Below are 111,402 nucleotides of genomic sequence, written 5' to 3'. Positions count from 1 at the left end.
GATGAGAAGAGCAAAATCATGGGAAAGAGAGAGAGATGCAGGCAAAGAGACAGAAAGAAAAGAGGAAAGAGAGGGAAGGGGGCAGAGAGATGGAGCCATTAAAGGCACACAAGGACAGAGCACAGGGGCCCGTTTCATAAAGCTGTTCGTAAGTTAAGAACGACTGGTGATCCTTTCTTGTGGTAAATGATGTTCACCATTATATGTTGGTGATTATTTAGCGCATAAGAAAGGATCACAAGTCGTTCTTAAAGTCGCTCTTAACTTACGAACAGCTTTATTAAACACCCTTTAGGTGTGTATGATGCATCTCATGACAAAAAGTGTCAATAATAAGGATGATTTAGTAGTAGTAGTATCATATAATCTTGTTTTTTTTTAATTATCATATCATCTTGGTTTAATGAGTTATGCCAAGAAATATATTAATAGTAAAATAAAATTAGACATCTATCAAAACAGATATTACTTTCATGATGCAACAGACAGATTTACAACTTTCACTCTATGCATAAAGCATCATAACATCTCAATTCATCTTCACTTCAAGGGAAGAATTAAAGTTGACAACTTTATCTGGTATTACAAAGTAGTTATAGTATTATCATTATTTATTTTTGTATTATTACTTTTAGTAGTAGTAATAGTAGTAGTAGTAGTAGTAGAAGTAGTAGTAATAGTAGTAGTAGTAGTGGTAGTAGTAGTAGTAAAAATGGTTGAAATGGGGGATGAAAGATCAAAGGAACCTCATCAGCATTGTTATATATTTGAAGTTTGTTTTTGTTAACGCATATTTGCGTTTTTGACATTTTATTTTGGAGGGGGGGGGGGGCCGGTTCTCATTCCTTTCCATCTGGGGAGCGTTTCATGAAAGTTGTTAGCACTGACAAGTTAGCTTTCTCCGACAGTTACAAGTCAATAGTAACAGTCAGAGGCAAGTGCCTCATAGCCAATCAAAACCAATGATTTCACTGAAATTGTCAGCACTGACAATTTAGTCAGTGCTGACAACTTTCATGAAACACTCCCCAGATATCATTATTAGGTGAAAAGGCCTGTGAGTGAGTGGGTGTGTGTTTATTACATCAGAGCTTACATCTATAGAGGTAACCATTGGTGGTTTGATGGCAACAGGAGAAGCTTGCCCGACGCAGCAGGGCAGCGGCCTACCAAGGACCCAGGGGTATGGAGGTCGAATGCGTCCAACGCAATACATCGCCAAACGTTGTTTCCAAGTGATAGAAAATAGAAACTTACCGATCTACGGTACGGTAACGGAAAGTAAGAACAAGTGTAGGAAAGAAGGGATAAAGGAAAATATAATGGAAACACACAGAATTGCAGAGAAAGTCCTTATTTTCATGCCGAAAACCAATTCCCTGTAAATTTCCCACCCCACCCTTTTGCAAAAAGGAAAATATAATGGAAATACACAGAATTGCTATAATAATATTCATAAACTGATCTTTTTGAAATTATAGGCCTTCTTGGGATACGAAGAGCTTTCATCAACAATTCCCATTTTCAATTAATATATCTTGCAGAATTTATGAGCTGAACACTGCACTGTGTCCAAATATTCACCCCCCCCCCCCTGGTAATCTGTCACCGAGTCTGGGATTCTGACATTCTCTTCAGTGAAAAATAACCTTGTCTTTTTAAGTTTTTATCTTGATAACTGAAAAATTATTGTTAGAAATTATTTCAAACTTGTTCAGTCTTTTCATTGTTATCTAGTGATGATATACTTACCCGGCAATTAGGATGCAAGACTTGGAGAGGTTTGAAAATATTCGAAAATCGCCAAAAAATATTGACAGTAGGTTCTCAAAAAGCAAATTGCAAGAGAATGTGGTTTGTTGACGTTGCAGTATCCAGGGCCAACAAAGACGAATGCGCGTTAAATTTATGCAAGCGCATTCACAATGTAATGCGCCTAAACCCATACTGCATTTGCGGTTCTCTTTATTACGCAATGACCACGCCCTGATTGTGCTTTGAACTCACCATTTACGTAATAATTAACATATTAATGACATCACAGACGTTTCAACGTAATTTTCACCCATAAGGACGCTTGAAATATATTCTTTTATTCAATAAAAAAAAACTCTTTCTGTTTCCTTTTTATACGCCCGTCATATACGGGACGTATGGTATCACGCTCGGAATCCGTCCGTCTGTCTGGTCTGATTCCTCCCCGATCGAACTGTGATATCTTATTGTGATTTAATGAAGAGTCTCGTTATTGTTAAATCTGCAAACAAAATGAAATGATGTGATAATTCAAACAGTAGGTCCTACTACACATAAATGGTGATTTCATCGACTCTCTCATTTGCATATATCACTATAACTATATATTTTTGTTCCCCTTTTGACTTTTCTCTTTCCTCCTTCCCCTCCTCATTTCTGTCCCTTTTCGTTTTTCCTCTCCACTTTTTCTTCATTTTCTTTCACTTTCCTTTTCTTTCTTTTTTTTTTCCGCTGAGTTCCTCTTCTCTCTTTAACTTTCTCCCTTCCTTTTCTTTCCTTCTCTCTTCTCCGTTCATTTTCCGGCGGCATTTTGTTTAACTCTCAAACTGCCCCCCATGCCAAGCCCGGCTTTACGCCACTGGACTGGGGGTGACCGCCCTATATGACCCCCTTTTAAAAAAAGAGACGGAAAGAGCTAGGAGAAAAGAAGAAAATTGAGAATATACCTCCACCCTGCATGTTGACTTGTTTTATTGTCTCACCTGCATAGCAGAGTGAGACTATAGGCGCCGCTTTTCCGACGGCGGCGGCGACGGCGACGGCGGCGGCGGCGTCAACACCAAATCTTAACCTGAGGTTAAGTTTTTGAAATGACAGCATAACTTAGAAAGTATATGGACCTAGTTCATGAAACTTGGCCATAAGGTTAATCAAGTATTACTGAACATCCTGCATGAGTTTCATGTCACATGACCAAGGTCAAAGGTCATTTAGGGTCAATGAACTTAGACCATGTTGGGGGAATCAACATCAAAATCTTAACCTAAGGTTAAGTTTTTGAAATGTCATCATAACTTAGAAAATATATGGACCTAGTTCATGAAACTTATACATAAGGTTAATCAAGTATCACTGAACATCCTGCATGAGTTTCACATCACATGACCAAGGTCAAAGGTCATTTAGGGTCAATGAACTTTGGCCGAATTGGGGGTATCTGTTGAATTACCATCATAACTTTAAAAGTTTATGGATCTGATTCATGAAACTTGGACATAATAGTAATCAAGTATTACTGAACATCCTGTGCAAGTTTCAGGTCACATGATCAAGGTCAAAGGTCATTTAGGGTCAATGAACTTTGGCCAAATTGGGGTATTTGTTGAATTACAGCCATAAATTTGAAAGTGTGTTGGTCTAGTTCATAAAACTTGGACATAATAGTAATCAAGTATCACTGAACATCCTGTGCGAGTTTCAGGTCACATGATCAAGGTCAAAGGTCATGTAAGGTCAAAGAACTTTGGCCACGTTGGGGGTATTTGTTGAATTGCCATCATATCTCTATAAGTGTATTGGTCTAGTTCATAAAACGTGGAAATAAGAGTAACCAAGTATCACTGAACATCTTGTGCGAGTTATAGTAGTTTTCAAAATCAGCACTGCTGCTATATTGAATCGCGTGATGCAGGTGAGACGGCCAGAGGCATTCCACTTGTTATGTTGTAAGTTTGTTTCGGTCTTTAATGTTTTCAAGCACACTTTGCTAATATTGACTTTATCGTACAAATGCTGTTGAACCCCGGCCAAGACCGAAAAATCAGTACATTTGGGTCAGGATGTGTTGTTGCGTTGAGACGATCGTCAGAGAATGTTAATAAAACAAAATCCGAAACGGCGGATTTTCCGGTCTTAAACCCCGGCCCCGCCTACTTATTACGCAATATAAACACGAGACTCACAACATAGTCTTATTACTTGTACCTTGAAATAAAAATGCATGCAATAATTATCGTATAGCATAATACATTTTGATAATGATATGAATTAAGATTAAGAAAATTATTCATTATTATTTAACTATCTAATTTTTCCTGATTACAGAGGATCCAAAATAACATTCAAATAATTAATCTAGAATAGACAATAATTTTACCCTCGTATCGCAGCTAGCTAAAGGCAAAGCTGCAAGGGCGCTAACGACGGGTAACGAAATGTCGACCCATTCTTTAGCCAGACTCTCCGGCACAGAATTCGTTCGCCTGCGCCGTGGAATCGTTATATGTTTGCAGCTGGTCCTCCATAAAGACAATCACGTGAACAGCTCCAGCGCAGTAAATCTGTCAAGTTTCTGTTGCAGCTTCGAGAATAAACATCAGAAATGAGCCTAAAGAAATGTCAAGTCGATGTCGTTATCGTAGGGTCATGTAATATGGACCTGATAAGGTACCGTTTCGTAGATTAGCCAAAAAAAGTGTAATAATTGTGTTGTTACGTTCATTCTTTTTCGGGGATAGCTCCATGATCGCTCATCAACCGGCCCAGGTCTGCTGGCAGGCAAGGAGTTCCTTGACTGAGGCAGAGTCCCCGGAGCTAGAGTTCCTGGGCCTGGGAGCTGGGGTTAAAAAAAAAATCAACCATGATTTAGCTGATACGTCTGGCTTCGTGGAGTATGGTAAGACCACCACATATCGACCACCTCTTTTGAAACCGACCACCTTGCGCGCGTTAAAATTATTGCGTATTACAAACGATACGCGCGGGAGTAGGCGCAGTGTCCATAGAAACGGTAAGAATCGATTTTACGAGAAAAAAAGAAGCAACAAAAAGTAAAAATTTAGTAGAATTAACCAAAATTGTATTGACCAAACCCAAAACCCGCTGAAAAACCAAGAAATCCGATAGGAAACGGCTTTAGAACAAATATCCGTCGTCAATCGTCGAATCATGCGTTGGAGCTCGCAGTAGAAGTAGTGAGGCGATCATTTAGCATGTTGACGTCATAGAACTTATTTGAAAGAGTAAAAATATTTCGCCACCGCGACAAGAATCGGCCGTAAACTTAGTGTACCGCGGGTGGTCGGTTTCAAAAGACGGGTGCAAATGAGCAAATGGAAAATCGTCGCATTCGTTGATCGTCGATATATACGCAAATTGAATCGGAGTCGCCGAGCGAAACATGGGAATCTGATCTGCTCAATTTTCTGCACAAATGAGACGAAAACTGGGTAAAATTGATGAATATTTTCGCAGATATGATGCTTAGAAGATTAGGTGGTCGATAAGGGGTAGTTCCAACCATACTACACATTCTCTTCAAAATACACAAATCAATTGCTCCCAACTCCTGCATGGGTAGAAATTTTGTTTTTGAATTTGTTTAGTTAAGCCTGACCAGACACGACATTGTTATTTTAACTTGAGTTTTTGTTGGGCTATCATGACATGTAAAATGTAATGATGTGTAATTTTTAATTGTGGAACTTAATTTGACTGAATTTTATCTATATCCCTAAAAAAAATTCACCTCACCAAATAAACAAAGGTTGATGCAAGTGATTAGGTGACCAGATAATTTTGACAAATGTTGATCAGTCAATCTGAGTAATATGAAAGGGGAAGTGATTCCCCCTTCTTCTTCTGGAAACAGCACAGTCCACCGTCTGGTGTATTGTTTTACTTCATATTACTCCGATTTACTGATCAACATAACAGTATTGACCTCAGATGATCTTTTTAGGTTTGCATGGTGGAGTTTATAACATGGAGAAGGTTTACGGTTCACCGTGAACCTGGGTATTTATGGAGATCATATTGACCTCGTAGGTGACTGACAAAAGCACTAACCGTATACGAGGACATTGGGTGGTGCATTTGTAGAAAGTCGGCACCCGTGGTAACACACAATGATGGCAACAATACTCATTGCAAGGTGAATTTTATGGTGATTTTATTATTATTTTTTTTTTAATTATGAACTTTGTTGATAGAGAGTCATTGTTTATAAAAAATATAATATTTTAAATAAAATATTGCATTGATATTAAAAAAAAAAATTCTTTGTGTCCAGAATTACAATATGTCTGGACATACAAAAGCTAGGTTGCTATGGTGATTAATTTTAAATACCGGTACTAAGTGTTTTGGGATGATCTTTGAAAGTTTGCATGATGACAACATAGAAGAGGCTGCCTATGGTTCACCATGTGGGTAATCCTGAAAAGGACTGTTTGGACCATCATGACAGTGAAAGGAAGGGAAATAGAAAGGAAACAAAGAGATAGGAGAGTAATCTTCGTGAAGTAATTAAGGACTATAAACCAGATTATATATGTGATGATTGTGGCAGAACTACCAGAAGCGTAGATCTGTGTTGAGGAAGCTCGGCACTTCAGGTCTACTTTGTGACACATGAATTACAATACAATGAATTTCTTAAAAATCAAACTTCTAAAAATATTTTTCACTAATTCTATTATTATTATATGTTATAAGAAATCTTGTCTCTTTGTTTAATATACAATATCCAAGTGTTTTTTTAGTCAATTATTTCAAATTTCTTTTTTTAACCACCAATCCTTTAAAGCATCTTTAGTTTTGGTAAATCTTAGTAAAAGTGCATTTAATTATAAAACATGATGTGAAGGATATGAAATAAAAATTGTTTTATTTAATTGATATAATGATTTTACATCAAATTCAATTTTATCGGGTGCCCCATCAAAATAAAATAAGTGTGTTTAAAAAAAATAAATAAAATCCCTTCTCAAGTGTGTAATTTGTTGAAAATTTCAGGATATAATCTGTCAGTAGCTTTCTAATATCCAATTACTCAATCATCAAAGTAAGTGCTCAAAGGCATATTTTGAGTAAATATAGAAACATTGCGGAAAGAGGGCACTAGATGCCACATTCAAACTCTAACGGAATGATACTCAAGTCTAATTCATGTTACAGGCCCTTTACCTATGCTTAGAACAGGCATTGGAAGAAGTTATAAGCAGAAATATAAAAAAAATGTTTTATTTAAATGTATCCAAATATTAGACTTTTAGAATGATATGATATCACATTATTAGGATTACTATAATGGAAAAAAACTACAAAGTCTGTATGTTCAAAGCATCATAAAATTAAGGTAGCCCTAGGTCATGACCCATCATAATGAAAATGAAATATCTAAGTTGTATGTCAGTTAGTCAAAATTTTGTTTTTCGTCTTTGGAGGAATTTTGATTGAGACAATTTCTTTTTTTTACCCCATTTGAACCATCAATTTAGCTATGTGTCCCGATTTCCCAAGCCTGGGGAAACCATTCACGGAAAGCGATTTAGCACAGGATTTGGAGGAAAAGGAGCCAATCAATGTGTTATGGCTTCAAGATTAGGTGCAAGAACTGCTATGGTGGGCAAGGTAGGTTATACTTGAAATGATATTAGACAATTCAAACTTTGAGTTTGCTTTACCGGAAAGTCATCATGAATGACAGAGATACCATTAAAGGGGTACTCCGGAATGAGAAAATTTTTATATCAAAATAAATAGAGTAAAATTCACCGAGCAAAATACTGAAAATTTCATCAAAATCAGGTAACTGACTAAAATTCATCAATATTTTGGGAAAACAGTTATATTTACATTGTCATGAATCTTCATTAGGTTGGCTGATGTTGTCACATCCTCGCTTTTCGTTTTCTTATGTTATTACATGATGTCATAATTACTTCATATTTTCAATGATGTGTGTATGTCTCCCATATAATAAGATAAGTTGCAGCAATAAATATCTATAAAATTTAATTATTAATTGAAATAATTAGATCAAAGCATTAAATCACTTGTCAATCTATTTTTGTCTCACCTGCAAAGCAGTATGAGACTATAGGCGCCGCTTTTCCGACGGCGGCGGCGGCAGCGGTGTCAACATCAAATCTTAACCTAAGGTTAACCTAAGGTTAAGTTTTTGATATGACAGCATAACTTAGAAAGTATATGGACCTAGTTCATGAAACTTGGCTATAAGGTTAATCAAGTATTACTGAACATCCTGTCTGAGATTCATGTCACATGACCAAGGTCAAAGGTAATTTAGGGTCAATGAACCTAGACCATGTTAGGGGAATCAACATCAAAATCTTAACCTAAGATTAAGTTTTTGAAATGTCATCATAACTTAGAAAATGTATGGACCTAGTTCATGAAACTTGGACATAAGGTTAATCAAGTATCACTGAACATCCTGCATGAGTTCACGTCACATGACCAAGGTCAAAGGTCATTTAGGGTCAATGAACTTTGGCCGAATTGGGGGTATTTGTTGAATTACCATCATAACTTTGAAAGTTTATGGATCTGATTCATGAAACTTGGACATAAGAGTAACCAAGTATCACTGAACATTTTGTGGGAGTTATAGTAGGTTTCAAAGTCAGCACTGCTGCTATATTGAATCGCGTGATGCAGGTGAGACTGCCAGAGGCATTTCACTTGTTTAGTTCTTGGAAGACAAAATTTGGATAAACATAATTTCATATAGTAAAATACTAAATAACAAGTGGAGGTATGACATCATCAGTTTGCTCATTGAATATTCATGAAGATGTGCAAACAGTCTGTTATTGAAGGTCAAAAGCAAAAATTAAAAATCTTTGATTTTCTCGCTAAAGACTGAAGTTATGTATGAGGCAGCTGCTACACCGCTTCTTTGCCGCCAAAATTTTAGCAAACATTGTTGCTCATCACTTTTTGGTCCCGTCAATTACAATGGTTCTTGACTGAATTATTGTCCTTAAGTCCTTTATCGCGCTAATAAAGGGGTAGTTTGATTGGGAATGGGGAGTACAGTATCAGCAAGATGACTTAATAAACCTGAATAAAGATATAATTCAGTATAAAGTTTATTAAAAAGTTTCATGACCAAGCTATCTTCATTCCTTTCTTTTTCTTAATCTTTGTTCCTCCTTTTATTTTTGTCTCGCCTGCATAGCAGAGTGAGACACAGGTGCCGCTTTTCCGACGGCGGCGATGGCGGCGGCGTCAACACCAAATCTTAATCGAAGGTTAAGTTTTTGAAATGTCATCATAACTTAGAAAATATATGGACCTAGTTCATGAAACTTGGACATAAGGTTAATCAAGTGTTACTGAACATCCTGCTTGAGTTTCACGTCACATGACCAAGGTCAAAGGTCATTTAGGGTCAATGAACTTTGGCCAAATTGGGGGTATCTGTTGAATTACCATCATAACTTTGAAAGTTTATGGATCTGATTCATGAAACTTGGACATTAGAGTAATCAAGTATCACTGAACATCCTGTGCAAGTTTCAGGTCACATGATCAAGGTCAATGAACTTTGGCCAAGTTGGGGGTATTCGTTGAAATACCATCATAACTTTGAATGTTTATAGGTCAAGTTCATAAAACTTGGACATAAGGGTAATCAAGTATCACTGAACATCCTGTGCGCATTTCAGGTCACATGACCAAGGTCAAAGGTCAATGAACTTTGGCCATAATGGGTTTATCTGTTGAATTACCATCATAACTTTGAAAGTTTATGGATCTGATTCATGAAACTTTAATATAAGAATAATCAAGTATCACTAAACATCCTGTGCGAGTTTCAGGTCACATGATCAAGGTCAAAGGTCATTTAAGGTCAATGGACTTTTGCCAAGTTGGGGGTATTTGTTGAATTACCATCATAACTTTGAAAGTTTATTGGTCTAGTTCGTAAAACGTGGAAATAAGAGTAATCAAGTATCACTGAACATCCTGTGCGAGTTTTAGGTCACATGACCAAGGTCAAAGGTCAATGAACTTTGGCCATGTGGGGGGTATCTGTTGAATTACCATCATAACTTTGAAAGTTTATGGATCTGATTCATGAAACTTGGACATAAGAGTTATCAAGTATCTTTGAACATTTCGTCCGAGTTTCAGGTCACATGACCAAAGTCAAAGGTCATTTAAGGTCATTGAACTTTGGCCATTTTAGAGGTAATTATTAGATTGCTGTCATAACTTTCAAAGTTTATAGATATATAGGGGAGATCGGGGTTAGTTGGAACATTTTTGAAAAAAATTGCTGTAAAATCCAAATAGATTTTATTCGAGAAACAATCAATATATCAGCTTGAAGCATATATCTAAGGGCTTCAAATGTACCCCATAAAATATTAAACTCTATTATGGTACTGAAAAAAATCCACCTTGAACAAGACCAACGTTCCAACTACCACAATACGGGGTAAGTTGGAACATGGTATGGGGTAAGTTGGAACACTGCATGATCAATTAAGAATTATACTAAAACTACTTAAAACTGTAATATTACATGGTTTAAGCCTATTTGCTTTATTTTTTTCAAGTTCAAAATATTTAAAGTGTGGATTTGTTGAACTTTCTGTTTTCTATTATACAGCCACTCACGCAAGCAGACTGTGAGTAGAATTCCGCATATTTGGGTGTGTTTGATTTTACATACAATTAAGTGTACTATCAGCAATTTCATGTACTTCTGCATCAAATTTACAAGATAAAGAATAATTGTTTATATTTTTTTCATTAATTAATTATGCAAATAAGCATATGAAATTTGCCCTAAATTTGTTTTTTTTTTTGTATGTTTTTGCCTTTAACTCTATTTATTAAGCTAGTAGAATGCTAATTTTTGGTCTTATTTATTTTTTGTTTTTTTATTTTTATTTCTTTGTTTTTTCGATTCGAACCTTTGTTTTTTCCGATGAACTTTGTCGGGACACTTTTGCGATCATAATTAGCATAAAATAAATCTATTTGAATCAACAAAAGTAAAAAATAATCATACATTTATGACTTTTGGTTGAAAAACACAACTTGCATTGACTTTGTACATGGAATCACGTTTTTTAGCAATTTTGGGTCCGATATGCACGTACAAAATGTTGCGTAATTTCGAAACTGCGCACACAGGCATCGCAAATTTGGTCTCAAATGATGACTTGAAAGTAAAAAATCAGCGAGCAGTGTAGTAAAAAAAAATCGCGCGACGGCGTAGTGACTAAATTTCTCGAGGGGGGGGGGGGGGGCTCAAATTGACCCCCCCAGTTTGATAAGGGTTAATATTGCATTAGGGGCCTACATTAGGTCTTAAATGCACACTCAGACCTAACTGATAAACAAAACAAGCATGGTATACAATACATGTTCAGAAGAGTGTGAAATACTTTCTATATTTTTTTCTCATAATTATGTTTGGCGTAAGTTGGAACATGTTCCAACTAGCCCCTTCAATTTTGTTCCAACTAACCCCGGAGGCCCATCTGACATTTATAAGCTTACAGCACAAAAAAGGGACTTCACCATGGCATATTAATAACCCCATTTTGTAGCTTGGTACAAGTGTCTATTATACCCCCAAACTGGCCAACTTGATCTCTAAACTTCTCTGGGATAATAAAACATTTCTGAAAGAGAAAAAATTACCCAGAAGGTAAAAAAACAAAAATTTCTTTCTAACTTCACCAGGCTTGTTGCACATGTGTTGTCTGTAATATGGTGGATGGCTGTTGATAATGACAATAAATTGAGGGCAGTATTGCAGAAATTTATTTAAAGACGTTAAAGAAAATTACAATGTTTCAACTTACCCAGCGTTCCAACTAATCCCGGTCTCCCCTAGTGTATAAAATGTGGATATAGGGGTAATCAAGTTTCACTGACAAGTTTTAGGTCACATGATCAAGGTCAAATGTCAATGAATGTAGTATTGTATCATTTTATGAATGGTGTTTTTTGTGAATAATTATTCTATAGTAGTTTTCAAAGTCAGCACTGCTGCTATATTGAATCGCGTGATGCAGGTGAGACCGCCAGAGGTATTCCACTTGTTCTATATTATAAAAGGGGACTTAGATTTTGGTGTGGGGGGGGGGGGGGGAATGTGTCCATTTTCCCTAGTTTCATTTTTCCTTTTTCTTGTTTTTTTTGTTTATTTTTATTTTTTCATTATTCATTCAGCTTGTGGGTTGTGACTCCTGTCTGCTCTTGAGTCCTTATGCTCACTTTGATATTTGATTTTTTGTTTAAAAAAATAACATTAATCATCTAATTTACAAGATATTCCGGAGAGACTGGAAATGTGGTCAGTTAGTCTAGGGGGTCATGCATTTGTTTATCCATATGAATAGGGCTATTGACCTGATTATTTCTGGAAACTCTAATTCCACAGTACCCGTCCCTGTAGACATAGCTCTTTTTTAATTCTAAATTTGACATGTGGGAATTCCCTTTTCTCAGATCTGCAAAATTTTCTGCTTATTTTTTCCCCAAAGGTAATGCCTGCAAGATCTAATTGTCATCCCTTTTCATAGTGAAAAAAAAGTATTTCCTTAAACACGATTTTGTTTGACTGTGTAGGAGTATGTGGTAAAAGTATTCTTTACTGGACAATCTTAAGGGATTTAACATATATTTGGATGTGAATAAGAATTGTTTAGAACTAGGTGAGATAGTCGATAGTGATAGAGTAGTAGAAGAAGAAATAAAAAGCAAAGTTGAAGATATTTTCAATTGCCAGTTCTTATTGGATTTACGTAATGATCGAGCAAATGATGTTGAACAAAATAAATTGAGAACTTATAAACTTTTTAAACAGAATATACAAACAGAGAAATATCTATTAACTGTTAAAAATCATTTGAATAAAATGAATATAGAAAAGTTAACAGAACTACAATCCAAATTTATTGAAAATGAGATAGAAATTCTTAACATTGTCAAGATTTGCCTCTTTGAACGTGGGTAAATGGCCATTATGTTTTGATAATGTATATTTTTCTTAATAACTGAATTAAAGCATTTTTTTAATGAAGGATACAAATATTGCCTACTCTTCACTTAAATTGAAAGTGGAAAATGGAAGGTTTTACGAATATCTGTAACAGAATAGAGTCATTAATTTTTTTCAAGTTTCGAATTTGTCTTACACAAGCAGCTCCATGTTGTTTTATATAAATTCTTCAAATGTGCCATTTTTCTTTAAAAAAAGGGAAAGGGATTTCATTTGTGCGGTGATATTACCAGACTCATCATTTCATACCAAATTCGATAAGAAATATTTTTAGTGATCATGTTTCATTGTAAAGAATCGAATTTCTGTAATTTACATTATAGGGGGAGCTGCTTACATATATGACATCACAAATTAAGAAGAAAAAAAATCATAAATCTCTTCTGCTTAGATGGATTTACATTCACACTTTTCTGCTTTTATCAAAACCAACAGGCAACTTATTGTCAGTGTGAACTTCCTCTTTGAAGACTTCAAGTTTCATTCTGGCTTTCTAAAAATCTAAACATTGCTTTTTAAAAAGTGAAAAAGCTGTTGTTGAACTGTGGCCCATTTCACAGAACTTGCGATGATAAGTTTGCAATGAAAGTTATAAACTACTGAAATCATTCAATTTGATTGGCTGATTGGAAACTTGTTATAGAAATTGTCTATTTGTTATTCTTCATAAAACAGGTACATGTATTTTCTCAAATGTAATTTGTTTCCTTATCTCAACATATTATATTGTAGGTTGGAGATGATTCTTATGGCAGAGATACAATAAAGAACTTTAAAGATAACGATGTCATTACAGGTAAATATGATCATATTAATGACAATACATGAGATTCGTATAGCGCACTTTCCATCTTGATTAGATGCTCAAGGCGCTTCAGAGCAGAACAACAAAAACTGTCTACATATAATACTTGTCTGAACAATATGTCAATGTCTATCAAAAAGCACTCTTAAACAGGTATGTTTCAGGTGGTAATTTGAGAATATTTTAAGCAGTCAGTTTTATAACTCAATTCTAATACTTAGCTTGTGAGTATATTGCTGATTGATCTACATTAGCTTTGTCTTCACTCCATTTAGTTTCATCTCACATGGTCTAATCATACTTCATCTTCAAATTTCAGCCCATTATGGTTTCTTATTTCCATTTAGGCTATACCCATTTTGTATAATATTCACTAGACCAACTAGGCAACAGACTTTTCAAAATTAATGTGAATGTGCAAAATGCAAGCTGAAAATGTTTACTGACCTGAAAAAAGCACAATTCAAGGACTGTTTGTGGGAATGCATGAAGAGGATATAAAAAAATGCAAATGCGTAGTGGGGGCACCTTCAATTTTGAAAATAAGGTGTGAAAGAAAAACATATCTTAAAAAAATTGAAATTTTTACAACAAATCTAAGTACAAAAAAATGCTGCACTTAATTCAAAACCCATGTCATTTTCACCAAATTTTGCATGGTCATAGAGAAAGGTATACTAAAAAGGTGTGAACACTAAAATTGTGGGTTCATGTGCTTGTTTTTAAACAATACACACTTTTGTTGGAGCAAATGTGCTTTTAAAAACACAAAAATGCGGTCATATTCGTCATACTTCACAGCACTGCAGAGTAAAGTATTCTGAAGAGGCAAAGGCTTTTAAAAAGTTGGTTCGTAGATTATTTTCAGCTAATAGCTTTGTAAAATAATATAATGTTTTGCTGTTAGAGTGCAGATGCTTGGTAAAATCAGCTGATACTTGGAGCTGATTGCTCAGATTGAAAAAAAAAATGGAGCTTTATATCAGTCGTTTATGATGGATTAAAGTAGTAAAAATAATGACCCAAATCATAATTGAAAAAGAAAATTGATTGTGTTATTAGCAAAGTTTACTTTAAAAAAACAATACCGGTACACAGAAACACAGGGATTGTTATTTTTCATTTAAAAAAAGAAAAGACTGATATCCGCATCGCAGATAGAGAAAAAAAAAATGCTTTCTGACAGCGGTGGTAATGGCATTGTCAATATTGATATCTTAACCAAGGTTAAGTTTGGAATATCATCATGAAACTCGGACATTTAAGCAAAAACTGCTCTGAATTTTCAATTTTCAAGTATAAATGCATGAAGTATTTGTTTTAATTTGAACTTGTGCAAAGCACACATAACCTATTAGTGCTGTGTTTGTGAGAATAAAGCTAAAATGTACTTAAAACTTCAATCTTTAGTTAGGACTACCCCCTCAAGATCCAACAACAAAATTAGATTTCAGCAGCTTAACTGGGAAAATGTGGATGAAAATATTTTTATGGCACCCCTCTCCCCTATTAACGAAAGCTGGATCTGCCCCTGAAACATGGCCTTGTCTCCACCAGTCATGCATGGCCCTGGGATGTGGAGAAAATGGATAAATTTTACCAAATTGACCTACATTTTGTAGTGACAGCCTTTTTTATGCATGTCAATTTTCTCTGAAGAAAATTACCTTCATTTTGTAGTGAACCACCCCCCTTTTTTTTTTGCTTGTCAATTTTCTTGGAATGAAAATGACCTTCATTTTTGCCTCATTTGCATGGCAGAGTGAGACTATAGGCGCCGCTTTTCCGACGGCGGCGGCGTCAACATCAAATCTTAACCGAAGGTTAAGTTTTTGAAATGACAGCATAACTTAAAAAGTATAAGGACCTAGTTCATGAAACTTGAATATAAGGTTAATCAAGTATTACCTAACAACCTGCCTGAGTTTCAGGTCACATGACCAAGGTCAAAGGTCATTTAGGGTCAATGAACTTAGACCATGCTGGGGGAGTCAACATCAAAATCTTAACCAAGGTTAAGTTTTTGAAATATTGTCATAACTTTGAAAATATATGGACCTAGTTCATAAAACTTAGACATAAGGGTGGTCACTTAGGGTCAACGAACTTTGGCCATGTTGGGGTTATTTGAGGAATTGTCATCATAACTTTGAAATTGTAAGGACCTAGTTCATGAAATTAGAATATAAGGTTAATCAAGTATTACTTAACACCCTGCCTGAGTTTCAGGTCACATGACCAAGGTCAAAGGTCATTTAGGGTCAATGAACTTAGACCATGCTGGGGGAGTCAACATCGAAATCTTAACCTAAGCTTAACTTTTAGAAATGTCATCATAACTTAGAAAGCATATGGACCTAGTTCATGAAACTTAGCCATAAGGGTTATCAAATATTACAAAATATCCTGCGTGAGTTTCAAGTCACATGACCAAGGTCAAAGCCCAAGTTCGGGGTATTTGTAGAATTACCATGATAACTTTGAAAGTTTATGGATCTGATTCATAAAACTTGGACATAAGAGTAATTAACGTGGAGAAGGTTTAGAGTAATCAAGTATCACTGAAAATCCTGTGCGAGTTTCAGGTCACATAACCAAGGTCAAAGGTCATTTAAGGTCAATGAACTTTAGCCATTCTTATTGGCAATGTGAAAAGATGTGTGATATTACGTGTGAACAACTTTCCCTTTGATGGACAATAAAATACCCCCAAAATTTCTCTTTTTGCTCTAATGGTGATACAAACTCTATATCCATAATGTATTCTTTAAAAATCTGTATTACATGCCCTCCTATAGAAAGAATGCATGATCTACTGATAGATGTGATAAAAGAGGCAGTTTAAGTGAAATATATATAGAAAAGTAATGATGAAATCACGCATCTTTGTCGCATTGCCAATAGGAGGATCTACATTACAATAATGATCTAAACTTCAAATGCTCATAACTTTCTTATTATTTATTTTAATTTTTCTCAAACTTTTGTTGATCTGTTTCTTTGATTTTTTCTGTTTTCACGCAGGCTATCTTGTTCCAAAGGTTTCATTATTCTTTAAGTAGTTGTAAGCAGGGAAGTATTTATAGTTTATAATTGACCATTTCTGTACGTCATTTTAGAGAAGATGAAGGATATTTGGAATTTTACCTGCCTATTAAGCTTAGATATTTATCTGGTATACGATAGAAATAAAAAATTAGATTTTATATTGCATTAAAAGCAGGATTGCTGACAGAATTAAAGGATTTGTAAACGTACAACCCAAAATATAGCAATCATGTACCTTTGGTTATAACAAAAAATGCAGAAAATACAAAAATCTAAACCAAAACAGATTAAATAAAAATAATTAATCAGAATATGAATTCACTTAAGATAATTGATAAAGTGTATGGAATCGAATAAAAAAAGGCAATTGTTGTTCATTTCTATTTCATTTTTTTCTTCATATCCGCCATTCTTCATATGACTGTTGATGAAGTTCAAATTTCTACATGTAGGACTTGAACATTTGATTAATTTATTTTGGTATAAAAACTAAGTGAATTTAGGTAGATGAATTTTTTTTTTCAGTTTGTGCCATCACATCAGGTTATCACGTTCGATTTGGGCAATCATGTAACTTGACCATTCAAGAAAAGGGCCCCCTAAATTCTCGAAAGGTAGGGTTCACTTTACCCAAAAACTAAAAATGTGTTTTACAGATTTTGCATTAGAATTTAATTTGATCGGGTTCCTGATCAAATTTGAATATCTGCATATATATATATATATATATATTTGTCTTGTTGATATAAAAACTTCTCAAGCATTGGATGGGCCGAAAATTTCCAGACATAATATTCGTCAGTAACTATATTCCATTATCATTTAAACATGTACAGCATGTGCTGTAACAGCTATTACATGTATTTTGAAAAAGAATAAAACGTGAGAGAGGGCGCTAGATTTGAATTTAATGGCCGTAAAAATGCCATGTTTGAATTCTAATAGGTAAAGAATACATTCAGTGCATTTTTGTAATATTGTAATATTCAATGATAAGTATATTTTTCTATTACTGACGCTTAAAAAAAACTTAGACATGCTTTAATTGTTAGTGGTAACTATTGAATACTTTTGCAATATAGATTCCTTTTGTGATTCACCATATTTGCAGAACAAACATTGCTTTATGATTGTTGATATTAACATTGACTTGCTTCACAACCACAAAAAGCCAGCGTGCCAGGATTTTTTAAAGATAAAATGATCTCAAATTTCTTTTACTCCTTGCATCACTAAGCCAACTCACATTTTCGGTGCTAATGCAACACTAATTGATGTTTTCACACACATCCACAGTTATTTAGACATAGTATCTGATTCAACAAACCATTTCCATGTGAAACAATAAGTCAAATCAAATCAAAATCTCAATTATATATACTGTATCATTGATTTGATATTTATTTCCAGACAGTCAATTTGGATTTGAAAAATAGCATCATCTTAATTTTCAAAAGTCAAATTTCTTAAAATTGTCTGACGAAAGTATGAAATAAAAATAGGGATTGCCTTTAGTCTTTACCATTAAAGTAGGGAAACAAAAGAAGTTCACTAAACATTTAAGGAACACATAACTTTCCCAAAAATATCAGAGTTCATATTGGGATCCACTATTTTTTTTGTAAATTCCTACTGCATGCATATCCTTGTATGTTTTCTTATATTCCAATTTTAATGCATGTAATTCATATTCATCTGTAGACTTGAGAGTGTAATCTTCTAAATGCAGCTCTCATCCTCAAGTCTAAGATAGGATTTAAAAAATAAAAGTAGATTTCCGCAGATTTGTAATTGCCTTGGGCTAAAACTTTATGGTAATTGGTGAAAGACTCTATTAAAAGAGTGCGTAATATGTGTGGGAGTTGATCTATTTTTTTAAATCTAAAAATGCATGCTACTTTGCTCCTCCTACCCATAGCAGTTCATGCTAGAGGTGGCATGAACTGTGCGTTGTATATGGCAGCCATTTTGAATATCAAGAAAACAGAGATTGTGTCAAAAATCATGTTTTCAGACAGTATTTCACTCCTCTGTATCACAATTACAGACATTTTATAGTCAATGTGTGTGCAAATTTGTGATTTGCATGGAAATTTTGTGACTTCATGGAAAGACTCTTGCGTACAGTGTACCTTGCTTTATGTTGGAGCAATTAACATCTTAGAATTCTCACTTCTGTCTTAGGGGGAGGGGGGTGAGTGGGCAGTAATTTTTGTATGATATTGCTATAATTTTGTGATTTCACTGGACTGCTTCTTTGTACTTTCTTGTACTTGTGTTTTTATCTGGCCATGCGTTTTGTGTTTGGCCCGCAAATAGGTGGCATCATTACATTTGCGCGACAAGCAAAGAAATGATTAATGGTATAAAACTTGAAATACATATGCTACATGGGTATATTTGGTATCACATTAAAGGGAATCTTTATACCAATTACTTAAAAGAAAAAGAAATGCCTGAAATTACTTCATCTACCAGTAATTAGCAATTATGTAACATCAATTGGCCATTTTTGCATGGTGGTAGACAAGGGGAGCATGACGAGGGGAGCATAAAAATTTCATTAAGAAACTAAGTACCTAAATATGTAATAGTTTTGGGGCTCACTGGCTTATTCTTTAATCATAAGTGGGTCAAATTTGAACTTTTAAGTTTAAAGGATACCTAATTAAGCTAATTAGTATAATTAATTGATGTAAATCATGAAATTAACACGATTGAAATAGTGGCTGTCTGATGTATAGAAAATGAGGAGAGATAAAATATAGTTGTAGGTTACACCTTCATAAAATTTAGAAGCTGCAAAAATTTCAAAAGGAAAAGCACAAACTAATTAAAGACTTCAGAGATAAATCAATTTATTGTTAATTATGACCTCATGGTTTCAATTTTGACAGTGTAGACTGAAAGTGATGACTTTAATGTGTCCGAATCTTCAGATTATTCTGGTAACATAGCAGATAGCCAGTACACCTTTTATGCAATTTTGATTGCTGAAAACTTGATTGTAGCAATAAAGCCCTCATCTGATGCTATTTACTCTTTTTTCTTAATGTTACATCACACTGCGTCTATAAATCAGTAGATGACACATATTTGGCTGGCACAAAAGTGTTCAGAGAATATTTTTCCAAATTATCAAAAAAAATACAATGTACTTGAGAACGAAACTGGTACAAAGATTACACTAAACAGAGGCAATTGTACCCATAGAATGTGTTTTGTGCATTCCAGTACCAAGAGACCATTTCCTGCAGAATGTCGAGCAAGAGGATATATTTAAGATATAACACTATAAAATAACATAATCAAAGTATTTTTGCCAGGTGTATGGATTTATTTATAAAATGTTGTTTTTGTTCACACTAAGTATAAATAAGCTAAAGCAGTTATGAAAAGTTTTCACTGTGCATTCATATTTTGCCTATATTTATGTTGAACCTGACTCTCAGTTGTCAACCTTTGGTCCACTGGTCTTTGAGCCAAGAGATGACAAATCCCACGATTTGAGTCAAATGAAATAATTTCTTATTCATTATAACCACAGTAAATATATCATAATATACTGGTTGGTGTTTGCAATTGTATTTATGCAACTAAAGGCAAGACTACATAATATTTTGGGGGTAAATCAAGCATTGTTACATATTTACCCCAAAAATTATGATGAGAAATTTTGTCTTAAAAGATGATCGCACAAAATTATTTTGGTAAGAGTTATCCCTAACAAGTTATATATCCCTAACAAGTCATTTTGCCTCCGACGAAGATTCTGCTAGGATCGAAAGCTTAGGCCCCTTTTTGACTTTATAATTTACTCCATTGGCTCTCTTTTATTAGATAAGCAGTTTTCAGCAGCTTCTTTTTGCCAAGTTATATATCATTGGAAAGGTCTCTTTCTAAAGAGTTGAAATATGCATGTTATTTTCCTATAGGGTGTAAGATTTATCTGATTTTCAGATTTATTGGGAAGTATATATTTTTCACAGTTTTCCACATGATTTGACCTTTAACTTTTTATGACATTACCCTATGCCTTTTCTGATTGCATTTTTGAATTCCTCAGACAATTTCCTTTCAGAATACTTTTATGGGTATAGGATGTCAAACATTAAAAAAAAATGCAATTGTATGAAACGTACGGTGCGATTTTGGAGGAAAATTTGAGTTGTAACGGAAATGGGCCCAACTCAAACGCATGTATCTTGTGTATAGTATTGTAGCGGCCGCCGCTCTCGCTTATTTCTTCCATTCCGACCTCTACGTCAGGATGGTGTTCAGTCTTTGGTGGATCACCTGAGCTTTCCTCTATTTCCATTCTTGTCTATCTCAATATCTTCCGAGCATGCAGTTTCCAAGAGAATTATTATAAGAGTGGAAGAAAATGCTAGAGCGGCTCGCTATAGATTATTTGCAATCAAGGGTCGTTTCGTCAAAATATATGACTACGGGGGTACACAGCAAAGAAAGACACAGGGGTTTGTGACTCAGATTTTAGTTTCAATGGCAAAAAGAAAAATAATGGTGCACTTTATTATTCAAATTGCATAAATATATATACATGTACTTTACTTGACTCGCCACTGTTACAGGTAAACAATGTCTAATATTTACAAATAAGCTCTAAGATGTATTTGTTATCAGAGAAATATAATGGATAATTATTAAACTTTTATTTTGGGCCTCCAAGTATAAGAATTTTCCAAATCTAACCGGCGTCTAGCTTGTTAAGAGAAAAATTCTATTTCCAGCTTCCCAGTCTCGACATTCGTTTCCACGTCTGTTAATTCCGGCGTTGATATATACGAAGAGATTGATTCCTGGACTATTTACTTCAGGTCGCTCGCCCAAAATAATTATTAAGAAAATTTATATCATAGCAAGATCTATACTCTAATTAATTTGGACCTCTATTGGGGAATTCTCATATTCATACATATGGGTTAATATAGGGACTTAATTAAATTCATATCGAGGTTTCCAGCGTCTATAGGCCTTGGCTATAGGCTTGTTTCCTGCGTCTGTTTACCTTTCCAAGTTTTCCAACGTCTTCCCCGTGGCAAGTCTTCTGCAGTCAGATTTCCGTTGTTTGTGCCAGCCCCGCGATTAAACGTCTCTTATTTATATGGACAAGTTGCGGACGTAGGTGAAAACGGTGCGCCGAGCGAGTTTGGATAGCACACACACGTCTACGCGCAGCGTATAATGTACAGAGAACTCGAACTGTGTTTTATTGAAGCCGGTTTATTCTCAATTTCTCGTTCATTACTACAAAACATTCAATAAGTCGATACGTTTCCAAAAGAATATATCTTTTTGCAATGAAATATATACAGAACCATTCATATCAGTACTTAAAAAGATATGAATTCGTCAAAAATCTATCAAAACCTGCCAGCGCTGCGATCGGACGTGTGCACTCCAAACGCTCATCCGCACTTATGCAAATACGCCGCGGCTGCGCTCTTATGCAAATTACCATGTACGTACATAAACACAGCCAGTGATGAATTACCGGTATTCAATCTATATCTACACCAATTCTGCAAAACAACTTATCTCCTAACATATCTTCATTAAAAATAGAGGTCTCATATTAAAACCTATACATTAATCATTTTGGAATATGAAATCTTAAGTAATTTCTAATAATAACCGAAAGACATAATACTCACGGTTGAATAAATTCTCGCAACAGCTATGAATAATGAGTAAACAATGGTCATGCGCAGGGCTGATTGTTTACGTCACGATCCTAGTTGCAGGATCGTTACACAGCCCTCCTCTCTACGAAATGCGTCCTCGCATTTTCAAAACCTACATGGATAACCAAGTCCTTTTTCCAAGTAAGATATTAAGCATTACATCAGTCATATTTATTTATCAACAGAAATAGTCACAAAGATTCAAACAAAAGAAAAGTTGGTATTTGGAAGATTGTCAGCAATTGCTTCTTAACTCTTAATACTCTGATAGCTCACCTCTTCTCTCATTAATCTTTTGTACTAAAATTGGCATCACCATACAATCACCATCATCATCCGATCAATCAAACATTACTTTAAATTTTCAGCACTTATACTTATAGTTCAAGAAGCAGCGTCTGACTCTGCCAAATAAAACCAATTTCACTCCACTCATTTCAGTGGTGAATCTTTCTGAATTAATTTTAGAACTTGGAAGAAATCATTGGTATCCAATTCCTACTATAAGTTTATTAATTACTCTACTCAGTGGCGTTACAAAAGTGAACATATTTACAAATTCATTTTTATACAGAAATAGAAGGATAGAGTAAAGAGAAAGAGAGTGGGAAAGTAGTAGAAGGAGAAAGAGAAAGAACATTAGGAATAGATGAAAGATGCAAGAGAAATATATAATATACAACGTGAATATACATAAAATCATTCCTCTGTTCCACGTCCAAGTTCTTCGTATGAGAAGCGGGTATATCTCGTCCCATCTGGGAGAACTAGAGTCTCTACGGTGTGTCGTACGTTGTGGTTTACAGCTCTATCCCAAGAGTGGCTCATCGTCGTGGCTCCACCTGCCGATCGGATGGTATGGGCCTCGGAGAAAAGGTAATCCACCTCAGTCTGTGTCGATTGGTTATTGGAGAGAATTTCCTCCCAGGTTTCTTCCAAGATCGAGACTGATCCCGGCTCTTCATCCGAGACTGGTCCTGGCTCTTCATCCGAGACTGTTCCTGGCTCTTCATCCGAGACTGGTCCTGGCTCTTCATCCGAGACTGTTCCTGGCTCTTCATCCGGGACTGTTCCTAGCTGGCTCTTCATCCGAGACTGTTCCTGGCTCTTCATCCGAGACTGTTCCTGGCTCTTCATCCGAGACTGGTCCTGGCTCTTCATCCGAGACTGTTCCTGATCCCTCAGCCGAGACTGGCCCCAATTCCTCAGCCGAGACCGATTCCTCAGCCAAGACTGGCTTTAGTCCTTTAGTCGACACTGATTCGGGCTCATCAGCTCTATCCGTCCTCAAGGGCGAGGCAAGGGGAGAAATGATGGCTGGCATCTCGAGATCGGTATGGGTGAGCTCGATCTTTCTCACTGGGGACTTGCGTCGATCAGACCTTCTGGAAGTCGATGAGGAATGGTAGCGAGGAGGGATAGGCTTTGTTAATGGAGCTCTGTCCTGCCGATGTATATCCTTTTCATGGAACTTTACCATCTCTTGTATCGTACTTCGGTATTCACAGTAACGACATCGGAAGCTCAATGGCCTGCGTTGGAAGTTTACCAGGCGTCTCACGTGGCGGTTCATCTATGCAGGAAATGAAAAGAACATATTATCAGCGCTTCCAATAGTGCGGGTATTATTATTATTTATCTATTTTTTTTTTTTTTTAATATCTTGGTTGATTGGACTTTGAACAGAAAACTTCTACAATCAATAAAAATAATTAGGAGGGCGGCGACTTCGTCTTGGATAGCGACCAGATCCTTCCTCACTTCCATTTGGTTCTTCGTCATTTCCCTCGTCTCGTTCTGTACTCTGGTCTGTGGTTTCATCATCATTAGTCTGGTCGGTGACCTGGTTCCAGTTACATAGTTCATTTCCTTCATACTTCTTTAGTCTGTCGAAGTGGACCACCTTTGCACGACATCTAGGACTTTTCTGGATGCGAAACGTGACCTCCGACATCTTCCTCATCACACGAAATGGACCTTCCCATTTGTTTGCGAGTTTAGGGCTCACTCCCTTCTTCCTTACATCGTTCCGTAGCCAAACATATTGCCCAACGTTAAAGGTTTCCCCAAACATAGTTGCATCATAGTTCCTTTTCTGTCTTCTCAAGTTAGTTTCCCCTTCCTTCATCACAGAAGAATACATTTCCTCCATTCTGTCTCGAAGATTGGCTGCGTAGTCAGTTTCAAGTTCATTTTCCTTATGTCGATCAACATACAAGTCCATTGGGTGAGTAACCTCTCGCCCAAACATCATCATATTTGGCGTCTCTTGAGTGGTTTCATGTACCGCACTTCTATAAGCGGCTGTCGCAAAGGGAACATATTTGTCCCAATCTTTCTGATGTTTGTCAGGATCTATCATTGTTCCGATCATCCCTAGCAAGGTCCTGTTAAATCTTTCCACCATCCCATCAGACTTTGGGTTATAAGCGGTGGTTCTAGTCTTCTTAATACCAAGAATTTGGCAGACTTCCTTGAATAACTTAGACTCAAAATTGCGACCTTGATCTGAATGTATTTCCTTTGGTACCCCATAACGACAGATGAATTCCTCAACTAGCTTATTTGCCACAGTATGTGCTTGTTCATTGCGGATGGCGTATGCTTCCACAAATTTTGTGTAATAGTCTGCCACAACTAATATGTACTTGTTCTCATTTTCAGTAGTTGGTAAGGGTCCCATTATATCAAGTGCAATCCTCTCCAACGGACCACCAGATCGTCTCTGTTGTAACGGCGCTCTTTTCTTTCTTCCATGGGACTTCCTTTTCCCACACATCAAACATTGTCGAATGAAAGATCTCACATCTGCCTTCATTCCCACCCAGTAATAGCGAATTTGGGCACTTCTCAAAGTTTTCATGGACCCTAAATGTCCACCCAACTTGCCACCATGAATTTCTTCCAGTACTTCTTGTACTCTTTGCTTGGGCAACACAAGTCTCCGTCTAGAAGTTTTTCCATCTCCCGACTCCCAGTTCCGATAAAGTACCCCATCTACCATCTCAAGCTGCCCCCAGTGCCCAAGTAATACCTTCGCTCTGAAAGACAAAGAAGACATCTGTTCCTTGGTAGGTTTCCTGACTTGTTCCAATGCTTCTATTACCGGCTTAATACCTGTATCTTCAAGCTGAGCCTTCCTCATCTCAGTTCTGTTATTACCTGTTACGTCTGACATCTGAATAACACAAGTGCGTCTGCAGTTAGTGTCTGAATGCTCAATCCCGCAATCATTCTCTCTTCCACACTGTCTACATGGACGCCTTGAAAGCGCATCAGCATTGCCATGACTTCTTCCAGCTCTATGAATTATTTCTGTGTCATAAGTGGATATAACCTCTAGCCATCTGGCTAACTGTCCCTCTGGTTGCTTAAAGTTTGTAAGCCATCTTAAAGCTCCATGGTCTGTCCTTACTTTAACATGTCTACCATACAGATATTGCTTGAAATGCTTCAAGTATGTAACAACCGCCAAAAGTTCTCTACGGGTGACACAATAATTGCGTTCCGCCTTGCTAAGAACTTTGCTTCCATAAGCGGTCACTCTTTCCTTTCCGTCTTGTACTTGTGACAGCACCCCACCTATTCCCTCTTTGCTTGCATCAGTATCCAGTATGAACTCTCCTTCGGTACTTGGATATGCTAAGATTGGTGCTGAGATCAGTCTTTGCTTGAGTTCATCAAAAGCGGTCTGGCAGACAGAGCTCCATATGAACTGTCCGGCACGACCCTTCTCTGTCAATTGATGAAGCGGTTTAGCAATGGTTGCCAAACCCTCAACAAATCGTCTATAATAGGATGCAAGTCCTAAGAAACTTCGAACTTCTTTCACATTCCGAGGTGTAGGCCATGATCGCACAGCATCAATCTTCTCGTTTTGTGTTGAAACACCTTCATCTGAGACTACATGTCCTAAGTAGTCGACTTTCCGTTCGAACAGATGGCATTTCTTCGGTTTTAACTTCAAGTTGGCTTGTCGTAGTCGGTGAAATACTTCTCGTAGTCGGCAGAGTTCTTCTTCTACGGACTTTCCAAATATGATCAAGTCATCCAAATATACAAGTAACGTCTGCCAGTGAAGTCCAGTTAGAACTTTGTCCATTAACCTCTCGAATGTTGCTGGGGCATTACAAAGACCAAAAGGCATCACATTCCATGAGTAGAGTCCGCCGTCAGCCAGGAAGGCGGACTTTGCCTTTGCATCTTTATCTAAGGCTACTTGCCAATACCCACTTGCCAAGTCCAGGGTTGAGAACCACTTTGCTCCTGACAGAGCGTCCAAAGTTTCGTCTATCCTAGGTAAGGGATATGCGTCTTTGATTGTGGCAGCATTCAGCTGTCGATAATCTACGCAGAATCGCTGGGATCCATCCTTTTTCTTGACGAGCACAATGTTTGAAGCCCAAGGGCTGTCAGTTGGTTCGATAAGTTCCTTTTCAAGTAGATCATCTACTTGCTTCTTGATTTCTTCTCTTTGTCCAAATGGGTGTTTGCGTGGGCGTTGTCTGATAGGTCTCTGAGTTCCAGTATCAATCTTGTGTTGAACCAGATTTGTTCTTCCAATGTCGTCATCTCCCTTGGAAAAGATATCTTGAAATTCTATCAACAACTTTTCTATTTCGTGGTGATACTCAGTTGCCACTCCTTCTGTACTTCTGTTTAATAGGTCTCTTAAGTGGTCTTGTACCTTTCCATCACTAACAGTGGTGTATTTGGGAACTTCTTGAATCTCATTCCTATCTATTTCTGTCATGGTAGCGATAGGTGTATTCTTCATTATGACTTTGTTTGATGAAGAAGGGTTAAATACTCTAACACTAACAGGCACCAAATCCTCGCCCATTGTGATTAATGTCCTTGCAGTAATGATACCTTTCTTCATAAGTTGATGTTGGGCGTTTCCAGCCTCTATTAAGCCCAATGTGTTTGGTTTTATTCTTTCTTTCGTTGTTCCAAGGATCACAGCTTCGTTACCAGCTGGGATAGTAGTGGTTTCTGACGCAACTATACGACAGAATAACTTCTTGCCAGTTTCATTACTGCATTCGACTTTTCCCCATTTTGTAGTTAGTTGGAAATTATTAAGATCAATGCTGGCTCCCATCTTAGTGAGATTATCCAAACCGAGTATGCCATCACTACTAACATCTGCTACCAATACAGTTATTAGTCCTTTGTTAGGGCCTATCGTCATCTCATGAGTTATTGCTCCATATATGGCTAATGGCGAACCATCTGCTAAAAATGCAATGACATCTCGACTTTGCAGTGGAGGCCTTTTCCTTTCATCTAATTGTTCATAGACTCGTCTTGAAATGTAAGAGTCTGACGCACCAGTATCAATTAAAAACTTGTATTCTTCATCCTGAATATGTATTGGTACATATAGACCATCAATGTTATGATTTATACTTGGTACGAAACTTGTCTTCTGATTTCTGTGGGTCTTGTCTAATTCTGGGCTTCTGGCCGACCCATGACCCGTTGGGACGACCACTGGTCGTTTGACCGGTGATAACGATTAGCTCCTGTTTGTTTTGGCCAAGGCGAATCAACTTGGTTTAAGTTTTGTCTTTGTACATCTCTTTGTTTCTTGCGACATTCCCTCGCAAAGTGGCCAGGTTGATCACAATAGAAGCATCTCATCTTCTCATCACGCGTTGGTTGGTTTGGTATCTGTTTGGTTCTAATCTTCCTGACATCTTCCTCTACTCTCTCATTCCCAGGTCGGTTTTCCATAGCTTGTCCTATGGCTTTGGCAACCTCATCTTTGATTATCTTTTCTAGATCAACATCAGAGACGATCCCTCTATTATAGGCAGGCTTCTTCCACCCATTTCGCTCAGCTTCCGTCTGTAGAAACGTTTCACTTGTGATTGCTGCTCGAATCATTTCATCTAGGCTAGTTGCTTTAGCATGAAATATCCCCATGCGAATCTCACTACTGCGAATAGAATCCGTAAAATGAATTCTAGCCAACCTATCAATTCCCTGACTGTCGAAGTTTGGGTATGCTTTGGCAGTTAGTTCTCTAATGTGACGACCTAATTCTTGGAGTGATTCTCCCTGACGTCTCCTACGATTCCTGAGTTCCATCAAATAGCTTTCTGCTTGCTTTGCAGAAGAGAACCTGAATGATAATACATCCTTTATTTCTTCAAAGTTCCACTTTGTCCCCCTCTGTTCTCCTAAAAGTCTCAGGGCTGGTCCTCTTAAGCTTGTGGCAAGATACTTAGCTGATTCTTCATCATTCCAGTTGTTGATTCCACGACAAGATTCGAAATGCGAGCTGTAATCTTCCCAGTCCGTACTTCCATCATACTTGTCTGGCATGATCAGTGGACGGGTGTTAGTTTCCTGAGCTTTCATCTCCTTGAAGCTAGATTTGTTATTTGCCTGTGGTTTGTTAGTTTCTTCCAGTTCCGGCATTTTCTCGACATCTGATTTTCCTTCCTCGTGTTTGGTATCTAGTTTTTGGACGATTTCCGGTCGTCTATTTGGTTTGAAAACGAATTCCACTTCACTATCGTCCAAGGAGTCTGACATTTCCTCTGTGGTAGATTCTGGACCTGCACGTCTTCTTCTTCTTTTTGTCTTCTTACTCAGATTCATCATTTGGGCCATTAAGTTTGATAATTGCTTCATAATGCGACTCTGTGTTTTCTCTGTTCTATTATCTATCTTTGAGCTTATTGCATTAGACATTATTTCTTCAGAGGAACAACTTAGTTCATCTATTTCCCTCTCTCTGTGCGGTACCCCCTCCATGTTTATCCCACTTCTGACACCAATTTTGTAGCGGCCGCCGCTCTCGCTTATTTCTTCCATTCCGACCTCTACGTCAGGATGGTGTTCAGTCTTTGGTGGATCACCTGAGCTTTCCTCTATTTCCATTCTTGTCTATCTCAATATCTTCCGAGCATGCAGTTTCCAAGAGAATTATTATAAGAGTGGAAGAAAATGCTAGAGCGGCTCGCTATAGATTATTTGCAATCAAGGGTCGTTTCGTCAAAATATATGACTACGGGGGTACACAGCAAAGAAAGACACGGGTTTGTGACTCAGATTTTAGTTTCAATGGCAAAAAGAAAAATAATGGTGCACTTTATTATTCAAATTGCATAAATATATATACATGTACTTTACTTGACTCGCCACTGTTACAGGTAAACAATGTCTAATATTTACAAATAAGCTCTAAGATGTATTTGTTATCAGAGAAATATAATGGATAATTATTAAACTTTTATTTTGGGCCTCCAAGTATAAGAATTTTCCAAATCTAACCGGCGTCTAGCTTGTTAAGAGAAAAATTCTATTTCCAGCTTCCCAGTCTCGACATTCGTTTCCACGTCTGTTAATTCCGGCGTTGATATATACGAAGAGATTGATTCCTGGACTATTTACTTCAGGTCGCTCGCCCAAAATAATTATTAAGAAAATTTATATCATAGCAAGATCTATACTCTAATTAATTTGGACCTCTATTGGGGAATTCTCATATTCATACATATGGGTTAATATAGGGACTTAATTAAATTCATATCGAGGTTTCCAGCGTCTATAGGCCTTGGCTATAGGCTTGTTTCCTGCGTCTGTTTACCTTTCCAAGTTTTCCAACGTCTTCCCCGTGGCAAGTCTTCTGCAGTCAGATTTCCGTTGTTTGTGCCAGCCCCGCGATTAAACGTCTCTTATTTATATGGACAAGTTGCGGACGTAGGTGAAAACGGTGCGCCGAGCGAGTTTGGATAGCACACACACGTCTACGCGCAGCGTATAATGTACAGAGAACTCGAACTGTGTTTTATTGAAGCCGGTTTATTCTCAATTTCTCGTTCATTACTACAAAACATTCAATAAGTCGATACGTTTCCAAAAGAATATATCTTTTTGCAATGAAATATATACAGAACCATTCATATCAGTACTTAAAAAGATATGAATTCGTCAAAAATCTATCAAAACCTGCCAGCGCTGCGATCGGACGTGTGCACTCCAAACGCTCATCCGCACTTATGCAAATACGCCGCGGCTGCGCTCTTATGCAAATTACCATGTACGTACATAAACACAGCCAGTGATGAATTACCGGTATTCAATCTATATCTACACCAATTCTGCAAAACAACTTATCTCCTAACATATCTTCATTAAAAATAGAGGTCTCATATTAAAACCTATACATTAATCATTTTGGAATATGAAATCTTAAGTAATTTCTAATAATAACCGAAAGACATAATACTCACGGTTGAATAAATTCTCGCAACAGCTATGAATAATGAGTAAACAATGGTCATGCGCAGGGCTGATTGTTTACGTCACGATCCTAGTTGCAGGATCGTTACAGTATTATGTTTAATAATATAATAATAATAATAATAATAATATAGGTATATTTACCCAGGGAAGCCACTTCAGTTCTGAAATCTGTTCTCCCAGCGGGCAATGCTATTACTATTACCCCGGCTTTAGCTGGGCTGCCTAGGCGGTTTGTATGTGATTGAGCTTTTAACGAAGCGAATTAGAAGATATCATTATTATTATCATTGGATTTTGCCAATTTTAATGAATTAATTTATAGAGAAAACTGCATCACACTCACACCCACCCACCCTCACCCTTACACACACACACATAATCACCCTCCCCCACACATACTATTTCTCTCTTTCCTACTCTCTCTATTAGATTTAGAAAATAAATAATAGGCCTTTATTTGACCTTGTGGATATTGTACCTGTTCAAAATTTGATGTGAAAACCATTCTTTTTGCAGATTTTCTTAGCATCACCAAAGAAGCTTCTACAGGGGTTGCCCCGATACTGGTCGAAGACAGCGGTAAGTACACAGGGCCATGAAAGTAATAATTATTTAGCTTCGAAATGGTACTCCAGGCTAAGCATATAAATTTGATATAAAATCAAATATGCAAAGCACTGAAAAATTCATAAAAGTAAAGTTTTTAATAAACTTTGAATAATACATTGACTTCATTGGGGCTAATTATGTATTCATGAGGTCATATCCCATGGATTGATTCCCACCAAATTTTGGTTGTGGAGATACTTTATTATGCTCTACCAAAATATGGTATCAAAAACACTGAAATGCAAAAAAAAGTTAAGTACTCTAGAATTAACAGGGGATAATAACATACAAGTAAGTTAGGGGTTAATTGTTTTGTATCACAGAAATCTGTTTGACATTGACAGTGAAATTTACCTTAGAAGAGGAAAAAAACACATTGCTTGCACAATCTGTTGTGAGAAATTGCTTCAACTTTGGTAAGCATTTGACTTGCGGCCATCACTCACCTAACGACTGTCTGCGATTTCATTTTCCAATGAAATAAATCGAAAACGTTCTTAGACCTGATCGTGTTCGATCAAATGAGAAAGATCCAAAATCATTATGCAACGTTAGGAAGATTTGTAAGATTGTAAAATGTGTTCATCCCTCCTAACTCTTTCAACATCAGTTGCAGACAATTCAAACAATACAAACAAAATTGCAACAGCTTCAAAGTTGAGTAATCTTCTAAGACAGACTTCATATCTCCTGTTCTAAAAGCAATTTCTAAAAAGCTGTGAGCACCGGAATCAGTAGGCTTGCTAGCTTAGCCAGGGTGCTGTGCCCTGAATAGATGTCCTTATTATTATTAGGTGGTCTGTCTATGACAGATCACCTTTTATGTTTGTCCGAATTTTCTTTCTTTATTATTTATTATTTATTATTTCTTATTTTTATTTCCTCCATTTCTTGTGGACAGCAAATCTCAGAAAGTTCATATTCAATAATCATCAAAATATCACCACATATCAACATCATTAAGACCTCAATTCTGCAAGAATCTTAATGTCATGACGTCATCATGACGTCATCTAGACGCCATTTTGTAAAATCACATTATCAATCATATCTCCATTATCAATTATCAAAAATCAATCAAATTCACATGACATAAACTTCAGATTAAGGGTCATCAGGTCATGTCATCAAAGGTCACCTGTAGGTCACGACGCGCGCGTACGCGCGCGTAAAAAATTTAAAATGCTCAAAATCATTTTTTGACCAAAACAGAGTACGTTTTAGGTCATTTTAAGCATTTCAAAAAATTGCGCGCGCAAACGTATGCGCGCGCGTTTCCGCGCGTAACGCCTCAATGCAACTCAGAAACACCGTTTTTTTTATATCATTGCATTGATAATATAATTTTGAGTAATTTGATGCCTTGATCAACCTTCTACGATCATTAATAAGGAAATTAACACCCGTTAAAGTTTGCAGCACGTGTGCGCGCGAGCTCTCACTATAGGCCATATATGGGCAAAAACATGCCTATAGAAAATCCGCTGTAGCTCTTCAGAACGCATGGGGACCCCCAATTTTTTTTCCATATTTTGATAGAGTATGAACTAGAGTTATAATTTCATGTCTCATTTGACCCTCAATTATATTATGACGTCATCAAAATGGCGTCGGAAGTCAAAATATCCATTTTGCGTATTATGACGTCATTATAATTATGCAAATCTGGCTCTAACTCCGTGAATATTGGTCAATTTTCACCCAATTTTTGATATGTTGTAGCTTAGGTCTTATTCTTCCTGAGTTATTGCCTTTATTTTTCATTTTGATAAACAGATCATCCTCAAAAATTGCAAATAATAAAGGCATGTCACTTTTACTCATTTTGCGTGTAATCTCTATGGGACATGACTTTTTCTCAAAACTAGATTCTACATTCTTCTATTTCATAAGCCATATCTCCAATTTTTGTTGCCAGTTATCCCTGAGCTTTTAGTATGGTGTAGCTGAGATTCTAAGCTTTCGGTTGTGTCCCTTTATTTTTCGATCAGATGCCGGGATCATGCCCGTATTTTACTTGCAAGATTGGATTTGAGATTCTCGTGTTTTGCTTACGTGTAAAGTCTATGGGAAATATTCTAGCTCAATCGGTTAGGCGTCAGACTTACTTCTCATTCCATCATGCAGGCAGGGGTTCGAGTCCGCGGGTGAACATGATTTTTTTTTTTTTTAGCTATCTTGCCCCCGATCAATTATAAGAATTCTAACAAATAATAGCTAAAATATTGCAAAATAAAACAGATTATAATTACTTTTTATATCATATCTATTTATCTGTCTGTCTATCTACCTACATCACATCTCTCTGTCTAATATATATTTTTCTGTTTGAATACGTCCCTCTCTCTCTATCTATCCATATGTCTGTCTGTCTATCTACCTACATTGTATATCTATTCTGTCTGTTTATCTATCTATCTCTCTCTCTGTGTGTCTAATACGCTATATTTATTATTTATTTATTTATTTATTAACAATATTTCAACAGGATACCCAATCAACAAAAAATTGCTCTCCCTTGGGGTCCTGCATATTAAAAAAACAATCACAATATATCTTGTTATAAACATAAAATTAACATGAGAAAATGTACATACATTATGATATATAATTATATTTAATTATTATATATATGTATCTATCTGTTTAGATATGTCTATCTATCTAGCCATCTATATATCTGCCTGTCTCTATCTATCTATCTATCTATCTATCTATATATCTGTCTGTCTGTCTCTCTATCTAGCTATCTATCTATTCATCTATATGTCTGTCTCTCTATCTATCTCTGTCTCTCTATCAATCTATATGTCTGTCTCTTACGAGATAGCTCGTAATAGCTTCATGATATGTCTGTCTCTCTATCTATATGTCTGTCTAGATCTATCTGTCTATCTATCTATCTGTCTGTCTCTCTTTCTATCTATATGTTTATCTATGTTTTATTAATATAACCACCAATCATCTCTCTCTCTCTCTATCTATCTATATATCTATCAATCAATCTATCGATCTATAAGTCTGTCTCTCTATCTATCTATATGTCTGTGTCTCTATCTATCTATATGTCTATGTTTTATTAATATAACCACCTATAATTGATCTCTCCATCCATCACTCCATCCATCTACTATAATTATATATCTTTCTTGTATGTATCTGTTTGATTATGTAAATCTGTTTGTCTATCTATTTTTCAATCTAATATCTGTTTAAATATGTTTTTCCTGTTTATCTATCTATACGACAGACCACCTAATTCGTCCGCATGACGAATTAAAATCTAGTTATTATTATTATAATAACATATAAATCTGTCTACCCATCTTTTAAAAGGTCAAAACTCTATAGTGATCATAAGCGGAGCCAACTTTGAAATCACGCCAGCAGATGTGAACCAAGCTATGGCTCAGATGGATTACCCTAAAGTGTTGGTGTGTCAGCTTGAGATTTTGCAAGGTACTGTTCTAGCTGCTTTGAAGGAAGCAAGATCCTTTGGAAGTAAGTTTATATATAGATGCACATGTATATAATTATATATAGTTATTTACCATTATGTTTGTTCTGTTACTTATTCTATAATTTGCTTTATTTGTTTTATTGTCTCGCCCACCAGAGGTGAAGGCAAGACTAAGGGATCCAAATGTCGTTTGTCCGTCGTCCATCCATCACAAACATTGTGACACATAGTTTTTCAACAATAAGTCCTTTTCAATCAAACTTGGATTGTAGATGCATTTATGGGATTTGCATGTTGTGCATGGTGCAGTTGGAGGTCATATGGTAAGGTCAGAGGTCATATTGAGGTCAATGTTAATGTTTACGATCAGGTCAACGTTACAGTTTATGTGCAAGACTCCTATGACACACATAACTCTGCAACCTTAAGTCACTTAACCAAACTTGGGTTGTAAAGGTGCTTAGGAGACCTGCATGTTATGCTGCAGTCGAAGGTCACATGGTAAGTTCAAAGGTCATTTTCATGTTAAAGTTTATATGCAAGACCCTGTTATGACACAATAAATCTGCAACCGTATTAAAGTCTATTTGAACCAAACATGGGTTGTAGATATACTTAGGAGACCTGCATGTTATGATGCAGCCAGAGGTCACATGGTAAGGTCAAAGGTCATTTTGAGGTCAACGTTAAAGATTACGTGCATGACTCTCTTATGACAAGTGTTATTCCATCCCAGTTATTTCATAATGAACTTTTGATACTGTTGCGATATTTCTGGTTATTTTCACAAGTGGGCGAGACGCAACATCGCTTATGCATTGTTTAGCAAATAAAAACTGAAGAAGGCCAGGGGCTGAAAGCTTTGCAACCCAGTGTATTACTCTGTTTTATCCTTGACGATCATTTAGTCTTCACACACACACACGTATATATATGTAACTTATTTTATATTAGTGTAATTATTGTAATTATTATTCATTATCATACCCCCGCCATACAAAGTTGAGGGGGTATATAGGAATCAGTGTACGGTCGGTTCGTTGCAAATCTTGTGCTTCGAACCACTTCTTCAATTTTTAATCAATTCTCGGAAATTTAGGAAATTGTGTTACCATGGTTATGGTATATTATGGCAAAAATTAGGAAAAATATTGCATTTCGAACTTCTTCCTCAGTTTTTGTCTCACCTGCATAGCAGAGTGAGACTATAGGCGCCGCTTTTCCGACGGCGGCGGCGTCAACACCAAATCTTAACCGAATGTTAAGTTTTTGAAATGACAGCATAACTTAGAAAGTATATGGACCTAGTTCATGAAACTTGGCCATAAGGTTAATCAAGTATTACTGAACATCCTGCATGAGTTTCACGTCACATGACCAAGGTCAAAGGACATATAGGGTCAATGAACTTTGGCCAAAGTGGGGGTATCTGTTGAATTACCATCATAACTTTGAAAGTTTATGGATCTGATTCATGAAACTTTGACATAATAGTAATCAAGTATCACTGAACATCATGTGCAAGTTTCAGGTCACATGATTAAGGTCAACGGTCATTTAGGGTCAATGAACTTTGGCCAAATTGGGGGTATTTGTTGAATTACCATCATTACTTTGAAAGTATATTGGTCTAGTTCATAAAACTTGGACATAAGAGTAATCACGTATCACTGAACATCCTGTGTGCATTTCAGGTCACATGACCAAGGTCAAAGGTCAGTGAACTTTGGCTGTAATGGGGGTATATGTTGAATTACCATCATAACTTTGAAAGTTGATGGATCTTACTCATGAAACTTGGACATAAGAGTAATCAAGTATCACTGAACATCCTGTGCGAGTTTCAGGTCACATGACCAAGGTCAAAGGTCAATGGATATTGGCCATGTTAGGGGTATTTGTTGAATTACCATCATAACTCCGTATGTATAAAATTGGTCTAGTTCATAAAACTTGGACATAAGAGTCGTCAAGTATCACTGAACATCTCATGCGAGTTTCAGGTCACATGACCAAAGTCAAAGGTCATTTAAGGTCATTGAACTTTGGCCATTTTAGAGGTAATTATTAGATTGCTGTCATAACTTTCAAAGTTTATAGATATAGTGTATAAAATGTGGATATAGGGGTAATCAAGTATCACTGACCAGTTTTAAGTCACATGATCAAGGTCCAATGTCAATGAACGTACAGTATTCTATCATTATATGAATGGTTTTTTTTTGTGAATAATTAGTTAAATGGTGTTTTTCAAAGTCAGCACTTGATACTTGATGCGATAATTCCTCTTGCAGCTCCAAAAAGCTAAACTGGAATGTGATACTTGATGCGATAGCACTGCTGCTATATTGAATCTCATGATGCAGGTGAGACCGCTAGAGGCATTCCACTTGTTAATCAATCCCCATGAAATTTGGCACACAAATTGGTCTTGAGGTAAAGATGTGCAAGACATACTTTTTGCATGTGTCAGAAATCGTGATGCCATGGAAACAAGGTATATGACGAATATTGGATAAAAATCTTGCGGTTTAAACTACTTCATCAGTCTTCAACCAATCCTCATGAAATTTGGCTCGTACATTGGTTTTGAGGTAAAGATGCAGGAGACACATTTTTGTGTGTGTGTCAGAAATTGTGTTGCCATGGTACTAACATTATCTAGCGAAAATCATGTAAAAATCTTGTGGTTCAAACTACTTCATCAGTTTTCAACTAATTCTCATGTAATTTTGCTCTCACATTCGTCTTGAGGTAAAGATATGCATGACAATTTTTTTGTTTGTGTCAAAATCATGTTGCCATGGTAACCACATATTATATGGCAAAAATTGGCTAAAACCCTTGTGGTTTGAATTACTTCCATAGCACAGGTCTTGAGTTAAGGAGTGCACGAAACTTTTTTCACTTTTGTTAGAAATTGTGTTGCCATGGTATCTGTATATTATGGTAAAAAAACAAAGAAAACTCCTAAAATACTCCTAAATACTACCCCAGTTTTTGGCCAGTGCTCATGAAAGTTGGCACCGACATTGGTCTTTGGGTAAAGAAATGGCAATTCCATTTTCTGAATGTGTTTCAAGGTGTGTTGCCATGGTAACAGCAAAACCCTGGGAAGCTACTTTTCCGGTTTTTGTTTTACCTTTGCTCCAGAAATTTGGTACAAACATTCATCTAGGGAAACGACACTCAAGATTCGCTTTCCAAGTGTGTTATAAATGATTTGCATTGGTAATGACATAGGGTGGGGGTATTAATCACTTTCAGTGATATTTTTAGTTATTATCATTGTTATTATTATTCTCATTATTTTTATTTTCAATAGTTTCATTATTGTTGCTGTTATTATTCATTCATTGATATTTATTATTAATATCCTTTAAATTGGTACTTAATTATGTTATTTATTAATTCATTTTATTAAACTTTTTTAAGGGGATGGGGGAGGTTCATGAATTTGATTTTAGTAATTTTACCAAGAATTCAATCGGAATTTGATTTTAGTAATTTTACCAAGAATTCAATCGTGGGTATGAGCTTTATGGTTAATATTTTTTTCTCTGTCTCCTCCATGGAACTATTGTGTGTTAGGTTATGAATTCTTAAATGTTTTATTAATATTTTTGTGATGGATTGCTCGTTTGAAATATTAAGTATTTCACTATTTCCAAATTTGTTGAAAATGCTGTACAAAATGTATTATTACTATAATTATATTTACAGAGCTTTGTTTCCTTGATTAAAAAATTTCTTCAGACACAAAGATCTACATAATTTATATATGGAATCCAGATACTGTTTTTGTCTTGCCTGTATAGCAGAGCGAGACTATAGGTGCCGCTTTTCCGATGGCGGCATCAACACCAGATCTTAACCGAAGGTTAAGTTTTTGAAATGTCATCATAACTTTAAAAGTGTATTGGCCTAGTTCATGAAATTCTGACAGAATGGTTATCAAGTATTACTTTAACATCCTGCCAGAGTTTGATGTCACATGACCAAGGTCAAAGGTCATTTAGGGTCAATGAACTTAGACCATGTTGGGGGAATCAACATCAAAATATAAACCATACATGTAGGTTAAGTTTTTGAAATGTCATCATAACTTGAGAGCATTTGGGCCTAGTTTGAAAACTTGGACATAAGAGTAATCAAGTATTACTGAACACACTGCCTGAGTTTTAATTCACATGACCAAGGTCAAAGGTCATTTAGTTCAATGAACTTAGACTATGTTGGGGAATCAACATCAAAATCTTAACCGAAGGTTAAGCTTTTGAAATGTCATCATAACTTTAAAGTATATGGGCCTAGTTCGTTACTTCCTAAGATTAATCAAGTATTACTGAACACCCTGCCTGAGTTGAGGGTATTTGGTGATTTCCATGATAACTTTAAAGGTTAAGGATCTGGTTCATAAAACTGGTTCATAAAACTTGGACATAATAGTAATCAAGTATCACTGAACATCCTTTGTGAGTTTCAGGTCACATGACTAAGGTCAAAGGTCATTTACGGTCAATGAACTTTGGCCAGGCATGTTAGAGGTACATGTATTTGCCAAATTACCATCATACATGTAACTTTGAAAGTTAATAGATCGTGTTCATGAAACTTAGACATTAGAGTAATCTAGTATCATGAAACATACTGCTGGAGATTCAGGTCACATGACCAATGTCAAAGATCGTCTAGGGTCAATGAACGTAGTACTTTATTATCATATGATTTTTTTTCTTCAAAATAACTATTAATAGTTGTTTTACAAAGTCAGCACTGCTGTTCTATTGAATGGCGTAATGCAGGCGAGACTGTTAGAGGTGCTCCACTTGTTTGTTGTTATGGATGTGTGTATGGCCATATGAAACGATCAATTCTGAAATTGTGTGTAACTTTATCCGAGCTAGACTGGAATAAAAAGGATATCCGTCTTATTACCATTACTCTAGAAATTCTAATTTCTAGATTACATTTTCAAAAATAACATTACAATTGACATTTTCCTCCATAAAAATCAAGAGACTACTTTGGATCGCTATCCCCTCGGCTTAAGAAATTCTAAGTTTTCTTAATAATCTCCTGCATACATGTATATCTTCATCAAGCAAGTGCCCTTTCTTATCACACTAGATTTAAGATTTCTATTTATTTCACTTTATTTGAAAGAATTAAATAAAAGATGAGGGTGACATCAATCTTTTTTGCCTTGGATCGATTCACCTTGGTTGTTGGAGTCATTGTGTTCTTTTTTTGTCTTTCTGTTCCATTTTCGTTCTTGCGATAACTAAAGGACCATGTGACGAATCAAATTCAAACTTGGGTCATTTATACTTTAGGAGTGACAATTATCTGAATAGTTTTAGGGGTATCAAGGTCAAAGGTCACAGAGGTCATGCACAGAATTCATATTAGTACTCCAAGGAATAATGAATTCTTTCAAAGGTAAAGGGAGTACGGAGGGGAAGAGGGAAACACTGAGAAAGGGTATCAATATTTTCACCCACCTACTGTATGCGGAGTGCGGGTGCAGAATTTGTCAATTTTCTTAGAAATAAATTCTTGTTCAGGAAGTTTTACTTAAAAGAATCAACCTATCCCCTACTTTTCCCGACTGACCCCCTCTCCTTTAAGCACCTGGCTCTTGTTAAGAAAAGTGAAAAGTATATGATTTTCTGGACTGGGGGAGCTATATTAATTGCCTGAAATTGGACACATGTACAGTAACATAATTATACATTTCAGTGTAGATTATATTTGTTTTGTATTTTCATGAAAATGAAATGAATTTCTTTATATTTCTTGACATGATGATGTAAGCCGGACTCCGGAAACTGTTGCAATATGCATGTTAATACGCTTTTCTATCTATTTTTATCCTATTTTCCTCTGTGCTGTTTGCAGTTACAACTGTATTCAATCCTGCCCCCGGTATACCTGACTTACCAGACGAATTTTATCAGTATAGTGATATTTTCTGCCCAAATGAAACTGAGGTATGTATTTTTTATAAAGTTTAGATATTATATTTTAGGATTATTTTTGTGGCTGATGTTTCATTGATTCCATGATAATTACTCCCACTGTCAATTCCACACCCTAAGTGAACAACTGATTTCAACCCTGGATGTGTAATACTTTACCTTTCTCCTCTAAACCGAACATGAAACGCAATTCCAACCCTAACCCTAGCATTAACCATAGGCCTAACCCTATCCCTACATCTTAGAGGAAATGAAGCCCGAAGCAATTGTTGCAGGAGTAAATGTTGCGACACCATTTTGATACAAACAAAGTTGAATTTTAATACAGACTCCCACTGCTCCCATACTGATGTCGAGTCTGCTCTACAGTGCCACTTTGACTGATGTTTGACATCCAAAATGGGATGGTTTCATTTACTGGAGCTAAACAAGCAAAATATTATTATACAAGTTTGCTTTTTTATTCCCTTCCACATGACATGTACTTCTCCTGTTTATTGCTATTTATTTGAATGTCTTGCAAACTGTTCATGTTTCATAATGAATTGCAACAATATTCATCTATTGTTTTGTGGAATTTTAATAAACTAACCTAATGCTGAATTCATTCTCTTTTTTTTTCCTGCCCACCATAGAAAATCTCCAGCATGTATTACAAGAGTTCCTTTGGATTCCTTAAAGGTCAAGTTCACCCCAGGAAAACGCTGACTTGAATAAATAGAGAAAAATCAAACTAGCATAGTGCTGAAAATTTCATCAAAATTGCATGTAAAATAAGAAAGTTATGACATTTTAAATTTTTGCTTATTTTTCACAAAACAGTGATATGCACAACTAGGTGAGTCAGTTGATGATGTCCATCACTCACTATTTTTTTTTTTTTTTATTGTTTGAATTATACATTATTTCATTTTTTATAGATTTGACAATAAGGACCAACTTGAATGAACCATATAGTATTAAACAATGCTAATTTCACATGTTCAGGGAGGAATTAATCGTTGTATCACTTGACAATGAGGAGAAAATTATAATATTTCATATTTCATATAATAAAATACGATAGAAATAGTGAGTGGATGACATCATAGTCTCCTCATTTGCATACCAGCCAGGATGTGCATATAACTGTTTTGTGAAAATAAGCGAAACTTTAAAATGTCATAACTTTCTTATTTTACATCAGATTTTGATGAAACTTTCAGTGTTATGCTTGTTGGATTTTTCTCTTTTTATTTAAATCAACTTTTTGTTGGGGTGGACCTGTCCTTTAAGGATATATATGAGTTTTTGATAAGCATGTCTACAAGTGACAAAGTTGTTGCCTTCAAAGTGTTATTTTTTTCACGTCAGAAATATATCTTTAGCAAAAGGAGATTCATAGACACCTGTCACTCTGTTGTTACATTTCAAAATTTTGATTGCTGTAAATTGCTGCACAGTGGTGTGTAAGCAAAAATCTTGATTGCTTACTGAGGCTGCAAGCAAATCTTCAGTTCAGTTCAGTTGATTTCCATAATTCACATATATAAACTCCTTAAAAAAAGTTTGGAAATCTGATTTTGATCGATAATGCCTCCTTGGTTTTAGTAGATATCAATGTGTAATTAATATAAATGAATAGATCATTTAATTCTCTTTAAAATGATACCCTACGTGATATGATTATGGTTCACATGGAGGTGCAGTGCCTTGAGATGTGGGGCAAGGTCAAAATTCAAAAGTTGCAAAATGACACAATATTGAAAGTAACTGTTCTTTTTTCCGTGGTGATGAGTGAGTTTCTCAGCGGGTTCTTTTGACTTTGACCGATAATTCCTCATCAGTTTTAGTTAATATCAATATGTAATTAATATCAATGAATAGATCATTTAATTTTCTTTAAAATGATACCCTACATGATGTGATTATCATTCACATGGAGGTGCATTGCCTTGAAATATGGGGCAAGGTCAAACTTCAAAAGATGCAAAATGGCACAATAAAGTCACTTTTTTTTTCAGGGGTGATGAGTGAGTTTCTCAGTGGTTTCTTTTTATTATTTTCATGCACCTTAACATCAGCATTAACATGGAATCAAACACACCTCTGCCCAAGCAAACACATAACAAACAAACATGCATGGGTATTTCACACCACGACTCAAACCATGTTATCTCACAGAACCATCACTACAAAGAAGCAGGGGCTTGATTTGAATGGATTTGAATCTCTAATGACACAGACAAAAGAATCATGTTTTGTATTGACCCTTCATGACTATTTCTGCTCGTTTTGCAGCTTTTCAATTCAGACCTCATCCAACACTTTTGAATCCTGCTCTTTTCGTAATGGCATGATCATAACAAGCATGGTATCATTTTAAAGAGAATTAAATGATCTTTTGAAGAATGTAAAATATGCATTGTGTAAAATTGGGAGTTGGGAGAAATTAATGGCCAAACTCAGATTTCCGAACTTTTTTTGCTCGTTTTGCAGCTTTTCAATTCAGACCTCATCCAACACTTTTGAATCCTGCTCTTTTCGTGATGACATGATCATAACAAGCATGGTATCATTTTAAAGAGAATTAAATGATCTTTTGAATGATGTAAAATATGCATTGTGTAAAATTGGGAGTTGGGAGAAATTAATGGCCAAACACAGATTTCCAAACCTTTTTTAGGGGTTTATATACAAACATGTTACATCGGTTGACATGGGTATAACATATCATGAAATGAAATAAATGGTTCTTGAGACAAATAGGAGTTTATACAAAATAAGAATTGAAACCAGTAAAGAATGGAGGGGCCTAGGTTGAAAGCATAGCTTGTGAGTTATAGGGCCCAGAGGAGAATAGAAAAATTGGTAAGGCTAGGATATTATCAATATGCAAAATCAAAACAACTAAGTATCTGCCTGTATCTGCCTGCTCATGCGGATTGCTCCTGCTTTCAGTCAGGAAATGCAACCGCCATGACATGCTTAAATCAGTTTCAGTTGATCCTTTCCAATCGGCAAAGAGCTTATGGATGAACACTTTTATACTCATCGCCCCACCCACCATTAATGCTCAGGCCTAAAAAAATGTTTATTTGCCATAATGAAGGTAAAAAAATGGGTTTGTAGGTTGTTTTTTGGATGGTTTTTTTTCTACCCGTGTCATGGATAATGTTTTCCATGCTATTAGTAGGAAAATACTTCAAATGTTATGTACAGCCTGAATATATTTCACCTTCATAATAAGACTGATATGTTTTTCTTCATTTGACATTAAGAGAGGGCATCAAGACCCAAGGTCAGTCTTTGAAAAGGTCATCTCACTGATAAAACTCAAATATAGATTACGTACTTGTCATGTCTTTGAGTTTTATCAGTGAGATGACCTTTTCAAAGACTGACCTTGGGTCTTGATGCCCTCTCTTAATGTCAAATGAAGAAAAACATATCAGTCTTATTATGAAGGTGAAATATATTCAGGCTGTAGACCACAAAGCCTCCCTCTAATTGCTCTCTTGATCCAAGTAGCGAAGTGGTACTTTTTCTGTCTGGTTGATGAGTACTCGTGCCATATATTTTAAAGGAAGAAAGTGTTAAAGTAAACTTAAATATCAAGGGTTTGTTGTCAAGGAACTACTTCAGATGTTATTTACTTATTTATTTTTAGATACATGATATCAATTTACTATTATTACATTCATCTGCAGTACACTTGCAAACTTGTTGAAGCTTTGATAATATAGGAGGAAAAAGTAATGTTGCGTGAGTCACCTGAAAACTTTCTTTTTCCTGTCGATTGTCTGGTAGACAGTACTAATAGTCAATTGAAGCTTTTGTAAATGGTCAGTAATGTGAAATATACTCTTCGTTCATGGAACATTACAGTCAGAATTCAAATATTTGCACTTTTCAAGCCATTAATTCTGTCACCCTCTCTTGGTACTGTTTTTTATATTGTTTAAATATCTGTTTGAGCACTTAGTTTATATATTTAGTTATTTGATATTAAAATATCCTGAAATTTCCATCACATTCCATGCTTGAGAAGGTCTTTAAACCAAAAAAATAAGCAGAAATTTTTGACAAATATGATTCCCTATCAAATTTAATTGTGATGTGAAATCATGATAAATATATATCCAATAAAATGTGTTTTTAGATTATATGCTTCACGCCACAACAGGTTGGGGCACATGTATAAATATGATCTAGTATTGAAATAGAATAGTGACATACACTTTTAGGGGGGGAGTATCAAAACTAAAGAGTAAGGGTTACGCTCCAACGACTCCTGCATTTTCTTGATGCTGCTATGCCTTTGTTTCTTTTTTTCATATTTCACTTTCCATTATATCCCTCAAGTACCTCCAGCTTTCATAGTACTCTCCCTATATCTCTATCAGCTTTTTTACCTGCCTATACCGCCCCCCCCTTGTGTGTTACCTGTCCCTTATTCCTTCTTAGTTTTCTTCATGTCTTTCTCTGTCTTTCCTTGTGGAATAGCCATGGTGTAGTGGTTCGGACTCTCGCCTTGTAAACAGAGGGTCGCGTGTTCGAATCCTACCATGGTCTGGTGTCCTGTTGGCAAGGCGTGAATCCACACTTTGCCACTCTCGACCCAGGTGCTAAATGGGTACACGGTAGGATGTGACAGTCATTTAAGCTTGTCCAGTACTGTGTGCGTTTCACCAGCGACTGACTGGAATACTCCACAGGGAGTTGAGGATGTGCACACATCGTGTGCGGGAATGACTGATTGAATCCGATGACCGGTTTAATAATATATCTGTAAAGCGCTTAGACATATCGTTCTGATGGTTTAAGCGCTGTATAATAGCGTATTATTATTATTTCCATTTTTACCAATCTTGTGTCATGATTTGAAGATGATTTTTATATGTATATGATTTATTTGCTGTATTGTATTTTATTATATGATGTGAATTCCAACCAATTCTGCCTCGAGCTGCCATGTGCTTTGTAATATTTTTTTTTCAAATTCAAATTCAAACAATTTTATCTCCTAAAACCATTTGGTTTAATTGTCATCTAGCCCATTTGCCATTTCATCCAATTTCCAGTTAGGCTATACCTGTTTCATCTAATATCCACCCAGTCTATCATCACTTAGTCTATATACTGTACAAGCTGTAATTTTCGCGGGGGTTTTATTTTCGCGGATTTCGCGAATTGCCGATCGGCCGCGAATTTAACAACACGCGAAGATATTGACACACTTGTTAGTCAGTGCCAATGTCCCCAACAGCAAAGCTTTGCTATTGAAAACATACTGTGTAGTGAGAAAAGGGAGATATGCACCTCTATATGTACAAAAAATAAGGCTTAGAAAGTACAGTTAGTGATTCAAAAAGTTAGCTAGAATTTCACTTTTTTTAATTTCTCAAACAAAATCAGAGCCTAAAGTATTTTCTAACATTATTTTATCAATATCTATACACTCGTTGTAATATTAAAATGTATTTTCCATGAAATAATTTGATATTATTGTCATCTGATTGACTCTATTACACACGTATTGGCAGCTATTTGCATACTCATTAATATTCATAAGTCACATGACCAGAGCTTTTACAGTTGAAGATTCTGTTCACAAAATTCCACATTTTTGCAGTTTTACCATTTTTTTGAAAAATTAATAGAACAAAATACAAATTCTAAAGATTGCTAACCCTATAAATTACAGATCAAACTGTGGCATGATGAATTTTCAGATCTAAAGGTAAAAAAAATGAAATTTAAACCACCTTTTTCCACAGTTTGTAACTGTTTTTACAGGGACATATTTATGTACAAATAACACATCAGCATGATACTTTGAGGAGTAGAGATTTGCACGTGATTAGCACTAGTTTTGCTTCTTTTAAATGCTGTGGAAATGTTTTCTACATCTTCCGATCGCGAATTTAACAACCCGCGAAAATGTCGGGACCCCCGTGATTCGCGAAAAATTCTGTACGCGAAAATAACAGCTTCTACAGTATATGATTAGGTGAGCTGTTTGTGAACCAAATTTTCGTTTGAACACAAAATTATACCATACAATTTGACTGGTCTTCTGTCCATATTAACTTTTTTAATGCAAAGTATGAATATTATTAGAAATTGCTAGTTTAAGGAGCAAAAAACAGATTAATCTTGACTCTATGAAAACGGAGTACCTCCATGTCATATCATAAGACACAACTCTGGACAGGTCTCTATGCATCCAGTGTAGAAGAAGTTCAGACAGTTCTTTTTAATGAAGGTTGAAAGAAGAAAACAACAAAATCACTGTTTAAAGGTGCAAATTGGCAAACTTTCATCACAATTCCGCTGCTATCATATCAGTACTTTAATTTTCCAGAGCATGAAAATGAATATAAAATCATCGATCAATGCTAATTTTTTGAGCAAAAACAGATTAATCTCATCTATCGTGTTGTAAGACACAACTCCTGACAGGTCTCTCAGTATCCAATGTAGAAGAAGCTAAGAAAGCATCTTTAGTTCTTCTTGATAAGGGTTGTAAGACCGCTGTTATAACAATGGGAAGTGAGGGGGCCGTCTATGCCACCGCAGAATCAAGAACTCCAATACATGTTCCCACTGATGCTGTAACAGCAGTTGATACTACAGTGAGTAAAACAAAAATATACTACATTGAAAATTCAAGTATAATTCAAGTTTTGGTTGTATGAAAACAAAAATTGGTTCTCTGTCTCTATGAAATAAAGTAGAATTTAAAATGTAAGGAAAAGTAAGCTTTGGGGGTGACCGTACCAAATTACATATCCTTAATTTCTTAAAATCATTTCTTTTAACATTGTATTTCAAATTACAAATTACATTATTACTGGTGTTGGAACAAGGAAAGCATATGTTTATTACGTGCGTGCGAAAATAGTTTTGTCTTCTGTGCTTTTCAATTACATATAAGTGTATTCATGGAGGTTGGTATAGTCAAAGTAAAGATTTTATTGAACTTAATTTACCATATTCACATTGAGTATCAACTCAAACAAGTGTTTTCCATACCCTAAATTATTCCTCAATTTTTTTTTTCATGATTAGGTATACCTTTAAACATACTGGGCTGTTGAAAAGTAACTGCAACAGGTTTCCAACTGTAATCAACTGTAAATATCAAGGCAAGCGTATCTCATATTACACTTCCCATGTCTTATATTTTCAGGGAGCTGGTGATGCGTTCATTGGTTCTCTGGCGTTTTATCTCGCAAACCATCCCTCTCTGGATCTCGGTGAGATGATAAAAAGATCATGTGCAATAGCATCAATTAGTGTCTTAGCTCCTGGTACTCAAACCAGCTTTCCTTGGAAACAAAACCTCCCTTCTAGTTTATTATGAATGCTCTTCCGACATTTCAATATATGTAATGCAGGGATGTATTAAATAAAGAGTTCTTTTTCATCTTTTTGCCTTCTGCTTTTTTCAGCATTTAACTTTTTCCAACAATTAGTATTTTCAGCTATTTTTATTTGCAATCACTTTGTGATAATATTCTGCTTGTGTGTAGCATGAGATACACCAGAACAAATTAAAAGCACTTTACAAAGATAACTATTTAATGAATAGAACTCATTTTATCATGTAAAAGGTATTGGTAGAAAATTCAGTTGGAGAGAGACATATAAATGAAGATATGGCAACACCCATTGAAGATTTCTGAATTTGAGTTTGTGACAACGCATGCAAGCAGCCCTTCCTATTTGCCATACTGCAGCAATATATTTCTAATGTTTAATGCTCATCATCTTTTCTTGAATATGAAAATTGTTCTTGATTAAATGTACAAAGAAAATCATTTGAAACTTTCTGAGTAAGTGACACTTTACAATATTTAAATAGCATGGTAGATGGAAGAGCTGCTCACATGTGATGAACCATCCTTAAAGGACAAGTCCACCCCAACAAAAAGTTGATTTGAATAAATAGAGAAAAATCCAACAAGCATAACACTAAAAATTTCATCAAAATCAGATGTAAAATAAGAAAGTTATGACATTTTTAAGTTTCGCTTAATTTCACAAAACAGATATAAAAGTATGCACATCCTGGCTGGTATGCAAATGAGGAGACTATGACGTCATCCACTCACTATTTCTTTTGTATTTTATTACATGAAATATGAAATATTCTAATTTTCTCGTCATTGTCGAGTGATACAACGATTAATTCCTCCCTGAACATGTGTGATTAGCATTGTTTTATACTGCATGGTTCAGTCAAGTTGGTCCTTATTGTCAAATCTATAAAAAATGAAATATCGTAAAATTCAAACAATAAAAAACAAAAAAAATAGTGAGTGATGGACATCATCTACTGACTCACCTAGTTGTGCAAATCACTGTTTTGTGACAAATAAGCGAAACTTTGAAATGTCATAACTTTCTTATTTTACATCCGATTTTGATGAAATTTTCAGCACTTTGCTAGTTTAATTTTTCTCTATTTATTCAAGTCAGCATTTTCCTGGGGTGGACTTGACCTAATAATGTAAAAATCTGTCACTGTTGCTACGTTTTCATCAAACCTCCATTTATACATTTTTCTTATTTTCTGCTTGTGTTCAAAAGCTACTTGATGTAAGGGTGGATTTACTCTTTAATCTCTCTGTTCCAACTTTCTCTTTCTTTCTTTTTCTTTCCTCCTATATCGCTCTTTCCTCTCCCTTTATTTCAAATCCCCCTAATTCATCCTTTTTTCCATTATGGTGCCAGATGAAAATGGCAGAATTAGAATTAAATGACTTTTGTTTCTAGATATTTCTGCCATTTTTGCCTCTGCCACTTATACTTGCCTCTTTTTACCCTGCTTTGTCAAATACATCCTCTTTCCATTATGTTGCCAGGTGAAAATGTCAGAGGTAAAAAATGGCATTAGTAAAATACAGTGCCATTTTTGTTTTAATACATTTGCCATTTTTACCCCTTCATGCAATGTTTTCCTCTGCCACTTTTACTTCTGCAATTTTTTTTAACCTCTGTCTTTCTGACCCTTGTTCTGTCCAATTCATCTTCTTTCCTTTTTGGCATCAGGTAAAAAAGTCATAGGTCAAAATGGCAGAAGTAAAAATCAATTCCATTTTGCTTTATATACACCTGCCACTTTTACCCCTGTAATTTTTTCCCATGCCACTTTTACTTCTCCAATTTTCACCTCTGTCACTTTAATAACCCTTGTTCTGTCCAATTCGTCCTCTTTCCTTTTTGGTATCAGGTAAAAATGTCACATGTCAAATTGGCAGAAGTAAAAATCAATGCCATTTTTCTTTAGATACACCTGCCATTTTTACCCTTGCAGTTTTTTCCTCTGCCACTTTTACTTCTGCAATTTTCACCTCTATCACTTTAACCCCTGTTCTGTCCAATCCATCTTTCCTTTTGGTATCAGGTAAAAATGTCAGAGGTCAAAAATGGCATTAGTAAAATACAGTGCCATTTTTGTTTTAATACATTTGCCATTTTTACTCCTTCATGCAATGTTTTCCTCTGCCACTTTTACTTCTACAATTTTTTTTTACCTCTGTCACTCTAACCCTTGTTCTATCCAATTCATCTTCTTTCCTTTTTGGCATCAGGTAAAAAAGTCACAGGTCAAAATGGCAGAAGTAAAAATCAATTCTATTTTTCTTTATATACACCTGCCACCTTTACCCCTGTAATTTTTTCCTATGCCACTTTTACTTCTCCAATTTTCACCTCTGTCACTTTAATAACCCTTGTTCTGTCCAATTCGTCTTCTTTCCTTTTTGGCATCAGGTAAAAAATGTCACATGTCAAAATGGCAGAAGTAAAAATCTATGCCATCTTTCTTTAGATACACCTGCCATTTTTACCCCTGCAGTTTTTTCCTCTGCCGCTTTTACTTCTGCAATTTTTTTACCCAGGATGCCTTTTTTACCAATCATGCTCTGTGTGATTCATCTTCTTTCCATTATGGTGTCAGGTAAAATATGTCAGAGCTCACAAATTCAATGCAATTTTTGCTTAAGACATGTCTGCCAGTTTTGCCTTAGCCACTTTTATTTCTGCATTTTTTTTACCCCCGTCATTTTTACCTCTGATATTTTTACATCCAACCTCCATATTTACTCAGTGTCTTTAAAATTTAGTAATCTGTTGACCCAGTATTCTTTTAAAGTCAACTGTAGAAATTTTGGGGTATGCCATTTTTGTAAAGGCTCATCAGCGCCTTTACTGGATTCCCAGAATTGGTTTGATATTGAAATATGTTCCTTGATGACCTATCCCTGGCTTTATATCTGTGTAGAATTTCCTTAACTTGATTTCTAAGTTGCCATTATCTACACTGGTATATTCATATGGAAAATCTTTATAATTTATCTCCTATCGCAATCTCTCGAGTTTGTCTAGTTGCTCAATACATTTATTTCTGTCAATTTTTTTTGGAAGGAATCTATTACTTTATTATTTTTGTCAATTGTTAAGTATTGGTCCTTTAACCTATGAATCATGTATATTTTTGTCTTTTTGATTGAAATAAATGAATAAATGAAATTGAATATTTTGTTAATAATTGTTTTATTAACTCAGTTAATAGGATATGTCTTGTTGATCTAGAGATGCCGTGCCATAACCAAATATTAATGGTTTCAATTTGAAGACGGGGCAATTTTGAAGATAAATGTTTATCCTTGTATCTGCCATGAGTTATATATCTGAAATTATTTGTTTTAAAACCCCTGTGCCATCAGGGGGGGGGGGTGATTATACAGTATTATACTACACATAGATCAAATTCTGTCAAGTGAATGGTTCAAATAGTATCATGTGACCCCAAAAATCTAGCTATGATGTAATTGGTGTTGAAAAATATAAATGCCTATATTTAAAATTTGCTATGACGTGACGTCAATAATAGAATAATGCAGTGGCAAATCCAAGTAGGGGCACATTCGACCCTTGCCCCCCCCCCACTTTGAGAGCTATGATAAATATTTGTTTGAGGAAAATATCGTGCACACGGTAGTGACTTTTCTTTTTGCTTGTCAATTTTTTCTTGGCATAAATCACCGTCAAGACCTTTGTTTTTTCTTTTTTCTTATTGTTAACAATTTTCTGAACAGAAATGTCCCATCTTTTGGAAAATTGTGGATTAATCCTTTGAATAATGCACTATATCATCATTGACGTCACTGATCATGCAATCCCTGGGGCACGCTGAGCAACCAAGTGTCTGATCTTAATGCTAACCCTCGCCAAGCGAAATAAAACAGTAGGTCAGTCAGTATTCTAGATTTTGCACCAGAGTGGGTATGGATCAACTAGGTTTAGGGTGTGATTCCATCAGTGTCCATTGCGGATACAGAATCAGCGTTTTTAAACGTTGTTTCAGAACGCCGATCGCAAACGTGGTTCTGGGAGTGCTGTTTACCGATTGGTTGGGGGGGGGGGGCAGAGGGAAAAATATTCAAAATTTTCAGTACATATGACCGAAAAATTCTAATTGTATCTGTTTTTTAAAAAAGAATAGTATTTTTATGCCAGGCTTTAGGGTTTATAGTTTTAATAGAATCAAATATGCATTACATATTACCTTTATATAATATATGTATTATCGATTTTCATCCCCTCCCGGATTAGCGCGTCTGATGGTCGGATTTGCAATATCACTCTTTCTCAAAGCCTTCATGCTATTTCTCTCGATTATCCACCCGACAGGAAAACAGTGCTTTTCATGTTTTTTTTATAATTTGTATACAGTGGAAAGTTGTATATTATAAGCATCGTTTAGAGATGCGGGGGATCCAGTTCGGAGGAAAATTCTATTATGCATGGATTAAGTTTCGAAAGATATTTCTCTTATCACGACCAAGACGAGGCTATTTTGGTCGGAAGAAGGGTCGGAGGGAGGAAGCCCAGTCGGAGGACAGAGACACAATCCCTCCGACCATAGTAGGTCCATGCTCCGACCAAGATACTCCTACCTGTTTCAAAGAGTGTCTTGTTCGGAGGAGCTCCGTCCAGACGGGTACTACTCGGACCTTTCCTCCGACTCTTCGACCAAAACGGCCTTTTTTTATGGTCGTGATAAGAGAAATACCTTTGAATCCATGCATAATTTGACTCCGACTTGGATCCCATCACGTCTGATCAAGGCTATACTAACGAGGATAAAGGAAATACACATTTAGAAACGGGGTTCATCGTAAGAATTCAATTCATATTTAATCCATCAATTTGTTCACAAAAATAGAGATATATTTGATATTCCACGCCATGAAAAAACAGAGGCTTCAGAAATTATATTCCCATACACGACAAATTTATGAATTCGATGCGCTTGACTAAAGTTGATGTCAGTTGAAATTTCATGCTTGATATATATATATATATATATATATATTCCCATACATGTCAAGTTTATGAATTCGATGCGCTTGACTAAATGTATAAATCTCAGTTAAAATTACATTTTATTTGGCATATTGTGAAATAGAAGTATCGAATGAAAAAACAAAACAATACGCATAATAATCTAGAAACTTTTGTAGATATTTGGGCTTCTAGTCTCTGGGTCAGATGCATAAAAAGTAGCAATTGCTTGATTCAAGAACAGAAGAGATTGCTAGCCAAGCAAACGATGAAGCCTTGACAATTGCTTATTTCGTAAGCGTAACTGTTTTAAGGCCAATATTTAGATTAGGTCAGATGCATGAATATAAGCAATTACTTGCAAGCAATTGCTTTAAGCACAAGCAATTACTAGCCAATCAAAATAGATCAGAAGCATATTATAAAATAGCAATTGCTTTTGCTTGGTTGTTGCTTTATCCTGTATGCATAATGAGCGAGCAAATGCTAGTAAGTTCAAGCAATCGCTAACTGACTGCTAGCACTTCCTTGCGAACATTTTGCTCGTGTGGTTAAGCACTTGCTTGTATTTTTTTCAAGCTCCGTCAGAGCAGCTTGAACATTTGCTTGATCAGGGCGTTCGTGTATTTTAATCATACTTATTATTTTTTAAAAGGTGTACAGTAGCCTACATGTACATATTTTCTTCCTAGTAAGTGCAAAAAAAATGCAAAAAATATAAATTTTTTGAAAAGAAACAAGTTACTGTAGTTTGACCCCACGTCTAATACCACCTTTTAGACAGGTCGATATACGACCAAAATTACCCTTACCCGGAACAAATTGCAACAAATATGGGTTTTCAACGATTTTTGGTACTATTTGACCTCAGGCATAACATAATTATTACAAATCTACCAAAATCCACATCCGGGAAAGCGGTTATTTTCAAGAAGGTGTCCAACAAGATGGCCGCCAAGATTCACTGTAAATGAATATAACTCATCCACCCTAGAATCCTATAGAATAATATTGTTGATACAGGCTAAAATGAATATAAGCACTCCAGAGTACCTGTAAAATCCATGCAAGATGGCGTCCAAAATGGCTACCGTTGGCTTAAAATCCACAATTTATTTGGTTTCAATTCAATTGTTTTAAGGGTGAAGTAGTACATTGGAACAAGTTACAAGGACAGTCAGCGGTCTGGTGGGTCCAAAAATTCAAGATGGCTTCCAAAAATGGAGTTTGAAATGACTGTTGATACTTAAAATGGAGTTCATTTCATATCCGCCAGGGAGATATGATTTTGGTGTCCAGACCATAGTTTTATTGATGAAAATACATTTGGACAAGTTATAAGGACCGCCAGGGGTCCATTATGTTAAAAAATCCATGATGGCTTCCAAAAATGGAGTCTAAAATTGCTGTTGCTACTTAAAAAAAAACTGACATAGTTTGCTTAATATCCAGGAATATGATTTTTGTGTCTATAGCATGGTTCAAATCATACATTGGGGCAAGTTACAAGGAAATTCAGTCATCTGGTAAGTCCTAAAATCCACCATGGCTTCCAAAAATTGATTCTGAAATGGCTGCTAATACTTAAAGCGGACATAGCTCATTTCATATAGGCCTGGGAGATGTGATTTTGGTGTCTAAACCACTGGTTTCAAGGGTCAAATACTAGTAATACATAAGGACAAGTTATAAGGACAGTCAGTGGTCTGGTATGTCAAAATTCCAATATGGCTTCCAAAAATTGATTCTAAAATGGCTGCTGATACTTGAAGGTGGCATAGCTCATTTTATATGCACCTGCGAGACATGATTTTTGTGTCTAAACTGTGGTTTCAGGGGTCAAATTATACATTACGACAAGTTAAAATGACAGTCAGTGGTCTAGTATGTCTACAATTCCAAGATGCCTTCCAAGAATGGAGTAAATAATTGCCTCATTTTAGTATAGATGGACATGGTTTGTTCAATATCTGTCTGGGGAATATGAGCTTAGTGTATAAACCAAGGTTTAAAGTGTCAATTAATGCACTAGGGCAAGTCACAAGAACAGTCCGTGATCTGGCAAGTTAAAAAAAAATCCAAGATGGCTTCCAAAAATGGGGTCTAAATTGACTGTTGTTACTAAAAGGTATACATTGTTCATTAGAAATACACCTTGGGGATATGATTTTAGGGATTATGTTTAGAGTTTAAAGGATCAACTAATACATTGTGTCAAGTTGAAAGGACAGTCAGGTGTCAAGTATGTCCAAAAATCCAAGATGGCTTTTGAAAAATGGAGTCTTAAATGACTTCTGTGAAGTGCTGTTGCATAAAAGTGGATATAGAACATTCAAAATACACCTGTGGATATTATTTTGGTTTCCACAATAGGGTTTCAAGGGCGAAAAATACTTTTGGACTGGTTACAATGATATGCAGTTGTTCATTTTGCCTTAAAGTCCAAGTTGGCTTCAGTCAAAAATGGGTTCTAAAATGACTGCTGTTACTTAATAAAAGTGGACATAGTTCATACAATATCCACCTGTGAGAAATAATTTTAGTCCCTACACTTAAATACATGGGGATTGTTTAATGAGTTGGTAACAGCACCCATTATGATGAAATTTTAAAATCTACCTTGGATATTTTAAACAAAATAGAAAACTAACCTTCCTTGTTACTTGTCCAAATGCATTATTTGACAATTCATACCACAGTGTAGACACCAAAATTATTTCTCACAGTTTTATATTGTATGAGCTCTGACTATTATTGAGTGATATGTGTCGTTTTAGATGGCATTTTGAAAACCCTCTTGGATTTTTAGGCAAAATGTACAACTGCATATCATAGAAACCAGTCCAAACGTAGTATTTTAACCATTAAACCATAGTGTGGAAACGGAAATCATATCACCTTGGTGGATTTTAAAATGAACTATGTCCAATTTTAAGTAACATCAGTCATTTTAGACTCAGATTTTTGGAAGCCATCTTGGATTTTCGACATACTGGACCATTGACTGTCCTTGTAACTAATTTTCTGACTTTTAAAACCCTGGTTTAGACATCAAAACCATATGCCCTTGACGGATATTACATAGCTATGTCCATTTGAAAATAACAGCGGCTATTTTATACTCCATTTTGAAGCCACCGTGGACTTTTGGACATACTTGACCACCGACTTTCCTTGTAACTTATCCCAATGTATTATTTGAGCCATGTAACCATGGGATACACACAAATCATATTCCCGGATGTTGAACAAACTATGTTGGGGTTTTTTAAGTTGCAACTGCAATTCTAGACTCCAATTTTGGAAGCCATCTTGATTTTTTTTACATACCGGACCACTGACTGTCATTGTAACTTATCTCAATGTACTACTTCACCTTAAACCAAATTTAAGCCACTTAAGTAAGTAATAGATGAATTGTAGATTTTTAGCCTACGGCAGCCATCATGGATTTTCCAGGTAGCCTTGAGTGCTTATATTCACTCTAACTTGTATCAACAAATCATTTTACCCCCTGGACCATGGAATATGAACCTAAATAGGATTCTAGGGTGGATAATGAGTGAGTTTTATCGATTTTCAGTGAATGGCGGCCATCTTGGACGCGATCTTAAAAATAACCACTTTCCCGAATGCAGATTTTGGTAGATTTTTAGTATGTTATTCCTGGGGAGCGTTTCATCAATATCTTCATCCGACAAGTTGTCAGATCTGACATCTTTTCATGATTTTGATTGGCTGACAGGCACTGTTCCTATGGTAACTATCGGATAAAGTGGGACTTGTCGGATAAAACGTCCGACAAGTCCTTTCATGAAACGCCCCCCAGAAGTCAAATACTGCCAGTAAGAGTTGAAATACTATTTGTTGCAATTTGTTCCGGGTTAAACCATATATTATTGACCCGTCTATTTACACGAACGCTACGTCCATGCAGTTCTCGCTACATCAACAAAAATGACCATGACGCAGAACTGCTACAGCGTACCGCGAGCGTGGCGAGAAATGTTATTGCCTTGGCATAGTCTGTATGATCTCCGGAGACCCATTTTGATTTTGAACATGTTCAAAGTTCACGTGGCAGGAGCGCCGTCTCTTCAAGTACAATGCGTAGTAATGACGCAGTAAGGACCTCGTAAGGACCTACTGACAGTTCCAACGACGTAGCATAGACGTAGTGGAATGGAAAGAATGTAGCAACAATTCTGTCATGCACAAGGAAATGGTCAAATTCTAGCAGCTCGGCTATCAGCAATCTTAATTTTGCAAAACTTTGGCTTTTAAGCAATTTGTCGTCTTCATGCATCCGGAAACAAGCGAAAGCCCTAGCTGCTATTTCAGAGCTTTACACAGCAAAAACTGTGGTGTTAACCGGTGTACATAGAGGACCACACCAGTTATTTCACACCGGTGTTAAATTGAAAGTGTTAGTTTAACACCGATAAGTGTTATTACAACACCTTTTGTTGTTTCATTTGCACTCTTTGGTGTTATGTTCAATATCTAGGGTGTTATTTGAACACCTCAGGGTGTGGTCCTCTATTAGTACCAAGTGGTGTCAGTTTTAACACCACATTTTTTACAGTGCACAAACGCGAGCAAATGCTTAAACGCACAAGCAAAATGTGAAGCATAATAGGCAATCGGCAATTGCTTGAGCTTAATAGCAAAAGATATTGCTCTTAAGCAATTTTTTTATACATACGAGATCAAGTGAAAGCAGATCAAAAGCAATTGCAACTTTTATGCATATGACTTCGTATAGCTATTGTGAGGTGCACTAACGAAAACGCAAAACACTTTTTTTACAGTAACATACATGTAGGTCATATAAAAATCCACAAATTCCGAAATGCCTGTACAGAGTACATTAGTATAGTAATAATAATGATGACACCTGGATTTTACATTTTTGTATTGTAGTATAAATAACTTGTAGTATAAAGAGTGACAAGAATACCCATATTGAACAACTGTATACAATAAGTGATGTAGGTTTCTTTATCTCTGTCATTTCTCTTTCGATTTCCAGAAATCTAATAGAAAAATCAATTGCACATGCAGTCAATCAATAAATCAATCAAATACAACTAGAGTACTAGAAGTAAATATGAGAAAAGATTGTACGCCTAAAGTATAATATGGGCCTGTTGCGTAAAACTTTCTACCTGAAAAAGCTCCTCTTGTTTTTACCAGTTTTGGATCCTGTTTTACCGATTAATAGCATAATTTCGACTAACCTGAGGTTTTTTATTGTTTTATCATCTGAGCTTACTCAGGTAAAATATTTTAAGGTAACAGGAAAAGGTGTGTGGAATCGATTTTATCGATTTTTTCATTATTAGCAAACAACAGTTTGTGGGTTTAGTCGACTGTAGCATGAAAGGGGGAAAAAGAACTACATCGAATAGTATTTTTTAAAACTTGTATTGGGCATCTCACTTCGCCTTTTTAGGAGAGAATTTTTGTAAGCAATATTTGATACTCATTTCATTCCCAGGTCGAGGGGAAGGGGGGGGGGGGGGGTCAATATAGGTCGAATTAATGGCTTGTGCCATCCGGGGGGGGGGGCAGTCAAATATATTGATGTACACACGCGTGACCAAAATAAAACGCGTTTAAAGGGGTGTTTTATAGTTTTGGACGCGGGCCGCGTGTGCACTCGTTAAGGGTATCAAACACACCGATTTTCAAAAAAGGGGGTAGTTTTGAAAGACTGGTCAATGGTCAATCGCAGGGTCAAACGTATTTAGAGTATGTTTTTTTCCCAATGCTTTTCTTTAAGACTAGCCAAACGTGTTTAGGGTATGTGTTTTTTCCCCAAGCTTCTTCCACGGGGTCATATTCTGGCGACAACTTGTTTATGGGCCAAAATGTGTAAATAAAGCCCGCGAAAAACTTGTTTAGGGGGTTATTTTGCACACAGAGAAAAAAACTCTATTGGGGTGTTTGGAAATAATTTGACCACGCGTGTGTACAGCAATGGATTTGACTGCCCCCCCCCCCGGTGCCATCACATGGGGTTATCGCGTCCGGTCGGGCGATCGCGTAACCCGACCATTCGAGAAAAGGTCCCCCTAAATTCCCGAAAGATCGGGTCCATTTTACCCAATGTTTTTTGAAAATTATTAGAAAAATATACGAAAGGTCGGGAAAACTGGATCTGCTGTTTCAGGAAATTAGGGGTTACGTTTTCCCGAATGGTCGGGTTAAGCGATTACCCGACGCGATGGCATAAGCCGAATTAATACAGTCATCCCAGAACAAACGTTTACAAGAAACGTCGGATAAAGCGGTTATCCGACTGGATGAGACCATCGGTGATTCGAATACTGTAAATTACGCAGGAGCGGATTATTTTCTTGTTAAAAGTGTTGTCGAGATAAATTATATTGGTACCCACAATTTCCATCTTTGGCATTTAAATTATCATTTTATTTTTTAATAATACAAAAACTAGTGAGATTGTATGCAATGGGCATGTGTCCTGAAATTTGGGGTTAAACTCAAGGGGGGAGGGGTGAAACAACCTGGTTTTAAGCCAATCAAAATTAATGCAACCGTCGGCGTATTCTCCCCAACAAGCATAATTATGATCTATAAGATACGCTCACACGCATCCAATAAACGAGCACATCTCTATAAAAACAAACACTTTAAGTGGATAATAATCAAACAGTACACTAAAGATGAATGATAATATATTGAAATAATGATAGTAAATAATACATTAATGATAATATTATTTGTGATACGAAAAAATTATGTACATATCTATACAATATTATGTAGAAATATAGATAGGTTCTAGTTTCATTCTACATGAGGTGCAACAAAGGTGATATATAAGCTGCAACGACATGTGTTATGTCTAGATTACATTTTCTCTTGACGAATAAAAATAATTTTTTTGCTCTTTTCTCTCCAGACCATCAATAACAACAACAACAACAACAAAACACATAACGTGAGAATTCGTATCACAGATCCGATTCAGTTAATAAAATGTTTCCATAAATATATAATAGTTTACCAATATACAAAATATACAATTCACAAAGCCGAATCATCTTCATCAAAAATATAATCTTGACTAATGAGTAAAAATATTTTCTCAAGATTTAACATAAAATATGATAGAAGTAGATATTATTGGCTAGATTTTTTATGTATCAATTTCGAGGTATGCTGAACGAGAAATGTCTACTTTTTCCATTCTTTTTAATGAGGTCAAGATGTGAAGGCAACTCTCATACGAGCCGCATGGTTTTGACAACGATCGTTGTTTTCTTTTACCTCTAAAGGGGGGTGTTTGTGAACCTGAGGATGGCGGTAACTGAGGTCGATTTTCCATTAATCTCATGTAGTCCTCGATAGACAAATGCTCCCGGAAAACTTTGAGTGACTCTGTCAAAGAAGAGAGGGGAAAAGGTCGATTTAAAAATTATACTCTAATTTTCTTCAATGTAAAATATATCTATTCACGGGGATGATTTTGACGAATGACCATCACAGTAGTCAACACATGCATCGAGTCATATAATTCAGGCAAGCTAGTCAACTGATAAGCTTTATGCAGAAAAGAAATTAATGAATCGTGAAATGAATTCGTGTCAATCACATCAATCGATTTATTAGTTCACGATCTGGGGACAAATTATATCGTTTTACGCAAACTGTACCTTCGGCCAATGGTGAAATTAAAATGTTACTTGTAAAACGGTAATTCTCATGGATAGCGTATAAATAGAAGTTCCTTTACGTCCTAAATATCATCCCATTCTTTGGTGATAATCTGCAAATTTAATACACAAACATAAGGAAATGTGTCGGCCCTGCGAAATATGTTCCATCAAATCGTTTCCAGCAATGTCATATATATTGCTGTACACATTCGTGACCCCAAAAAACTCGTTTAAACGTGTTAGACATGATAAAGGGGTGTTTTTTCAGTTTTGGACGCGGACCGCGCGTGCACTCGTTAAGGGTATCAAAAACAAACTTTTTTTTTAAAGGGTGGTTTTGAAAGACTGGTCAATAGCGGGGTGAAACGTATTAAGGGTATGTTTTTTTCCAAAGCTTTTTTAAAGACTAGCCAAACGTGTTTACGGTATTTTTTCCCCAAGCTTTTTCCCCGGGATTTTTTCCTCCTCGTTTCTGAAAAGTGTTCGTGTTCTTCCCGATTGTAAGCAACGACCCAGGAATGGGAAACGGTTATTGCTAGCAAGTAGACAAAAAAAAAAAATTGGGGTCATAATCTGTCGACAACCTGTTTAGGGGCCAAAATGTGTTAATGAAGCCCGCGAAAAACTTGTTTAGGGGGTTATTTTGCACACAGAGATTAACTCGTTTATGGGGTCATGTATACATCAATACATTTGACTCCCCCCCCCCACAAAGACTATCAGCGTTTCGATTTCAGAGCCTACGCAGAGACTCGGCCCATAGCGGGTCATTCAAATAAATCTGTTTTGCAGTATAAACCGTTTATCATGTCTAAAAACTTTTCTGAAAGCTTTTCACATATATATTCACAATTATGATTATAATGATAATGTAACTACTGCTACTACTACTACTACTACTACTAATAATAATAATAATGCATGTGACTTATAAAGCGCTAAATACAATCTGTCGAGTGGTCAATGTGCGTAAAGTATTTTCAGAAGTAATGTCGTGTATAAATATGTTACCTGTTCGATTTTTTTAATAACATTTTGTTATGAAATTAATGTTGTATATCCACACTTGGATGGTTTCATAGAGTTATTCGGGTTATTTGTTTTGTTCTCCTTTTGGGGAGGGGGGACTATTTGTACTAAAAATTAAAAAATAAATGAATAATAGTAATAATAATAATAGTAATCATAACAATAATAATTTGATAATTATAATAATAAAGAAAAAGATACACATACCTTCTGCACGAACTGGTGTGTCTCCTATTTTTTCCAAATTATCCTTTTCGACGTTTGTAAGAGGAGAACTCCGTCCTTCGGGTGGGAAATTGGGTCGCGGGGGGGAATTTGGACGAGGAGGAAAATTTGGACGTGGTGGAAAGTCCGGACGAGCGGGGAAATTTGGCCTAGGCGGAAAAAATTGCCCCGATCTCGTTGCACTTGTCGCCGTCGTAATCGTTGAAGTAGTAGGAGAAGATACATTCGATGCCATTGTTGTTTGATTTTGATCCCGCTGTGGGCTGCTTAATCGTGTTGTGCTCTGTGTAGTGGATGTGAAATTGTCGTTGATGTTTATTCGCGGTTCTTCATGTCGACAAGTTTGACTTGAACAAATTGAATGGTTTTCATGTGAATTAGATGTCGATAATGCAGTTGAATTTGTTGTTTCATTTTGCTTTTCGTTGTCTTCATTTAACTGTCGACTGTAACCTGGTGGAATAAAAAGAAAGAACTTAAAGTCACCTTTTCTTTTGTTGCAATTTTGTTACAATATATTGTGAAAACTTGTCGAAATTTAACAACAGACAATTTGCATGATTTGTGTAAGTCTAGGTTTGAAATCTTGATCAGATTTGGTTAGTTATATAATTCAAATCATTATCCATAAATAAAGGACGAATGACTCTGATTATAGTTCAACTCGGGTCGCTTTTATTTTATTTCTCTGAGTTACACTCTAAAAACAGAGAGTGAAAATTTACCCAATATTGGAAAGAAATGGAACATTCATCTTTGCTGGGTAATTTTTTCTTCCAATATTCGGCAAAATGCATGTTTGAAGGGTAAATTTCAACGCAACATTGCGTAAAATTTACAAAACATTTAGTATCTTTTTACCCATCAAACATATATGTTCTCATTTTACCCAATATTGGGTAAACCTTTTTTAGAGTGTAATAGTTGTTGAAAACCTTTTTTAGAGTGTAAGAGTGGTTGAAAACTTTACGCATGTGATAACCTATTCATTTAAAAATGAATGATTACTGATGTGCGTCATTAAGAGCCCTTGTCCCACTCTGTCGCCCTCTCATCTTAATTGTGTTGGGGGAAAAAACTTCACACTCATTTTTAATTCTTAAAATGTCACTGAATATTATTTATAAAGTTTATCACAATAATCGGTTTATCTCTCACCGCTTTCATGACATTCATGGTGTGCACCGTGTTAATTTATTATTGAAATCTCATTTCATATCTAGGACACGGGGTACAAGCAAAACGTTAAAAGATTTTACAGCGGCGTGATGATAAAACCACTACCTAGAATGCATGTGAAATAACCACATTGGCCCATTTAACATCAGATGACTTCATCTCATTCTTTTCAGTGTTCCGTTACGTGTCAGAACGCTGAAAATACCATTATTTATTACCATTACCATTTATTTAGGAAGACAGCAATTAGCATGATCGGGTTGGTTTACAATTCTTAAAAATTTATCACTATAGGCCAAGTTTTTCGTTTCATTCTAACTACTTTATCCCCCCCCCCTTTGATTCTTGTTGAAAACTTGATGGATCTCAAACCAATTTGGCCTATTCAGAAGATGATAGTGATCTTATTATTACTATTGATAATATTAGTAATAGTAATAATAACAATGATAATAATAATAATCGATTTTATATAACGCTTAGTGCGTCTGAATAACGTCTCTAATCACTTTCAAAATATATTATCATCCCGGTTATCGGGTCTTGGCTTGGGGATTAGGGTTATGGTATACATAACAATATATGCACTCCCTTGGAAGCATTGAAACTGGAGTTTAAGACTCAGAAGTACTTACTGAAGGAAGGCAAAAATTTCGTGGCACATTTTATGAATCGCTGGTTATCTTCTAGCTCCTCGATATCAATACCTTGGAGTGTAACTAGGAGATTCGTTGTGGTCTCAAGATGGCGCTCTAAATTATTTTTCAGTTCGGCTATTCGATTGGCAAAAACACTATTGATTTTATAGGAGCGTTCAACCGTTGGAGGAAAACCTGAAGTTTGGTCACTACTTGTAGATGTTGAGCTAAACGGAACGCCGTCGTCTTCAGAGTTTCTCCTCTGTAAAGGTAATTTGTCAGACAAATAATTCATGGGTTAGATCCTATATGCAGTTTTTGACAAAATTGATATTGTCATGAAAAGAACATGAGTGAGAGGCTCGTGATGGTGACGGTAGACTAAACCATATACAATTGGTCTTCATACTTGCGACCAAAAATGAAATAGGACATGATATAATATTTCTATTATGAAAGGAATATTATTTTTAACAGTAGCATTGTTATTATTTTTTAAACAATTTTTATGATTAATACCAGCATCATTATACTTAGTATTATCATAATTAGTATAATTGTTGCTGTTGATATTATTAATTGCTTTATTAGTTTTATTGTTATTACTTTATACATGATCATGATTTTAGCTCTTAAAATCATCAACATCCTCACATCATTTTCAACTCAACTTGGGACTTCCTTTGTTCTCAAACCCACCTGTTTCTGTGCAGTTGAATAACGGACATCAGACCCCGAAGACATAGATTCTTGTGCTTCAGAAGCGGAACCCCCTCTGACCAAACTGTACGGTCCTAATGGAGGTAACACGGAATACATTAATGATAATTTGAATAAAAGAAACCTGTTATGTTTTGCCCCCTTTACACCGGGGGACGTTCCTGCTTCGTCGTCTACATTGAGAAAAAAGGCCTAGAATTGTGAAATCGTCCCGTGTGTGCAACAACGTCCGCGCCACGACCTGGCTAAGTTCATGTTGCGTTGGTGGTGTTCCCACTGAGTTTATTAATGCGCGCACTGACACCGTCCTTGAGGCGTCGAAACGGTTCCCGCTACGTCATCGCCAAGTCCGAGCAGATTTCGAGTATAATGATCATTGAAAGTCCTTACTGCGTCACTACATTACTCATCACGTCCAAAGTCCACGTAGTGGAAAATGGGTCTCCGGAGATCATGCAGACTATACCATGTCAATAACAGTTCTTGCTACGCTCTCAGTACGCTGTCAGTCAAGGGCATTATTCTTTGACTCAGTGAGAACAGCATGGACGTAGAGTTGGTGTAATGAGGGTACAAAGATGAAATGAAAATCGATGAGCATGAGCGATGATGAGTCATGTTGGGTTTAACGTTGTGATGGAGGACGCGCGCGATGACAATTACATTCTGGTCAATAACCGTTGCGCGGAGTTGATGAATAACATAGTTGTATTTACCGTGAGTGATTTGGCATCCCTATACACAATATTCTAGTCATGTCTGATACATAACGGGAAGCCATAGGTCATGACTGACACGACATCCGGTACCCAAATCATCTTAGTCACAACTTATACATAATGGGTCCTCACATTATGCTCGTCACAACCTACGTACATACAGCGGGTACCCATATCCTAGTGACGACTGATACACAATGGGTTCCCACACTATCCTACTTACATTAATTGATGCACAAAATTATCCTATAACTTCAATAGAGTTTATACCCACATTATCTTAATGATAACTTTTAAATACGGGTCCTCATATCACAACTGACGCACAATGGGGTCTCACATTTTACTAGTTACGAATATTAAGCAAAGGACACTCGCATTATCCTATAGTCTCAACTGAAAACAAAACAACAATGGGTCCTCGCTTTATCCTAACCACATCATACAGTGTGTATCCACATTTTCCTATTTACGAATGATACAGAATGGGTCATCACACTTTGCTAAGTACTATGAAACACATGGGTACCCACATCCTAATCACAATTCATAGACTGCGAAACCCAGGCACTCCAGGCACAACTGATACACAACGGGTTCTCTCATCATACTTGTAGTTGGTGGCAAAAGTTACAAAGTTGTTGTTACAAATGCTGCATATGGGTACACACATGTATAGTCAAACCATAATACATATACAGCGGTTACCAACGATAGCAACTGATACACAATGGGTCCTCACATTATCCTACTCAAAGCTTATGCAGACTGGATCCCAACATTATCCTAGTTACAACACTGATACACAGAGTGTATTAACATTATCTTAGTAAGAACTTTTTCACATATCATTATCGAAGTCACAATATTGGGTCCCCACATTATCTAAGTCAAGACACACTCTTTGTGTACCTGAATTATCCTAGTCACGACTGACGCACAGTAGGCCCCCACATTATCATATTTATAACACTGATACACAACACACCCATTATCATTGTCGCAATAAAACGGCGGGTGCGTAGATAACCCATTCACAATGGTTACAACTGCTTTGTCATATGTGTTCGTAATTTCATTTTTTCCATTGTATCCAATGTTTTCAATCTTGTAAATCCATTGTAAATATTATGGTGTTTTCTGATGGTATATTTTAATAGAAACTTAAAAAGTATATATATATATATATATATATATATATCTATATATATATATATATATATATATATATACATATATAAAGATAGTATCCAATGATAACAGTAACACTACCAGGGTACAGTGAATGCGATTATCGGTTCCATGATATTTTCTCTGGCGACACTTGCTCCGATGGAAAATCGGCACGTTAAGCCAAACATAAAACCTAACCTATAGAACTAAATAAACCCTAATCCAGTCATCTTTGCATTATTCTGAACCAAAAATTATAATTCTAACCCTGTACCCTCTGAGATATTAAGACCGGAGCAAATGTTGCAGGAGCAAATGTCGTGTCATCCGACTGGTTTTCAATTTTACACGATATGCTTTTTTACTTTAAAATAATCTTAAAATAAAAAAAATCTTTTGAATATTTTTTTAGCAGAAAAGGTTACTTATATATTGTTTTAATGCTCTCGGGAGTGTTCCAAACGTCATAGATAACTACTTCCATTGTCTCATTCTGCACTGTGATCATATTTTCCCTCAGCGCTGCGCGCTTCGGGAAAATATAACCCCTCGGGAAAATATAAATCCGGCGGTCCAAAGAATGTTTATATTACACACCCCTTCATTCAATATCTGTATAAACTATAATACCCCTTTCATAAACTCATCCTCCAATTATCCGCCTAAGAATAATGCGGATAATTCAATAAAACATGCATTCACAAACTCCGAAAATAATCTGCACTATTTTTTACGAGCGCCCGACCTGAAAAGGCGGATAATTGTCATGGCAACTGCACACACCCCCTCCGAAATAATGCGGATAACTCTGGTCCCGCTCCGATTTTACGACCAAATTATGCGGATATTATCCGCATAATTGGGTTTATGAAAGAGGTATTAGGTCCGTATACTGACGTCAAGTTTAACACAGACCATGGTCTTACTATGTGCTTAAATTATGGAAAGTTAAAAAATGTCAAAATTTTCCCTACATTGTATGTTTCCTATGTTTTCTGTGCTCTTTCCTAACTCGTGAGTGGTCAATGAAGCTATCTTATTTATCCTTCCGAAACAGTTAAAAAATGATTTAAGAGAAAAATAACCGTGTATTTTTTTATTATACTGTTAAAGAGATTTATGCCACTATTGGCTATCCATAGTTAAACCACAACCTAATTCAAACCGGAGTTTGAATTAAACCCGACTTTAGAATACAGGCCTTAGGTTTCGGTGACAAAATTTTCGATGGTTCCAACAATTATCTTTGAACCCCGCCCTGCTCAACCTTACCGTGAGCATTTTAGGAAATTGAATTTTTAAACAATATATCTGTGGATTGTATTGATTTATGTTGTTTTTGTGCCACATCACCACTTCCTATTATGAAAGGTAACTATTTTTGTTTGGGCCACAGATATATTCATGTTATGGTATAAAATAGTGGCTTAATGAACCAAGCATGGGGGGTCAGATAAGGCGGACAGAGCCAAATTTTTTTTTTTTTTAATGGTCAGTGTATCTTTCAAAAAATTGTGACTATGTATTGGCACCTGGATTCGTCAATAGGAATTGTTTACATTGTCGTATAAGCGAGCGATGTGTGAAAGCAAAATGGATTCTGTCATCAAATATTCTCGCTCACCAAGCTTTCCGAAACTGTACTTTATATTTCCCGTCTTATCATTCTCCCCTCTACCTACCTTTGTTTGAAAAATGATTTTTTTTTTCTTTTGATAAATGAGGAAGCACAGCTAACGAGTAAAAATAAAACTTTTCTAGTGATAGAGGATTAGAGGTGTAGTTTCATAATTGATCTACATTTCGGCTCAAAGTAATATTTCATATGGCTTCCAAATCAGTATACTTGCCTTAGCATTCTTTATGTAGTCGCCCGTGGACCCCCCCCCCTTAAACTGGTTATACGTCGTCAACAAATAATGGATTGGGCTCACTGGCGTACATATGGGGAAGGGGGGAGCTAGTGGGGCCATGGACCCCCAAATTTTTCGAGAACAAGAAAAAAAAAACGGGAGAAAGGGAAAGCAAAAAAGGTGAAAAGGATGTCATCTATTGAATATTAATATGGGTAATCTATCACAAATACGATTTTTATATAAAAAAAGTTCAAAGTCTTTTAGATATTTTTCCCCCTTCGACATGTCTGATCCCTGCAAAAATATTGAACTATTACGCTACTGGTTAGGCTTATAAATAAGCGAAACTTTGAAATGTCATAACTTTCATATTTTACATCCGATTTTGATGGATTTTCAGCGTTATGCTTGTTTGATTTTTCTATTCATGTATATACATTAAAATACTCGATTTCCTTGGCAGCGCACGGCTCTGATAGGAAGGGGCAGACCAAAAGATGTTGGATTGTCTGACCCTGATTTAACTACTATGCTACTCATACACTAAATCTATTGTTTTGTAGTACCACATGGAATCTTCTTAGGTCCCCTTTTTTAAATCAACATACTGCTTTGCAGACCCCAACGGAAACAATCCTGTGTGAAAAAAGTGAACGCCAAATCCTCCGAAGTAAACAAATGGAGTCACACATTATAGAGTACAGTGCCAACACATTACATAATATTTTCATGAAATATTAGTTGACATATTTCATCGCATGTAATTCCAAAAAGAAATTAAAAATTCTACCAAAACCCAGCATTGACTGACTGCTGCGTTGTGCTTTTTCGCAATTCTCATTATTGAATTTCAATCTTTGAAGACAGCTTGTTGAGATAAATACCGTCCAAATTCGTCTTCTTCACTTTGGCATATTCTTTGTAAAGTGGGTGGGAGTATCTTCCCACAATTTTCAGCAGACAGCACGTTCTCAAGAACTCCTTGTATAAGAATGTCAATCACTAGCAATTTATAGAAAGGCATTAAAAACATCTTTTTCGTAGTTTGTAGTCTTGTGGTCATAACTCTATTCAGTCTATTAATTGTAAACGCTTTTTTTTGCCGAAAAGTCCAGAATAAGTAACAATGATGATAATAATAATGATAAAAACTGATCTATCAATCATGTTCAAATTATATACTGACAAGATTTTTTCTTAAAACACACTAACCCGTATTCAACGACTATGCTTCAACTCGTTAGACCACAATATAAAATTGCTTTAGCATCACAGTTTTAATTAATAAAATCCCATTTTAACCAATTATATTTATCATTATTATTATTTTTATTATTTATTTGGCCATAAAAAACATACAAAAATGTATAATATAAATACAAAAATACAATTTGAAATTAAATAATTAAATAAAGATAAGTAAAATATAAAGAAAAGAAGAAGAGAGTGAGATCATTTTCCATGGGCCAGGGCTCGCAAAAGTAAAATTCAGTACTATTGCCCAGAGGCATGCGGGCCCTTCTAAGACAATCCTCTTGTAGAGTCTACTAACCTTTTATACCCATTGGCTGTCCTTGTTTTCCGTCACTACCTGTGACTTTTCCAATGTATCTCAACATTATCTTTTTTCTATTATTCTGTTTCTTTGGACAAAATGATACAAGCTACTATTGCTGTTCTTTCAAAAACTATATAGCTTGATTTACTTTTTTTTCCTCAAAATTACACTGTGCATGCATGAATGTGTTAATAGACCGAAATCAAAGCAGAAACAAAAATTAGATTTCGTGGGAAATACGTCTGAAATTTCGAAAGGTGTACTATTACAAAAAAGTTTAAATTTGAAAATCTCATCCAAAATGATTGGTGGGTTTCTCTCGACTAAGTGCATTTCTTTCTATCTGTTTTTTTTTCCATATAGTATTAAATACCGTATTAAAGAAATAGAAACACAGATACATTAATAGCATTCCAATGGGCAAAGCAAATTTTCGGAGTATTTCATTTTATGTCTATTTCGAACAATAAAATACGGATTTTCATCTTTTCATTCATTTTCTAAAGTATGATCAAAGGTCAAATACCTCGCTCTGGGGCATACAATGATATGACCAGTGATTGAACCCCGGACTGTCATGCGTCTAGTCAGGCTCCTTGACCACTCGGCCGCGGCGCCTCCACATATAAGTATTAACGTGTAAATATCCAAAGTGATATGTCTCGATTGTAATTAGAAGATTGTGTGTTGTAGGCCTAATGACAATCATGAATAAAGTATGATTTATATTTAACCGTACAGTGATAAATACAGATAAATTAATACAAGATGTGAATTTATCTTTTCTTTCTGGATAAGTTATTGTAATAAAAACAAGATGCGCCTTGAAAAGAAGGGCTTGTGGTGTAAATTGATAAAATGGATTTGCACAGTGTTTCTGTATGGAATGAAAATATAGAGTTTTTGCACCTCGGCGCAGGACGCTTTTCAGAACATAGAAAATATATCGTCAAATGCCCTTCATTACAAAAAGCAACTAACAAGTCTTTGTCGAAAATCGGGAAATCAAAACAGCAGTTACGTCCTGGACTCTGTACAAACGACACTTTGCAATTTTTCGTCAGCTCCGAAACTTGGGACTAAACTGCTGTTCCGGTTTACCAATTTTCTACAAAGACCTCCCAGCTATTCATTGTCATTTGAGGGGCATTTTCAATACATTTACTGTGTTCTTAATTTCGTTTTGCGTCGCGATGCGAAAAACTCCCTAAAGTGTAAAAGTGTAAAACACTCACCTGCAAGTACTAAAATGAGCAACATACGAACCAAAGGATAACCACTTGAAGGTTGCATGACTCCACTATCTTGCTTTGGAACAAGGAAAAACAAATAACTCCAGAAAGTATGAACATCTATGAAAAACATATAGCACAGACCGCCGCGATTCCATGTAACAGATATAAGACAAGTGTGAACATTCCCCCGTCCCTTTGGCCCGAGAGATGAAGATGGATATGTGCCATGCATGCAGGCAGAACGAAGAAAGTTCAATTGTGAGCGTATAGCCACTTTTCATCTTTTATATTTCATTTCTGGTCATATATATGCGGGGGAAGATTGTAAAGTGATAGAAGCATACCTTCTCCCTCTCCCTCCCTCTCTCTCACACACACACACATAGACACTCTCCCGCACACACTGCTAATAACGACAGGTAATTATACAAACTTCACGTGGGCGTGCTCGAGGAGTTGCTCAGAGCGAAGAACGTATGAGGTGATACATCGCCAAAGTGGTTCACATCGTTCTAGTTTTACAAGACAGTTATGCATATCGTCGCTTTCAACAACTTTTTGACACTTAAATCCATGTAGTGATCCTTGTTTGTAAGGTCTTGAACCATCAACATTCAAGGGAAAAGGGCAGAGGAAAATATTCAGCAGTATATTCCTCAATACATGTTTCCGTTTTGGTACTCCGGCATATGATTGTCAAAATCAATGAAAGTGAATGCATCATAAAAATGACTGTTTTTATACTATTTTCAAAAATAATGATTAGATCGAAATCAGTGTCCTGAAATGCAGACATCAGCTATTATGAAATTTTAAAAAGGAGGTTTGAAACAAACAGCTCGATAAGTTTGTATTATAGGAGTAACATGTGAAAAGACTAAATAAAGACTAATGATGGGCGGCGCCGTCCACAGATTGGTTATTTACATGCAGGTAATCCCAATAAATATATATCTCTGATGGTAAATATGATAATAATTTTGTTATGCGCCGATGTCCATCATGAAAAGGTCCTCATAGCGCAGTATAGCAAATAAAATAAACTGAAACCTATCGAAAAGGAGGAGTGATCTAACAATCTGATCGAAAATCTCACAGAGGAAAACAACAGGCCTACGCCACGCCAACTTAAACCCAAGCGCAAAGTCGTCGAATATTCTCTTTGAATGACTATAATGTCTTTATAATAATAGGTATAGCCTCGCAAACTGCTTATGAAATGATACTTTCTGGATACTTTTTATTACCTTTAAAGATGATAGCGTGGATTATGTGGAGCGATTCATCATGGACCCTATTAGAGTTGGACATTCATCGGTTAGTTAATGAATTCACTGACATGCGACTGTCATTGTCCTTTGCATAACATCCTCTTCATAATTAGTTTCTTTGTTTCTACCAGGTCCGCCGTCATAGGCCAGGAGTTGGAAGAAGCAGCTCGTGTTTAAAGATTTATATTGCGCGAACTCTATTCGCAGAAGATGATAAATCACTTGAATGCTGGAAAATCGATGTGTAGTTGAAGAAAGAGGCGGTATTATGATTGATTGATTATCATTTATAATCCCATTTTTCATGTTTCGTCCTAATACTCCAGGGCCCCGTCTTACAAAGAGCTATGATGGATCTCCAATCAATCGCAACTGTATGGAAATCCATCCATACCATATTTTTTTACTACAGGAAGTTTGCACAATCTCTATAGTAAACAAAGAGAATAACACTGAATCTTCTAGAGAATGATGAATTTATGAATATACAGCATATCTAGAAAATATTTTGAACAAACATGCATTTTAGCTGCTGGGGTTGCTGGCCGTCCATGGGTATGTGATCAAACAATAATTGAAGTGAAGCGTCAAATGATTTTTATACGCCCGTCCTACGGGACGTATTAACTTTTCTTTGTGAACGCGACATTGTTTAAAAACCCTGATTTTACAGAAAAAAGAAGATTTTGCAGAAAGCAATAACAGAATCATTCTGTAAATTCATAAAACAGGAATTTTTCTGCAATTTCACAGAACAGGTCTGTTTAAAAAGGGGAAAAGGGTGTTTTATTTAAGGAAATTTGTAAGGTTCCATACACCAGATACCAATTTCCTGTAACTTTACATGATATAATGTAAGATTACGCAATCTGGTAAGATTACAGGTATTCTCGAGACTCTGCTGCAGGAACTTCTTTTATTTTAAGGTAATTTTGAGTGTAATTTGGTGTGTATGATACTAGCATTGATCCCAGGAAGCCTATCGATTTTAAGGTCAAAGGGTCAAAGGTCAAGGTAACAGTAACATGTTTTCATCTTACCCTTCTGAGTCCTTGTTAACGCGATAACTTCAGTTTAACTTAACCAAGGCTCATATAATTTGGTGTGTATGATATACAAGCATTGATCCCTGCCAGGAAGCCCATTGATTTTGAGGTCAAAAAGTCGAGGTCACACTGACATATTTTCATCTTACCCTTCTGAAGTCCTTGTAAACGCGATAACTTAAGTTTAAATTAACCTAGGCTCATAATAATTTGGTATGTATGATACTAGCATGGATCCCAGGAAGCCTATTGATTAAGGTCAAAGGTCACAGTGACATGTGTTTTACCTTACCCTTCTGAAGTCCTCGTAAACGCTATAACTTCAGTTCAACTTAACATAGGCTCATATAATTTGGTGTGTATGATACAAGCATTGATCCCCGCCAGGAAGCCCATTGATTTTGATGTCAAAAAGCCAAAAGTCAAGGTCACAGTAACATGTTTTCATCTTACCCTTCTGAAGTCCTTGTAAACGCGATAACTTATGTTTGACCTAGGCTCATATAATTTGGTGTGTATGGTACCAGCATAGATTCCAGAAAGCTTATTGATTTTGAGGTCAAAGGTCAAGGTCACAGTGACATGTTTTAATCTTACCCTTCTTAAAAGGATGGGTACCTTCACTAAAATTAATGAATGATGCGAGTGCGTTGCGCGAGTCGAAGTTTTTTTTTTTAATTCCGATTGACATTTTACGCGCCTTTTTGATAAATGATACACTGTGTAACCCAAATAAACAAAGGCGAATACAAACAGATATTCTTAATATACCGACTTGAAGGATCCCTTTTAAGCGCTGATTCCTCTCCTAATCATTTTTCTCTTCCTTTTTTCTTCATTTTGTGCGGCTATTAGTGGGGCGCAGTCCCTTCCCCCGGGTCCGACTATGATGTTGATTGAAAAGCATTTTTTGACACAGGGCATCAGCCAACGAAAACCAAACCAGGAAGGCTGTCTTTCTGTAAATAATCAGATACATCTTGGTAGTCACGATTGTCAAAACACCCGTCATCACTACCCTTTCATAAACCCAATTATGCGGCTAATAGCAGCATAATTTGGTCGTAAAATCGGAGGAGGACCAGAGTTATCCGCATTATTTTGATGCTGCAATTATCCGCATAATAGCAGCATCGGGACAAGATTTTGAGTTTATAAACGCATTTCCAAATAATGCGGATAATTGCCATGGTGCGGTCACAAGGTCACCCTTTTCCAACACAACCGCATCGGAGGGGGCGTGTCCAGTTGTCATGACGATTATCCGCCTTTTTCAGGACGGGCGCTCGTAAAAATAATGCGGATAATTTTCGGAGTTTGTGAACGCAATTTTTATTGAATTATCCGCATTACTATTAGGCGGCTAATTGGAGGATAGGTTTATGAAAGGGGTATTAGATGCACATAGTCTCTAGGCGGCGGATCTTGTGTGATCAACGAAAGGATCGCGTTGAATGTCCATCTCTAATAGGTCCGTGGTTTCATGAAAGGATCCGTTGGACTTTTTATCAGATAAGTCCCGTTTTATCCGACAGTTACCTTACTAAAAGTGTTTCTCAGCCAATCAAAGACAAGGAAAGTTGTCAGATCTGACAACTTGTTGAATAAAACTGTTGATGAAACGCTCCTCTGATCATGTGATTGCTTGAAAGTGATCATGTGACTGGACTCTATTTTTTCCAACGTGCATTGTAAATTTGCTTATGCCCGGTGGTGAGCGCTCAAAAGTAAAGAACGATGTCCTAGAATGCATTGTAAAGTAAAGATGAGGGTAAAAGATTTATAACAAAGTACACATCAATTTCTTCTAGCCTTGTTTAATCATCACAGTTACCAACTCTGAATTTCTAAAAATCTCCGGACACCCTCGAATAGCGTCTCGGACATGTTAAAAATGTTCTAAAGCATCATCCAGGTGTGAGGATAATTCTCAATAATGCCCTCCTCCAGGGGATTTGTATTGTTTACTGACCTGTAATAAAACTTAATTGCTGATTTATTCATTATTTTTTTGCAGAGGATGTCCACATGTCTCTCATTGTCGCTCAGTTTCATTTTCAATACCATTTTATATAATTATTTTGGTTTTAGGGATGTTTCCTTTTTCTCATTAAAAGATATCCCTTTTTAAAAACTTTGTTTTTAAGGGAATCAGTCAGGTATTTTGAAACTCAATGAAAGTGCACTTGCACTAACAAGTACTTGATCAAAGCAGTGGGTATAACGTGCTATACCCCGGTCAGTATATATTCATTCCTCGTTGAACGCCTACACATTCCCCCTCGCACAGCTCTTGGACGAGCATCTAGCGGATGTTTTCCGTCATGTGATCTCGTCCTCCGTTCGATGGTTCCTCAGTTATCCCACAAAACGCGAACGGAGATAGATCTTGTAATCACTAGTAATTTCGGAATGAACCTTAGAGGCCGTTTGAACCATTGCTTCCTTTGAAAGATGAAAAATAGGTTATTAGGTATCGTTCCTGAATGTATTCCAATCCCTACAGGTAAATTCAATATTTAAAGGGAGAATTTCACCATGACGAAAAGTTTGTTGTAAAATACCAGAAAAAAATAATAAAAAATATTGGTAAAAATTTGAGGAAAATCTCGTAAAGATTAAGTAAGTTATTAGAATTTTAAGTTTTTGATTTGTAACGTCATATACGAGCAATTACCCAATTTTTCATGTTGTATGAAATGCATACATTTCCATTTTTAATGGTTCATGGTGACTAAAAATATTTTTCTTTTAGGAGCGGTTGTGAAATAATTTGTATTTTGATATACTGAAGGTATATCAAAGGTATATACTGAAGGTACAATAGAACCCCTTTACATTTTTTAAAAATGACATTTCATTGATTTTTTTTCTATTCACGATACATGGGAAGCCGCTCGCATATAACGTCATAAATAAAAAATAATCTAATAACTTTTTGAAATTTTCCTCAAACCTTCAGTAATATGTTTAAATCATTTTTCTGCTTTTACAACTAAATTTTTGTCAAGGTAAACTTCCATTTTAATGAATACAACAGCCATAATACATATAATATATAATCAATAAGTGACAGTAAATGCAGTAAATACTGAATTCATGAGATATTCTGTTAAACCAACATCGTAGATCTGGTATTGCCACATTAACTAAACTTTGTGAAATCATGAAATCTAAGCTGATCATGTAGAGTGCCTCTAGCAGTATCGCCTGCATTACACGATTCAATATAGCAGCAGTGCTGACTAATATTTTTCCCCAAAATACCATTCATATAATAATACAGTGCGTTTCAGAAAAAAAAGGTAATCCAAAACTGGAGGGCTGGTATTCGAATTACATTCAATTTTGGGAAATCATTCTGCATGGATGTGAAAGAGACACTCATTAGCTTTCCATAGATACCCTATTTGTACCATTTGTACTATGCATGACCAAATTAAGTGATGTTGAAGACAACAGGTGCAGATACCACTTTTTCCAAGTTTTTTAGAGCTTGATGAAAGGGCAGATGCTGACGTAAATACTTTCATCGATGCCTGAGCTGGCAAAAATCGTGATTGAATCTTTTTATTCCAAAGGAGTGTAAGTGGGTGAATGTACTTGCAAATTATTAACAAGCAGATCATACCTCAGGCTTTGGACCAACATTTTGAGAGGCAGGTTCGAGGAGTGTACCTGCATCTTTGGTGGATTCGGGACAAGCACTCCTGTCCTTCGTTCCATCATCATTCGATAAAGACTCAAAGAACTCTTCGGACATCAAGTTGTTGCCCTCAACCATGACGTAGAACGGCCACCAAGATCCCCTGACCTCGCGCCCTGTAATTATTTCCTTTGGGGACACTTAAAAAACAAGGTATTTGTAATTCCTCCTCAAGCTCTTGATGATTTGCAACGCCGAATTCGACATGAGGTGGATGTTTTTGTGCAATGATCCATCAATGGTAAGACGAGCTGTCCAAGATATCCTTAATCCCTCCACGCTACCAGTTTTGTGAGCAAAGGAGAGGAGGAAATGTTGAAGGTGTGGGTGAATAAGGCATTAACATTTCAATCACCATTTCAGAGGAATGCCTTGACTCTTCATTCCAAACATTACCTTTTTACATTTTATTCTACCAAGCGCACATTTTACCCACTTTACCAAGACTTGGAAAAAATGGTACCTGCACCTGTTGTCTTCAACCTTAATTTCATACCAATGCAGAATAATTTCACAAAATTAAAAATGATCCGAATACCGGCCCTCTAGATTTGGATTACCTTTTTTCTGAAACGCACTGTATAATAGGGCGATTCCATACGTGTCGTACGGGACATTCCTTAAACAATTTCTAGTCTCTTTGCTGATTGCTGTAGCAATAAAAACTATTTTTGGTCAATAATAAATTTATAGTTGGTAGTCATGTGAAAAACTTATTGCAAACAAAAAATGTTTGATTATGGGTGAATTAAAGGTAAAAATGTTGTTTGTCGTACGGAACTCGGAAATATTCCGTACGACACGCAACATTTTCACCTCTAATGCACCCACAGAAAACATATTTTTGTTGGTTGTCAATTTTTACATGACTACTTTATTATTACTAGTACCACAAAATAAATTGAAGTTCCTCATTTGTTTGGACAGTAGGTTGAAAATGGAGGCGCGATAGCTCAGTCGGTAGAGCGGGGGATTCGTATTTCGGTGACCCGGGTTCGATTCCCACTTGGTGCGCTAGTGCCCTTTGGTAAGGCATTAATCCTCATTACCAGGTCCTTCGGAGAGGACCTTAAGCCGTCGGTCCTCTGGTTGCTTGCTTACAAGCATTCATGCTTTCTTAGCAATCAGGTAAAAAATCCCCACCAATCAATCAAAATGTTGCAAAAATTGCTGATTTTTCTAGTTTGGAATCGCTACTACGTTCATTGACCCTAAATGACATTTGACCCTTGTCAAGTGACCTAAGACTTGTGCACGATGAGCAATGACATTTGATTACCCCCTAGGTCCTCATTTTATTAGCCAAGTCTATAAACTTACAAAGTCATGATGGCAATTTAACAATTACCCCCAACATGGCCAAAAATCAGTGACCTTAAATGACCTTTGACCTTGGTCATATGACCTGTAAACTCGCTCGGGATACTCAGTGATACTTGATTACTCTTATTTTCAAGTTTTATGAACTAGCTCTATAAACTTTACGATGGAAATTCAACAAATACCCCCCGACATGGCCAAAGTTCATTGACCCTAAATGACTTTTGACCTTGATCATGTGACCTGAAACTCGTGCAGGATGTTCAACAATACTTCATTACCCTTATGTCTAAGTTTCTTGAACTAGATCCATAAACTTTTTTGTCTCGCCTGCATAACAGAGCGAGACTATAAGCACCGCTTTTCCGGCGGCGGCGTCAACATTTAAATCTTAACCAAAGGTTAAATTTTTGAAATGGCATCATAATATTAAAAGTATATGGACCTAGTTCATGAAACTTGGACATAAGCGTAATCAATACTGAACATCCCCGAGTTTTAGGTCACATGACCAAGGTAAAAAAATCATTTAGGGTCAATGAACTTAAACCATGTTGGGGGAATCAACATCAAAATCTTAACCTAACGTTAAGTTTTTGAAATGTCATCATAACTTAGAAAGTATATAAACATATTCATGAAACTTGGACATAAGGGTAATGAAGTATTACTAAATATCCTGCCTTATACCCCGTGTAGATCTACCAAAAATCAAGAGTGCTCTCGGAGGCTACCGCAGGTCGTCCTAGACGAATCGTTAGATCTAAACGGTCTAGCACAAAGCACGAATCTGAGGGAATCGCGAGAGGAAATTCACTCTATAGACAGTCTAGCACAATCGCAGCATCACGCGGCGTGATCCACTGTTGGACTGTAGATCTAAACGGTCTCGGCGTGAACGCAGCATAGAAAACGGAAGTCCTTCATCGGAGCGCGCGCTTCTCTCGTATATAATATGCACGTGCTAGTCATCGTGTAAACAATGAGGCCGATTTGCCAAACATATATTGACAAAAATAATTTAATATGACATTTTTTACTTTTAAAATGTATACTAAAAATTGTGTTATATTATATATATATATCTATTTTGTATTGGCATGTTGATTGGCATTTTTGCCATGACAACGCAATTCGCGAGTCCAAGGGAGACGATGTATCTCGCGATTACCGCAGATGATCTAAACGGGCCCCCAATGTTCACCTCGTGTTTTGATATGGAATTTCATGCTGTGTTCGTTCTAGACGATTGTCTAGCGTGACACCAGAGAGTGGTAGATCTAAACGGGGTATCAGTTTCAAGTCACATGATTAAGGTAAAATGTCATTTAGGGTCAATGAACTTTGGCCAAGTTGGGGTATTTGTTGAATTACCATCATAAATTTGAAAGTTTAGGGATCTGATTAATAAAACTTGGACATAAGAGTACTCAAGTTTCACTAAATATACCATGCGAGTTTCAGGTCACATGACCGAGGTCAAAGGTCATTTAAGGCCAATGAACTTTGGCCATGTTGGGGTAATTGTTGAATTGCCATCATACCTTTGAAAGTTTATTGATATAGTTTATGAAATGTGGACGTATGGGTAATCAAGTATCACTGACAAGCCTTAGGTCACATGATCAAGGTCAAATGTCATTTAGGGTCAATAAACGTATCATATCATTGTATGAATTTTTGTGAATAATTATTTTATAGTAGTTTTCAATGTCAGCACTGCTGCTATATTGAATCGCGTATGCAGACGAGGCTGCTAGAGGCGCTCCACTTATTATGATGTCATTTAAAAAAAAACTTAACCTTAGGTTAAGATTTCATTGTTGACGCCGTCGCCGTCGAAAAAGCGGCGCCTATAGTCTCGCTCTGCTATGCAGGCAAGACAAAACGATCACACTGTAGATCACCAACACAAATATTTTTTTTTTCCTTTTTTGGTATGATTTTTACCTATTTTCGTTTGCTTATTACGAAAAGTTGGTTAGGAAAATTTAAATGAATAAAAGTCTCTTTTGGGGAAAAGAGGTATTTTGATGGAGAAAGCACTCGTGTATAATTTGCCATTCATATTTGCATTGATTCCTATGAATGATTTATTGTAATATTCTTTTTGTTTGAAGAAAAATTAAAATATCATTCAAACCAAAAATGTGAAGGCTGTCTTAATGAGCGTGTGACCGGTGGTAGAATCCTGATGTTTCGGATGAACCCGAATTCTTCCTGATGTACCTCGGGCAAGGCTGATCAACTCTCGTCAGCTTGTACTGTATGACCCATTTAGTTGTTGTATAAGGCCTACCAGCTTCCATGAAATATTGACGAGGCACGATAAAGCGAAATATAGGCCTTCCTCAGCTTTTGGTAATACGGAATTAATTATTTATATTAATCTTTCAATATGGAGGGAACAGAAATATTATCCGTCCTCAAAATAGATGGTAGCGCTTAGTTAAAGGAAAAAGCTAATGGGATATGTTAATACGCCAAAGTTTACTTAATCTTTTTTTGTATTAAGTACTTTCTATTGACAACTTCAATTCATATACAAAATAAAATACATATAACAAATAGAAGTTTGATGTTTCTACAAATTGATGAATACCTTGACAACTTTGACACTATTTTTTTCCTTAAGTGTTACAATAAAAACCCTGAAAATGATGATCGATACAATATATTTACGGAAACTCCATTAAGGGTCCACCTCCCACCCATGGGAGTGTTTGATCGAGATTGAAGTTTCCTTGGAGGCAAAATGTAAATTATATACATATTTACAGATAAAAGGTGGATACGATTTGCTATGAGAGGTGAGAGGGCGCCCTTCCCTTCCTTCCTTCCTTCCTTGAAAAAAAATATACAATTCAAAAGGAAGTTGTGGTAAATGAAGTAGATACTCCAAGCTATACTCAATGCTATTAATTAAACGAATTCATTGCAATTTAAATTGGCTTCCGCAGCCTTGCGGCTTGAATTTTTGTAAGTGGTTAGGGCTTTGCAAATCGTAAGACTTTTTACCTCCATGGTAGTTGTAAAAAAAAGTGAAGGGCGACTTCCCTTCCTTTAAGAAAACATACAACTTATAAGAAACTATTTACATCAATCAAACTTTACCATACCAGGAATAATTCACCGACGTATCTCGTATTCACGGGGATGTCATAATAGACTATGTCATGTTCCCTTTTTCAAAAGTGAATGATTTTCCTGTACATATACAAATCATCCTCTTTTCATGATGATGATGATGATGATGATAATAATAATAATAATAATAATAGTAATAATAACGTCATATTTTACCCAGGGTAGCCACTTCAGTTCTGAAAACTGTTCTCCCAGCGGGCCCTGCTTAACATGATAATGTTATAGCCCCGGCTTTAACACGGCTACCCTGATCATACGCCTTCATATTATAAAGTGACATTGAGAGGTCTCCGTTTTTTTTACCATCTCTGATTATGAAAAGCCACTTTCTGCATGTGACACGGGCCCTTAAGTCGCCCCTCCGATTTCCAGTAAGCGTCGTATCTACCTACTGAAAAGTGCTCAATTTTATTAAGTCCAAATAAATTCGAAACGTGATATACATTATACCGTTTAATCCGGCTAGTGTGCATTCCCCGAATCCTAAAGCAAGTGCCCTTTATCTCCCAATAACTTCGTATTTTAAAAATAATGTCCTTCTGTTTGCGATGATTCATACATTTTTGCTTTTTAGTGCCCTTTTTTTCTTTAGTAATTCTCCACTACTGGCGTAAATTCATGATGTCATACTATTCAAAGGGGGGGGGGGGGGGGGTTGACACAATAGTTCGACCCCGCTTGCATTTACACCAGTGCTCCCCACCAAGTTTTCTTTTTACAAATCCCCTTTTTAGGCAAGAGCAATTTATTAATAACATACCCACGATAAATTTGCACAAAGTTGATCAGTGCATTGTTAAATTAATGTTTATAATTTTTGTTGCTTCATATCGTCAGATTTAGCAATTTTTTTTTTTACTTGAAGACGGTCTAGAGCAGAAAGCTTGAACCTTTTACCACCTCTAACCAGTTTAATTCGGCATGGGTCAAGATATTTTTGACTGACGCTCCTGAGTGATTGCTTATTAGACAAGTTTGGATAGGCCTATTAAGATCAAATACTAGTAGTTTAAGGATTAATCATCTGCTTATTCTTTAAAACATTAAGATCTACAGAGATTGGTTGAATGGAATGCAAATGAAAGATGCGAATGGGAAATTGAGAGGAAAAAGGAGGAAGAAGAGAGGAAGTGTGTGGACAAGTGGCATGTGAGTGTATGTGTGTGGATGAGTGTGTGTATGTAGATGAGCGTGTGTTTGTGGGGGGGAGAGGGTTCTTGGGAAGTGTACATATGTGTGTGTGGGGGGTGTCGCTGAACTATAGTATGATATAAACGCTAGCAACACTTTTTATTACATTTGTTGGCAATTTTCAGTGTTTTTACATTTGACATTAACTATTTATATTTCTGAGCTCTGCAGACCTTAATTGATTACATTCCCCCATAAACTTACTACTCTTTTGATTTTCATAATTATTATGAACCTTTCTAATAATAATGATAATAATAGTAATAATGATAATGATAATAATAGTAATAATAATGTTAATAATAATAATAATTGATTTTCATGAGGCCTCAAACCTGATGTTTCTAAGTGGTGTTTCTATTTTCTGTCTACAAATTAATAATAATGATAATATATAGCATTTATGAGGCGCCGATATATCTTGTTTCCTATTCAATGGCGCACTATACATTACCCCGGCTGTAGCTCCAGCTGCTAAAGGCGCTTGGTGCATTCAAGGAATTAATCCTGCCGGGTACCCATTCACCTCACCTGGGTTGAGTGCAGCACAATGTGGATAAATTTCTTGCTGAAGGAAAACACGCCGTGGCTGAGATTCGTACCCACGCCCCTTTCATTGAAAGACGAGATTCGTAACCACTAGACCACGACGCCCCCACATCAATTAATAACTGGAATAAAAAAATAAAACGAATCAATGATTCTCTTATTCTAAACCAAATGTGAATAATGAGTAAGTAAATATTTCTGACAATCATAGACCATTGTTTCATTTTGAGGGAATATGTAACGAAAACAAAATCAAGCCCCCCCCCCCCACCCTCCCCCCCCCCCCCCCAGGGAGAATGTATGAATGTGACGTCTATCTGCAATCAAGGTGAAAATTTTGACGGTGGAAATAGATTAATTCCGCTCACAATTACATAGAATAATTCCAGGTTTCGATATTCTTTTAATTGTAGTTGAATGAAGAAAAGAAAATGTGATGAGTGTTCACGGAGGACTTACGATGTATTAATAGCTCCATTCATCGATCTCCTCGCCTCGTAGAAATAAGAAAGCATAAAAAGAAGAACTTCCTATTGGTTTTATATTCTTGGACATATATTGAGTGAGATGTCCTCGTTGTTTATTAAAGCTATCACCTTGACCATGGTTCTCGCTATGTGCTTTACAAGATGAACTTCACTCAAACACGTTCGCGTCTTAGTTGGTCAAAATATTGTCATTGTAGACAATCGAACTATAATACTGAAATATATTAAGAATCACTTTTTGGGGGTAATCAGTGACCTGCGTTTTTGTTCTTTTAGCTTTAACATAGAAATAAATGCGCTGAATTTGATTTAGATGTAGGCTTGCTTTTTTAAATGATAGTTTTATGTAGGATTTATTACGCCTATTCACGACGTGTTGTGCGGTGATGCCAATAGATACCAACACAGTTACATGGATAATATACCTACGAAGTGTTCTAAGATTGATAACAAAATAATTCCCTTTTATCGTTTGATATTGAAATGTTATTGCTTTTTTATACAGTGAATTAGTATAATTCACGTGGAAGAGCCGTGGAGTAGTGGTTCTGACTCTCGCCTTGTATTCTGAATCTCGTCCTTGACACCGTATGTATACATCTTCAGACTTTTGAAATGACCATAGCTGATATAGAAATAAAACTTTGTAGGGTCAAACTTAATTTAAAGTTAAACCCTAATCAGTCCAAATATGAATCTCGTCCTTGACACCGTATGTATACATCTTCAGACTTTTGAAATGACCATACCTGATATAGAAATAAAACTTTGAAGGGTCTTACTTTTCAATTTAAAGTTAAACCCTGATCAGTCCAAATATGAATCTCGTCCTTGACACCGTATGTATACATCTTCAGACTTTTGAAATGACCATACCTGATATAGAAATAAAACTTTGAAGGGTCTTACTTTTCAATTTAAAGTTAAACCCCGATCAGTCCAAGTATGAATCTCGTGCTCGACGCCATATATTTATAAAAACGTTTGAAATGACCATGATAGAAAGAGAATTAATATTTTAAAGGGTGTGGTCGAAAACAGAAAACCATTAACTTAAGCTAACCTATCACAAATATTATTATTTGATTAAGTCCAGTGCATGTGTATTGATTGACGTAATGAGTTTGCATATCATTGGTATATTTGCCGCCAACGCACTTATTTTTAATGGACAGCCAAAATATGTATCGTAAAAAATATAGAATTTGGATGAGGATCAAACAAAAAAGATAAACTGATTATTTTGGATTTGATCTGATGAGGGTATGGTATTACTGACAACTTCAGTGCAATTAATATCAATCTAGTTCAAGAGCTTTGCTAAATGCATAGAGGAAAATCTTGGATCCATTTTTCGAATAAATTGATATTTTGGAAGGTTACCTTGCAAGTCTCAATCCGAAATTGATTTGAATTAAAATGTATACTGATAGAAAAGAGATGGAAGTGATGTAAGGAAATGCATTTTAACAAAAATAGTTTTCTTATTTCATTTTCGAGATTAAATGACACAGAAATGTGTAATAACATGCGTCATGGATAAGATTTAATAAGTTGTGTCTGAGCCTGCTTAAAACTAGAATTCAGTCATTCTATAGTGAGGCACTTCCAACGGTGATTCGGATCTGGGAAAATGTCCTTTTCTTTTATAATTTTTTTAGGGGTGTAACCGTTCCCTGAAAAAAACATTACCTTTAAGATTATTTTTTTCGGAACATTGGCGTGATCAACAAATTAAAACACCACTGTCCATGTTAATCTTTATTATTGTTTTCAGTTCTTATTCAATATTACCTTACATAAATTTTGAGATATTTGCTTGGGGGAAACGCTTTTCTTTCTATCCTTAATTGGTAATTTCATGATTATCCAATTATATGAGATAAACCCAACTACTAAAACGTAGTTCACCTATATGCAGTCCGAGATTTTGGAGCTCTCTTAGGATTGAGACTAAAGAAGCCTACCTTAAATTCTTTCAAAACAAAACTGAAAACGGTTTTATTTGAAACTACCGGAAGTCTTTAAAATTTATGAGCTTTCTTTCCTCTTTTTCCGTTTCTTTGTGTCCTTTATTTTGAAGCCACTGCTTTGTCCAGTCAAATAGTAGCAAATATTTACGATCTTAATACGAAATACACGTCTACACCCGCCCACATACGTACACACACACGCACACGCACATACACACTCATACACTTCTTGTTCATACTGCACACATTCAGACAAAAGAACGTGTTATAAGTGGTTCATTTTTATATCTTTATTGAGTATGATACTTACAAAATTACATGGCATTTTATAAGGTAAATAGTTTGTCTACATACTACTTTGTGCCTAGCTTCCAAAATATTATTTCTTTGATTGATAATTCCCTAATTTCAGTAATTTTATTTTAAATCATATTCAAGTTTCTGTAATCAAATATATCAACATTGAATCAATTTGTCACGATACTGTTAGGAATTTCAGCTTTTCTCATTCTATATCACGTTTAGGTATAATTAAACAAATTTGAGATTTCTATAATAAGTATGAAGTATCAAATTAAACTATGGGAAACAAAGAACTTCAACAGTTTTATATAAATTTGATGCTCCTATTTTGCATTAGTTACCGATGGTTATTTTTTAGGATATCTGGCATATTTAGTCTTTTTCTTGAATAAAATAATTTTATTTCTAAATTTCGTTACTAAAACGTATTAAAAAGTTTGAAATTGCCTTCAGTTTCCATATATAGCTTGATACAATACAATCACTATGCTAACTTTTTGCAAGTTTCATCATCCAAGGGTAAACAACTTTTTTTTTCAGAGAATATTGAATATTGATTATTGAAGTCAGTTGAAGGTGTGTTTATGGCCCAAAAGTATCCGGTTTGCTTTGAAATCGTTGACGTATGGTTGGAGAGATCTGTTAGTTTACTAGTCCGCCTTCGCAGGCTTGTTCTTGTGTCTGCGAGCGAGCTTTAGGAATCGTTTGAGCTTCTTCTTCTTTGTTTTAAGATCCATAGCCTGAAAAAAAAGAGCGTAAAACTGAATAAGACAAAATGATTGTTTAAAGGAATGATTAGAGCTGTAAAACGACTAGCGTGGTCCATGTATCACTTTTCTCCTTTTTTCCAATTGAAATCATTAAAAAAAAGTTAAGGTTTATTAATAGAGTTTCGTTAAAGAATCCATTTGCAATTAAGAAATGTAATGAAATGTTTTGTCCGAGTCAGCACATCAAATATTATGTGCATGTTAATGAACGGAACCCGATGAAAAGATCCCAAGTCATTTACTATAAAGTCGATATAAAACTCACTTCTTTACCTATTTATGTCAGAAATATTGAGTAATATGTAATTCATTGTGTAAATGCGACAGTATATTCTTGGCATGATTGTGAGGGTAATTACTAATTAGGGTCAGATTGTTTAATTACCATTTGTTGGTTATCAGAAGAGGTATCCAGAGTCATTCCCAGGTCGGTTGTTTTGGGGAATCGTCTCTTTGAAGGTTCTTTTCGGATCTTTTTGGAAGGCTAGATAGAAAACAGAAATAACTGCTTATTTAGACGATACTTAAGAAACAACCTCTAAATACATACATACATATTTTCAAATAAAAGAAAAGAACGCGACATCTTTTAAACCCGGTAAGTAGTTTTAGTCAATAGCATGGATCAATCCACTGGGAGAAAAAAAAACACGAATTAAAAAGCTTAGTATCTGAATTTTATATATAAGTCACCTTGGCAAAATCTCCTCCATTTGCCGCAGGAACGACAGTGAGATCTTCAGATATGGTAGCAATATCCGTTTCATGGGGACAGGTTGGAGGTCCATGGCTCAGATCAAAAAGATTTTCCGTAGAATCTTCTCCTTGTCCGTTGTGAAGGAGATGGCTCTTTGACTGTTCTAGTGGCTCGATGATCCAGTTCTGGAACTTAGGAGGAGGAACCGGGTACTGCCACGTAAGTGGGTCGACAAGAGGTCCGAGGTTCTTGATCGGGAGCATGTCATTTGTTGCCAAAAAAGAAGGCTTTGGCGCGTAGACCATGATTTCAGCGGAAACATGTTTTATTTCCTCAACAGCCTCCTTCGTTGCATCAAGGACGTTCTGGACTCGTGCAGCAGATTCACCATTGACCACGGTTTGCATGGGCTCGTGCACTGGTATCACGGCGATGGAGCGTGCGTTGCTGACGGTGTTGCATGTCTTAGCTGAACTCTCATTTCCTAAAGCGTGGTCACAAGGACTAGATTTCCCGGTAGTAGCGATCTGCAAGTGAGAGTCGTCGGCCGGTCTTACTTGAATGATTCTCACACTTGGAGTGCGCATGCCGATGTTGTTCTGGCTTTGGATCTCAGGCAACATATTAGAGGATGCAGAATCGTCATTGGTCATTTTTGGCAAGTTGTTATCTTGAGCTGGTAGCAAGTTAATCAACCTAACTTTAGAAGTGATGCCGTTGATGTGACTTAGGCGCGTATAATATCCAGATTCATCGGTGTCCATGTCCAAGTTAAAGTCAGCTACTGGAGGGGCCTTGGTCTTCAAAGGCTCTTGATGTTGATATGGTTTGCATGTTGCTTGCAGACTCTCCAGAGGACAGTTGGTCAGTTGGACATGAGATCCGGATCCATTGATGGTCTTAGGAGAAAATGACACAGTGGATTCGATTGCTGATGTGATCCTTGGCTGGAAGCTGTAGCTATTGATACCACTGGACTGCTCCTATTAAAATGAATATTATTAACTGTTAATGATAAATCCATATCTCTCATATTTGTTTGTTTTAAATTCAAAATGACATTTCAGGTCTAATAATATTCAAATATTCAAAGGCCCCTAAAGTATGATTGTAATATTGAGAACAATATAGAAGATAATCTGCTTCTACAACTGAAACTAAATCTGGAGACTGCAAACAAATCACATTTAGATTATAGAACATCAGCTCAAATATATATTAATGAGACTCAGAGGTAATGTGTAAAGTGGGCTTTGATTCACGTACCTTGTTCAACGAATAGTTCTCCTGTGTGTCATCTGATACTTTGATGACAGAGTTCTTGGGAGAAGTCAGTGTGTCCTGATTAAAGAATATGAAGTAAAGTATACAAAGTTGTGATTCAGATGTAAACAGAATCATTATGTATCTATTGAAAGTATATTACTGTTGATGTTCAATCCGTTTTTGTAAAATTCACATAATTCTTTTAACTATTCATGAATGCAAGAGAGCATTACTAGTATTCATTTTGTTATTCTGTATTAGCAATCACCATTATCCAGAGATTCCAAATCCATCTCATACTAACAACGGTCGTATTCTAAGATACATACCGGTTGCTTGTTCACAGAGAAGATCGAGTATCCTCCTGTATGAGCAACAAGCTTTGAAATTAGAACAAAAAAAGGGTAAAGGCTTGATTTAGTTCTATGAAAATTAGATCAACGACATGTAAGAAGTGTAAAAACATACATATGAAACATGACATTAAGAAAGGACAATCAAGTTTTCATTGTTCATCGTATTAGTTCGTGTATTTCTGACTTTATAGAAGGCAGTTTTATATATCATTTCACTTCTATATATCAAATAAATGTTTTGGAACATACCTTCAGGATCAAGGAGAAAATATTTTGAATATATCAATCTACATTTGCCACACTCAACCCAGGTTAACTGATTCCTTGAAATGGTCAAGTGCCTTATTGGCATCTATGCCAAATTAGGGAAAATAATTGTGGAGCGCCATGAAAGTCATATCTGACACTAGCAAACATGAGCGATATAAATTAACGAAACCACTATTATTATTTTTTTTATCACAGTGAATGGAGAATTCTTTACAATGGTTGCCATCATTACTGTGATTCTGTGGATTAAGGTAAAAGATATTTCAAAATCAATATAAACGTATACCTTTTCGTCGGGTTGTGATTTCTTCTTGTGTTCCGTTGTGATGGAATCAGATACAGGAGAAGTTCCAGTGTCCTACAATAATATAAGTACACGATGTTAACATCTTCATTAGATAGCGCTGTGGTTCATTTCTTAAAGACGCAAACTCCAAGAAAAATAAAAATGCAAGTACGCTTATCGGCATCAGGATAATTTCCTTAGAATTTTTAGTTAACGGTTATAATTATTCTCGGGAAATTCGTACCCCACCTATCTCCCAAGAACTTTCCATCTTTTGCATTGTATTGACTGTAACTCTTAAAGGTACTCACCGGTTGATTTTGGACGCAGAATATAGAGAACCCTCCATTAGGAACAGAAGCCTACATGTACATCCAAGATATGTAATAGAAATAATGAGGAAAATGAATCACTTCTCACTCAGCCAGGCATGGCGAGGAATCAATTGCCAAAAAGAAAGCTTTATCTTCTAATAGAGTTGAACCCATTTGCAGTTGATGTCGAATGTTAAGGTATTAATTTCAAATAATACTTGTCTTATCAACCCATCGTACAAAGTTAATATGAATACTTGATCACATTATGAAGCACACGAGACAATTTCAAAATAAATTTACTCTTAGCAAACCTAGGCGAAGTGTGCCAAAATAATGAAATATTTCTAGGCATATAAACTGTTGAATGGCTATCATTTAATAAGACTGATATAGTTTGCTGTTCAAGAGAGAGAGAAAACATCTTCTTTATGTAATGGGATATCTAGATTAAGACCCCCGAATTAATTTGATTTCTGGGCGCCGGGGCAGCTACATGCAATAAATTTCTTTTCACAACCTACCGTGGATATTTCAACTGCTGCCCGGTCTTCCTCATGAATTTGTTTCTTGCGTAGCTTACAGCTTGGTGACCCAGCAGGGGTGATCTTGAATGACTGCTTAGTCACAACAGAAGGCATGTCAACGAATACCGAGGACGTTGCAGGTGTCTGTTTCTGGAGAGTACCAGATACCGTTGGTATAACCGGTGAGGGTGTTCGGTACGATAGGTCGACAGTAGCAGACACGATTGGTATCTCCGGTGAGGATGGTCGAGGAAGAACAGCCAGGCACTCTTCTGAAGGTGCGTTGAAAGGCACCTAAATTTAGAAGAAAATGACATTTCAAACAACATGCAAAGGAATGTCTAGTATTTGTCCTTGATTGACAATTTCTCTTCAGGACGGTTTGTTGTTAAATGAGCTTTTTTTTTCTTGCCTTCGGGACGTTGTCCGCATGAACATGATAACATTGTAGTGGATTTCTTTTCAATAATCATTCATGTTTTTTTAACTTGGTAATTATTATTAAGTTATATGGAATTCTAGATTAAACAAATGCCTACCACAGGTGTTTTGAAGTGCTGGGGTTCTTCGAGAATAGTCAGTGTCGTTCCATTTCTGATATCCGATTTCTTTCCAATTTGGAAAACTGAATAGAGGTCCTTCGAAGGAGCATAGAGATCTTCTACGTTCTCATCGATATCACGGAAAGAAACCTAGGTTAAGGAGAACAAATCACAAAAAATCTAAATAAATAAGCCAATATGTACACTATATTTTTTATCATTACGTTTTTTACGTTCTTCCCTTTTATTTCAGCAAAAATGTAATAATCATTTTCTGAAGTTTTCTTTTCAAGTAAAATATTTAAAATAGCTTCTATATGAGTCTTTTATGAGAAGGCAATGCAACCAGAACTCATCTGTTTTTAAAGTGTAGATACATGATGTCGACAGGAATAAAAGAACATTAAATACCCCCTCCCCCAAAAGTGCATAAATATAATGAATAATATTGAAAACTAATGATAAAAAATAGCCTTTAGGCATACCTTGCCTGCTCGCAGATGGAAAGGGAACCGTTTATTAAGACGGCCCGGTCGCGTTAAATACAGGAAATAGGCATGTCCAGCAAAAGACAAAGCCAAGTCGATTCCATTCCAGATATTTGGACTGTGAAAAAAGTAAAATGTGATGCAGATTAACTAGTGATAAATGCGAATAATTTTGGGTTATAGGGCTCGTTTGCTTTTTAAATATCCACGCAATTTCATTCCTGTTTGTGATTATGCAAACAGATTCTATTGTCTATTTTGACGTGTTATGAAAAGCATACATAATATCAATAATAAATATTCACACATTCTTTTAAAATGGCCTATTTTTTTAATCACAATAAATAGCATAACCCCTATACTTTTCATTCAGAATCTTTCCCAACGAGGAGAACATTCAACGGTGTCACGATATTTGGTGCTGCGACACTTCCTTCGGTCTTCTCGGAGGGCATAGGGTTACAGTTAGGATTGTAATAGAGTTTTGGCTCAAAATGATATAAAGATAAGGATTAGGGTTTTATTTCGTTTTGGAGGTTAAGTTTTATATTTGGCTTAACATGTAGCAAATGTCATGAAACCCATTCAGCATTGTGTTTCCCGATAAACACGATATAATTCTGCCATTTGATTTGTTCGTGTGGAAGAAATGTAAAGGAAAATCTAAATTATCGAGATATTGAGTAGGCCCGTTAATTTCCTTCTGTTAATTAAGTGGAGCACACTTTTTCTTGTTTAGGTAATGGAAAAGATAAGACACAAATATTAGATACCTTTTCAGAATTGGGTAGACGTACAAGTATAAAAGTCGATAGGTAGGCTCAGCTACAAACCAAACACTAAAGAAGATAGCGAATGGTAAATAGAAGGGCACCTTTCTTGGGTGGTTCTTGATCGTAACCATACAGCCGTATACGAATATGATAGCGCCTGAAGAGATCGAGAGAGGGGGGGGGGGGGGGGGTTGGTCAAGAGAGAGAGAGAGAGAGAGAGAGAAACAAAGAAAGAAAGGAGGATAGAAAAAGACACAACAGTTTGTAATTATCATATTAGTAATACATGTATGAGTCGATAAATATATACTTCAGGGCGTTTAGAGACGTTCTTACTTTAAGCGTTTTTTTTTTTAAATAGAGGTAAAATGTAGTTCATATTGATAATAAAAAAAAAAATGAAACCGTACAGTGGTCTCACAATTCTTCTGGATTTTTTTACCCTGCTTGATATAAATGAACACTCTGGTACCTGTAAACTTTAGGCCAATCAAACCGCTTGCTGATAGTGACGTCATACTGGTAATGGTGTCTTGGGGGTCCAGGAGCACACGTTGGTCAAAGAAGACGATAGTGTAGAATGTCAAGTAGATAGCACCAAACACTATTGTCTTCACTGTTCCAGGTAGGCTTATCTGAGCTCTGTGGGAAGGAAACCGTGAAATATTCATTATCCTCATCATCATTTTGATCATTAATCACCACCTACATCATCATCTTGATCATTATCGTCATCATCATCAACAACTTTATCTTCATTAACACCACCATCACCACAGCAACCATCTTCAATTGTCCTTATTACGAAAATATTCAAAATTGTGTGTATAATTTACATTTTGCATCCTAAAGGGTGTAGATATGACCCGTTTAAGGAAGGTACATATTCTAACCCTTATTATATGTAAAAATACAAATGCGCAGTTCTTTTAGTGCAGATGTGCATATCGGGGTACAAACGATAAAAAATGGGTTATTTTTTGCAGCATGACAACCCAATAATGTTTCCTTATGGTGCAAATTTAAAACCTTAATTTACGAGTGTCTTTAAAGCATTCATTAGGTAAACATATCCATTTATCTTGACATTGTGTGAGGTAATACTTACCTGGTGATAGAGAACCCCTTTGACACAAGAAGTAGAACACACACAAAGAAAACCGTAGACAGCCACGAGAAAACCTCAGCTGAAAATAAAATAGAGATATAAATCATGCAAAAATTTGATATAGTTATAATTAACTTTATCATATTATGTTTAGAGTTATTTCAAGTAAATGTTACCTCTCAGTAATGGTTTATTTTAGGAGGTTATTAATAGAACAGTTTTAGGCTTATAATATTGCTTTAAATATGAAATTAGCTACAATTACCAGCGTCTTGCATCTTAGTCATTTCAAGTCCGGTCCGGGCAAACCTCGATAAATCGATGTTTAGGAGTAGAAGACACACTGTCTTGAAGAACAGACTGCTGTAGAATAACCGATAGGTCAGGTGCAGTAGTTTCCTCAGTGACAAGACGTCTAGAATAAGAATGAAATTACATATTGATAAATGAAAGTGAAAATTTACCCTTTAGTATCATGCAAATGTACAGTATATATCATTCATAGATATTGAATGTTATAGACATGAAAGAAAATAGACAAATACTTCTCACAGCTATAATGGGAAAATAAAGTTATAACTGAAATTTATGAGATTAATTGTATACTTACATCTGAATCGAGTAGCCACGATAGTCATCGCCACGTATCCAAGAAAGAAGGCCAAGTCAGTCTCCATCATGACTGTACGAAAAAAAACATAGATTTTCATATATGTGTTGTTTAATAAATAAAATGAGTATGACATCAATGTTGTAATAATGCCTGAGTTGGTTTTCAGGACCTAAAGTAGATGAACATATCATAACTTTTCTTTCATGAGGAATCATGTCACTCCCCCATTGTTTATGCCAACTTCCACGATTACAAAGTTTATTTACGTCGGCGATATTTTTACTCAGTAATGTTTTTTTCTGAATATTATTTCTTTTGTATCTAATAATGCGGCAAAACTGTGACGCCATTAATGAATTAAATAAGCATGATGACAAATCTTACACTTCTGATTCTCCGCAAATTCCGTCCAGAGTCCATCTTTCCCATTGGTCATATGTAAGGTGTACGAGACGTTCCTTAACCCCTTTCTATTACTCCTACAATTTGCCAACGTTACGAAGTAGTTCTGTGGTCGCTGTCGGGATTCGAAGGTGATGGTATCTTGACAAACAAGCCACTGAATAAAAAAAAGTAGAAAAATAAAAATGATTCAGAAACTATTAAGTGGTATCCATAATTCAAAGTGAAAATAACGATCTCATGAAGAAAGATGAATACTTTATTCTATTGTTGTTGCTTTTTGTCGAGGATGGGGCATATATTTCATATATGCCACCACAATCTTGTCGTCATATATTGATTTGAATAGGAGGATGTATATACTAGCAGTAACACTACTACTATTATTATCATTACAACGAATGCAAATATTACTCCTAGACTACTAAAATCGAGTGTGATAATTTAAATCGTAATGATGATACTGATAATGATATCAATTACAAGACAATAATAATGAAACTGATGATGTTGATAATAATAATAACTGTAATAATATCAATGACTAGACTCTTGGTAGTTAGACATATTAAATGTTGTTATGTTTTGTGAAGAAGGAGCATAAAAAGGTACAAATTTGTATTTTTCCATGGAAATATATAAGTCGTGCACTCTTTAAATGATTCGTTAATCTATCAACCAATTCTTAACCAACTTTGGGTCGTAGGCTGTCCACTATGTAATTATTAATTAAGCACTTATTATCTTCATGCAGTTTTAGTCACCAGAATTACCCAGTTATGGGTACGATAAAATTTCCCATTGGCTAATAACGGAAAGTTATGACATGAATTTAAAGAGTAGGCCTAATGTCTACAGTGAATTTATAACACACAACATACTTTGAAACCATTGTCATCAGTGATCACGTGACAAGTAGGATCAAGGCCAGTCAATTTGATTTTGTAGTCCAGATCCTTTACACGATCAAGTTTACTCCGACAGGTCTGTTGGGGAAAAATAGAAACTCATAAAAGAAAACTGACCTTTCTTATTTAATCGGGGTCTATATTTTTTCTTCCCAATTTTAAGCTGAAAATAACGCAAAATACGAAAGACTCAAATTGAAGGTGAAAATGTGTTAAAATCTCAAAGGTGTTAACAAGTCAAGCAGCAAGCTGTCAGAAATATAACTAAAAAATTATCGCATCTGAAGGTTTTACAGTCCCGGTATACTGAAAAACGCTCAATTTCGCTGGGGATTCCAAGGTACTTTCACATTAGATTTTAGGTTAATCAACCGTGATAATTTTTCTTCAAGGCAGATGAGATTGAAACAATCTTCATTTTGCAAGACGACATACTTAGCAATTATTTTGCACGAACAATAATGAATTTAGCAACTTTTAACCAACCCTGGGCAACATACTGTCCACACAACTATTGGTTAAAATCTGCCCAATTTGGGTAATAAAAACTAATAATTCGGTAATAAAGTGTCTTCAATTGGATAATAATTACCCAGAATATAAATATATTTTTTTACCGACATACATTACCCAACACAATGGAAAGTATGTTGCCCAACATTTTAAGTGTGTGGTGATTTGTCTAAATATTTTTCATTTGTGTACTTCTAGTAAGAGCTTTGTCAAGTTCTTATTAAAATTAAAGTTATTACATATTAATTATCCTCAACCTTGCATAAAACAAATGAAAAAATTAAATAAATTGAACTGACATATAACCATAAATGTATGCAAAGATCAATAACTCGAATGCCAGTACTCAATAAGAGTTGCTTGTCCGTTTATTTAATTGCAATATTGGTGTCATCTGATTGTGGAGACTTCAAAACATCTATCAATATCAAAACGACTTTTTTCATATCTGTTAGTTTGTTTGTTTTTGTTTCTTAAAAAAAAAAGATTTTCCAAAGTGTAACATATTTATGATAGGCCTACACACTATATGTAGAGGGGAGGGGGTGCGTTAGAAATTAACACTAATAGATAATTTCGGATCATATATGAAACAATTAATTTTTATGATTGCATCCGTGATGTAAATCATATCTATAAAAAATGGTAAGAATCTTAGTATTATGTCAAGAATTAAGAATTGAATGCTTGATTACCAGACTATCTTCGTTCGGTCGTATGCTTCCCCACTGACCAGAGCTTTCATCGAATATGACAAGTCGATAGCAGCATTGGTCCTACAGAAAATGTATTCTACATGTATATTTATTCAAAGTTTACAAAATAAATATCAATCGTCAAGCTATAGAAGGCTGATCATATTATCATTCCTCGGTCAATTTTAAACTTTTGATCTACTTATTTTTAGATCTTACAAACTATGATATCCTAACAAAAAGCAAGTAAAGATATGACACAATACTATAGGCTACATTATAATCATCATCTCAATTATATAACAATTCTCTTTCAAAACGAATTGATATCCGTGGTTTGTACTCAAATGTACAGTGTGCGATAAAATTTATTAAATTTATCTTAACTTTGTGTGTCCCTAAGAGTTTAGATCTATCTAAAATTGTGATTGATTTTAATCCAATTATAGTATTTGTAAGGAGATTACTTACAGCTGGGTACTTTATTGTGTAGTTGAGGACATTGTCCTCCCTGTTTTGGAAATAAAAATAACCCAGGAAGGCCATGTCCTAAAGAAGAGAGAGAGAGAGAGAGAGGGGGTGGATATTAAATGACCTAGAAAGTTCTGTGCGGTTTTATTCATGAGTACAGTTTGTCTGTTCATAAGGGAAATGTAAAATCCATAATTTATGTATAAATGTATGCTTATTAGTTTAAACATTATTCTTATTAATAAAGAAATATAGAATTGTGCACTCTTTATTGCAAAACACGCCAGGTATTTCTGGCGACTACATGTATATAGGCCTTTTATTTTTTGTTTTCTTTATTTTTCGTCTAGTTTCAACATGAATCCTTACTTTCTCTGTGAGAAAATAATCAGATATTAATCATACCAAAATAATAATCAGACCTGGCTGCTATTATTTCAAGCTTTCAGCTTACGATAGTTGGCCTCTGCATTTAAATTCATTTGTTATTTTTTACATGAATTATGTCTATATCTACTTAACTACTATACAATTGTCACCTTTGTAATTTGATCATTATGTATGTTTGATGTTCTATCATTGTTATAAATTTGTAATTTTGATTTATTAATAAATGCAGAAATGCAAAAAAAAAATTGCCTCGGTGACGTATGAAATTGTGATTTTTCGGGGGGGGGGGTGGAGAAAAGAAAATATTTTTCCCGTTGTAAATCTGATCAAGGAGGCAATTTCAAGAATTTTGATAGAAAATATTGTATAAATTGTTATAAAAATATTTCATAATTATTGTTTATAGTATTGATGTTTCACACCACATAAAGAAATCATTCTATTTGTTTTGTAATTTCCAGTATTAGGATGTACAGCCATTTCAGCAGAATTATTTTTAAAAGTGGTTCACATACACAAACATACTTACAAACAATACAAAAGAGTGTAACTTGAAATGAAGCAGAAAATAAAAAGGTAAATAATACATAAATCAGCACGACTTAGAAGTTTATAAGAAAGAAGAAAAAAAACAATTGGAGTGCAAAATATAGATAGTAATACCTATCAAAAACATAGTAACAGAACAATTAAGAAAACATTCTTAGAAAAAAAAACAATTTCAGCGCCTTGAATAGAATCGATTAAAAATAGAATACACCAAAATGATTAGATAGGTAAATAAAACAATACAGTTGACATAAATATAACATTTAAATCTAAGAAATAAACCCATAGATTGGTAACAATATTTATTAAGTCATAAACATAATATTAGATTAAATAAACAACATGCTAAACGGAAACAACACCAAAAACATGAAAAAGGAACAAGAAGAGGAAGGAAGTTTTGATTCAGAAAAATAATGTTAAAAATAATATTATCATCTTCTTTTTCATCGAATATTTTAGTAAATCCAACCAGAGAGTTTTATTTCATAATAATGTGTCAGAGCACCCAACACAACCACGATAATATTTCTTCCCCCGCGTCTTCTCTCTTGCAACTCACCTGTTCTGTAGAGATTTCCCCGCGTTTGAATTTGGCATCTGCATTGCCCGAAACGAGCAAAATGCAGGCCAAAACTAGCACGAAGAATTTTCCAAGTTCCATTGTCGATCTTCCGGTAAATCAGCCTTATTCGCTTGATTTTCTTGCGAATTTTACATGCTGAACTCAACGTTTGTTCCGATCGATGAGAAGCTTGAAAAAATTGTGATTTAGTTGGTAGCAACGCGTTGATTAGCTGATAAACGTGGGCGCATTTGGTAATGACGTAACAATGCACGCGCTTGCATTAAAATGATGATGGGCGGTGACCATTGTGGACATTGTTATGGTGCTACTAACAATATACAATAACGAACATTAGAGGGGCCGCAGAACGGGGGGGGGGGGGGGGCTTCACTTTTTTCTAAAACCGTGCACAAAAACGTAAAAATTACCATCTGAGATAAAAATAAAAAAAAGCTTCTGATTCTGATATTTTGCATGGTATCCACCCCCCCCCCCCATATTCCTTTCTCGGCCCCTTTAATGTTCTTGAAATAATATTGGATAGATTTTCTTTTAATGTGTGTTTTATAGGACCTGTTTGCATCCATTATCTTCATACAGTTAAATACATGTTTGTACTCTAAGCATTCGTCGGACTCGATTCAAATAGCAAATCAAAAGAGATAAGCACTCTTGGCTATAAAACAATCTTTGAATACAGCTTCATAATTATTGTCATTCTAAGTCAATTTTTGTATCAATATTCTCTTTCTCGCAGATTCATAAGGTTTAGATTGGAGAACGCAGGGGAATAAGTGCTTATAGAAAATAAAATATTCCTATTAGGGACACACCCTTTGGGTAAGTTTACCACTTTTCATGATTGCCAATTTGAAATTATAGTCACAGTGATGCCTTTTTCGTAACAGCTATGTAACTTTATTTACCTTCTTATTCGTCGTCTAAGTTCTTTTGAAAATTTCGTTTCTATCATTTTCTCTTCTCTTGCACACATTTTATGACCAAGGTGAGACCCCCCCCCTTTAAAGGTAGAAACGCTGTTTATCTACATGGGAACATTGCATTTCTGTAGTGAAAAAATATACACCTGTCAAACACGGACATAAACACCCACCCATTCACACACCCACACACTTAGTAAAAAAATGACATAAACTAATTATTGGGGGCGTCGTGGTCTAGTGGTTAAGATTCTCGTCTTTCAATCTGAAGGACGTGGGTTCGATTCCAAGCCATGGCGTTTTTACCTTTAGCAAGAAATGTATCCCCATTGTGCTGCACTCAACCCAGGTGACGTAAATGGGTACCGGCAGGAAGTAATATCTCAAAAAAGCTGTGCGCATCGGAATCGGTAGACTAGCTTAGCCGGGGTGATATAGGAGCGCCTTGAGCACCTAGCAAGGTGGATACGTGCGCTATACAAATCGTATATTATTATTATTATTATTAATTTATCATTATTATAATAATTCTGTGATCTAAACAATTTTCATGAGGTCTGTAATTGACAGTTACAATACACACCCGCACCCACACTGAGCGGTTCAAGCGCATGCAGACACACACCATTTTATTTAAGGACAATTAAGTTCACCCCAACAAAAAGTTAATTTGAAAAAAAAATCCAACAAGCATAACACTGAACATTTCATCAAAATCGGATGTAAAATTAGAAAGTTATGGCATTTTAAAGTTTCGCTTAATTTCACAAAACAGTTGTCTGCACATCCTGGTCGGTATGCAAATGAGGAGACTAATGACGTCATCCACTCACTATTTCTTTTGTATTTTATTATATGGAATATGAAATATTATAATTTTCTCCTCTTTGTCAAATGAATCAACGATTAATTCCTCCCTGAACATGTGGAATTAGCATTGTTTAATACTATATAGTTCAGTCACGTTGGTCCCTATCGTCAAATGTGTAAATGATGAAATATTGAATAATTCAAATAATTAACACAAAAAAAATATAGTGAGTGAGGGACATCATCGATTATCTCATTTGCATGTCACTGAGTTGTGCATATCACTGTTTTTTTTTTTAAATAAGCGAAACTTTAAATTTTCATAACTTTCTTATTTTACATCCAATTTTTATGAAATTTTCAGCGTTATGCTAGTTTGATTTTTTCTCTGTTTATTCAAATCAACATTTTTCTGAGGTGGACTTGACCTTTAATGTAACCTTCTATAGCTATACAACCGCTTCGTCTAGGTGTTGGTTTCGTCCGAATTGGTCAAATCCCATTTCGTTTACTATACGAGTTCGGTAACAGATTTTTAGTATATAGATTTCTTAGCCGGTGTTCACAAAGGAGGACCATAGTCTGAATCTGAGTCTGAGATTTAACCCTCAGATTTAGACCATGGTCTAAAATTTATCCCGGGCTAATAATCAAACATCAGTGAGTAAAATTTCCTTTCTAAATGCCGACCTTTTGGTCTGATCGCATATTAACCATTTTGTCTAAACTTCCATATCATCATTGTTGTCTATAACCCACTTGTTATAAAACACTATTTATTTTTTTGATCATCGGAGTCCTGTTGGGTGTTTCGTAGAGTTGTTGGTAACTTGCTGGCGACCTTACGAACGACTGGTGGCCCTTTCTTAAGAACTTAGTCAACACCAATGTAAGTTTGGTTTGTAAGAATTAAGAAAGGGTCACAAATCGTTCTTAAAGTCACTCGTAATTTTAGGCCCATTGGCAATTGCTCCCCGATCAGTTTAAGACCGCCTGCAACACTTTGTTTTTTCCCTTGGTATTGCACGATCGATCTAGTCTTGCGAGCACTCGGTCGCAGTCGTAGTGGGCGCGAGCCCGAAGACGAGTGGTCGTGACTGGTCGCACCTGAACTTTGAATATACACTGTTAGAAAATTTATCCTTAAAATGAAAGAAATTCCTGCAGCAGAGTCTCGAGAACACCTGTAATCTTACCAGATTGCGTAATCTTACATTATATTATCATGTAAAATTGCAGGAAATTGGTATTTGGTGTATGGAACCTTACAAATTTCCTTGAATAAAACGGCATGCATTCGTAATTCCGAAGGTTCGTTAGTCCGAAAACGAAGTGAGGTTCGTAATTCAGAAGGTTTGTTAGTCCGAAAACTAATGATTAACGAACCATATTTCGTTTTCGGACTAACGAACCTTATTTCGTTTTCGGATTAACGAACCTTCGGAACAACGAACCTTATTTCGTTTTCAGAATGACGAACCTTCGGAACATCGAACCTTATTTCGTTTTCGGATTATCGAACCTTCGGAATGACGAACCTTCGGAATAACGCCACAAATGTTCGGATTAACGAACCCTTTTACGTTTTCGGATTAACGAACATCTAGGTATAGGCAATTTACGTGTTTCGGAATTACGAACCGTCGGAATAAAGAACCTTCGGAATTACGAAGTGTAACCGAATAGAACACCCTTTTCCCTTTTCAAACAAACCTGTTCTGTTAAATTGCAGAAAAATTCCTGTTTTATGAATTTACAGAATGATTCTGTTAACGATTCTGTTATAGCTTTCTGCAAACTCTTCTTTTTTCTGTAAAATCAGGTTTTTTTTAACAGTGTATGTATATGTTCAAAATCCAAACGCGATCAAATGCGATCGATTCATTCTCATCAGATCGTACGACCATTCGCACTGTTTTTTTTAATCATACGAGCGATCGAATTGCTTCACGTCGACTCTTACGACTATGTAATTGGTCGTGCAACTGTTGAAATCGGTGTGAAACCACTTGAAATTACTCGTGCAGCACTTGCATGTGAACGCAAGGCCACTCGCACGAGCATTATGCGAATTAATGCTGTTTTGTTGTTGTTGTACGACAGCTGTTGCATTTTGTGAAAGCTTTCCTGCGACCAAATAAGATAGCTGGCAATTGATGCCTGTTGCAGCCTGTCGTGCGACCAAAACGTCGCGGACAAATTGTGAAAGGGCCACGGCTTTACGAACAGCTTTATGAAATACCCACCCGTTTCATAGAAATTGTTTTTATTGACTTGCCATCTAATGGTAACAATACTCAATAGCCAATCAAAACCAAGGATCCCATGAAAGATACCATTTGATGACAAAGGTATATATAACTTTGTTACCTTGTTTAGTTTGTCTAATATCTGATTCATCTTTCATCAATTTTCGTTAATCCCACGCAATAAGTTAACGTCCAATCTGTAAGAGAAACAACTGGACTGGCCGTGGGAACCATTAATATTCAATGCAATATATTACCATGACAGTGGATTGTATCTTTAAACGTGAGAGATTCCTACATCAATCATTGTTACAGTGAATATATAAATCTTTAATTTATTTTGAGGATAAAACTTCATTATCAAAAGACACCGCGCTGGTCTAATCTTACGATTATACTATTTCCGTCGAAATCCACGCTTTTACTTTGATGAAAATTTACTTTGTAAACTAAATCTATATTATTCATAGCACAATGCGATGAATTTCGTTTGATTCATAAGGACTGTTATCGTATATTTCATTTCAAAAGTAGGAAAAGAAGATGCCGAAAGCAATCTTTCGAAAGTGTTTATGGGCTAGCATAATATTCGTCTATTGTTAAATCCCACGCATCAACTTAACATCAAAGTGCGTGGGGGTGCATGAAGGAGACTCCGCGCTTAAAAGTATCTATTATGACGAGCGAGCGTTAAATTTTGCCTTTTGAAATAAAAATTCTCTTTAAAGATTTTGATAATAATAATAAATAGTATCATATTCTCTCTTTCCTTCTTTCCTATTCTTGGTCGCGTGAAACTTTTTTTTTGGGGAAAGGGGACCAGAGACCACCCCCCCCATCCATGGGCAGAAATCCCAGGGGACAGGGGGACGCGTCCCCCTTCCATTTGGAAAGGGGAGGGGGCACCATATCGAATGTCTCCCCTACTATTTGTGGTCTTTTATGATGGAAAAAAATACATCATTCAAAATCGAAATAACACATGTAGGATCCTAAAGAAAAGAAAAGACTAAATTTTGGGTGATACTTTTTTTTTTTGCTTGTCAAATTTTCCGGGGGGAAATCCTGGATCCGCCCCTGGTACCCCCTACCTTTTGGGAGAGATTTCCGCCCATGCCCCCGTCTATATGCCAGTGCAACATTCTTCTTTCCCATTCCACTTAATTTGTGTTGGGTGGGAACACCAGTAAAAAGTGTGTATTTCGCAGTTTAATTTTATGCCGTTGTCACATATGAAGAAAAGAGAAACATATTATCTACCTTTAAACTCGTCAATTACCTCTTAAAATTTAATAAATCAGGGCCCTGTTGCCTAAAAATTTATGTCATAATGACATAAATTTCGATCTTGACATAAAATCATGCATAGCTTATGCCGTTGACATAAATTCCGTTGCATAAAAATATATATGCATTGTTTTGGTTCCATGACAATTGCTCCGCCGACATTTGCTCCGCCGACAATTGCTACGCAAAATACGACAACTGCTCCGCCGACAATTGCTCCGTCGACACTTGCTCCGCCGATATGTGCTCCGTCGACACTTGCTCCGCCGATATTTGCTCCGCCGATATTTGCTCCGCCGACATCTGCTCCGCCGACATCTGCTCCGCCGAAAATTGCTCCGCCGACAATTGCTCCGCCGATAATTGCTCCGCCGACATCTGCTCCGATTATACGACAATTGCTCCGCCGAAAATTGCTCCGATTATACGACAATTGCTCCGCGACAATTGCTCCGGCGATATTTGCTCCGCCGACATCTGCTCCGATTATACGACAATTGCTCCGCCGATAATTGCTCCGCCGACATCTGCTCCGCCGTAAATTGCTCCGATAATGCGACAATTATTATTTTTTTATTTATTCGTACTTTCATACGCATAACAATTTTAGCACAGGCTGAAGGCGTCAATTTACCATGGAGCATAGCTCCATGAATTTACAAAGTAAACTTAAACTATGCTTGCATGATATATTAAATGTCATACACAGGGGCCGCGGAACGGTTTTCAAAGTGAGGGCTGAGTCAAAAGTGGGGGCTGTCCATGCTAAAAATCACAATCATATGGTCATTCTTACGTTTTTTGTACACGGCTTTGGAAAATTGGGGGGCTAAAGCCCCCGGCTCCGCGGCCCCTGATACATGCATATAGAAAGAAATAGAAAAAAAGGGGTAAGCACAAAGGAGGGATAGATATTCTTAATGCTTATTCATGGTGGGGGGGGGGGAGCATTTGTGTAAGTTTTATTACGTGCCTGGCGATTAAAATTTAAAAAAAAAAACGCGTTTTCATGTAATTATTATAACCATATAGCTCCATGTTATAACAGTAGAAACAAATTAGACATACCCCATTCTTAGCGTCAAAATCGCTCAGACTGGCGAAATATGCTCCGAAGTGGAGACATTTGCTCCAGGTGAAATTCAACGGTATACCCCACCTTATTTTGTCGAAAACCTGTACTGTAGTCACGCAAAATGTTTACTGTCGGCAAATTTTGTGCCATACAAACATGACCAAGACATTCAGTAAGTAAAAATTAATATTCAAGAAAATACCAACATGTGAAAGGCTACATGTCGTGTCACCTTCTCGGCACACCCCTCCACTCTGGTTTCCATATCCTCTCGTACACACAGTGCTCTCAGTCTGGTCTCCACATCCACATCATGTCATACACACCGTAGGTTTTTAGATTATGATAATACTGTATATAATAGTGAGTTGCTTTTTTGTTTTATGTTGATCATGATTGTTTTCTTCACTGATAGAAAAAGGATAATTTTTTTTTTTAATAATCCAAAAATAAAATCCATATGTTCTGTTTTATATAGTTATTAGTCAAGGTTACTTTAGTTCGCATTAGTTCTCACTGTTTATACGTTCTAATTCTTATGCATTATACCGATTGATATTGTACTTTAAATTTGACTATGTATTGTTACTTTGATTTTGTTGTGCTTTGTGAACGGAAAATGAATAAATCTTAATCTAAATCTAAATATGGTCCGCCAATAGTCGAATTATATTCATTATGATGTTATAATGTAAGTAACAATTTGTTGTTGATGGGGGATATAATTTTACACGTAGTTTCAAAAAATAAAAAAAATCAATCAAACAAGATTTTCTTCTATAAATGATATACCTTCATGTGTATATGGCCGCCTATGTATTTTCCAAGAATGAACTATATGAGAAGAAAACGTGTGTTCATGTACTTATTATCATTATCATTGTACCACCATTATCATCATCAGCATCATTATCAGCATCTTCATCATCACCATCATTATCATTGTCGTCGTCGTTTTGCTTATGCGGAAATCAAACAAAAATGATTGTGCAAAGGGTTTTGGAGGGAAAGAGAGAGAGAGAAAGAGGGGGAGTGAGTGAGAGCTTGAGGAAAAAAGGAGGTGTATGACTTATTTTTTCTGAATATCGCGATTTCTGTTTATTCATGGGATTGAAATAGAAGGATAAACTTAACAAGTTCTTGTCATTATAATTTTTTATTTGATTTACTGATCAGAACATGAGATAAATGAAATCATGAAGACTGTACGTTCTCGACAGTTTTATTAACGTTTTCCAACCAAAACTACACTTTAATGACTGCAAACACCTTCATTTTCACACACTCGCAACTATGGACACAGTATACATGTAATTGAGAGTAGTGTCATTTTCAAAACCTTTCTTAGCTGCAAGGAATACTGAATCTCATTTCCACAATGTGCATCTGAATGCACAATGCCTGTGTTTCTAACATGTACCCAAATTACCCAATTTAAAGAACACATGTTAAGATCTAATGAATCAGCAAAATAATCCACATTCTATCATGATCAGCAGGCATAACAGCCTATATACTCTTCAATACTTCAATTACAGTTTGTCGAAAGAAATAACACAAAGAAAAAGAAATATATAGAATTGTAACTCTGGTAAATATATCCAGAATATTAAATTATCGCATCGTGCTCTCATTTCTTTTACGAGATATCCCCCCCCCCCCGAGATATGCTTCATGTTTACAATTTAAAAAAGGCGTATAAATGTCCCCTTTCCATGTCAATAACAGCTCGTGCTTTGTGCTCGCATTATAAATTCAGTGAGATGCGTATTGGGTTTCATGAATTTGTAACTATATTATTGCTGGTATATATATTATTGTCTTTTAAAAATAACATTATTTGTTTAGACGTAATGAGAGAGATACATACATATATTCATTTATTATAATATATTTATATTGTCGCTTTGCACAGAATAGAACAAAAATACAACCGAAGTCTAGTTTTATAGTAACTCACCAGTAGCGTAATGAGCCAACAACAAAAAATGGAGGGGGCGAGACAAGGATGACATTTATTTTCCTTTCCTTTATTCTTTTTTTTTCATTGGTAGGGAGAATGGGGGGATCCGTGACCCCTAGCACGCCCCTCCCCCATCTGTACGCCAGTGATAATCATACTTTCGTTTGAAACAAATTGAAGGAAAAAAAGTGCAAGGGTAGATAAGGCCGAAGACGTAAATAAAAATTATTGATACAAATATTAATAATTATAATACTGATAAATATACAATAAATCAAGCGGTCACCAATAAAAATAAACAACGTGAAAGAACAAAACGAGAAAGAGAGAGAGAGAGAGAGAGAGCCCGCGCGAATGTATGGTGTATAAGTTGCTGGAAAGCAGAAGAGATATTGTGTCCAGCACCCCCCCCCCCAAATTCTCTCCCCGCTCAAGACCGGAGTGAAACCAATGATAATAATATATGAACAAAAATCCAGATTCACAATTTCAATGGGGAGTGTGTCATTCCCCTTCTCTGTTACAATTTGTCAAGTGGCAGCGGCAGGGAGAACAATTTGTTTTGTTTTTTAAGCAGAAAGCTGTGATGATAGGGGGAGAATAAAATAAATAAAACATTAACGAATAACAAGAACAAAACAACGACAAAACAATTTGTATCAGGATGAATTTCTTATCATTTAAGGACGTTCCACAGTTAAAGTGAAATCCATGTCATTTTCACCAAACTTTGCACATAGATACTTTAAAACCTTAATATTCGAAATATGCAAAAATTAACATAGGTCCATGTGCTTGATTTTTTGCTATAGAGCTTCAAAGTTCACTCAAATTGATGTTCTTAAGAAATGCGCATTCAAAAGAATTTGGCATTTTTAGACCGCCCAAGATTACTACAATGAGTTTAAACCTCTATTACTCCGTCAAAATACATGAAAAAGTCATCAAATTTCGCAAGAGAATTAATAATTGTATCGTTAGAATGGAGAATCTATTTATAGTGCTATTTGTTTGCAATTTTAAGTTTAACAGCACTGTCAGTTCTTAAAAATGGCGTAAAAGAAAACAAAATCCCAATCTAAAAAATGTGAAATTTCAGTAACAAACTACAAACGTACAATAAATGCTGCACTTTATTCAAAATCCATGTCATTTTCACCAAAATTTGCAGAGTTGTAGAGGAAGGTATACCTAAGAGGTACAAACATTAAAAAATAGGGGTTAATGTGCTTGTTTTTAAACTATCAGCATTTTTATTAGAGCAAATGTGCTTTTTAAAACACCAAAAATGCACCGAATGCTTTGTATCTATGTGAAGAAAAAAATCAAAACCACTCTACCATTTACTCAAACTCGTGGTAATATTCGTGATTCTTGGCAGCACTGCAGAGTAAAGTATTTTGAAATTGTAGAGCATTTTTTTGAATGGTCCATGGAATAATTCAATTTTTTAGCTTTATGAAATAACGCATCGGATCTGCAGTTAAAGTGCAGAAGATGAGAAAAATCAGCTCATACCCGCAGCTAATTAATCACCTGTTTATCCATTGTGACGTCAGCGCGCAGAGTGTAAACTATGCGCAGATCATAATGCGCACAAACATAACCGTGGAGCAATTGTCGTATAATCGGAGCAAATATCGGCGGAGCAATTGTCGTATAATCGGAGCAATTTTCGGCGGAGCAAATATCGGCGGAGCAATTGTCGCGGAGCAATTGTCGTATAATCGGAGCAGATGTCGGCGGAGCAATTATCAGCGGAGCAATTGTCGGCGGAGCAATTTTCGGCGGAGCAGATGTCGGCGGAGCACATGTCGGCGGAGCAAATATCGGCGGAGCAAATATCGGCGGAGCAAGATTCGACGGAGCACATATCGGCGGAGCAAGTGTCGACGGAGCAACTGTTGGCGGAGCAATTGTCCGGAGCAATTGTCGGCGGAGCAACTGTCTTATTTTGCGTAGCAATTGTCGGCGGAGCAGATGTCGGCGGAGCAATTGTCGGGTCACCATTGTTTTAGCTTATGACGCGAATTAATCATCATTACATAAACTGAATAGTCATGAACGAGCCTGTTGACATAAACTTGGCATAAGTTGTCACTATTCAGCCGCTGCAAGTTCGTGCGAGAAAGTGTCTTCGACTTCCCATTTTGACGGGATAGAGGTATATTTTGGTATGTATCCAAAGATCATTGCTATATATCGTAGCTTAATAGATATATCTCACGTTCTGACCAGAATTCAAAGTTTCAAAGTATAAATAGATCTTTTAAATGAATTATTATCGCCGTCAATTTAATGCAATAATTGCTCGGATGCTCCCCGGCTGCTTTTAGCCGTACAACGCCGACAGTGCTAGTCGGAGGTTCCGGCGTCTGACACAGACAAATAATGGGCCTATGTCAAGTGAGCCAACAATAAGCCAGCCAACAGCAAGCCAGCCAACAGTTCCAGCCAACAATATCGCGATATAAGATAGATCAGATACAGGATTTTGCGCACGAAGAGAAGCGTACATTCTTGTACAAATCAATCAAACGGGGTCAGGGCTACACGGGCCTAATCTCTAGTGGCAGGCCATAGATATTCATTCGAGCCAACCCATTGCTATTTTTTTTTATTTTGATATGGCTGATTGACAAAGTGTATGCATATGATTTTCCATCTAACACTGATTCTATTTTTGGTAATTACTAAACTTCCTTTTCCCAAATTGGGAAGAAATATCACCAATTTTGGACTATATTTTGACTGGCGGAAGGATTAGGGCTATTTTGCTGTTTGAGGTGATGAATCTCCTCTTTATAAAATACAATTGGAAGATTGCTCCTGAAATATATTTTGGGTGTGTGTAGGGGGGTTTCCCTTCTTTCAATTTGTAAAGAAAAACAACGGGCTAGTGCTTTAGTTTTAGTAGCCCACACCCCTATATACTCTATGTTTTTTCGTATATTGAGGAGTAAATTTCAACTAAAAGTCCTCTTTATAAAATACAATTGGAAGATTGCTCCTGAAATATATTTTGGGTGTGTGTAGGAGGGTTTCCCTTCTTTCAATTTGTAAAGAAAAACAACGGGCTAGTGCTTTAGTTTTAGTAGCCCACACCCCTATATACTCTATGTTTTTTCGTATATTGAGGAGTAAATTTCAACTAAAAGTCCTCTTTATAAAATACAATTGGAAGATTGCTCCTGAAATATATTTTGGGTGTGTGTAGGGGGGTTTCCCTTCTTTCAATTTGTAAAGAAAAACAACGGGCTAGTGCTTTAGTTTTAGTAGCCCACACCCCTATATACTCTATGTTTTATATTGAGGAGTAAATTTCAACTAAAAGTCCTCTTTATAAAATACAATTGGAAGATTGCTCCTGAAATATATTTTGGGTGTGTGTAGGGGGGTTTCCCTTCTTTCAATTTGTAAAGAAAAACAACGGGCTAGTGCTTTAGTTTTAGTAGCCCACACCCCTATATACTCTATGTTTTTTCGTATATTGAGGAGTAAATTTCAACTAAAAGTCCTCTTTATAAAATACAATTGGAAGATTGCTCCTGAAATATATTTTGGGTGTGTGTAGGAGGGTTTCCCTTCTTTCAATTTGTAAAGAAAAACAACGGGCTAGTGCTTTAGTTTTAGTAGCCCACACCCCTATATACTCTATGTTTTTTCGTATATTGAGGAGTAAATTTCAACTAAAAGTCCTCTTTATAAAATACAATTGGAAGATTGCTCCTGAAATATATTTTGGGTGTGTGTAGGGGGGTTTCCCTTCTTTCAATTTGTAAAGAAAAACAACGGGCTAGTGCTTTAGTTTTAGTAGCCCACACCCCTATATACTCTATGTTTTATATTGAGGAGTAAATTTCAACTAAAAGTCCTCTTTATAAAATACAATTGGAAGATTGCTCCTGAAATATATTTTGGGTGTGTGTAGGGGGGTTTCCCTTCTTTCAATTTGTAAAGAAAAACAACGGGCTAGTGCTTTAGTTTTAGTAGCCCACACCCCTATATACTCTATGTTTTATATTGAGGAGTAAATTTCAACTAAAAGTCCTCTTTATAAAATACAATTGGAAGATTGCTCCTGAAATATATTTTGGGTGTGTGTAGGGGGGTTTCCCTTCTTTCAATTTGTAAAGAAAAACAACGGGCTAGTGCTTTAGTTTTAGTAGCCCACACCCCTATATACTCTATGTTTTTTCGTATATTGAGGAGTAAATTTCAACTAAAAGTCCTCTTTATAAAATACAATTGGAAGATTGCTCCTGAAATATATTTTGGGTGTGTGTAGGAGGGTTTCCCTTCTTTCAATTTGTAAAGAAAAACAACGGGCTAGTGCTTTAGTTTTAGTAGCCCACACCCCTATATACTCTATGTTTTTTCGTATATTGAGGAGTAAATTTCAACTAAAAGTCCTCTTTATAAAATACAATTGGAAGATTGCTCCTGAAATATATTTTGGGTGTGTGTAGGGGGGTTTCCCTTCTTTCAATTTGTAAAGAAAAACAACGGGCTAGTGCTTTAGTTTTAGTAGCCCACACCC

At 36.0% G+C, this 111,402-nt stretch overlaps 3 protein-coding genes and 1 long non-coding RNA gene across 4 annotated transcripts; 2 read left to right on the top strand and 2 right to left on the bottom strand.

Moving 5' to 3' along the window:
• The first annotated feature begins 4,197 nt into the window (after window positions 1-4,197).
• On the top strand, window positions 4,198-14,775 carry LOC135154632 (uncharacterized). Its single transcript, XR_010294004.1, has 3 exons — window positions 4,198-4,422; window positions 7,257-7,389; window positions 13,544-14,775. It is a non-coding gene; the product is annotated as an uncharacterized LOC135154632 (long non-coding RNA).
• Window positions 14,776-30,650: 15,875 nt separating this feature from the next.
• LOC129264238 (ribokinase-like) lies at window positions 30,651-51,207 on the top strand. Its single transcript, XM_064101501.1, has 6 exons — window positions 30,651-30,654; window positions 31,148-31,210; window positions 34,577-34,741; window positions 40,602-40,693; window positions 47,110-47,298; window positions 47,856-51,207. The coding sequence occupies exons 1-6, from the start codon at window positions 30,651-30,653 to the stop codon at window positions 48,027-48,029; spliced, it is 687 nt and encodes a 228-aa protein (XP_063957571.1). The 3' UTR covers window positions 48,030-51,207.
• Window positions 51,208-60,181: 8,974 nt separating this feature from the next.
• Window positions 60,182-64,569, bottom strand: LOC129265753 (uncharacterized). Its single transcript, XM_064101445.1, has 4 exons — window positions 64,476-64,569; window positions 63,774-64,038; window positions 61,942-62,412; window positions 60,182-60,427 (listed from the first exon to the last, which is right to left on the bottom strand). Exons 1-4 carry the CDS (start codon window positions 64,518-64,520, stop codon window positions 60,186-60,188), a joined length of 1,023 nt encoding a protein of 340 aa, XP_063957515.1. The 5' UTR covers window positions 64,521-64,569; the 3' UTR covers window positions 60,182-60,185.
• A 22,046-nt stretch (window positions 64,570-86,615) lies between these two features.
• Window positions 86,616-92,453, bottom strand: LOC135154660 (uncharacterized). Its single transcript, XM_064101500.1, has 10 exons — window positions 92,321-92,453; window positions 91,545-91,665; window positions 91,057-91,209; window positions 90,515-90,811; window positions 89,988-90,038; window positions 89,677-89,748; window positions 88,765-88,839; window positions 87,495-88,481; window positions 87,187-87,285; window positions 86,616-86,771 (listed from the first exon to the last, which is right to left on the bottom strand). The coding sequence occupies exons 1-10, from the start codon at window positions 92,449-92,451 to the stop codon at window positions 86,682-86,684; spliced, it is 2,076 nt and encodes a 691-aa protein (XP_063957570.1). The 5' UTR covers window positions 92,452-92,453; the 3' UTR covers window positions 86,616-86,681.
• Between the last annotated feature and the right edge of the window lie 18,949 nt (window positions 92,454-111,402).

Source organism: Lytechinus pictus, chromosome 7, assembly GCF_037042905.1.
Source record: "Lytechinus pictus isolate F3 Inbred chromosome 7, Lp3.0, whole genome shotgun sequence".
Lineage (NCBI taxonomy): Eukaryota > Metazoa > Echinodermata > Echinoidea > Temnopleuroida > Toxopneustidae > Lytechinus > Lytechinus pictus.
Note: the sequence above shows the minus strand (reverse complement) of the source record. Positions and strands in the feature narration are given on the sequence as shown.

What these genes read in the sequence shown, in the direction of transcription:
- LOC129264238 (XM_064101501.1), top strand. An exon ending in TCTGCCCAAATGAAACTGAG is followed by an intron (nt 40,694 to 47,109) that starts GTATGTATTTTT and finishes TCGTGTTGTAAG; the next exon opens with ACACAACTCCTGACAGGTCT. An exon ending in TAACAGCAGTTGATACTACA is followed by an intron (nt 47,299 to 47,855) that starts GTGAGTAAAACA and finishes TTATATTTTCAG; the next exon opens with GGAGCTGGTGATGCGTTCAT.
- LOC135154660 (XM_064101500.1), bottom strand. Translation starts at nt 92,451, where the DNA reads ATGGTTACGATCAAGAACCACCCAAGAAAGGTGCCCTTCTATTTACCA. An exon ending in AATCACAACCCGACGAAAAG is followed by an intron (nt 88,840 to 89,676) that starts GTATACGTTTAT and finishes TTCTTTAATCAG; the next exon opens with GACACACTGACTTCTCCCAA. An exon ending in AGAACTATTCGTTGAACAAG is followed by an intron (nt 88,482 to 88,764) that starts GTACGTGAATCA and finishes TCATTTTAATAG; the next exon opens with GAGCAGTCCAGTGGTATCAA.
- LOC129265753 (XM_064101445.1), bottom strand. Translation starts at nt 64,520, where the DNA reads ATGTCTTCGGGGTCTGATGTCCGTTATTCAACTGCACAGAAACAG. An exon ending in ATTCAACTGCACAGAAACAG is followed by an intron (nt 64,039 to 64,475) that starts GTGGGTTTGAGA and finishes TTACCTTTACAG; the next exon opens with AGGAGAAACTCTGAAGACGA. An exon ending in GAAATTTTTGCCTTCCTTCA is followed by an intron (nt 62,413 to 63,773) that starts GTAAGTACTTCT and finishes TTATTCCACCAG; the next exon opens with GTTACAGTCGACAGTTAAAT.